This window comes from Cynocephalus volans, chromosome 8 (genome assembly GCF_027409185.1).
Source record: "Cynocephalus volans isolate mCynVol1 chromosome 8, mCynVol1.pri, whole genome shotgun sequence".
Taxonomy (NCBI): Eukaryota; Metazoa; Chordata; class Mammalia; order Dermoptera; family Cynocephalidae; genus Cynocephalus; species Cynocephalus volans.
The window spans coordinates 96,612,479-96,742,630 of NC_084467.1; the positions used below are offsets into that span (position 1 = coordinate 96,612,479).

General features: G+C 43.6%; 4 protein-coding genes, 1 long non-coding RNA gene, 1 other non-coding gene and 1 pseudogene across 8 annotated transcripts; 4 read left to right on the plus strand and 3 right to left on the minus strand.

Moving 5' to 3' along the window:
- The first annotated feature begins 22,605 nt into the window (after positions 1-22,605).
- Positions 22,606-24,930, plus strand: GPR61 (G protein-coupled receptor 61). Its single transcript, XM_063104152.1, is given in 3 exon segments — positions 22,606-22,632; positions 23,172-23,540; positions 23,542-24,930. Coding segments are annotated over 3 exon segments (1,785 nt in total).
- A 4,213-nt stretch (positions 24,931-29,143) lies between these two features.
- GNAI3 (G protein subunit alpha i3) lies at positions 29,144-69,633 on the plus strand. Its single transcript, XM_063104968.1, has 9 exons — positions 29,144-29,366; positions 51,673-51,715; positions 51,807-51,948; positions 56,306-56,463; positions 58,236-58,364; positions 61,766-61,895; positions 62,404-62,557; positions 67,543-67,755; positions 67,847-69,633. Exons 1-8 carry the CDS (start codon positions 29,249-29,251, stop codon positions 67,731-67,733), a joined length of 1,065 nt encoding a protein of 354 aa, XP_062961038.1. The 5' UTR covers positions 29,144-29,248; the 3' UTR covers positions 67,734-67,755; positions 67,847-69,633.
- LOC134385041 (methionine-R-sulfoxide reductase B1-like) lies at positions 43,943-44,243 on the minus strand (annotated as a pseudogene).
- TRNAI-GAU (transfer RNA isoleucine (anticodon GAU)) lies at positions 60,641-60,714 on the minus strand. The gene has a single exon. It is a non-coding gene; the product is annotated as a tRNA-Ile (tRNA).
- Positions 69,634-77,276: 7,643 nt separating the features above from the next.
- GNAT2 (G protein subunit alpha transducin 2) lies at positions 77,277-85,864 on the minus strand. The gene is made up of 8 exons (XM_063104615.1): positions 85,747-85,864; positions 83,830-83,872; positions 83,408-83,549; positions 82,512-82,669; positions 80,104-80,232; positions 79,740-79,869; positions 77,897-78,050; positions 77,277-77,467 (listed from the first exon to the last, which is right to left on the minus strand). Exons 1-8 carry the CDS (start codon positions 85,862-85,864, stop codon positions 77,277-77,279), a joined length of 1,065 nt encoding a protein of 354 aa, XP_062960685.1.
- Positions 85,865-94,063: 8,199 nt separating this feature from the next.
- On the plus strand, positions 94,064-106,182 carry AMPD2 (adenosine monophosphate deaminase 2). 3 transcript variants are annotated; one of them, XM_063104279.1, is made up of 18 exons: positions 94,064-94,495; positions 99,551-99,681; positions 99,917-100,047; positions 100,442-100,510; positions 100,596-100,707; positions 100,999-101,185; positions 101,439-101,580; positions 101,697-101,786; positions 102,009-102,138; positions 102,309-102,503; positions 102,589-102,720; positions 102,896-103,059; positions 103,359-103,485; positions 103,577-103,740; positions 104,041-104,161; positions 104,482-104,655; positions 104,838-104,948; positions 105,100-106,182. In XM_063104279.1, the coding sequence occupies exons 1-18, from the start codon at positions 94,486-94,488 to the stop codon at positions 105,307-105,309; spliced, it is 2,400 nt and encodes a 799-aa protein (XP_062960349.1). In that variant the 5' UTR covers positions 94,064-94,485; the 3' UTR covers positions 105,310-106,182. The 3 variants fall into 3 exon arrangements, with proteins under 3 accessions (XP_062960349.1, XP_062960351.1, XP_062960350.1); XM_063104280.1 differs by lacking the exon at positions 94,064-94,495 and adding an exon at positions 95,340-95,468; XM_063104281.1 differs by lacking the exons at positions 94,064-94,495; positions 99,551-99,681 and adding an exon at positions 95,310-95,468.
- Positions 106,183-110,004: 3,822 nt separating this feature from the next.
- On the plus strand, positions 110,005-120,089 carry LOC134383312 (uncharacterized). Its single transcript, XR_010024178.1, has 3 exons — positions 110,005-110,102; positions 116,631-116,774; positions 120,016-120,089. It is a non-coding gene; the product is annotated as an uncharacterized LOC134383312 (long non-coding RNA).
- The last annotated feature ends 10,063 nt before the right edge of the window (positions 120,090-130,152 follow it).

The following is a 130,152-nucleotide window of genomic DNA, read 5'->3' on the forward strand; positions in this document are numbered from 1 at the left end:
ACTGTCCAGTAATCATATCACATGTGTTCGTTCACAAATATATGTTGAGCTCCTAGGGCAGAGCACTGCGTGTTACATGCTGTGGGGTGAGGCTGGGTGAAGTGCGATGCAGGTATGGCTTAGAAATAGTTTCTTCCCTCCAGGATCAAGAAAGTAAGATATGTGGAGTCTATTAAATTTAGCAAACATCTATTAATCGCCTATTATGTTGAGGACTTCACGTAAGTAGTATGGCCTTTGTGGCCTGGTAGAAAGATCATTGGACTGAGTGTCAAGAGAGCTGGACTCTAGTCTCACTCTGTCAGCAACTAGCTGTGGGACTGTGGACGTTACTCTAGGCCTCTGTTTTCTCACATATAAAATGGAAGTTATGATATCTGCCCTATTAAAAGTACAAATTCTAGAGCTCTTGACCCATTGAATCAGAATCTTCATGAGAGGAGCCTGGGAAGCATTTTGATCATCAGGGGAGTTGGGAAACATGGCCTTTTAGTGCAGTGTTCTCCATGTGTAGGCCTCAAACTGCCTCGATCAGAATCTCTGAGGGCGGGCCAGTCCGTGACTCACTCGGGAGAGTGTGGTGCTGATAACACCAAGGCCACGGGTTCGGATTCTATATAGGGATGGCCGGTTAGCTCACTTGGGAGAGTGTGGTGCTGACAACACCAAGTCAAGGGTTAAGATCCCCTTACCAGTCATCTTTAAAAAAAAAAAAAAAAGAATCTCTGAGGAACTTAAAAAGAGGATTCCAAGGCCCACCCCAGACTTGGTTAGAACTCTGGAAATGGGAGCCTGGGAATGCATTTAAGGTGATGACAGGTGATTCTTTATACCTCAAAATTTGAGAACCACTCTTATAGGATTTTTGTGAGGATTAAATGAGAATATATGTGAAAACTTTGATAGTTCATATATGAAGGATGGCTCAGCAATGGGAGCCTTTTACTTTGGGAGGAAGTCATCAGAACCATTTCTGAAAGTCGAAGGGTTGTGTATTAGTCAGAATCTTTGTAACTGCAAAGAAGAGTTATACGTCACAGGCTTCAGGAAGAGAGCTTTATTGCAGGACACCACAGGATAGCTGGGGAGTTGACTCACTAGCTCTAATCACTGTGGGCACAGTGCTTCCAAGACTTGGAGAATCGAAATAGTGTTTTGAAGTGGCAGAAAGAGGTTTGCAAACCAAAAGTCACCCCTTTTGTGGCTTCCAGGGTATTTACTTTTCCAAAAGAGAACTGGGGCCTGGCCAGTTAGCTAAATTGGTTAGAGCATGGCACTGATAACACCAAGGTCCAGAGTTCAACCACTGTACTGGCCAGCAACCAAAAAGAAAAAAAAAAGAACTTTGAATTAGTCAAATTTCTACTATCCAATATGGAGCACTCTATTGGGCAGAATTCTTATCAAGCCCTTTCCTTTTGCCTCCTATGTGCCCCATTCATACATGGGTCATTTTAGGAAATGGACTAATCGCTATCCAGTCATCTGTGGTTAGAGTAGCAGAATTAGTTTTGTTCAAGATACATAGCACCTTGGGGATCTGCTTTATTCAGAAAAGTAAACAGAGAAAAATCTAAAAAAGTAAGTACTTTGAAGTCTTTTGGTTTCTCTAGTGCAGGTTTTCATGAGAAAGAGGGAGTAAACAAATGACATGGGCCTCTGAAATTGGCAGTTTAGATCCTTGTGTGAAACCAATAGATTTTGTCCCCCTAAGCACATGGGCAGAGACACACACACAATTTTATACACATTTCTTGGGGGGCATGGACCTCATAAGACCCATCCATGGATACCCAGATTGAGAGCCTCTGTTCTTCTGAGACTCTAAAGGGTAAAACTATACTATTGGGAGCAAATGTTAGAGAAACAGGTTTCCATTCCATGTACAGAAATATCTTCTGACATTTCAATTGTCCAATAATGAATCTTTTCCATCTTGAGGTAGTGAACTCTCCATCTCAGGAAGCATTCAAGCAGGAGCTGGATGACCACTTTACACTTTGTTCATTCATTTATTTGTTCATTCATTCTATCACACACACCCCCATTCACATATATCAAGAACTACAGAGAGTGTATAGGAGTAGAAAAGTGGAACTCAAAGATAGACACTTAAGAAACTGTCTCTGTTCTCAAATGCCATGATTTAGTGAAGGAAACCAAGACACAGATGGTCACAATACATGGTGACAGATGTTGTAAGAGCCTGTGTGTAAAGGGCTTAGGGGGCCAGAGAAGAGAAGGGAGCAAACTGTGGGATAGTCTTGCATAGAACCAGAGGTTGACCAGATAACTCCTAAGTCCTCTTCCAACTCTGGTATCTTGCCTGTGTGGTGGTGGAGCCAAAATGTGGCTTGGGTGGGGTTGGGGGACTTTATCCAGGCCACTACAAACAGATGTACAATATATGTCAAACAACAACAACAGTGTACTTGCTGTACAAACACAGTTTCAGAACCAATCTTCCAGCTTCCCCCAGAACCTCCACCCTTCCAACCAAATGGCAGCCCCTCAACCTGTCCTCTATGGAAATCCTGGAACTGCTACTAACCCTCAGGTTCTGTGTTTCACAGAACCACAAGGTTCAAGTCACAGGCCACAGACCTTTCCGGAGATTGGTATTTGAATGGAGCATCTTCAGTCCACTGTTTGTGCTGAAAAGCCAGGGACTGCCAGTGAGAATGTGCAGGTGAGGCTGAAGAAGGGGGCGGAGGGAGTGCAGTCGAGCATGGAGTGGCAGTCCCAAACCTACAGCCATCACTCCGTGATTGTTCTAACAACTTTGAGGTTTGAAAGCATTTCCTTCCCTGCAGGTTTTCCTCATTTTCTTTGCCTGCTTCCACAGATAGTACACCTGCCCTTTCTCCCTCCCACCAAGGTCAGCACTCAGCAGGCTTTGATAAATGTCATCTTTTTTTTTGTAAGTCGCCTTGGAAAAAGGCAATTTGACTGCAGTGAGGCAGAACAGGGAGGTGAACGCCAGCCGCCCTTTATCGACCAGAGCCTAACCCCAAGAACGAAATGAAGAGAAGTGTAGTGCTGCCCTGGGCTCCTGGTGATCCCTGGACCGCCTCTCCTCAGGAATCTGTGCACTGTACAGAAGCCTACAGTGTCTCCATCATGGGGCCCAGGTCTCCTCCTCCCTCTGTCCCTCTCCCGAGCCCTTTGTCTTCTGCTACTTGTTTCCTGGCTGGCAACTAAAGGTCCTCGAGAACCCCCACAGCTCTGGGGGCGAGAGCCCTCTCCACTGTGCAAGCAGTGGGCTGCTGATTAGCACGGGGAATAAATAACAGCAAGCTAATTATCTCCCTGATTGCGGCTTGCCTCACTAACAAGGCTGGGCTGGAGTAGTGATGCGGCAGTTGACACTATTCCAAGCATGCTTCTGGGTTCAGGGAAATTTCCATGCCTTTCCAGTCTGGAGACACTTTCCCTTCACAGAGGCTCTGGAGTTCTAAGTGGAGATGTTCCCACTCCTGTTCACCTTGGAATTGAGAGACTCACCCCAGACAGATGGTTTGTGTCAGTCCCTAGTGGATAATGGTAGGTGGCTTCTCACAGAAGCAGCAAAAGGCTTTCAGGGAGGCTAGGGGTTGGCCAAGGGCATAGAGAGATGGGTCCTCAGGGACCACACGCTCCAGCACTTAGTGTCCTGATTACATCTGCTACTCCAGCTCCTTGAATCGAGTGGTTCCCATGGGACCTGCAAGCCATAGTAGAAAAGTGCAAAGAGCATTGGTCTGGGACTCTAGTCCTACCATGACAACCTCTGCAATTGTGGACACGCTCCTTAATCTCATTGGTCCTCCATTCTCTCTTTATGAAATGAGGCAGTTAGGCATGATGACCTTGGAGCTTTTCCCAGGTCTAGAGACATGATTTTGTGACTCTAGCCCTGAAATTTGACTGGGGTGTTCTCTTGGAGTCCCAGGCTAGAAAAGCTTCCCACACCTCTTGTGGCCCCATCTCCAGGCTGAGTTTTCCTCTCCCCCATATCATTGTATTGTTCTCCACCTTCCCTCCCACTTTATCTTCTACTTACTTCTCTACTCTCTTGGTCTTGAAATCTTGTCTTGCCGAGAGGGAGAAGGGCAAGGAACATATTCTTCAGGAAGATTTCAGTTTCTAGCAGCCTAGGTTGTGCTAACTTACTGAACCAGTAGTTAGTATCCTTTGAAAAGACAGGATGTGGAGGTGTCTTTTCACTGGAGCAGTAACTGCTGCTGGCCTACTGTGTGTGGAGGGAGAAATCAACTTGCCTCCCAGGCATTTTGGCCCATCTCCAGACTATGGGCCCCGCCACTACCTTCACACAAATCCCAGAGTCCACCTATAGGAAACTGAAGGCCTGTCTCCTTTTGCTGAAGAGACTCATCTCTACAAGATGGATAAACCTTCCTCTGCTGGAGGTCAGGTATAAGACAAACCAGATGTTTCCATCTGATGAAGATAAATCCACAAAAAAGTAAACCTGGGTTACAGTCACCTTGGGGAAAGGAGAAAATCTAGGGCTAGTGTCATTTTTGGGCTAAGGAGAAAAATGTCCTTAGACATAGAATAGTGAAAGACATTGTATAATGTTGAATGTACTAATTATCCTGATTTGAGCATCACATATTGCACACAGGTAATGATATTCAACTCTGTACCCCACAGATATGTACCATTAACTATGTTACAATAAAAAAAAATAAATGAATAGAATAGTGAAGGATTCTGAAAGTAGGGTGATAGCCTCCCAAGGTACCGAATCCATGTCGCCTGATCTGATCTGATGGGAAGAGCCCTCAGGTAGGGATCAGAAGGTCACATTCAACATTATGCTTTATCACTTCCAGAGGGTAAACTTGCACAATTCATTTACTTTCTACATTAGTTAGGGTGAGCTAACTGATGTGACCAAGAACCCCCAAACCTCAGTGGCTTATCTCAATAAAAGTCAACATCTCACTCACGTAACAGTTTAACGCAAGTGTTCAGTTGATGGCCTTCCGTGAGGTGACTGAGGGACATAGCACTATTCATCATGTGACTACCTACACTCACTGCTATAGGCTTTGTAATTGCGTGCTGGATCCTCTGAATTCAATCAGCAGGCAGGGAGCATGCAGGATTGTGTAGAAGTTTTTATAGGCCAGGTCTAGAAATGGTATCCATGATTTTGGCCACATTCCACTGGCCAGAACTCAGTCATATGACCACACCTGACTGCAGGGGCGGCTGCGAAATGTAGTCAAGCTAAGCATCTAGCAGTTAAAAGGAAATGGTTTGGAAAACAACCAATCAACCAGTCTCTGATGCACGTTCTTTGAAGTTTTGTTTCTGAATTTATTAGTAGGACAAAGGGCTTCTACTTTGTCATCTAAGTTAGCATGAATATAAAATAGGAAAACAGATCATGAGAGTGCTTTAAAATTAGAGTGAATACACACACATATTATAATGTGTTTATCAGATTGATCTAGAATTAACTTCATAAATACTGGCCCTATTATTCTATTAGAAGCATTAAAGTGCTCTGTTATTGGAACAAATATATTTGGGTTATATGACAAGTATCTGAATGATGGTGGAATTGATTTCAATGTGTGATGAAGATGAACTCTTCAAAATATTCAATCCTTTCAAAAAAACTGTAGAATGTGCCCTTCCTTTCCCCCTTCCCTTTGATCTGGATGGAAGATTCAGCCAGCACATGTGATATGGTCAGCATGGCTGGGGCCAAAGTTTGGCCAGCCCAATCAGCACAGTTGATGAGTCTGGGGCAGAGAAAGTGGTCTGTATTGATTATAAGCAGAGGGATTGAGCAAATAGACAATATACTGAGGAAAATGGGAGCCATATTCATCATGGTTAGTGATAGGAGTTATGTATATGGAAAGGGAATAGACCCTGTGGTATTAGATCAGAATTGGGGTAATTAGTTTGAGCTCATGTTTTTAATATAGGTAAATAGATTTAGATATGTGCGTATGTATATGTGTGTACACATACATGTTCCTAGCTCCATCTGCTGAAAGATAGACTGATAGAAGCAATGATATCCTAATATCAGCAAGTGCACTAAGCACCCAGCTCTTGGCTTCTAAATACCATTTTCCACTAAAAAGAACCAGGACTGATCAACCTAGAAATTACTAGATGAGCCTGGAACATCTTGTCCTAGAAAGTAAGGAAGTGCTCAAAGAATCATGGAAACATGTCAAGAGGATAGAGAATCCTGCTTGAAGGGGTGCCTAGAGGCCAAGCCTGGGACAATTTAAGCATCAAAACAATTTTAGTATTAGACTGTAATCCATCGAGAAAAATAGAAATGGATGAGTTAATATAGACATAAATAAATACACGGGGAGACAGGAAGCCTTCACCTTACATTAGAATGCCAATTAATAAATATAGAAAAAAGGTGAAATTAGAAAATTACCACTTGGCAGTCTGGCCAGTTAGCTCACTTGGGAGAGTGTGGTGCTGGTAACACCAGCGTCACGGGTTTGGATCCCCATACTGGCCAGCTGGGGGGGGAAAGTAAAGGAAATTACCACTTGGCAACCATCACAGTAATAAATGATTTAGGCAAGAATCATCAGTGAATGCTAAAACTAGTGGGTGAAAGTTTGTTGAGGAACATGATATTTACACACAATCTCAAAATATCTCCCTACAAATTAATTGGTGAGTACACAATACTTATTAATTGGTTTTACAGTGGAAAAGCTTGGTTGATGTCACATTGACCAAGTGATAAAAGTTAACATCTCTGGTAATGGGTCAAATCAACTTTGTGTGCTTCTTGTTGTGACAAACTGAGAATACGGCATCACTTCTGTAGTACTCCTGACAAAAACACATAACCTGAATCCACTCATAAGCAAACATCAGCCAAACCCAAACTGAGGGACATTCTACAAAGTAACTGGGCTGCATTCTTCAAAAATATCAAGATTGCCAAAGACAAGGAAAGACTGAGGAACTATTCCAGATTGAAGGAGATTAAAAAGACAAGACAACTAAATGCAACACATGAGCCTGGACTGGATCCTGGACATATAAACAATGTTGTTGCAACAACCAGTGAAATTTGATTGGGGTCTCTGGATTAGATCGTAGTTCTGTATCAATGTTAGTTTCCTGACTGTGATGCCAAACTGGGGTTATAAAGGAGAATGAATGTCCTTGTTTTTAGTAAATACACATTGAAGTGTTAAGGGGTAATAGGACCTCATGTCTGTAACCTACTCTGTAACGGATCAGAAATTCCATATATGTACACATGAGAGAGAGAGAACACATAATGAGGCAAGTGTGGCAAAACTGAAACATGAAACAAATTGAGGACGAAGGTACGAAGGAGTCCTTTGTACCATTCTTGAAATTTTTCTGTAAATTTGAAATTATTTTGAAATAAAAAGTGAAACGTGTTGTGTACAGAACACCTGTGCCTTCAGACTCTGGCAGAAGAGACAGTTGATAGGAGCGGAGAAGTTAATAAGAGGCGAGAAGCAGTAAAGTGTTATAGAAAGTAAACAGAATTTGGGATAAATGACCTAGATTGGGTCCTGATCTTGTCACCTGCCAGTTGGATGATCTGGAAGAAGACACTTCACGGCTCTGAGACTCAGATGGCAGTACTGATCTCACAGGAGTGCCATGTGGCTTAAATAATAATATGTGTGACACTTCTTCATAAATCATAAAACTTGATACCAAATGTAAATAATTAGTAGGATCTTCTTTCTCCCACAAAACTACAGCTAATGAATGCAAAACTGTCCCTTCAGTCCTATATCTCTTTCAGTTCTTCATCTAGTTACCATTTCAATGTTGTTATTCACAGAGAGTTGAACTTCCTTACAGACTGAGAACTGAGGAGGCCCATCACCTAGGAAGGGGCACATTTGATGGCAAAGCCACCGGGGCTTGCCATTGTGTGTGGGTCTGTGTCCACGTGTGCGCATGCGTGTGTGTGCACACATATCCTAGAAGCCTCAGTTTCAGGCGCCTTCTCGGTGAGCAGAGACCCTATGGGGACTGATGCATGCTATTATAGATTCATAAACATCTGCTCGTGTGGCCTGGGTAGTCCCTTCTAGAAGGAAAGCCCCTTTGCTTCTGTCACTCCTGACAAAAATACTTGTGTACACAGCGTTATGATACAAACCATTCTCTGGCAACTTAGGAATCAGGGTCCTAATGCCACACGACAGAAATGAGCTGATAGACAGCAGTGTGGGGTAATGAAAATCATCATTACTGTTTGTAACTTTCCAAAGCCTTTCACCCACATTCCCTCATGTGACCCGTAGAGCAACCTGTGAGGCAAATATTGTTCTTCGCGTTTTCACAGATTAGTACTTGCCCTGATTAGATCTGGGACTTGCCCCAGTCCACAGAGCTAATAAATGGCACCCATGGGACATAAAGTCAGGAAAGTCAGAAGTTTAACAATGTTCCCCTGTACCACAGACATTTTGACACAGGGAACAGTTTGTCATTGGCACCTCCTTTTCCAGGGCCCCTTTCCTGCCTTCAGGGTTCTGATTCCTGTGCCCTTAGCTTCTCAGAGCTCTCCTCTCCTACCACAGTGTTCCCCTCCCCCAGATCTCTGGCCTCTGAAGCACCCTATGCTGGGGTTCCCTCTCCAGGCTGGCCAACAACCCCCTCCCCCTGCTCCCACATCCCAGCTAGAACCACATGGGTTAGCATCTTAGCCCCTGAGCTTAAGACTGTCACGGCCTGTTCTGGAGCCAAGAGAGAAGAAAATGAGGATGAGGCTACAATGGCCCCACGAACTCACTTATTTATATATGCCCTCTGATTCCCAGTCCAGGTGCTATGCTATCTTCTAGCCTGCTTGGACATTCCCTTTCCTTGCAACACCAGCAGAAGGAGCAATACTTGATTTCTTCTAATTCACTCCATGCCTATGAATCAGACTAGAGGAAGTTCCAGCAATACCAAGTTATCATTAGGCTTCTTCTGCCCTAAGCATTCTTGGGCCAAAACAGACAAATGGAACAACATTGGACACACCAGAGCCACAGTCCACCTCTCTGGGCTCCAGGATGGAAGGTGTTGAGCTTCTGTGTGTGAACTCCAAGGAGCTCAGTTAGTGTGCCAGCCCCGGAGAGAAGCCCAGCCCAGAGTGCCGGAGGAGGCAGCCACTAGGCTGCTTCCCCCTCAGACAGATGGGGCATTGATCCTGCTCGCACAACCCTCCCTCTCTCCACTTCATGGCACATCTCTCAATCCCTTGGATAGAAGCTACTCCTAATTTGACAGGCTCACTCAAGAAGGAGCTACTTCTGGTGGCAGTGGTGTGACCAATGTGCATTGTGACTGACTCCAGGTCCCCTTCACTCTTCTGAGAGTCCTGAGAAAGAGGGTGCACACTGGATTTGACAGAGATCAGTTTGTTGGGTTTGTTGGGGGTATGGAGAAGGTTAAGCGTGATCCACTAGACCTTGGACAGTGGCGTTTGGAACTTATAGTGGAGTCCCCGTGGTGGAATGGAACTAACACTGACCACCTGGGAGTTGGGAAACCTGATTTCAAATCTGCCTCTAACCAGCTGGGTATCCTTGAGCAAATCCTTCTCCTCCCTGGGGCACAGCTTCCTCATCTGTAACATGAGGAATAAATTTGAAGGCCCCTTCTACCCTTTGTGTACTTCTAGTTATATCAGTCTGCTGGCTCTTCAGGGATGGAGCTGGGCCTAGAAGGAATTCAGGTCTGGAATTCAGGCCTTCTGATTCCTGTGCTCTATTCACTGCTGATTCTGGAAATGGAGGCTATGGTGGGAAGTTTGGGGAGCAGAGGGAGCTGTGTACAGCCTGGTCTCTGTTCAGTGAAGTAGGGAAACTACCCAGGATCGCAGCAGCTGGACCCTGTAGGACTTCATTGATTGGTCCTGTTACCCCTGATGGTGCTGGGGGTGGGAATAGGAGGCTGCAGGGTAAAGGTAGGATGGAGGACAGCACAGCAGTCCCCATACTTCTACAGAAGAGTGAAGCCTCCACCAGTGGCTTGAGGACATGTGCCTGAGAGACCGTGGGGCTCTATTAGGAAGCAATATGGAACAAACAGGAGAGGAACAGAGAACTGAAATGAAGCATCTGATAGAGAGTCAGCCAGGCAGAGTAAAGCCTAAATCTTACTAGAGCTGCTCAGGATATTTTGGAGATCTCCTCCAGGCTTCACACTTTATAACCCACAAGTAAAAAGCCAGTTCATTAAGTATGCTGACCTCTGCCTTGACAGTGGGACTTGTGGGGTCAGGCAGTGCCAACAGTCTTGCTCCTGCTTCGGGTGCTGCCCAGGCCAGGGAGTGGGAGAGGGAGAAAGAGATTGAGAACCACTGTCTCTTCCCTTCCTCTTTCCAGCACCCCCATTCCCCAAGGGTCAGAGGATCCCCTGCCATCTCCCTACCCCACAGGAAACCAAACCCAGCTGAGCCCAGGAACATGGAGAGGTAGGCCCCAGGCCAACAGAAACAGTTGCCTTAGGTGTCATCTTGCTGTGGGGTTTGAGATGAGCTGGACTTTTAAGGTTCCCTCTGAGACCAGCATAGGTAATCTGAGCCTTTTTCCTGCCCTTCTTAATCCCCTGAGAGAGAAGGCCCTGAGGGTCCCTGTGGGCCAGTTTAGGGTCAGTCCAGAGCCACAGTCCACCTCTCCGGGCTCCAGGAGGAAGGTGTTGAGCTTTTGTGTGTGAACTCCAAGGAGTTCAGCTAGTGTGCCAGCCCTGGAGAGAAGCCCAGCCCAGAGTGCCGGAGGAGGCAGCCACTAGGCCGCTTCCCCCACAGACAGACAGGGCATTGATCCTGCTCGCACGCCCCTCCCTCTCTCCACTTCATGGCGCAGCTAATGGCCTGGAAAAAACTGGCCAGCTGTTCCCCAGCTGTGACATAATGAGCTCAGGGACGATCAATGCCGTTCCGGTCTCTAATTAGGCCGTGGAGCTGGCTGGGGTGAGAGTGCGGCCTGTTTCCTGAAGGCGCCACTTCCACTCCAGTCCCCAGCTGCTGTCTGCTGGCAGCCACCTGGGCCCATGCATCTGCACCCTGGAGGAGCAGGCAGGGCCCTCAAATGGCCCTTAGGAGGGTCTTCTGACCCAGAGCTCCTTCTCTAGCAGAAGAAGGGACTACGTAACCATGGTAGGTAGGAACTGGCCTGCATGTGATACTCAGGACCCCCAGCTTGCTGTCACACCCCTCTCTCTGCCTAAGTCTGTCACTGTGTACAGTGGCCTTCAACCCTGACCCTCCAGCTCTCTACCTCTGAGGCCCTACACAGGACCCTTCCCACCACTGGTACTAGATGCCCAAGCCCAGGGCTGCAAGGAAGAGGCTGGTAGCAAGTTTGGCTTCTAGCCCAGACTCCCTCTGCTATTTATACCCACGGTCCAGGGAAGGATGGATCAGATTCTCAGTGTACTCTCTGCAGAGGAGGAAGTGAGGGTGGAGAGAGAGATGCAAAGAGAAAGGTGTATGTTGAGGCAAAGAAACAGGGATGTTGGGGAGCAGGGGCCCATGGCCAAGACTTGGAGACTTGGAGAGTTCTGAGAACAAGATACAGAGAGCAGAAGAGACAGAGATCAAAGGAGGGAAACCAAATAAGAAAGACAGAAAGAGTGAGAAAATGGGGCCATCAAGAAAGAAAGAGGAGGAGATAGGATCAGGACATACCGTATGCTTAGGGGGTCAGGCCCCAGGTGCCAGATCAGATTCCCCATCAGGGAAGTTGAGGTGCTGGGCAGAGAATGTCCAGGGTCCTGGTGTGAAATTACAGGAGTCAGAAGAGAATGCCTGGGGTCAGAGAGGTAAAGGGATCAGAGACTTGAGAGTGTGAGCACAGGCTGGTCTGGAGGGATAGGGGTGGGTAGGGCAGTCTAGAGATGGGAAGGCCAGGCAGGGACCCTCCCCTAGAATTGAGGCTGTAGGCTCTTCTCTCTGGGGGTTTGGGGTTCAGGCAGGGAGCTGGAAGCAGGAGTCAGAGCAATGTGGGGAGGAGAGAAGGTCACTGTTGCAAAGGTGTAGGAGTGAAGAGGCCTGAGCAGGGAGTGAGTCTAGGCTTTCTGTAGCATCTACTTCAGGGCAGTCCAATAAAGCCCCATGACTTTTTGGGTAGCCTGGGCCTGATGTATGTGTGTGTATGTGTGACATTATCCAGTCCTTCTACCATTCACACAAACAAATCAGATAGTGCCACTTAGAGGGGTCTTTGTGGGGCTCAGTTGACCCTGATCATCCTTTCCTTGGCCCCTTCCAAGTCCCAGGACTGCATTTTTTCCTGACTGTGATTCCCAGGAGAATGGCCTGGTTTGTAGAGATCAGGAGTCACTGCTATTTCCTGCACTGCCCACCTGCCCTGGTCCTGGGCCTCTGAAGATGTCAGGGCCCAGGAGAGAGAAGCCACTCAAAGACAGCAGCTGCTGACTCAGGCTTTCAAATTCCAGAGCAGAAAAGGAAATTAGAGAACGTCTAAAATCTTAGTGCAACCCCTCATCTGAAGCTGGGGCTCAGAGAGGCTAGGAGAATAGCCCAACGTACACCGCCCACTTAATGTGATGCACTCTGGACACCAGTCTGCCCATCTCTTCCTCACAACCTCCTAGGAGTAGGAAGGAGTTCTCTTGGGAGCAATGGCACTCCTGCCTGCCCTCCCAGCTGAGATTGTGACAGTGTAAAAAGGTCGGGGACCACAGGACCACAAGGCCCCAGGAGGGAGAAAGCAGGTGGGGGGTTGGCAGGGAGAAGACTGTTAATCTGAGACTGCAGTCAACTCTTTGCAGCTCTGTAGCCAATACTGCCTCCCTGTGGCTGCTGGCTGTCAGGGCAGTCTGGGGGCCAGAAATGGGAACAGTTGGGTCCTCTTTCCCACCTGGATCCTGACGATCCAGGGACCCCCACCCTAGTGCCAGGCTGCTTTAGACCCTCCAGGTCTAGAACAGGCCACCCAAGAGACTGAGCTTCCACATGCCATTCTTCAATAGGGTCTCCGGGCAGGTGGGTGAGGACCAACCATTGCCCCTCTCTGAGTGGCCACTCAAAAGCCATCTCTCCATCCCTTAGGAGCCCTGCATCTGGAGTCTCATCCTCCTTGGATCAATGGGCATGAGAATTGAATGGGGGGAGGTCCTGTGTTTAGGTGGGTCAAGAGTACAGGGAGAGGTCTTTGGAGGAAAGGAGAAGGGTAGGGAAAGAGGTCACAGGACCAGTATCACTGTGGCCAGTGGTATCCAGCCTGGCAAGGGAAAAGCCAGGCTGTCCTTAGGGCTCAGCCGGGCCTGGCTCTGCTGAGAACAAGATGCCCCAGAAATGCAGAGCAGGGGCACCCCCCAGAATCAGAGACCAGGCACCTCTGGGAGTGCTCTGTGGAGCCCCCAGTTGGGAAACTGGCCCAGCTTTTTGTTCTCAGGCCAAAACCAAGGAAGCCAGCCTTGAGCTAGGCATCCCAGGCTGGAATGGCCTGCTGAGTGGTCCAGGGTGCCACAATCCCTCAGATCAGACTGGGAAGTGTCTAATGACACTACGAATCTATAGGGAGAATTTCCAAGGACTCAAATTCCTACTCCACCCTCTTCACCTCCTCCCCCAAGGAATGGACATGCAGATCACTCATGGGAACCTGGGAAATATGAGTATCATCTGATCTCTATGTCACAGTCTCTGACCAACCCTTTCCTCTGAGTTCACTCTGTCATATGTCCCTGGTGACCTATATGGTTTTTTGCTCCTCCTTCTGGGCCTGAATGACAAGGAAAATTCCCAGTCTCTAGTACAGCCCCTTGCTCTGAAACTTGTGGGTTTGGTAAATACTTATCAACTGACTCACTAAAAGACAGGAGATGCACATGTCTGTGGCCATACATTTCCCTGCTCAAACTATGTTGCTGTGTTGACTTCTCAGTCTGGTTTCTCAGCCTGGCTTGCAAGGCCTTCCACAGTCTTGCAAATCTACCTTTCTATTCTCATTTCTTCCCTGCACGCAGATTATTTCTCAAACTGGAGAACTCACAGTCCCCAATATTTCTTAACCTTACCAGTCTCCATGTTTTTGCTAGGCCTCTTCCTTCTACGTGGATAACTCTCCTCCTCAACCTCCTTCAATTACTCCTGGTTAAAGTCCTACCCCTCGTAGGGCCGCCTGTGGCTCACTTGGGAGAGTGTGGTGCTGATAACACCAACGCCACGGGTTCGGATCCCTATATAGGGATGGCCAGTTAGCTCACTTGAGAGAGCGTGGTGTTGACAACACCACGTCAAGGGCTAAGATCCCCTTACCAGTCATCTTTAAAAAAACAAAAAAATCCTACCGCTCCTTTAAGACCCATGCTACTTCCTTCATAAAGACTTCTTAGATTTCCCAAGAGAGTATGTCACTTTTTCCTTTGAATCTCCTCAGCAGTTTGGCTCTCCCTTGAAGCTTATAACCTGCTTTGTCCCCATTTTAGCTTGTAAACCAAGAGGGCAAGGTTTGCCCTGGTTTCATCCATGTATCCCTCTCCCTCACCTCTTATACAGAGCTTTGCATGTAGTAGGTGCTTGATAAATATTTCTTGACTTGAGTGAAATAGTGCCTGCAGTTTGGTACGCTGGGAGCTGCAGGAGGTGGGAATAGGGTGCTCCGAGGCTTCAAGAGACTGTAGGTGCTCAGAATGGGGAGGCAAGGACCAGTACACAGAGGCAAGCGAGGAGTCTGGGCCTCCTCAGAACCTTATCAGGGAGGAAGAGCAATTTGCTGAAGAGAACAGGCAGCTGGGAGGGCCTTGGAGAAGTGGCAGATTGAGGAAGGGCACCAGGTGTCGGGAGGGACTCCAGGTTGCCCCAGCACCAGGTCTGATGGGCCAAAACTGTGCATCCTTAGTGACAGGCAAAAAAAGGGGGTAGGAATCTGGAGGCTTGGGTTCTGGTTGCACCTCCTTCACCTTCGCCACTTACTCCCCTCTTTAGTCTATTGCTTTGTAAAATAAGGGGTTAGATACCTAACCTCTCAATACCCTTTCAGATCTATTCTGACTTCATATTGAGTTTCTGAAATGGAGCAGTGCTGCACTTCCTATACAAGGGGGATTTGTGTACACCCCCCGAGGCCTCAGCACAAGAGATGACCCCCACCTCCACTTCCACGTCCTGGACAGTGTTTCCCAGAGAAGTGGACTGAGCCCAAAGCCACAGGGAAGGACACATGTGGCCTGGGTAAGCTGTGCCTAGGCTTGGAGGATGTGGAGGTGGGTGGCAGGGGGAGATAACACCCCCCAGTTCAGAGCAAGTAAAGTGCCAAGTGACCAGGCCCCTGGGAAGGTTTCAGGGGCTTCCCTTTCCTTTGCTGTGCTTCCCTGTCCTCTTCCTTGCCTCATCCCCGGGCCAAGTGAGAGTAGATTTGGGGTTTGAATCCCAGTTGCTCAACTGTGTAGCTCTGAGAGAGTCACTTAACCTCTCTGAGCCTCAGTTTTCACATCTGTAAATGGAGTTGTTGAAACTAATTCAGAAGACTGTGTGAGACTACTCATGTGAATATGCCCAGTACTATGCCTACTGCTAGATATCCCTTCCTGAGGCTGGAAAAGGACAATGGTACAGATTGCCCCCGGGCCACAGGGTAAATGGCTAATGCTGCTTCGCGGGTGCACTGGGGGTGGGGTGGGGCATATGGAGGGACAGGCTGATGATGGGGAGGTCGGATGGGAAGAACAGGCCAAAAGGTGTTGCCCTGATTGCTAGTGACGAAGAGCCATGCAACCTGTAGACCTACCTATTTATTGCATTATCAAGGACCCAGGAGCTCTCTGGAATTTTTCTTTGGGGTCCAGTGTTGAGCCCCAGCTCATGGGTAGGAGGTGGGCAGCATGGGGATGGCTCCCCAGTCCCATGGCAGATCTGGCCTGCACATCACTGTGGGTGTTCCTGCCACTCTTTGAGCCTGGTTCATCCAAGGCCCTCAGTTTCTAATCTGGTTGGGAAGGATTTATTTTTGGGTCCCTGTAACCTAGCAATGGGCTCACATGACCAGTGGCAGCTGCAGGCTGAATATACCGTTGGATCTCAGCTCCTGGCAGGGGGTGTGGGCCAGACCGTGGGGGAATAAAGGGAATGGATATGTTCTCACCTCTCCTTTCCTCTGCCTCCCTCCTCAGCCCATTAGCCTGGCCCCCAGATGATGGGAAGAGTGAAGTGGTGCCTGGGGAACGGGCATGGCTGGTGCTGGCATAGGGGGCTCTCTGCACAGCCAAGACAGGGGTGGGAAGTCCTGGCATGAGCCTGCTCCCTGGTTGGGGAGAGCTGGATGTCCATGTGGATGGAGGTGGGTGCAGAGAGGACACCATGCTGGCATCTTGGGGAGTGAGGCCAGGCTGGGGAGTAGACAGTTGAACAGGAAGTCTATGCTGTGGGATCTCAGGGACACTCCTGCTCAGTGCTGGGATCCCAACATTATGCTTCTTCCCATTGCTCCTTGTTCAATTGTTAATATTCTTGGGAGTGAAAACACAGTAAGCTATCAGTGTGAATGGATTTATCAACTTTTTTCCTGAGAGCAGGTTTTAACAGAAATCAGAGAGAGCAGAGAAGGAGGGTATTGGGCACTAAGTAGGTGAGAGGGCTCTATGGGGGGGCTATGGGCACATAAAAAGCACTCAATATTTATTGAATAAATCGATGGATGAATAAAAGATAAAATTGGTTGTCTTCAAGGTTTCATCCTGGGGCAGGAAAGGGTGGATGGGGTGGACACAACCCTTCCAAGAGGTGCTGGTGGGCAAGTGTGGGGTAGGACTGTACCTGGGAGCAGGTCTAGGATAGAAAGACCAGTCCTCAGCACCAAGGGCCCCACCATGATGCTGAGGAGAGGGTGCCACTGTTGGGAGGTGCCTGGTCCTCATCCTGTAACAGGATCCACACCGCCCCCGCACTGGATGTGTACGTAACGTAGTGAGCTGTGGATATCTAATGTGATTTGGGGACCACACCCAGTTTCTCCACCTTGGTTTTCTCAGCCCCTCCACTGTGTTCAGCTTTAAAAGGAGGGATTGGCAGGGTGGGGTGGGGGATGTGATGTCAGTAGCTACGCCAAACCCTGATTGAGATAGTTTAGTGAGATACAGTATAAGAAGTGCCTCCCCAGAGTGGGCCCTCAAGAAGTAGTAGCATTGTTATTTTTATTATTATCATCAGCTGCCTCCAGGCTAGGAAAAGCAGTCTCCTCCTCCCACCCCAGTCCTCTACCAGCCAAGACGTCTTCCAGCAGTTAGGAGGATGCTCTAGGAACCACTGCCTCCCTGGTACCACCTTCTCCTCTCTGGGAGCTCTCTTGGAGGGGATCCTAGCTCTGCAGAGCTGTAGGACATCCAACATGCCAAGGCATCCATGTTTCTGAGGCCCACAGATTGAAGAGATTGCCTAAAGCCACACAGCTCCACATGGCAGTCATGAGCCTAGACAGGGAATTCAGGCATGATACCCACTCCAGAGCCTTCTGCCCTGAAACTTGCCTATCCAGCAACTCCTGTCTCCAAACAGAAGAAAGGGAATTCTGGAATTGTTTACCAGACCCAACCCAAAGAGTCATAAGAACAATGAATTACCCAGGGAACTCAGAGGGGCATGTTGACTGTCCCAGGCTCCAAGCCCTGGGTCAACAACAAAGAGGCTGCTCACCAGCCCAGAACTGATGCAACAATCTCCGCTATCACCAGCCACCATTTCTTGAGCTCTTCACATATCTTTATTCCTCACATCCATCTGTGTGGCAGTCATTACTTGCATTATTTTATAGGTGAGGAAACAGGTACCAGAGGTGAAGTGACTTTCTAGGGCACACAGCTAGTAAGTGCCAGAGCCAATATTTGAATCCAGGTCTGTTTGAAGTCAAAGCATCTACTCCTTCTCCCTTGGCCCTGACATGAGATTCTGGGCTGAAGCCCTAATACCACTTCCATAGAAGTGGTCATTTCCTTCCAGAAAACAGCCTAAAAAAGACAACAAAACCAGATCTACTTGAGTACAGGGAAATCGAATGGAAATATCAAACTAAAACCCTATAAACAGAAAAGTGATTTTTATCAAACCCTGTGCTTTCGTGTCGGCAAGATCATTTTGACAACCACCAGATTCTCTGTGATTAGGCCATGCCTGTCCCCACTTGGCCCCCACCCTGCAGGGCCCTAGCTCTGATTGTTATGGCCCCCTTCTAAGGTTTCAGAGAGAACCAGAGCAGACTCAGGTTCATTGGAGCAGGATTATAGAAAGAGGGCTAAATTGGGGTCAGAAAACCTTGGTTCTAGTTTGGCCCTACTCTACTGGTTTTTGGTAAGGCCTTGGCCTGTGAGTTGGCTGGCTGTACTTTAGTTTTTCTATCTATAAAATGGGCAAAAGTCTTTACTCTCCAGCTTATTCAACAGGGATGGGGAGCCTGCAATACAAACATAACCTGCTTCTCAGGCTTGGGGAAGATAATACAGTTACCGTGGCCTGGCCAGACAGCTGGTCTGGTGGCCAGTTGGCAGTCTCCAGGTCCTGAGGCCCCTCCCACAGAACTATTGGGGAAGGTGGTACAAGGGAGGCAGTGGATCCTAGAGCATCCTCCCAGCTGCTAGAAGCCATCTTCTCTGGTGGGGGAAGGAGGAGAAGACTGCCTATCTAGCCTGGGGGCAGCTGATGATAACAATAAAAATAGCAATGCTACTAGTTCTTGAGGGCCCACTCTGGGGAGGCACTTCTTATGCTGTATCTCATTAAATTAACTCAATCAGTGTTTGGGGTAGCTAGTGACATCACATCCCCCACTCACCCTGCCAATCCCTCCTTTTAAAGCTGAACACAATGGAGGGGCTGAGAAAACCAAGGTGAAGAAACTGGGTGTGGTCCCCAAATCATATTAGAGATCCAGGGCCCACAACGTTGCACATACATCCAGGAGGGGGATTCTGATACAGGTATCAGTTATATACCTGGGGGAACTGACCGTTTTCTTCATAGCTGTGGGAGATCATACCCATTCATCTCACCATCAAAGGCCCATCACATGACTGGGTGATGCTCCACCGATAATGCTCCCCAGCTCTGTCCAGTTCTACAAATCCAGACCAATCAGAGACTTCCTGAGTAGCTGGTTCCCACTCTGGCTTCAGGGAGCAGTGTTGTGGTGGTTCACAGGGTGGCTCAGGGGGATGTTACATACCCACACCTCCATCAGCCCTCACAGCCCCACTACAAATAAACAGACAGTCTAAGAGAACAATGTTTGTTTGGGGAGCAAGTGCAGGGTTAAGACAAGGCCTTTGGCTCCCCTTCAAACCTGATCGCCACTTCTAAACCTGTCTGTTATACACATTCGGCAGCTTCCAAAGGAACCAAACCTTGGATCATTCCCAGGAGCCTCAGCCCTTCCCCATCCTAACCTTGGTGTCCTGTGTCTGTACTGACCTGCCTGCTATACACAGGCAGGCCTGATGTTAGGTGAGAGCCTGATGTCACACAGAACCAGGCAATAGCAGCACGGTCAGGAACCTTAGGGATCATCTATCCTACATTCCCTTTGAACAGATGATGATGGCCAACAATAGGAAGTGACTTGCCCAAGGTCACTCAGATAGTAAGTGCCACAGCCAGGCCTTGAACCTGGATTTTCTGACTCCCAGTGCTCTTCTTACTTCATAAGTCTGGTAAGGAGGATCTCTCCTGTATCTCATCACCTGCCCCCATGAAGCTTTTGAGATGCAGTCCAGCAACCTGAGAGAAGTGAGAGGAGCTGGGCTCACTCCTGGGCAACTTGCCTGGGGTACTGGTGCCCAACTTTTGCTCCAGAAGTGACTTCGAGGGGCTGGGTGGGTAGCAGGAGGCCATTAGGACCCAGAAGCTCTCAGAGCATCCTTCTCTGCCGGCTGCCTCTCACTGCTCACTGCAGTGGTTTGGGCTTCAGCAGCCTTGGAGAAGCATCAGCTGAGAGGAGCTATCACATGGGAGCCGGGAGCTGCTCAGCAAAGGTAGGAGTTGCTGACTAGGCCAGGAACGGGGGCCAGACCCAGGGCCTAGTGATGAGTGCTGAGGTACCTGACAGAAAAGTAGCATTCCAAGGTCCAGCCCATCCTACCTTACAGTGGGTAGTTTTGTTAGAGGATGGGTTCCCAGGTATCCCAAAGGCAGTATTGGGATGTGGGCATCTCTAAAGCCTAGAGATGGGGGGTTAATCAATTCCTGCTGGCAGGAGTACCCACATCCTTTAGAAGGCCTTCTTTTCCATCTGTCTTGCTCCATGTCATAGAGATGGGTCCCCCATATCCTAGGAATGGGTTCTTTGGCAACCAGGCTGATAGGCAACTGTGTCCTGGGCATGGGCAACTCTGCTGGGAAGAGGTGTTGTAGCTACCCAGAAATCTCCCCTGGCTTAGGAGGGGCATGCTCTTGTCTGAAAGAAGGCTAGGCTCAGGTCCCTGGGATGGGAGCTCTGTATCTGGGAAACAGGTGCATGTGAATCCCAACGACACCTCTGTGGCCTTGGGCTCGGCACTATGTACATCTTGCATCCTGAAATAAACACGTTTGTAACTTGACCATGCCCCTGCTAGATACCCAGACCTCAGTCCTTACAGTCGCAATGGCTTCCAGGTCCTGAGAGGTCCCAGAGTTGAGGGGGGTGGTGTTGGAAGGAAGCAATGGGAGGACAAGAGCATTGGGGGGGGGCAGGTAGAAAGCATGATGATATGAGCTGGAGTGGGTGGGTGAGGCTCCCTGGGTTTCCCCTAAAAAATTGTTACACCACAGTGCTCCCCTCCATAGCCCCAGTCCATTGGTGAGAGAGTGCTGAGTAGCCAGGTATATTGGTCTATTAGGAAGTAAATTGGAATCCTGGAATTTAGGAGTCATTGTGGAGATACTAGCAAGACTGAGGGGGCTGTGAAAAAGAGAAATGTCCAATGCCCACTTGCCTGGGGCTCCATCACGGCTGCACGGTGCCCCTCCATCTCCACATGTCTGTTTCACTCAGTCTAAGACTCTGGGTGGGCCCTCCAAGATCAGACTCTTGATGTTCCCCCAGACATGCTGGGCCTTTCCTCCTTTAGTTACCAGGGACTCAGAGCACATCTTCTGGGCCCCACTCACAGGTAGAAGGGATGGGTAAATCACGGCACTAAAATAAAGGGCAACGATGCTTTGCCTAGTATTTCTTTCAGGCATTTTCCCTAGTAGACTGTCTAATGAGAAGCTGATGTCTCCACTTTGGTGCCTATATGCATCTTCCCTGCAGACCTTGAGTCTATGTGGCCATCATAACTGTGAAATGAGCTTTCTGCTCTCCCTGGAGAGAGGCACATCTCTAGGCAGTTGTCCAAAGTTAGGGTGGCCTCGAGTACAGCAAGTGGGATTACCCTTTCCAGAAGAGACTCCCCTGGCTGGCACAGAGCTGAGTGACTGAATATTCTTGGAGTTTGTACTAGGGAGGCAGAGATTCTACTGATCAGTCTGAGTTTGATTCGATTCACAAAACTGTATTGAGCACCTACTGCATGCGTGGCATGTTAGAATTTGGATTAATGTAAGGTTTGTGGTAACACCAAAAACCAACAGTAATTTTAAGACTATAACTGTGGAGGACAGTAGGACCTGTCTAGCCATGTAGTCTTCTTTACTGCAGTCATAGAAATGATGGGTTTTTCAACTGAGTGACTACCAGGCCCTCCACAGCCCAGGAACTCACAGAGTAATCAAATGTTACCACGTGTAGGAAACTTGGAGGTCATTCAGTCCAACTCTCCCATTTCACAGATGAGCAAACTGTGGCCCAGGGAACTAGGAAGTTGTCTACAGAAAGGCCATCTGACTTGGCATGTCTGCAGTTGGCTTTTAATTTGCATAACTCAGCACATTATACTGAGGGAATCTGGACTGCAAGAATACTATGCGTAAATGAAACAAATTTTTTAATTACATTGGGCAACCTATTTCAAATAAATACAAACGCAACACGGATAATGAGGCACATAAAACAGATTTGAACTTCTATTTGATCAGGAGAAATGAGAGATGCTGAAACCATGGACTTCCTCCTCTCCCAACTTCTTCAGTTTTCTTCTCTGTTTTATGCTCACAAACTTCCATGATCAGTCTTCTACCCACTCTCACACCTACTTACCCTCTTACACAGGTGCCTGCTTCCCACTTGTTCTGTGACTGTGGTAATACTCCAGAATCAAGAGGGCTTTGGGCCAGGGATCCTCTGAGAGTCAGCTGCAGTGACCAGAGATCTGGGGAGCTGGGGAGTGGGAGCATAGGAGCAGCTCCTCTTCCACGGGTAGGGGCACAGTGGCCTTGAGAAGTTAATGAATGGGAAAGGAAGGGCAGCTTTAAAGTGGCTTCTGCCCTTTCGCTTTGGGAGCAGTGAGGCTGGATGAGCTGACCTCCCAGTTTCATTCCAGCTGGGACATTTTGTTTTCACTGTTTCTTCTCAACATTCCCAAAGTGGCAGCTCTTTGTCTTGGGAGTGGTGATGTCAGAAGGGACTAAAGTTCAGCCCCCTTTTCAGGTGATAGCCCTAGAGCAGAGAGAGACATTTTTAGAGACAGTTCAAATTCAACAACTATTTACTGGAGGCCTATTACATTCCAGCCAACATGGAGGGCACCTTCATGCACAGCATGGCATGATGGGCAAAAGTGCTGGCCCTGTGGCCAGACTGCCTGGTTAGGTACCCAGACCTCGCCACTTACTCTCTGTGTGACCTTGGGTAAGTTACTTAACCTCTCTAGGCTTCAGTTTCATCCCTTGCCGAATGGGGATAAGAACAATATCTATCTCATAGGGTTGTGTGAGGATTAAAATGAGTTAATGTATCTATAGTGCCCAGAACAGGGCCTGGCAGGTGGAAAGCACCATATAATTGTTACTGCTTATTCGTATTGTTATTAATAGATCACACAGGATCCTCCAAACACAGTTGTGAAGTAGGTATTATTCCCTTCATTTTACAGATGCCTTTATGAGGAAACTGAAGTTCAGAAGAGTCACAGAGTTAGTAATGCCCAGACCTGGGACTGGAAGTCAAATCTTGTGCTCCTTCTACTCCCCACCAGCTCCTGCCATTCTGAGACAAGAAATCAGGAAATTTACATAAGCAATCCTAAAACTTGTGCACTATCCCAGGGCTCAGCAAAACCCTGGGAAAGGGAGACAGCATTAGAATCCCTGGATAACAATCCCTGAAAGGGGAAAAGGGTATGGAGAACAGAGGAAAGGAAGTGGAAAAGGAGGAGCTGGAGGCCACTCAAAAGGTGGAGTGTTGAGTGGGCAAGGCTCCCACCTCTCTCACGTCTCCTGCTTTTTTGCAGTCACCAAGGCAGACCCTGGAGCTACCTTTTGCCAGAAAGGGGATATAAGCCTGAGCCCTCAGCTGCCTGGCCTAGCACTCTGTACACAAACAAGCCCTAAGGCTGGTGATAAGAGCCTGACCAAGAGGCTCCAGCAGGAGGTGCCCCGAACAAAACTGGGAAGCCTGTGCCTGGGCTTGCCATCCCAGGGTATCTGGACTAGGATGGGGGATGGGCCTGTGACAGGAGGTGCCCTGGGTGTCCTCTTTCGGCCCCATGGAGTCCTCACCCATTCCCCAGTCATCAGGAAACTCTTCTACTTTAGGGAGGGTCCCTCAAACCCCAGGTCCCTCTACTGCCAGTGGAGTCCCAGAGGTGGGGCTGCGGGACATAGCTTCAGAATCTGTCGCTCTCTTCTTCATGCTCCTGCTGGACTTGACCGCTGTGGCTGGCAATGCTGCTGTGATGGCTGTTATTGCCAAGACACCCGCCCTCCGAAAATTTGTCTTTGTCTTCCACCTCTGCCTGGTGGACCTGATGGCCGCCCTGACCCTCATGCCCCTGGCCATGCTCTCCAGCTCCGCCCTCTTTGACCATGCCCTCTTTGGGGAGGTGGCCTGTCGCCTCTACTTGTTCCTGAGTGTATGCTTTGTCAGCCTGGCCATCCTCTCTGTGTCGGCCATCAACGTGGAACGCTATTATTACGTGGTCCACCCCATGCGCTATGAGGTGCGCATGACGCTGGGGCTGGTGGCCTCTGTGCTGGTGGGTGTGTGGGTGAAAGCCTTGGCCATGGCATCTGTGCCAGTGTTGGGGAGGGTCTCCTGGGAGGAAGGAGCTCCCAGTGTCCCCCCAGGCTGTTCACTCCAATGGAGCCACAGTGCCTACTGCCAGCTTTTTGTGGTTGTCTTTGCTGTCCTTTACTTCTTGTTGCCCCTGCTCCTCATCCTTGTGGTCTACTGCAGCATGTTCCGAGTGGCTCGTGTGGCTGCCATGCAGCATGGGCCACTGCCCACATGGATGGAGACACCCCGGCAACGCTCCGAGTCTCTCAGCAGCCGCTCCACTATGGTCACCAGCTCAGGGGCCCCCCAGACCACCCCACACCGGACGTTTGGAGGAGGGAAGGCGGCAGTGGTCCTCCTGGCTGTGGGGGGACAGTTCTTGCTCTGTTGGTTGCCCTATTTCTCTTTCCACCTCTACGTTGCCCTGAGTGCTCAGCCCATTTCGACTGGGCAGGTGGAGAGTGTGGTGACCTGGATTGGCTACTTTTGCTTCACTTCCAACCCTTTCTTCTATGGATGTCTCAACCGGCAGATCCGGGGGGAGCTCAGCAAGCAGTTTGTCTGCTTCTTCAAGCCAGCTCCAGAGGAAGAGCTAAGGCTGCCTAGCCGGGAGGGATCCATTGAGGAGAATTTCCTGCAGTTCCTTCAGGGGACTGGCTGTCCCACCGAGTCCTGGGTTTCCCGACCGCTACCCAGCCCCAAGCAGGAGCCACCTGCTGTTGACTTTCGAATCCCAGGCCAGATAGCTGAGGAGACCTCTGAGTTCCTGGAGCAGCAACTCACCAGTGACATCATCATGTCAGACAGCTACCTCCGTCCTGCCCCCTCACCCCGGCTGGAATCATGATGGGCCACTGGACACTTGGAGGGAGATGGGACTGGGGGCTGGTTATGATCACAAGGACCACCTGTGGGATCACCTTTTCCCAGCTGGCTGGGGCTGGGATTGGGGTCTCCATGCACAGCTTTTGCATAATGGTTCCTGTGTCAGGAACAGAGCCAACAGGATGGACATGTGGCAAAAGCCTTGGATTTGGCTGTGTCTTTGACTACTGGGGGAGGGATCCTGGGTATGGTGAGATGGTGACGAGAAGAAAGGGTCACAAAGGTGAGGTGAAGCCTCTCAACCAGTGAACTTTCCATGCCTCAGGAAGCAGGGTAGGAGTTGGAGGATACAGGGCAACAGGCCAAGTTTAGAATTATTCTGGGGGCCATTTAGGATATTTTATTTTTCAGTGTAATTGTCCAGGGCAGTAATTGCACCTAAGCAAGGTAAGAAAATGACCTGTGTCTTCTCATTCCTTGCTAGATTTAAAAAGAACTACGTGACATCCAAGTGTTTCCATTTATGTCAATAGATCTTTTTTTGTTTTATACCTGAGATTTCCTAAAAATGAGAGGACCAGCATGGTTTGTTATTCTTTTCCTGAGTTTGGCCAGAGGCAAGGGGAAATAGCAATTAGAGTACATGGAGTAGAAGACAGGAAAGCTGACTGCAGCTCTCTCTCTCCCACTCTGCAGGAAAAGCCCTTCTGTTCTATTTTTCTGTCTCCCTCCTGCACATAGGAGATCAAGTATGAGGCTTGATCTCAGCAGAGACATGAATAAGACAGGATGGCTTTTTCTCCCTGTCTTTCAGAATGAAGAACTAGAATGATTAGGGGGTAGGATGGTTGAGGGTGGTAGTTAGCATTTGAATTGCTAAGGCAGATGGATACAGAGGCCAGGTAATCATCCTAATCAATAATACTGCAAATCTTTTCTTTCCAGGACTGGCTTCCCTGATCTCTCTCCTCATGGCAGTGACCCACCTCCAGCTTCCTGGACAATCGGGTACAAGAGACTAAGGTTGGGCATGGGAAGGGTGGGGTTTCCATGGTCCATTAAATGCCTCTCTACTCCCATTCATCGCTCTCAAAATTAGCTTCAGTGACAAAGACTTAAATCTCTCTCCTAACTGCAGCCCTGGGTTGGAAAGAGGGCACAGGAGCTGGGCTCAGCTGTTCACTGATTGAGACTGTAGGAACAGTGTTGGGTGGTATTTTCAACAGAGAAGGAATAATTGCAAACTGGACAGGACACCCATCTGGGATCACCTGTTCATCCCACTTCCCTCAGTTGAATCAGGTAACACTAAAGAATAAGGAAGGTCCAAAGGGTGGTGTGGTCTGTATTTGAACAAATTCCTGGCTCACTGAGCATCAAAGGGAGAAAATGGACTGATGGGAGTGGGATAGTTTCCCCTTTGAACACCCAATAAATAATTTCATGATAAAAAGTCATACTGATATCAACATTGACTCCTTCAGTTCAATTCAGGGCATAATAGTTAAACACCCACTATTCCCTGAGACCCACACTGAGGACGTGCGGTTACTGTCTTCAAGCAGTTCATAGTATAATTTCATCAGATCCTTGTATTTTTAACAGAGCATTTAGATCTGATAAAGTACTATAACATGTGTTTGAGAAATATATTGGAAAATATATCCATGGTTCTAACTTCCCAGAGTTCAGTCCATTACAGCAAGATACCTACATGGAAGTTTCCTGCAGATTGTGGAAAATGTAGGGTTGTAAATGAAACTCTCTAGTGAAGAAAAAAATTTATTAAATGAAACTGAGGAAACAGAGTTTTTCCTCTCTTGATCTAGGAAAATTTCCAGGTTTCTGTCTTCCTACCACTAAATTATTATTCTAGTCTAGTGCCTATTCCTATTACATGGAGGAAGTTTTTTAAAAGGATAATATGTAATACAAGTAGAGTCCTTTGTGATTGAAAAACCATGCTCACCCCTCTCTCCTTCCTTTTAAAATAAACTCATATTGAAGAATCTCATTCCTAGATCGGGGAAAAACATCAGGAATCAGCTAGTAGAACCACAGCACTGCCAGCAGGTGGCAGTGTGAGTCCAGTGGAAATAGGAAAGCCGTGTGTATGTGGGGGAAGGGGGAGAAAAGGGAGGGCATCAAACATTGCCTGGCAGCCATTTTGTTAATTTATTTTGCCTTTTCCTTGGCCTTTGCCCTCTGACTCTTCCTTCACGTATATCAAAGAAGAAAGTTTTAAGTGCAAGGATATCTCTAATTCAGGCTGAAATTTCCTGACACTGTGATCTCCCTGGCGTTTATTACAGTTTGACATACATGGATTATTTTGCCATTTATTTTTCCCGGTAGGGGTGAATTATAAGGGAAATTAAAATTTCTGTTTTATTATGCTGAGAACTTTCCCAGCAATTACTGCTATGACCACCTTCCAGGAGTTTTCTAGTAACCAGGATGGCTTGATAAAGTTCAATATGTAATCCTGAGCTCTGAAAGCTGTTCTTGGACAAAACCTGACCACTCGAGTCTCTTAAGGCTCAACATTCTGAGGCAACCATACTTTCAACTACTTTTGCCTGCATCCTGGTGGTGCTGGGGTGACTCTCAATCCTAGATGAAAACCGCAGTTTCTGTTGTTAGATGTCCCTAGGCAATATCCTGTACGGGGCATGGTAGAAAAGGGATGAATTTAGAGTCAGACAGATCTACTTAATTCATTGTGTGAACTTGGGAAAGCTGCTTAATTTTTCTGAGCCTATTTCCTCATCTGTAAAAATGGGGATCATTATTACCTACCTCACAGGGCTGTTGTGAGGATTAAAAGAGATGGGATGTGGAAGCACCTAGCCATACCTGGCAAACAGGTACTCAATAAATATTGGTTTTTCTTCCCTTTCCTCTTGCCCTTTTTCCCCCATAAATATTGATAACGGAAAAGTAGTCCCTTTTATTCTAACAGTTATTTGGGAATGAGTGGGAGATTTTTCAAACTTTGAAGAATTGGCACTGATAAAGTTTATGGTGGATGAACCTGTTTAAAGTGGCTCTAATTAATGAATCATCAGTATATAGACTTTTCCGTTGGGGTCTTATATTCTAAGGTTTAGATTCTATTAGGTAAATAATGTAATTTTTAATCACAGGAAAAGGTTTTAGGCGCTGCAAAAATGTTCTCCTCCCTAGAATGTATAGTGAGAGTAATTGTGGGGCTATTTGGCAGTACAGCTAATTTAGGACCACCTTCAAGGTAGTACCCAGGGTTATCAGCAAAAGAAGGTATCAGTCTGGGGCTTTCACAGGGAATCTGTTAATTTTCAAGTGATACTAGAACTGAGACGCAAATTTTACTAAACTTCCCTTTTTGTGTGGTACCACAACAGGAAAGTTTGGTAGGAGATTCACAGGATGCACTTGTGTGTTTCAGGGTGTGGAGCTGAGGTTGGCTTGGTAGAAGTCCGAAGGCCCTAGCATAGAGCGATCTGGCTTATATTGGACAAAAGGGCAGCATGGAAATTTTACCGAGGAACTGCACGCTTACCTTTCAGATTATAGAATATCTGCGAGCGATTTCAAGTGGCCCTTTGCCAGCTTAGGAGCTAGGCAAATTTCAAGCCCGCAGAAATTCGTACATAATAGCACGAGAACCAGGATAAACTTTGAGAGTAGGAGGCGATGGGCTAAAGTCCTAGGCTTGGTCGGTGTTACAGATCTCAGACGTGAGGTGCTGCAGGGGCCCAAGCTGGGCAGTTTGCTCACATCTCATAGATCGGACTGCGACAAGCCGGCAGAGAAATTGTCGCACACTTGGGCAAGGGTCCCGGATCCCACAACCAGAGATCAAAGAGGGTTTTCTGGCTAGCGAGAAATTCTCAGCAGAAATTCCCGTACGGGCTGTGGGCTCTTATTCGGAATCCGGCCTCCCCTCCCAACTCGTGGTGTGACTTCGGGAGAGCACCATGAGCTGGAGGCCCCGGTTTTTCTATATTTATCCAAATCAGATAGCCGAAAAAGTAAAAGAGAACTAAAGTTGAGCGGCGAACAGCAAGTTTTACAGAACGTCGCACTTCTGCAGAACCTCCGCCCAGCCCCGCCGCCCGTTCCCTGGGACTTCCGCTTTCGGTCTCACCTCTTCTCCTAGAGCCAGAGTGGTTCAAGCGGTAACGGCCGCGGGGCGTCGCCGGAAGTGTCGTAAACGTCGGATATCCGGTTCCTCTGGGCGCTAGGGGAGCTGACGAAGAGCGCCGCCGCCCAGCAGTAGACGCTCTCTCTGCCAGCTGAGTCGCACTTGCCGCGGTGTGTGAGTGAGCCCGGGCCCGGTCCCCTCTCCCGCCGCCGCCATGGGCTGCACGTTGAGCGCCGAAGACAAGGCGGCGGTGGAGCGGAGCAAGATGATCGATCGCAACTTGCGGGAGGACGGGGAGAAAGCGGCCAAAGAAGTGAAGCTGCTGCTTCTCGGTGAGGGGCTGGGGGCGGGGCTGGAGTGGTGGTCGGGAGAGCGCAGACATTGGGGAGGCCTGAGCGGGGTCTGACCAGACCAGGGGAAAGGACCCCAAAGGGATCTGGAGGGCGTGCCGGACATGGGGCGGGGTGTTGGGGTTGGTGGCTGAGGCCCGGGAGAGCGTGATTAGGGGGTGGGGTTTGGGGGTTGTAGGAATTAGGCCGGAGAGGGTGTGACTCCGGTATAGAACTGCGTTTAGCGAAGAGAGCTTGGGAGTATGGGGCGGTGGGACATTGAGACTGTGTTAGGAATATGGGGAAAACTCATAAAGGAAGAGCAGTTATTAAGGAAGATTTTGCATTGAGTTGGGGCTTGTTGGTAACAAGGAGGACGGGATAGAGTATATGTTGAGTTTGTATAATGGTTTGTGAGTTTGGAGCGTGGTGATACTTTGTGACAGGATAAAGCTGGGAGACGTGAATGATTAATATAAATAGATAGGCGGGGACAGACTGGTCACATAAGAATCCTCTTATTTGTTGGAGACTGCGCGTTTTGAACTGTTAGTAAGGTGAAGGAACCCTGGATTATCTGGGAACGTGAAAGTAGATTGTTGAGATTAAATGGCAAGTTCTCAGGTATAGAGGTAAAGAGTTTGGGTGCAGAGGCCGTTTATACTTTCCCACCTTTTTCTATCATTTTTATTCTCTTAAGCCTTTATAACTCCTTTCCCTGTTTCTATTTTTATTATTTTATTATTTTTTGGCGGCCGGCCAGTGAGGGGATCCGAACCAAGATCGATGTAACCCTGCTCTCTAACCAACTGAGCTAACCAACCAGCCCATTCCCGTTTTTTAATAGGATGGGGGGGGGTATGAGCTGAGGAAATTAAAAGAATGACTTGTTTGAGGTTTGTGGCAGGAGCTGTAGTGGACAATGGATTACACATTGGAAATTGCTGAATAGTTGAGTTGCTAGGGGTGATTGCAGTGGGAATGGAATTATGTTAGGATTAATTATGGGATTGATATATTTACAGTAAAGGCATAGATTTCTGGTGACCTGCTTTTTATCTTTTTTGGTCTCTTCAAAGCAAAAATATTGGCTTCGGAAATTACTGTTCATGTTACCTGTTACTCGTTTTAAGTGGCTTTTGTGTACAAGTCAGATGTATTTTACTCAGCATCATTTAGTTTTAAAAATTTTGAGAGGCTCAATAAATCATATAAAGTACCCTGGCATTAGCTTACCGGTAAGTCAAGCCACGTTTCTTCATTATTAGTGTTTTCTAGCGATCCGTTAGAGAAGAGTAAGTACGAGGAATAGTTTCTGTAAGCAATAGAACTTTACGTTTTAAAACAATTTACTTTTGGGCCAACACCGTGGCTCACTCGGGAGAGTGCGGCGCTGGCCGCCGCGGGTTCGGATCCTATATAGGACTGGCCGGTGCGCTCACCGGCTGAGCGCGGTGCGGGCGACACCAAGCCAAGGGTTATGTTCCCCTTGCCGGTCGCAAAAAGGACCAAAAAACAAAAACAAAAAAAACCCCAATTTACTTTTGAGAAAAAGGATTAACATTACGGAAAGTGCCAAATTTTCATGGTGTAAAGCTCCAAAGGACAGACTGTACCATCATACCCAAGACTTATTTTGTACTCCAGGATTTGCTGATTGTTAACATACTTAGTTGTTTCTACATGCGTTAACATACTTAGTTGTTTGTAGATTGCAGAAACTCTGGTAACAGCTTTTTTTTGGATATAGGGGAAAAAATATGCATTGGAGCTTGAGCCTCCAGATTGAATACCTGAACTTCCAGAAGGCATGAATTCAAATTGTAGTTCTGTATTGCCACAGTCTGCAAGGATATAACAGGTATCTTTTCTGGATGAGCATGGTCCCTGGTACATAGTACGTCATCCTTAAATAATTACTGTTAACCAGCATAAGCCAGCTAATGTTGGACGTTGGTTTTGGTCCTTTTAGAAGTTTGATATAAACCTCAACACTCAAGACATTAGCATTTTCTATACTGATTGATTGGTTATGAAATTAAAGGTGTATTCTCAATTTCTGTGAGGGATTTGATTTACATTGACCATCAGAGATCCCCTTAGGACATTATCCTATTGTAATACAGTTGTAAGCTGTGAGCCTTTCCTCCAAATGACAGAATTTGGCAGGCAGAATTTCGGCAAGCAGACCTAGTTCAAATGTCTAGAAAAATCTTTATTCAGGACTTTATAAATAGTGCATTTAATTCAAAACAAAATTAAGCACATGATGACTTAGGGAACTGGAAAAGCAGTAAGCAAAAATCAGAGTACTAAAACGTACTTTCCTTTTAATTTTTACCAACTTCATTGTTTTTTAAGTAAGTGTTTTTATGTTCTTGAGCAAGTAAAATCAACAAAATCAAATGGGTTGCAGAGACAGATACTCTTGCTTCAGCCGTATCATAATAGCACATATGAAATTAAAGTTATATTCTGTGCTATTTCTATAAACAAAATGCACCCAGTGCAGTATATAAATAATTTTCTTTTTGCTGTAGGATATTTCCTTTGATGTACATGTAAGTCATTTTTATTTTATTACTATGAAACTGTTGAACTTAGTTTAAGTTGAGATCTATGTACTTACTCTTGTCTCTCCTGGCACATAATGTATTTTCTTCCTTACAGGGATGCAGTTTAGCATAGTGATTAACAGCATAGGCTCTTAAGTCAGAATGCCTCAAATCCTAATTCCCATCTACCAGCTGTAACCTTACTACTTCCTTTCTCTTTGCCTCAGTTTTCTTATCTTTGAGATAGAGAAAATACTTCATAAGATTGCTGTGAGGATTAAATATGATAATGATATAAAGCAGAATACAGCCTGGCACATAGTACTAGCTCAATGAATTTTAGCTATTATTGTTGTGATTAAATCAAAGCGAATGTTACAGATTATAGGTACTATAGAAATTCAAATTAGGAAGTGGTGTGGGCTGAATTAGTTTAGAAAGACTTTAGTATTGTAATTCTTCCTTTGATTACTTTTGGTTTGAGTTGCCTTTAGATGTTATTGGGATGATGTTGATATGCCAAATTAGTGTTTAATCACAATAGTTTATTGAAAGAAAATTATATTATGCAGAGCTTCACAACTAGTGTGAAGTGCATAGGATGGTGTACAGGTATGCTGTTTGCAAATTTTTTAATGGTGTTGAAATTTTAAATCGTTTTTGTAACTTCAAAATTTTATAACAGTTAATGGACATAAAGGATGAGTACATTTTGTAATGACAAATATGCCAACTATGTGATTTGATCACCACATATTGTGCACAAATACTGATAGTCAACTCTGTACTCCACAAATATGTATAGTCAATTGTTTCAATAAAAAAAATTTTACAACAGCTGAAATAATATTTGAAATTTTTGGTATGATTTCTCTGTAAACTTCCTGAAATTGGTAATTAGAAAAAAATTTATTTGGAAGGTTTATGCCAATTCAGTATTTAATATAATCTGTAATAACTTTGTACTTTTTTATGTTATAATTTCATAATATAAAGAAAATTTTTTTTCACCAACCCCTCCAGCTTATCCCAATGAGCCCTACAAATATTATCATTTTCAGTATATGCCATGATGTGACAAAAAGCTGGGAAGCACTGGTATAATGGACAAGAAGAGCACTGCTTTTGGATTCACACAAAACTGAATTCACAGGAGCTAGCCGGTTAGCTCAGCTGGTTAGAGCATGGTATTATAACACCCAGGGTCAAGGGTTCAGATACCCATTCCCGCAGCCGCCATAAATAAAAAAAGAGCAAAAAACTGAATTCAGTTCTCAACTCTTATTTACTATCTGTGAGACCCAGAGCAAGTAACTTAACCATATGAATCATAGTTTTCACATATGTAAAGTAGGGATGATGATGCCTTTTTTATAATATGAAATGAGATGTGTGTAAAATGCTTAGTATTAGTGCGTAGCAAATAATAAGTACCTAATAATTGATAACTCCTGTCTATAATGATGTTTGTGAGGCTTATTATTTTAGCTACTTTTTTTCAGAGGTGTTTCAGACAGATATTTGCTTATTTTTCTTTTTTTTTCATATTAATATTCTCTTTTCAGAGATCTTCAAAGTATTTTACAAATATTCTTTTGTGGTAAAAAGAATTAAATGTTATCATTTAGTTTTGTACGTTATTGAATGATCTACTCCTGTGCTATCTCCAAATTTCCATTTCTTGATATTTCCCTTTAGCGTGTCCTGAGAAAACATTATTATACAAAATAAGATTAATGCTTTGTTCTTTAGGATTTTTGCTGATGTGTTGTGGCAAAAATTAACTCACATGCAAAGAATTGGAATCACATAATTTACTTAAACCCTATATTATACAATTGATTATTCGTAAAGTTCTGCATATTACTGACTGAATCTGCTTATTATTGAAAATAAGATTGTCCTTTGATAATTATTCTATTACATTATATCCTCCTATAGGATGATATTTTTCATAATATTTGCCATTTATATGGGATAAGGTTCATAGACAGTTAAATTTCTTGTGAGGATGCATCTTGTGTCTGAAGGGGAAAAAAGAAATTGGTTTAAAAAACAGAAATTGCATTGCAGAAAAAAGGTTTTTTATTTTTAAATAAGCACTTATACTTTGTATTATGTATTTAAATACATTCATTACTTTTGCAGTCTGACAGTATGGTACTTTTCAGAAATCTTCCCTGAGTATGCTATTCCAGTAGTACAGTAATGACCATAGAGCAGGGTGCTTAGTGCTTACTAGATTTGAAAGGGCATGTAACATTCTAATCAGTGCTGCAACTGTGTTTTTTAAAAAGTAATTTTTAGCCTATTAAACTTATTTGCACCATTACAAAAAAGTATTTTAGGTTTTGGACAGTTGCCTGTGATAAAAATTTTTCCTAGTGGACAGAACTTTTTTGGACAAGATTAATGGAATCTGAAGCCCTATGCTGTTTACTCTGTTCCTTGCCCATGGTGCTCAGCTGCTTCATCCTCTAGTTTCTTGGGAAGGAAAAGGGAATTGGTGGGTTTCTACAGGTATTTCCTTTTTTCCCACCCTCTCTCTCTTCTCTCCCTGGTTTCTTCCACAGCATGTTTTTTTTTGTTGTTTGTTTTTAATCTGGGTGCATATAGCCCTTAGGGCTTCAGAGGATCCATGAACTTTGTAAATTGTTAGCAAAATTTGTGGTTGTGTGCATTTTTCTGGGGAGGGGAGCCTTTTTTTTTTTTTTTTCCATCAGGTTCTTCCACAATACTCCCTACCCTCCAGGCTAAAAGTCCCTCATCTGTGATCAGGAAAACACAATATAAAGAGACAGTTGCAGGAAAATCAGTAGCCACGCAAAAATGGAGTGTTCAAATTGCAAAAGAAAAAACCTAGACGTTGTAAGAATCTAGATGAGTCTTTTTTTTTTTTCTCTTTTAGAGAACAATCTTTTACTTGGGATTTTTGAGAAATCTGTTTTCTGTACTGGTGAAGGCTCCGCTTTCTCTTCTTCCCTCAGTGAGTTAATGAACTACTACTTGCTGCCACTTAGCCTAAGTTAATATATCCAATACAGAACTTGCCTTCCCTCTTCACTTCTATTCCCCAAATCCACCTCTTGTGAACTTTTCTGTTCTGGCTCCAGCATTCTCAACATCATCCAGGCTGAAAACTGCATTTGTTTTTAACTCTTCTCTTGCTCTCATCTCTTATAACTAGTCATTTGCCAAGCCCTGTGACTCAGTCATTACCAGATTTCAGATTTGTGGATTTCATGGGCCAGCAAAATTTAAAAAAAACACACTGACTAGAATTCCAATAGTTTATTTTTCTTCGTAAATACATTTTTAAAATATCTCACACTGGTGTCAGTTATGATGACTCTTTAGTTTCCTTTCTTCCATGAAATCTTTTTGATGTTCTGAATTGATATGATCTGTTCCTCTCTTTTTGAAACTTCATAGTACTTTTTATGCCACTTATCTACCTTATAGTATGGTTATTTATACATTTAGCTGCTTCTAACTATGTGGTCCTTTAGGTGGGAGGACTAAGAATTTCTTATTTTAATATCTGTTGCAGGACCCAGTACAATGCTAAGGAAGGAACAGGAATACCACTTATACCAGTACAAGTAAAAGAGAGGTTTATTGAAAAGACACAGTAGGCACCTTCATAGGCATTAGACATCCAAGTATAGATAAGAAATGAAATATACACAGGTCAGATGTACATGGATTGTGATACACTTGCTTTCCCTTCCCCCTATTTTTCCTAGAGCAGAATGGCTACTTGCTCTGCTTTGATGGTAGTCACCTCTTCAGATCAGCTTTCTCTGCTCACTTATGACTTTTTTGCAGTCCCTCCCTCACCCCCAATCTTCAACTGTGGTTTACTCTGACAACTTATGTGGCTTACACAGTGCCTGACTAGTAGTTCAAAAGCTTCATGTCATCTGGCTCAGGCTCCCAGGATCCCTATTCCAGGTTCCTGGGAAAGAGTGTGAGATTCTAGTCTTGTCAGGTGCCCATCACAATTTGTTCATCTGTGGTCGGGGTTATAGGTTGATGGGGTATCATGAATTTTATAGGGCTGATCCTTTCAAGGACTGGGGTGGTCCAAATTCTCCATTAAAGAGGCATGACCAGAGAGTTAATGATTAATAAAAACATGACAGTACCCACCACCTAGCAGATATTCATTAAATATAAGTTGAACAAAATTGGATGAGTTGGAAATATTGAGGAACTAAACATATTACTGCTTTAGTTTCTCATGAATTCATGAGAACATGCCTGCCTATTCTCAATACTGTTGTCATTTTGTATAGATGGGAGATATAATTAAATTCAAGTTTAAAATTAAATTGCAGTAGGGTGCAGGAATTTTTTTTTTTTTTTTTTTTTTTTTGACCGGTAAGGGGATCGCAACCCTCGGCATGGTGTTGTCTGCACCATGCTCAGCCAGTGAGCGCACTGGCCATCCCTATATAGGATCCAAACCCATGGCCTCGGTGCTACCAGCGTTGCAGTCTCCCAAGTGAGCCACGGGGCCAGCCCCGGGTGCAGGATTTTAAACTCTTGTTATCAATGCATCCAACTCAGAATAGTTCATGTCACCTGAATTTAATTACCTTCAATTTTAATTAGGAATCATTTTTTAAAAAATGCTTACTCGGACAGTCAGTTCAGGGTGTATGCTTCATCATCACTCCTGCTTTTTCCTTGTTGATTTCCCCTCTTCTCCTTTTATGAGAACCAGAACATTGTCCAAAGCTAAGGAAAGAGGTAAACAGATAATTTTGCTCTTATTAACAAGCTTGCTCATAGCTTTTTATTAGAGAGTAGCTAAAAACATTTGGCAAAGTAGATTGCTCATAGATTTAAGCTATCCATGCTGTCTTCACCTTTTGTTTACTCAGTTTAATTTTATTGGAAAGTGGGGGCTTGTTGGGGGAAGTGGGGAGGTAAAAGGCTTTAAGTACTCAGGAGCTAGAATATTAGCAATAAAGACCAAAAAATAAAAACGTTGTGAGTCTCATAATAAAAAATGTCTAGAGCAGTGGGCACTAAATTTGTTCAGACTGAAGTTTGTTTTAAAATTTGTTTTCTAGCCAGCAGAATATAGTGGACTGGCGATAATTAAATACATCTCTTTGAACTGATAGCTCAATTCAGAAATAGGAGATACTGTGTAATAATAGAAGACAGAGAGCAAAGAGACTGCAAGTTGGGAGATTAGTCCTAATCGCTGAGCTTCATGTTCCTTTTTCTGCACCAGTGAGGGGTTTAAATTGGACCCCATGGGTCCCTTGTCTGTGAAGTTAATATTATAAGTCAGATGAAATATTTTAGTAAATTATGAAAGAGAGGCCTATTTTTGTGTTGTTGTTTCTCCTCTTCTTGAGTTTGATTAGTTTGATTGAAATTAGTTTAGCATTCATAAAGCTGCTTAGGAAGACAGTTAAAAACTGAAGTTAAAGTCCTGAAGACATAAATTCATAATGTAAAATGTTCAAAAAAAAAAAAAAGAAAAAGAAATTGTTCTAGTATTTGATTTTCCCTCCGATTTTAATTGTCATCATTTTGGTATAATTCTTTTTCATTGTTTAGCAAGGTAAAGCTATCTTTAAGTCTTTATCTATCCAGGTGATCCTGTTACTTGCTTAGTAATCGGCTGTATCATTTCTGTAATTCAAGCTGCTTGAATTGAATAACATTGTGTTGGGATCACTGTTCTAATTTTGATACAGTGCTCTATGTAACTGAAATATTCTATTTTTCATGACTTTCTGTTAAGTTAGAACAGAAATTAATACATCTGATGTGAACTAAGCAAAGAAGTATACCCAGAAGACCAAATTTGTTTGACTTGTACCTGAATAATAGCCTAGTAATCTTAGAAACAAATTTCAGGGGAGCTGGTCTTTAGCTCTCAACTTCCTTTGTTCCAAGTTAGACTTGGAAGATACTTAAAGGTTTAAGAAAGATTGTTAAGGATAAGCTGAGATGTTATTGTGTTTATTGATCCATTACTATTTTGCTCCTGTGGGCCTCTTTTTGTCACCATGTCATATTTTCAAATGGATAAATGTTTTTAATACTCATATAAAAAGGCTTTTCATTTTTTGAGTGATGTATTTTACATCTCAAAAAATTCTTGTTGCTTAACCTAAAAGTAGATAATACTCTGAAGTTTATTCTAACTGCTCAGTATAGTATTCTGAATTTTCTCTAGCTAAAAACATACACTCTATTTATATATTTAAATTGTGCTCACATCACCTGCTTTTATTCATCTGGCCTGCTATTAACATTTATTACACTGGTCAAATAAGGACCATTTAAATCAGACTTATTTAAAATTAGCAAGGTAGCTTGATTCTTTCATTTTGTAATTAATCTTCCTGTGATGATTGATTGTGCAACCTATTTACACTGGGTCAAATACTAAAAATTCTCTTTTTCTTTTCAAGTTGGATTTTAAAATTGAAATAGTACTCCTTTAAATTCTAAGAACTAATTATTGAAATGTTACACTGGATTTGGATTTCTATTTTAGTCATGTGTTGATATTCCTAGTTTTTATATTTGGTTATTAAATTGACAATGTTTTATATTTTGATATGACTTTGAAACTCACTAATATGATTTTAAAATCATTAGGTTAAAAATACTTTAAAATCATTTGAGAAGGAGCAAAACTCCTCTTTATTCACTGCTCTTAAAGAACTAATGTGAAAGTGGATTTTGTCAAGGGCTTTGAAAATTATATTTTACAAACTATTGTAAATTACAGAGGGATTCTTTTAAAGTGATATACCTTTAATGGAACATTTCCCCTCTACTTCTTGAAGTTAGAACTTGAGAATTATTAACTTCAAAACAGGGCTCTGTTTGATGTAATAATATAATTACTACCATGATTTGCATAGATAATGTAGTTCTCATGTATGTGGTATGATCGTTCAGTCTTAAACTTTTTATGGAAATTATTTCAATGTTGAGTTATTTATGTATTTCTGAAAATAAAAATTGAACTACTTCACCTTAATGATGTAAATCTTTTTCACCATTTTGCAGCATTAATAAATCCTCACATATTTTGGTTATTCCATGGTATTAAAATTATTTTACTTCTTTCCTTCATTTACTTCTTAGAAGTATACCTCTTATTCTTCTCTTTTTGTTATTATGGTTGTCACTAAAATGCACATTCCTGTGCACAGTAATATTTGTAGTTCTTTAGATGTTTTCAAGATTGCTTAAATTTTTTAAAATAATCTTTGTATTTTGGAATAATTTTAGATTTACAGAAAAATTATAAAGATAGTGCAGAGAATTCCTATATACCCTTCGTCCATTTTCCCTTAATGTTGACATGTTACATAGCTGTGGTACATTTGTCAACACCAAGAGAATAGAACTGGTGCCATAATGTTAAACTAAACTCAATACTTTATGTAGATTCCAGCAGTTCTTCCACTATATTCTTTTCCTGCTCCAGGATCTAATCCAGGATTCTCCTTTCCATTTAGTAAAGGTTACTTTTTATTGAACTTTTTGTTTTTCATTATTGTACCGTCCAATGGGAGGTGCATTTATTATTTATGATTATGTATATCTGATTGTCTTATATGTGCACGGGTACTTTTATAGCCTGGAGATATAAATGAGAAATAGACAAAACTCTTAAACAGTTCAAGTGAGGGACATATACAAGTAAACAATGGCAATATATGTGCAATGTGATTACCAATTTTGGAAGGAGGAAGAGGAAGAGAGAGATATTTATATCAGGGAAGTCCTCCCAAAGGAGGTGATGTTTGAGATGGGCCTTGAAAGATAAATAGGAACTTTTAAGGCAGAGACTGGAGAGAAACATATCTAGACAGAGAGAATAGTATGCACAAAGGCTCAGAACATGAGTGAAGAGATGATTAGATCTGACTGGATGAAGGGTTGGTGTAGGAAGAGTGTAGGAGATGAACGTGGAAAGGTATGCAGGGGATTTGGAGAGTGTTTATTTGAATTTTTTAGTAGCTGTATTTTAAGCCACATTTTTCATACATTGATTTATATTGTATTTTAAACTACGTTTTTCATTTGGAGGAGATTTTTGTTCTCCCTCTTATTACCTGCCTTTTTTGCCATCCCACCAGTAATTCATGCTGCAACAAAAGGTTAAGTAGAAGTAGATAGTTGTGTTAAACCCAGACTCTTGGGTTTCGGCTTAATAGCATTGGTGAGAGCCGGCCCGGTGGCTCACTCGGGAGAGTGCGGTGCTGGTAGCAACGAGGCCGCGGGTTCGGATCCTATATAGGGACGGTTCGGATCCTATATAGGGATGGCCCGTACGCTCAGCGTGGTGCAGACCACACCTTGCCGAGGGTTGTGATCCCCTTACCGGCCAAAAAAAAAGAAAGAAAGAAAAAGAAAAAAGCGTTGGTGAGCATTTGTGTGTGAAGGAAATTGAAATTGAAGGCACCTTTGTCATCTGGCAACTCAGTTTATAATGCTTTGCTATTGGTGAATTTTCAAAGTGTTGTTATTAATTTACATTTGATTAAATAGGTATGTAGAAAATGTTCTACGCTGCCATCAGTGTTTGAGGGTCCTAGGTAGAGATGTGATTTTTTTCATTTTTAAGTGTAAAATTCTGGGACATATGGGTTTTGATGAATGAATTTAGCATTACAATGAACTTTGGAGGACATCTCCACTGTAAGGAAGAATTATTTGTATGGATTAAAATGAGATCTTGTATTATTTGTGCATTATAGTTGTTCACGGCATTTCTGTTCCCTTTTACTCTAAATAATAGTTTTCAGTCATGTCATATGTAAATACCATATAATTTAGCGTTAGCACCAAAATGATTTTTTGTTGCCCTGTTTTCAGAGAAGTAAAAGGAAAATTACTCACCAGAGGCCAAAATTAGAATATTGAGGCAGCCAGAGGATAAACCCCCTCGTTCACAATTGACTGCTCCCTTAAGCATTCTTATATTCCACAAAGAGGAGGAAGGAATCCCACTTCTCCCCTTTCATTGGTCAGTTGCCCAAAGAGAACTACATGATCTTTAGCAACACTTAAGTTATGTTGTTCATATTCCCAAGTGATAACATTTTGAAGAGAGCTGCTGAGATGAGGGAGCTTTTTTTTTATTTTTTATTTTTTTTAAATCAAACCAACATTTTCCTTAGGTGATTTATGAATGTAAAATGGCTAATTAGCTTTCTCTTTGTGGTTCATAAGGCTTGTAAAATGATTGGATCATATCCATGTAACTGGTGAAAGATGTGAAACTCTGAACAAACCATATACTACCGTGTAAGTATGGATATATTTTGGTTGTTAGGGCTTTTTTTATATCTACCCCTCCTTCATTATACACTTACCCTCTAGAAATACTTAATGAAACAGTAATTGATATTGGGAGGGATACATAGGTGGCTTCAAAGGTAAATGGTAATGTTTAATTTTTTATGCTGGGCGACAGATACGCAGATGTTTATTTTGTTATACATATGTTATGAATATTCCCTTTTATGTATCCAATATTTAATTGAAATATCCTAAAATTTTTAAAGATAAGTAAGAAAAAATGTAATTCTTTTTTTTCTTTCTCTTTTTTTTTTGGTTGCAAAGGACAGAAAACTCATTCAAACTAGCTCAAAAAGTTGGGAGGGGGGATTTGTTAGAATATAGAGAGGTTTTTGTGGGAATACAGAAAGAACTGAAGAATCAGCCTGCAGGAATTGAGGCAGTTCTGAGACTGGCCAGGCTGTTTTGTCTCTGCTTTTCCTGTCTCTTTTTTGCTGTCTTATTTTTACTTGTTCTCACCCTCCCTCTCCCTCCCTCTCCCTCCCTCTCCCTCCCTCGCTCCCTTCCTCTCTCCCTCTCCCTCCCTCGCTCCCTTCCTCTCTCCCTCTCCCCTTCTCTCATCTTCCTTATCTCCCTTGTCCCATCTATTTTCTTTTTTCTCTCTCTCATGGCATTTTAAGTCTTTCTGTACGTTTGTCTCTTTTCTTCTCTCCAGACCAGCATTCCTCTGAATCCTTTCCTATATGACCTTGGTGTGCATGAGGCCCTATGATGTTAGCGTAGGTTTTCTTTCACATGTTGTGACTTTTTAGTTCGTGCAGAGTCCTCAGATAATCTGATTGGTCTGCTAATTTTTTAGAGCTAGCTAGCCCAGGGTATAGGCCCCCGACAGCCTATGGCTGGGTGACTTCTGTCTCAGGTATTTACTACTGATGTAGCCCAGATCATGTGACCATTGACCACTAAGGAGAGGAAGTAGGGATTTTTCTAGAAGGGATTATGGGCAGGCAGATGTTCTGAAATTCTGTCTAATATATCAATTAAGTTTTATCAAAATTTTCTTATATACCCTTTAAGCCTTCTTGATGATTGGTATGTGATTGCTTTCTAGAAAAATCTTTTTCAGACAAGAGATCCATTATTTCTGCCCCAGCGACAACTCACTGCCCTCTTTTACCCTTAAGGGATTCATTCATTCATTCATTCATTCACCCATTGAACAAATATTTAGAGTGCTGACTATGTCTCAGGCACTCTTTTAGGTGTTAGGGTTACAGGGTGGACAGGACAGATTCATAGCAGTTTATTTTACTGGAATGGAATGCTGGGTGCAAGGGAGCTGGGACAGGGTTTGAGAGTAAGGTTAGAGAGGAGTGACGCTAGTGAGTGACTTCACATTTATTGTCAGTATAGTCATGGGGTGGGAGTTGAAAGCCTAGCCAGGAGTGGGTGTGGGTTGAATAAAGATAGCAGAGGAATGGAAATCTTCTGTTTTTGTTAACTGCCCACATTGAAAATTCCATCCATTGTAGCTGGCATTTACAAAATGTGATTAGGCAACCACTGAATATCATAGAAACTCAAGCCATTTATAGTTATTAAGTGCCTGCTCTGTCCTAGATTGTGCTCTACATTGGGGAAGGAGCACAAAAAGAAGGCACTATTTTGTGCTTTCAAGGATTGAGATTTTGAGCCTAGGACTAGTGGAGTCCTAAAGAGGCACAAACCCAAATAATTACAATAATTAAACAAGTACTAGTGTTATGATGGGTTTTTTTTTGGGGGGGGGGGTGTTCATTTGTTTATTGATTTCCACCTGATTACTCCAGAAAGGATTCATGATGGGGGGTGGGAGGCGTCAGCATCACCCACCCTCCCATTATGGCAAGAGCTTCTGAGCACGTATAGTAAGGCATGGTCGCCTTGTCTTGGGAAGAGACACCTCTGAAGGTATGAATTGTAGGGTGTAAACTCTGGGGCCCAGGACTGTGCTTGTCAAGGTAATGGAGCAACAGCCACTTTCCTAAGAGTGAGGCAAACTGCATCTGTGCAGATTGTGGAACTGGGTCGGGGTTTCTGTTCTCACAGACGAGAGACCAAGGGTCTATCCTTTTGGCCTGCTCCCCGAGTGGGTCACGGACTATAACCACCCTGGCTGGCCTGGATGGAAAGGTTTAACCAGAGTGGATCATGCAGTGACCAGGGCTGGAGCATCTGGCCAGGGCCGCCTCCATTTATGTTCTGTTTCCCTGCACAGCTTGGGGGAGATAGGCACAGGCTTTGGTGAGGACCACAGCCCATCTTGGAACGGGAACCCACAGGGGTGAGTCCAGACAGACAGGCAGGGGACAGCAGGCTGGGGAGAAGAGAAGGTGGGGATGCAACATCATTCAAAGATGAGCTAAGCCCATAGCCCACCCTCCAGAGACTGCTCCTGTGAGTGGGGGGCTAGGTAGCTGACAGCTTTGCCCCTGCCCCCTAGGCCTGTCCTGGCAGAAGGGGATGGACTATCGGCAAATAAGCTTTTTCCAAAAAGATCCCATTCAGGACAGAGGCCTTGGGAGACTACCCAGTGTCTCAGCCACCTCTGCCCCACCTCTGTGTCTGAACCCTGTCCAGGGTTCCAGTTCCAAGGTGGAATGGGCAGAATGTGGCCACCACGCTGTGTCTTTCTGGGGTGGGTGTGGGCTGCCTACCTAGTGTACCTGGGAGGCAGAAGTTTCTTTGCCTCTAGGGATGAACTTCAGCTAGTTGCTAAATATTCAGAATCATGACTGCCCCCACTTGGGGCCATGGTTTAGGAACTCTTATCACACCTGCCACAGGACACCTTTAGGGCATTAGGTTGATTGTGCTCCAGATGCTTGGCCACACTGTTGTGCATGGTCTTGATGAATGCCGGCCATGGGGATGAGCGTGCCTACTTTGAACTGCTGGAGAACAGCTCATAGCCACACTTGGTGCACACTTAGATATCTGGATCAAGGTGCTTCTGGTAAACCTTGCCCCCAAAGAAGCTGCAGAAGGACATGGTACCACCAGGACTGCCGCGCGCTTGCCCTGTTATGATGTTTGACACTAGCCTGTAGGGCCAGGTTGAGCCTGATCAGGGTGCTCTTGAGGGAGAAGTAAACAGGCATGGAAGGGTTTTCAGGTCATGGCAAAAAAGGTTTTGTTACTATTCTAACCAGAAATCAAGAAAACCAACCAGCAGCTCACGAGAACCAAGGAAATTAGGCACTGGGAAGATAGTCAAATAATTTTTTTTAGAGTAGCCAGAATTGGCTAGAAATAAAATGAGTCAGGTGGCTGAGAAGGACAGTTTGGAAGTTAATTTTGGAAAGGAACTTCTGGGACTGATGCTGAAAAGGGATAGTCTATGCCAGCCATCAGGGTGGGAGTGATAACTGTTCAGGAGGAGTGGGGAAGCCTTCAACAGGGGCTTGAATTAATAATGGTTTCGAGGATGTTTATATATGCAGAGGCTTGGCATGTTTAGAGGGAATAGTGGGCTGGGTGAAAAATTATTCTGATATTTTAGGCTAAAGAAACTTGCTAATTTCACAGTAAAAATAGATCTCTAACTTCTCCCACTAGACCATAAATTTCTAAACTTATTTGTATTTGAAGTCTCAATGTCCAGTAGTCTGGGCATATAGGAGACATATTTGTTGGAAAAAATGAATGAATAACAATTTTTATTTGCTTTGTGACATTTTTTTCGTTTGTAATTCTTCTAACCTTTTCTTTTATTGAATTAAGAAGCAACTGGTTTTTGTATTTAGTACCTGGAAAAGCATTTTGAATGAGATGTCATTTTTAACCTTAATCTGAATTTTTACTGTTAACTACTTATACCTGTTAATTTAAAAAAATCAATGGAGCAATAGGTTTTCCTGTTGGAACTAGCATGGACTGTGCTCCTGTGATCTTTAGTTGTAGGTATTCACATTTCTCTTCTCTTCTCTCCCCTCCCCTCCCCTCCTCTCCTCTTTTAGAATAGCAATCTTAGGGCTGGCCGGTTAGGTAAGTTGGTTAGATAGAGTGTGGTGTTGACAACACCAAAGTCAAGGGTTGGGATCGCCTTAACAGGCCAGCCACAAAGGAGGAAAAAAATAGCAATCTAACTTGAATGCTCTGCTGGTTTGATACTGTGTAATTATAAAGTACCCTCAAGCATGAATAAAGGAGGGTGGCCAGAAGACTCTTTCTTATTGTTGCTGCACTGTTCAATTCTTTCCACTCTTTGTCCCTTCCTGAGCAGGAATGCGTGATTGGAGAACATGCTAATAACTGTATTATGTTAGTATTGTGAATTGTTGAGTTGATAAAATGTGGATCCATGGTTTGATTTTAGGCCACTGTGTGTCAGAATAGATTTATTTGCTTTTAGTGTTATAGTAATTGTAGTCATAAAATATTAGGATGCAAACATAAAGTAAGCACATCTAGGCCAAAACCCTTCACATTTTATATGTAGGGAGACGGGCATTGTGAAGTTAGGTGACTTGCCCAGGGTCACACTGTTAGTCATGGCAGAGCTAGGATTAAAATTTACTCTTTAGAATTCATTACTACATGGTGTCATTACCTAAAAAAACCCCATCTTTTTAACTGCCTGTGTTGTAAATGAAAGGTGAGAATAAGTTAGGAAAAAGTCCAGCATATTTGCTGATCAAGTTTTCATCCTTCTGTCCGGGAGGGGCTGCCTATGCCTATTCCAGAGATATGTTCCCATATGTCTGATAATGTGGGCCTGTAGAGGAAAGAGTCTTGGTCCAGCACTGGCTAGAGGGTTATCCAAAAATACTTATATTCTGGGACTTAGCTGTCCAGCACTCCGGTGCTAGTTATAATCCTGAATTATTAGAAGTTTCAAGACTTCTCTATAGAAACAAGTATTTAAAAGGGAAAGAGTTGTTTTAGGTGCCACAGAAATAACCACTGCCACAGGTGAGTAGTGGTGCAAAGACCTGTGAGGAAACTTCAAGGAAAAGCTATAGAGGAATAGATGAGTTAGGAGTGTAGGAGAGGATGTAGTAGGCAGGAGTATTTAGGGCTGAAAATATATTTAACGAAGAGAGTGTTTTTGTTCCTCAGGGTGGGGTGGAGAAAATGACTAATGCTTTGACGTAGTTTTCTGTAAACTTTTAGATTATGCTGCTGTTTAAGTGTGTGAATCCAGATTCCATCAGGGGTTTTATTATTGTGAGACAGTTGCTAAATAGTTATCCCATTTCTACTGGGATTTTGAACCAACATCAATATCCAAAGATTTTTTAAATTAAACTCTTTGGTGCCTTAACATCACTTGGTGATATTCTGAACAGTGAAAACAGCATTCACAAATAATAGCTGGCTAACATTTATTAAACACTTAGATTTGAAACATAGATTTGACTCCTGTTTTACAGATGACAAAGTTCATTATGCCTGAGGCACAGAAGTAGAAAAGAATGTAGTATATTTACGTACCTCTTTGGACTGGCTTTAGTCAAATGAAAGAGAGAAAAAGAGAAGACATCAGTTGATAGTGTTTTTGAGTATCAGCCATCTCACAGGGTTAGTTTTTAAAATCAGCCTGTATGTGAGCTGAATGAGTTTGCTCATATATGATAATGGTTTGTTTATATTAGCAGTTCCATTCACTGGCCTCGTTTAAAAAGTATCTTACAAAGATCTCAGCACCATCTCATTTTTCTTACCTATAGTGTAGTATATGTAATGTGGAAGGGGCATATGGTATGGTGCCCGCTCTCAAGGAGCTTAAAAATAAAATTAAGAACATATTGGGTAAATACAATGATTATACAGTAGAGTATGTACCGTTAATTTTTTTTCATCTAACAGTGTTGGTGATTAGGTATCTAAATATTATGATTATGTATCTTATGTTTATAAGATGATTTTCTAAATTCTACCCCTTCATTCTCAGCAGATTGCCTTGCTTCTTATTGGGAATGAGACCATCTAACTTTAGCTTCCTCCGTCCTTTTTCTCTCAAAAATCTCTGTAATTTAACCTTTCATTCTTTCTTCCTATTTATATAGGATATCCTTTAGATAGATATCCTTTTAAGGATAAAGCTTCTAAGTTGAACTGATCTCATTTCTTCCTGTTTCTGTGACTTTTCTGACTTTTTCTGCCCTGTATATCCTGCCCTTTGCTCAGTTCCATCCCTTCTGCCTACAGAGTCATCTTCAGTTCCTCACTCTCAAGCCATATATTAGGTCTCTGCAATATCCTTTTCATTTATCTCATTCTTTGTATCCTGACTATTACTTCCTGGTAGATTGAAGATGGGCAAATGAATCTCCCCTTAAACTAGTAATAAATTTTTGAAGAAAGATAGGTTAAAAAACGTAGATACAATCAGGAAATTTCAAATATCACATATGTAGTGGGGGTTTAGGGGTCATGGAAAACAGCTTGGGGAAGATCTAAGAGTGATATGTTGTCAAAGAAGGAGCTTACTACTGGAGCAGTGGAACACAGGATTGAGGCAAAAATGAAGAGCCCGGGTAGACCATGTAAGAAAGGATTACATTTTAAAATGATGCATTTTAAAATAGTGCCATTTGGAATGATGAGATGGGAGAGGGGCTTTGAGCTGGAAATTTGAGAAAATTACAGTAGTAACATACAGTAGGCACACCGTCAGGATCAGACATATAAGGAGTAGAAAGGATTAATTTGAGAAATGCATAAGAAGAGAGGAGATTTTGTTACAACTTGGTAAGGAGAGAAGAGGAATGAGTAGGTTCCAGATAACTCTTAGATTTCATACTTGGAAGATTAGTAAAATATTGGCACTTTCATGGTGATTTAGAAGCAGAAGGGTCAAAGACTTTTGGTATAAAGTGATTCACTCTTTCCTTACTTGTATAAAATGCCCTGAAACAAACCTTGTGTTTAGTCCTATGGGCAGTCCGAGGTGCCTTCTTTTAAGAGATGGAACTGGATGCCTAGTAAATGCTTGGGAGTAAATATACAGTGTGATAATAAAGGAATGGACAAACTGACATTTTGTCAGTTTGGGAAAATGTGAAAGATGTAGGGCACCTTTTTTTTTTTTTAACCGGTAAGGGGATCTTAACCCTTGACTTGGTATTGTCAGCACCATGGTCTCTCAAGTGAGCTAACCGGCCATCCCTATAGAGGAATCCGAACCCGTGGCCTTATTCTTATCAGCATCACACTCTCCCAAGTGAGCCACAGGCCGGCCCTAAACAACATAGTTTTTTTTAAAAATCGGCACCTTCATAGGGTAGAACTTAATGAGATGGGTAGAAATCAATTTTGAAATTAATAGATTTACCGATTATTTCATTCAGAATAATCTGGCATGAATGGTAGAAATGTTGTTTTCAATACATAAAAGAATGGTGCATATTACTTCATTAATCTCTACTTTTCTTAGTAGCTCTTGCTAATATGGGATAATCTGGGAATTCTTTGTTTTAAACAACTTAAAATATAACTGGTATGTATTTGTATTCTTTTCCTTGGAATTGAATTATTAATGTTTTTAGATAAGCACAGGAGGATTCACTTCTTTCTCAAAGTGTTGTAAGAAAGACATTGTGTGCTACTTGAATATTAAATATTTAGTGCTACCCCTGATTACTGATTATGTAATATGAACAGAGATAAAGCATATATAAATGTACCTTTTGATTCTGTAAGAATGTTGTTGTCTAGAATTTTTATATTATCTGAATTTTGTTTTAACTAATATTATAACTAATATTTTTGGTTGAGAAATATTTAGTAAAGTATCATGCTTATTAAATTAATTATTATTCCTTTGTTCAACAACATTTATTTGGGTAACTAATTTATGTCAGGCCCAGTTTGAGGCCTGGAAATACAGGGATAAATAAGCCCTCATGGAACTTATATTTTAGTGGGGAAAACAGGAAATGAGCAAATCTGTCATGTGAAGAAGTGATAAGTACTATGAAAAAATACAACAGAGGGTAAGGGGAGAGAGTGTGATGGGGTGGAAGTTATTTAGGTAGATTAGTCAGAGAAGGCTGTTTTGAGGAAAGCAGAAACCTCAGTGAAGAAGAAAAGCTTGCAAAAAGTATTTCAGGCAGAGGCATCAGTAAATGCAGAGACCATGAGTCAGGATCTAGCTCGGTGAAAACCAGTTTGTTATGTTGGAGGAAAAGCAAGAAAGCTGGTCTGACAAGAGCAGTGAGAACAAAGTAGAGAGTAATAGGAGATGAGGGTGAAGACATAGGCAGGGGCCAGAGCAGATTGGACCTTATTGCCTGTGGGTTTTATCTTGAGAATTGGAGGCCATGGGAGAGTTTTTGGGCAGAGTTATGACATGATCTGATTTACATTTTACAAAGTTTATTTCAGCCACCAAGTGGAAAACTGACTATAGGAAAGGCAAGGTCTGAAGCACAATGGGACAATTTAGGAAGCTTTTGCAGTGATCTAGGCCTGTGGTTTCCATTGTGCAAGAACAAACTATTAAATCTACATTTATGTTTATTTAAAAAAATTAAGCTTTACTCATATATATATTTTGCTTTATTTAATATATAGATTGGCACTGGTGCCCCTATTTCATCTGCATGTTAGTCACATGTCACTTACCATTTTTGGCCTGAACAACTGGAGGAATGCTGTGCCATTTACTGAGATAAGACTGAGGGAGGAGCAGGGTTTGTTTTGGCGTGGGGGTAGGGAATCAGTGACTCAGTTTTTTAAGTTTGAGATGCATGTTAGAAATCTAATGAGATATGTCAGGTAGATGGTTTAGATACATGAGTCTGGAGCCAAGGTCAGAAACCACGATCGGAGATCTAAATTTGGAAGTCATTAGCATAGAGGCAGTATACACCAACTTTGGATTGAAACTGTGTGAATGCAAATTTCTGCTTTGCTACTCAGTAACTGTGTAGTTGTGGGTAAGTTACTTGACATCTCTCTGTTTCGTTTACCTCATCTGTAAGATGAGGATAATAGTATCTACCTCACGGGGTTATTGTGACGGTTAAATGAATTAAGATAAACAAAGTGTTTAAATCATGAGATTAGATGAGATAATGTAGAGAATGAGTATAGGTAGAGAAAAGTACCAAGTAGGTAGCTCTGAAGCAATACAACTTTTAGAATTCAGAAACTGGAGGGAGGAGGTTGAGGAGTGAAGTAGGAGTCAAACCTGGAGGGTGTACTGGCTAGAAGCCTGCCTAGTTAAGCAGATTTCAAGGAGGAGAAGTTATCAACTTGGACAAATTCTACTTGAGAGGCTGAGTGAGAGTTAATCATCGGGTTTGTCAAGATGGAATTGCTGGAGATCTTGAGAAGTGGTTTCAGTAGAGTGATGGGAATGAAAGCCTGATTGGAATGGGTTAAGGAGAGAAATGGAGGTACAGAATTGGAGACAATGAATATAAATGACTCATTAGAGGAGTTTTGCTGTGAAGGGGGACAGAGAAAATGGAGTAGTAGCTAGAGGAAAATGTGGGATTAAAGAAAGGTAGGGATTAGGTGTGTGTTGATTTAAAGATGGAAGATAGTATAGTAAGTTTGTATGCTGATGAGAATGACCCAGTGGGAAGAGAAAAATCAATGTTATTTGAGTGACATGGGAAATTGCAGGAGCCACAAGGTGGATTAGAGCTCAGGGAGAGGGGTTAGTCTTAAGACATTGGCAGAGACTGTTCATCTCTTGATGAAGGTAGAGAATATTAGTGGAGGTGCAGGTTAGTATATTTGGTTATGGGAAAATTAGAAATTTTTTTCTGATTTCTTTAATTTTTCCAACAAAGAGGAGCAGGAACATCAGCTGAGAGAAGTGGGGAGGAGTTTGTTAGCTTTGACAGAGAGGAGGTGGTGTAAAATAGGCATCTTGGAAGGTGAGAGAATGGATCTTGCAGGTGGATTGTCAAAGAGTTCAGAAGGCCTATTTGACACCTGTGGTCATTAGTTTAAGTTATTCCAGCTGGCTAAGGAGGGAAGCGTGGTGTTAGGGATGAGGGGTATACAGAGAAAAAGTGGTGGAAACAGTGCTTTCTCTGCTGGTTTTCGGTGTTTTTCTGGCAGCTGGCCAGTACAGGGGTCAAGTGCTGAACCTTGGTGTTACCATCACCACGCTACCAGCTAAGCTAACCTGCCAGCCTCTGCTTCTGTTTTGAACTTCTTTAGTCCCATCACTGAGAGGATTGTTCTTGGAACTTTTCTCAGGTCCATGGGTGGGCAGTCACAGAGGAATTAATAAAAATGAATAGACCAGAAAATAATCATTTCATTTTCTCCAATGTTCAGCATGTATGTCATGATGTTTTATGTAAAGGATGAGTTCCTAGAAATGTTTATGTTGATGTCTCTCCTTGCGTATGCTTGTTTTACTCAAGTGATATCAAACAGGCACTGGGACACTGTTGATTTCATACTTTTGTGTTTGATAATAGAAAAATTTAAGATCTGATCTTTTCTTTCAGGTGCTGGAGAATCTGGTAAAAGCACTATCGTGAAACAGATGAAGTAAGTTGGAACACGGCCTTTTATAAGATTAGATTTTCTCCTAATGCGTAAAAAGTTCATGGTATTGACTTGTGTTTTTTTCTTTTTAAAGAATCATTCATGAGGATGGCTATTCAGAGGAAGAATGTAAACAATATAAAGTAGTTGTCTACAGTAATACTATACAGTCCATCATTGCAATCATAAGAGCCATGGGAAGGCTAAAGATTGACTTTGGGGAAGCTGCCAGAGCAGTAAGTGTTTCTCATTTCCTCTTTGCTCTTATTCAGTAGATGCAGTTAAGTTAAGCAAAATTTGCTTCATGTTTTAGGGAAATGAATTTAAGCAACAAGATAAGATATAGCAAAGTTCTATGTGCTCATCTGAGAAGTGTTTGCAATCTGCTTTAGAAGATATTAGATTACCACCAAAAGAAGAGTCTAGGAAATCAGATTCTTTGGATATACTCTAGGTTTCTGTGATAACTGTTCAATTGCTTTTTTCTTTTTTCGTACTATTGACTTTTATTTTATAGTAGTTAATAACAACAGTAAATTAAAATAATCAAGAAAAGTTGCCATGATATGTAGCTCTGCTTTCTGAGGTATAGGGATTAAAGGCAGAAATCAGTCTCCCAGAATAAACTCTGTAAAGGCATGCACACCAAGTCCAAATATTACAGGTGATCTTCAGGTATTTAAGAGTACTGTACCCTTATACTACATTGAACCATAGTCTATATAGTTGGACTACCATGTCCTAATTCAATTCTTTAATGCCTTGCATGTGTCAGATATTAAAAAGTTGTGTTGATTAATTATAATAATACTTAGTGGACCCCGAAGGTCTAGTCTGTAAATTAGGATGTTTTGGATGCCAGTGAGGAGAGGACCAAAATAAAGGCAGAAGATCTTTTATATCGTTATCAGCTAAATTCCAAGAGAAGGCTGGGAAAGTATAGAATTATTTCCTGAGCTAAGGGAGTCAAGAGGTATATTCAGAGTGTCAAAATGAGATACCATGGAAAATTAATGGAGGTGATTTGGGGAGTATGCTTAGAAAGGCAAAGCTTGTATGTCTGTGAAGTAGCTTAGGAACTCTTAAAAGAAAGTCTCTATTTAGCAAGTAAAATTCACATTCAGTAAATAAGTAGGAAATTATTGAAGGGAAAAATATTAAAAGGGTGGTCATAGTTGAATGATATTAGGCTAGGAAGCATGTTAAAAGTGGCTTAAGGGAGGAGGGGATGGATTAGGGGTTATAAAATGATGGGAGAGAGGAGTAGCAGAAAAGAAGGGAAGAGAAAGTATGTGAGTGTCACTTTTATATTTTTGTAAAATGGTACCATATCATGTAAATTAGAGTCTATTTTCCTGTGCTTCCAAGCAGGGAAGTTTGATAGTTCAAGCAAAAATAAACAAAATCTTTATTCTGGTCCTTACCCCTTTCCATCCCTGCTTTTACCTCCTGCTTCTCTTTCCTTTTTTTCCCTTTTTTCTTCCTTGTACCAGCTCTCTCCTGTGGTCTTATTTTCTCTCTCCCTTTTCTTATTCCTCCCTATCACCTAAGTAGTTCTCTGTTATATTTGTTATATCTGATAACTAGTTAGTAATGCTATATTTATTCTCTTCCCTCTCTCTGTTGGCTTTTTCTCTATCACAGTTATTTACTTCTCTTTGTTTCTCCCTTTTGCCTTTCCTTTTTTTACTTCTTTCCTCTGTCTTTATTTCTCATGAACACCCTTCCCCCTCTCATTTCTTTGTCAGATTACTTGTCATTAATCTTTGGGTCCTAATGCTCCTGTATTACCAGATGTAGTTGACATTATTTATTCCTCTCAGGCCTCTTGAATCATCTAGCTTTCCAGCATCCACCCATCCTAATTTACAACCCTATGTAATATTTTTAAATTTCTCTCTCTCTCTTTTTTTTTTTTTTTTGTCTTTTTCATGACCGGCACTCAGCCAGTGAGCGCACCAGCCATTCCTATATAGGATCCGAACCCACGGCGGGAGCGTCGCTGTGCTCCAAGCGCCACACTCTCCTGAGTGCGCCACGGGCTCGGCCCCAAATTTCTCTTTTTTTTCTTTCATATGTAAGGATTTATGTTTATAGCTCCTCTCTTATCCATCTCTAGCTTTTTATGGTGGGCTAAAGAGTGAATAGAAAAAAATAGAGCTGTGTGTGGGATAGTTTACTTTTTCGTATTTGCTTAAGGGTAGAGGTATGAAGTTCATTGTAAAGAGGGGCCTTTTATAGACCTATAGAGAGGGTTTTTTGTGGGGAAGTAAGAGCAGGTCAGTGGAAGAGATTAAGTGTTAAGAGAAAAGTGTTTCCTCCTAAAAGAATCAGGACAGCAAAAATATGTAGTAGTAGCTCCCTCCATTTCAAAGTTTCTAAAATTAGAATAGAAGTTTTTCAAAAATTTTCTAAATTTTAAATGAAAATTTTTTCTAAAATTAGAAAAAAGTAATGCTTAAAGAGGTTATTTGAATACCTGCATGACTATAGTTTCAGAACCAAGGGACTATAAAGTTTTCAAATGTTAGCTAAAAGCACTATGCCATATATGTAGAAGGACATGTTCACTGTTGAGTATGTTTGTCGATTTGTGTATTGTTTCAACTTTTCTCAATCATTGTTCCTTTGCTTAAAATTTTTATCTTTGAAGAGAGCAATATAGATCTTAGATAAAGTTTCTTAGAGTTGAGTTTAAAGTATTATTAGAATGAATACAGGAAAGCATTTTATTTATTTTTATTTTATTTATTTTAACCGGTAAGGGGATCTTAACCCTTGACTTGGTGTTGTTAGCACCACGCTCTCCGAAGTGAGCTAACCATCCATCCCTATATAGGGATCCGAACCCGTGGCCTTGGTGTTGTCAGCACCGCACTCTCCCAAGTGAGCCATAGGCCAGCCCCCAGGAAAGCATTTTAAAGGAGGAAATATTACTAGGCAAAAACCATTAAGGCTGAAGAACCAGAGCGTGGCAAAATTAATTTGAGTGTGTTATGGGTAGTTTTGTTTTGCCTGGGTGGAGGGACAAGTTCTGGTGGAGTTTTTGTGCACAAGTCTTAGGAGTTTTGGGTTGTGATTGTACCTGTTGTCTGAAATGCTTTTTGCTTGTTAGTTTATTTGCCTCGATGACTACTTAAGATACAAATGATTGCTTCCCTTTCCCATTTACTTTTTCTTACTCAGTATATACTTTTTTTTTTCTTAGTGGCTGGCTTGTACAGGGATCAAACCCTGGACCGTAGGGTTATCAGCACCACACTCTAACCAATTGAACTAACCAGCCAGCCCAGTATATGCTCTTTTTTTTTTTCTGGTTGCTGGCCAGTACTGGGAGTATATGCTTTTTTTAGTATCTGCATTTTTGTCATTATTTGGAATCTCTTGAGGCAGATAGATATTAGATTTGGGTGGGAAAATCATCCCATAAGACCTGTGTTTATTTTTACACTGAAAAGTAGGGATGGATAGAATAAAGCAAAATAATAAAAATTCATGTAGCCCTTTTCTGTCCTCTCTACCTCTCACATATTTTAGTTTTAAAAACTATAACCACTTATAAACCATGTCTGTCACTCAAGAAGTTTTGGTCATGTCTCACTTTGTTACTTTCTTTTCCTCCTGATGCCTTCTTTCTCCTCTTAGAGCATTATTATTATTCTTTTGGGGAAATCTAGAGACTGTTTGAATTTTTCCATGAGGGATTTATTCTCCCACTAAACTTCCAGACTTCTTAAATTCGTTATTCTCCTCTTCATCTTATTCTGCTGTCTGGGCTCAAGGGCAAGAAACTAGTACTATTTCCTTAAACTTGATTGACGTTTTACTCCCTTTGATTTATTTAGACTTTACCTCTTACATGCTAGTCTTTTCGTTTTTATTTTTATTGTAGGCTTCTTTTAACAGAATGGGAATGTATTACATGTGCCTGTCTCACAGACCAGTTTTTTCCTGTCCAAATTACAAGTAACCAGAATGGAGATTTGTGACGTGTGAGAGATCTTTTCTGTGATAGTGGTATGGTGTGGAGGAGTGTCGGGAGAGTAAAACCATTCCTTAACTCTGTTCTGGACTTATAATTATAGTGGAATGAGAAGGGGGAAAGAGTTATTGTAAATTCTGTCTTACTGCCCTGCCAGAGTAGGTCTCTCTAACACCTCTTTTAATATATAGTCAGCCCTCTGTATCCATGGGTTCCACATGCTCAGATTCAACCAACTTTGGATCGAAAATATTCAGAAAAAACCAAAACAATAAAAATTGACAATATGACAATGAAAAATAATACAAATAAAACAATACAGTGTAACTATTTACATAGCATTTACATTTATTAGGTATTATAAGTAATCTAGAGACAATTTAAACTATATAGGAAGATATGCATAAGTTATATGCAAATACTATGCCATTTTGTATATGGGACTTGAGCATCTGTGGGTTTTGGTATCCATGAGAGAGATCCTGGAACCAATCCTCTGCAGATACTGAGGAATAACTGTAATGTATATTGTGCGTGTGCATCTGTATGTGTGTTTGTGTTTTAAAGAAATGGAAAGTCATCTGCCTCTCTTTCTTAACTACTTTCTTCAGGACGATGCCCGGCAATTATTTGTGTTAGCTGGCAGTGCTGAAGAAGGAGTCATGACTCCAGAACTAGCAGGAGTGATTAAACGGTTATGGCGAGATGGTGGAGTGCAGGCTTGCTTCAGCAGATCCAGGGAATATCAGCTCAATGATTCTGCTTCATAGTAAGTAATTTTTCTCCTTGAAACTAGCAGAAAATAATTTGATGACCCGAGAGAAAGTTCAGCGCTCATCCTTAAGGAAATGTTTAAGTAACAGACACTCTTAGAAGTGTGTAGGATCCTTTGTAAAGATTGTCTCAGTTTAGGTTTAGAGAGCTCTTGGTCATTTATATGACTTAGAGAAAAAAGTTCCCTCCTGGAATATAAGTGGGAGTCTTGGTACTACAAAATTAGCTTCCATGGTACATTTGTGATAAGCAAGTGAAGGAGGAGAGACATCTATTGTAGCTGGGTCCTGGATCTCTTCTAACTTGTAAGTTCCCTCTGCATAGCACTTGGCACTAATAGCCAGCTAAAGAGGGAAATTAGAATTGTGATATCCCTTTTTATGCAGCCAACTCTCTGTGTCTGGACTGTACTATGGATTTCTCTGGTACAAGTCACCACTTATAAATCATTTTCCAGATAACAGTAGTAGACTTGTATAGAAAGAGAGTGTTGAGTTATGGAATAAAGTTGAAGCATCTTTTTGTTAAGGAAATTCTCTTGGGTTTTACATAGTTTTAGATTTATAAATAATACTTCTGTTAAGCTATTACATATGATCCTATCTTGCCTCTTTTATGTGTATTTATTTAAAAGACCTATATTCAGAATGCATTTTTTTTCAATGTACTTTTGGGGTCTTTGGTGAGCACTTGTTACTTGTATCTCTCTCCATACTAGATGAAGGTACTTTCTTCAGTATTATATTTTCCTACTTTTCCCATCTTCATTCTAGGTTAAATTGTTAAAAGAAATTAAATGATATTTGAAAAACTTACTTATTCTTTCAGTGAAAACTTGTCTTTAGAAACATTTCAGGATCCTTGCCCACCTTTTAATAACATTTTTAGTTGCAGATATTGATAGTTTAAATAATTCTCCCAATGGTCCTCAAAGTTAGATTATAATTAATTTTTTCATCATACATTCAAGTAAGCTTTGAGTCCTGTGACTGCATGTGATTTATAGACTTTAAAATTTTTTTCATAATTGTTGATCTGAGCTTGACTCCTTAACATTAATGATATTTGGTTTTATAGAAGATCATCAATGATGCACTTATATTGGTACCAACCTGCTCTTCAGTTTTCTAGGCTGGGATCAGTGAAGAATTTAGCTTTGAAGTGGTCTTTTAATAATTTCACTTAACAAATTAAATTTTTTTGGAGGCATTTACAATTTGTTTTTGGCTTAGAATAAAAAAAAACAACCCAAACCTCCAGCTCTTCTGTTTCCTGAAAGAAAATAGGAAATACTCATTCTTATTGAGAATAGTTTACTTTTTAATTTTAGTAATTCAAATACTGCTCTCTAATGTCCTATCATGGTTAAATGTGCAAATAGCCTAGTAAGTTTAAAAGTCAAAGGACTTTTAGTTTGGTTTTTGTACTGTATTTAGTATTTCACTACTGATTTAGTATTAAATTTTAGGAATTTTTCTTCCATAAGAATAATATTTCCACATTGTTTTTTAAATTTGCCTTCACAGTTTAATTCTGTAGAATTAAAACCACTTTTGTTAGTGTATATAGAACCTACTTTAATTATCCTATGCTGAATTCACACTTTTTCTTATTATCATTTCTGTGGTACTGAAGATTTGATTTTGTTCTGCTACATTAGTGACAGGTTCAGAATCTACCTTTGGCAAGGAACTAGTTTAGTATTGATTTGCTGTGTACTTGGTTGGCTTTATTTACCAGATAAAAATAAATATGTATTTTATTTAGTTACCTAAATGATTTGGATAGAATATCCCAAACCAACTACATTCCAACTCAGCAAGATGTTCTTCGGACAAGAGTGAAGACAACAGGCATTGTGGAAACACATTTCACCTTCAAAGACCTATACTTCAAGTAAGTTATCAGTCTTTTTGCTAGAAGTGCCAAACATAAATATCTTTAGTTAGCATCACTTAATCAGGGTAAATATTTTCTAGGCAATATTCCTTGGTTTAGAAACTTACCATCATATTTATCAGCCATTATTTGAATATTTTAACTGGATGGGGGCCCAAACATTACTTCTTTTTTCCAAATAGAATCAAATATTTGTGTCCATTTGGAGGAATTTAAGTTCAAAATAAAATTGTAACTTAACTACCAGTAGAATTAACCATGTCACTACTGATTTGTTTTATTTTTAGTTTTATTCTTTTCGGCTGCTTTTTTGTTAGAATTGCCAAAACAGGTACTGAATGCTTGTTTAGAAGGATAACAATAATACTCTATGGATAGAAAAGTAGTTTTTTGGTAGTTATGTGGCTTTGTTCTGCCATTTTGATACTTAAGTAGAAATGATTTTCTCACTGCTGTCACTCCTTTCTTATTGGTTTGCATTTCTCTTTAAGTTTAATGGATTATAGCTAGTATTGTCATGGTTCTTGGACTGATTTGTGCATAGCATCATGCACAACTAAGTTCTTCATACAGTGCAAAACAGAAAATCAACTTGGGGATAGAGGTATTTTGGGGAGTGGTATGGATGACATAAATGTATTGTTTTAGGGAGAAAAAATTCTAGTATTCTAATACAAGGAATTTTCTCATTAGCATTAGTAATTCTGAGACAGGCCTCAGCTTGTCTCTGTGTTAATAGTCTTTTATAAATATTAGAAGTATCTTTTTGGTTCCTATTTTCTGCTTTTGTGACCTTTGAGATTAGGAGTAAACTTTTTCTCCTTCAACATACAATGTATTTTTTGTTACCTCGTTGTGGTTATATGTAGAATGTGATATTCAGTATTATTGTATACAAATATAACTACTACCTCAATTCCTCTTTTTTTTTTTTTTTTCTCTGAAAACTATTGTTCACAGGATTTGTGAAATCCACACAGGGCTTATGTATTACTAGATAACAGTTGAGGTTTTGAAATCTTAATACACCAAACCAGATTTGAAACCTGGTGCAGGTAAATAGCAGTTCAGCTGAACGTTTTTAGAATAGACTAGCTACTTATTGGTACTGATGAGTTTATTTAACAAGAGGAGCAAAAACCACATTGATTATCACCTGTGAAATTGTAAGAATGAGGTATCTCTTTGTGTACTATAAGATTAGTAATCCATTTCTAATTAAATGTTGTGACTAATATTTATTTAGTGTGGGATACTTTCTTGTTGATACTGTCATAGATTGATCTTTAGTTAGGTAAATCCTAACTGTCTTTTATGCCAGAATCAATAGCTAGATCTAAGTTAGGTGCCACACCCACTTTATTGTTGGCATGTAGATATCTTGTTATGAAGTACTATCACTTCTTCCTTTTCCTCTTCTCTCTAGGCAAAAACCACTATCCATTTATTCAAACATTTATTGAGCATCTACCATATGCAAGGCATTGTGTAATTGCTTACTTGCCTCTCAGTTATGAGGTAATGTTTACAAAATGTTGATCTGTTAGTGAATGATATTGTAAATGTTAATGTTTGCTAAAAGCCTACCATGGAACTTTACAGTGTTCTACCAGTATTATGGACTTTATAGAAGAAAATGGGGGAGTAAACTGAAATTGGTGTATTGGTGTGTCTCCCTTCAAAAGAATTCTGTGGTGAAATATATGGTGTTAGCCTTACTAACACTTATAATATGACCCAATATTAAAGCCAATTCCAGGTGTCATGACCAAAGGTATGAATGAACTTTGCAAGACCAAACAAAAGGAAGAGTTGAGTTATGAAGAGATAAGATGAATGTTCCCTTCAAACATATATAGAGAAATCACCAACTATGTCTTACTTCTCCCAATCTCTGGAGAAAAAATCGCTGGAAATTTAGGCCTCTACTCACTGTAGATCTGACACACTAAACCAGTTTGGTGGAGTTTAGCCTTTAAAAATTTTATCATTGTCATCAAACATAGATCTTAAGAATATCTAGCCATTTGCGTGCATACCTCATCAGACCCAAGTATCAGCAAAAAGACAAAGCCATGCAGGTGTTCCTTTGACTGTAGAAGGTAGATGAGGATGCTGTTGATAGAAGTTGACAGCAGTTGACTCAGATATTGACTAAGCCCCCTGGAAGAGAGTAGTGGACTAAAACTAATCTGGAGTGGAATACAAAGTGTGTGAACAATTGAGGCTTTATTATTATTTTATTTTATATTTTGTTTTTTGTTTTTGGTGGCTGGCCAGTACAGGGATTGAACCCTGGACCTTGGTGTTATCAGCACCATGCTCTAACCAACTGAGCTAACTGGCCAATCCTTGTTATTATTAATTAGGCTCAAGTTAGACTTGGAGCTGGGAAGTGTTGGTTAACTTTTTTTTTCTTTCTTAAGGTATTGGGTTCGTAGAGTCCTACCGTAAAATATTACTTAATATTATTTTTTCACAATTAATCTCTAAAATATTTTTTTCCTTAAAGTGAGGAAGACAATTTTTTTTTTTTTTTCCTGACCGATAAGGGGATTGCAACCCTTGGCATGGTGTTGTCCACACCATGCTCAGCCAGTGAGCGCACCGGCCATCCCTATATAGGATCCCAACCTGCGGCCTTGGCGCTACCAGTGCTGCACTCTCCTGAGTGAGCCCTGGGGCCGGCCAAGGAAGACAAATTTTTGAATCAGTAGGTCTAAGTTGTAGAAGCAGAATGCAAGTTGGGGATATAGAAGCAAACCACGTTGAGAGGCAGAGTGGTGTTGTGGATAAGAACATGGATGCTGGAGTGCCTAGTTTCGGATCCCCAGTCTCATTTTTACTAGTGTGCCCTTGGGCAAATTATTTAACATATCTGTGCCTCAATTTTTCATCTGTAAAATAGTAATAGTAATAATAATTATACTTATAAGAGTGTGACAAGAGTGAAATGAGTTAATGTTTTTAAGATATTTAGGGTAGTGTCTGGCACCATGGTAAATACTCAATAAATATTGGTTATTATTAGTATTATCTTAAGCTGTATTATTCAGCCCTTTATTTTTCTTGTCTTTTTTCCCCTCCTTCAATTCATTTCAGTACTCATTCTGCTGAATTTTGGCACATTTGATACAAGCCTTTATAGGGATTAGGCTCAACTGTCTATCTAAAATGAGAATTTAGATTATTCCTAAATTTTATTTTCTCATTTTATTCTCTTTTACTTTTAGCTACAGATAAATATTTTGGCTACCTTTTAATCTGTATCTTGTTTATCTTTTCTATTCTAAATGGGGTTTTGAACATGCGTTAGTGGGAAGTTTCCTAATCATTTCAATTTAGGGAGAGGTGTATATGTGACATTGTTGAATTTGTGCTTTCTTTCCCTTACTCAGGATGTTTGATGTAGGTGGCCAAAGATCAGAACGAAAAAAGTGGATTCACTGTTTTGAGGGAGTGACAGCAATTATCTTCTGTGTGGCCCTCAGTGATTATGATCTTGTTCTGGCTGAAGATGAAGAGATGGTATGTTGGAGCTTCTAGTAAAAAGCCTATCTAATGCAGCCAGGAAATGGAAAATAACTCTTAGGAAGACTGTGCATCTGTTTGTTCGTTGAACCAAAACTTAATATCCTTAATATTTCTCCTTATCAGTGAGATTAGATTTTCAAAATATTAACTTATGCCCTATTACTCTTAAAGAGATGAGACAGCCACCTTGAGTATGTGGACAGGATTAAGTCCTCTTGTCAGGCAGTCCTTCTTTTGCCTCCCCCAAAAATTACAAAAATGAGGACTGATTCAGCTTTCTTATTATTGTAGTGTCTGATTTATTTCCATGAATGCCATTCAGTGCTTTAAAACTTGTTGGTCTGTTTTTTCATTTAGTCCACTTTTACTTTTTGCTTTTTTTTTTTTTTTGGATGATAGTTACCTTTTTTTCTATATTCCTTTTCCTATTTTCCTTTTTTCAATTATTTAGTGGGTGATCTACTTTTTGCTATTTACCTATCATCCTTTGTTTCTTTTTCAGAACCGAATGCATGAAAGCATGAAACTGTTTGACAGCATTTGTAACAACAAATGGTTTACAGATACTTCAATCATTCTCTTTCTTAACAAGAAAGACCTTTTTGAGGAAAAAATAAGGAGGAGTCCATTAACTATCTGTTATCCAGAATACACAGGTAAGGGATCACAAAACATTTTATTGGGGGAACACATCTTAGATCCTATGACTGCCTTTTGTTTTGAGTAATTCATGTATATCCTTATGAAGAGTGTTCAGTGGTAGTGGTATAGCATTAAGTGTGTGATTAAGATCCCTTAAGTCTAAAATGTTATATCAGATATAATCAGTTTTCTGTGTTTATTTTAAATTTCTATCCTCCTCATTTTTTAAGGAAAATAAAGAAGGGTAAAAATTAAAATTGGGTATATATTCAAGAAAATACAAGGATAAGATAGAGTCATTGTGCTCAAAAAATGACATCTAGTTGCAGAGAGAGACACACATGTAAGTAATTTTATTGTATATAATGTGCATTAATAGAAGCAGAACAGAAGGAGTGGTTATCTCTGATGGGGTCAGTGTAGTCTTTTTCTAGAGGAATTGATACTTGCGTGAGCTATTAAGACAATGAATTAGAAATCATCAGGCAGATGGGGGAAAAAAGCACTTTAGAAAAAGGGAATTGAATATATAAAAATATGGAGGTTAAAAAAATGACATGATTCCTTCTGGAATGTAGAAGGAATTTGGTATTACTGGAGTTTAACATGGTCGGAGTGGTCAGGGATCAACTCATAGAGGGCCTTATATCTCCTGCTGAGACAGGAACTGCTGAAGGGTTTTAAATGGGCTACATAATATAGTAGAAACTGTGCTTTAGAAATGCTGTGAAATAAATGATAATAAAGATAGATAGTGAGGGAGCTGGATTAGTAAGAACTCTTTTAGGATGCAAATAGAAACTTTTGATGAGCATCAAGAGATATAGAAGAAGCTAAGGGCAAGAATGTAGACAGGTCTTAGAATGAAATTAGAACTAGGAAATAGAATGCTATCAGGAACCCTGGAAGCTTTCTTTCTCCACATCTGTTTTCTCTTCTCTCTGTATAGCTTCTTTATTCTCTCTCTCCTTACCAACTTTCTCTGTTATTCAATTTATGTGTTAAAAGATGGCCTTGCCACAGTTTCTGTGTCGCCTCAATTAAAAAGACCAGGCTAGACTGGAATTGTTGGACCCAAGTTCACATTCCTAGGAGAGAGATTTGGCCGTGATTAAGTCAGGCAAAAATCCACTGGTTAGTCAATCAGTTGAGATCAGGGGTACAGACATGACTGCCAGGGCTATACCACTATGAAACTTGTAGATCAGAGTCAGGGATTTCCAGGGAAGTGGAACTCTTATTAACTGAGATACTTTAAATGCTTTCCATAATAAAGTGGAAGGGTGTAGCAAGAGTAAGGAAGTAGGAAGAGTCAAAGGTACTCCCAAATTTCAATCTCGATTGGATGCTGGTGCTGTGATCTGAATTCATATTTAGGTATCTTGATTTTGAAGTATCTGTGGAACATCCAGATGGAGATATCTAATAAGCAGTTATACATGTGGTCTTGGAGCATGCGGAAAGTTTAGGGTTAGATATTTATTTGAGATCATTAGTAATTAAAACATGGAAATGGATGAAATTACCTAGGGAGATGATATTATAGAATGAGGCAAAAAAGGACCATGGGTAGAATAAGAGAGAATACCAGCTTCTATTAGCAGGAGAGAAAGAAAGATTTGTAAAGCATACGAACAGAAGAACCAGGAGGGCCAAAGTATCCTTTTTTTTTTTTTCCCCTTAAAAAAGATGACTGGTAAGGGGATCTTAACCCTTGAGTTGGTGGTGTCAGCACCACGCTCTCCCAAGTGAGTGAACCGGCCATAGGGATCTGAACCCTTGGCCTTGTTATCAGCACCACACTCTCCCAAGTGAGCCATGGGCCAGCCCTGAGCCAAAGTATCCTAAAAACCAAGAAGAGTTTTAAAAAGTGAGTAATCAAGAATGTCTTATGTAGATAAATAAAGTAAGAGACACACTGAAAAATGGCCTGAGAGTGATGTCAGTGGAACAGTGAGAGCAGAGCTACGTCCAGTGAGTTACTAAGTGGGAAGTGAAGAAATGAAGACAGGTGTAGACCTCTCTTGAGCAGTGTGTGTTAAGAAGGAAGGAGAGGTTTAAGAATGTTTATAGGTTTAGGGGTAAGATCCTATAGCAAAAGAAAAGTTATAACAAGCAAATATAATTGATGGAGCAAGATTTGCAAACTGCTGATGAGAAAAGAAGGAATTAACAGTCTAGGTAGGAGGAATGGGTAAACAAATTGTGGTATATATATACAATGAATATTATTTAGCCATATAAAGAAACAAAGTACTGAAGGATGATACAAGTTGGATGAACCTAAAAAAAAATTATGCTAAGTCAAAAAAGCCAAACACAAAAGGCCACATATTGTATGTTTCCTTTTATATGATATATCCAAAATAAGCAAGTCCATAGAGACAGAAAGTGTATTGGTGGTTACCAGGGGGTGGGGAGAATGGGTACTGATTACTTAATGGGAATGGGGTATTGTTGTGGGGTGGTGAAAAAGTTTTGAAACTAGAGAGGGGTGGTGGTTATATAACACTGTGAAAATGCTAAATGCTACTGAATTGTACTCTTTAAAATGGTTAATTGCATGTCATGTAAATTTCCTTCAATTAAAAAAAAAAAATTCATCCTACCTAGGCTGTAAATTCCTTCTTTTCCCATCTGCTTGCAAATCTTGCTCCATCAATTATATTTGCTTTTCATAACTTTTCTTTTGCTATAGAATCTTACCCCTAAACCTATAAACATTCTTTTTTTTTTAAAAGAATAAGACTTCATTGAGAACACATTGGTTAAATGTTTTCACAGTATATTAGCTCATTTAATTATTTTAAGAGTCCTGGAAAGTAGACCTTATCCACATTTTCTACAACAGAAGTAGACAAAGTATCTTGGCTACTCACATCTCCCTTCCAATTATCAGCCCCCAACTTCTCATTTAAAAATAAAATTGAAACACAAAGAAATCTGATCAGCTTTGGCACACAAAGACCCATTATCTTTTAAAATAGGTGGTGCCCTATTTAAAACAGTCTAAGGTATTATATCACTTCTTCAGGAGAAAAAAATCTAAAACAAAGTACTGAAATCAGTTAACCTTAAAAAGAAAAAGGCATGAAATCTAAGAATGATAAATGAGACATCCAGCCCTGGCACGATATGTGAAAATTACATTTTTGTACACACAAATGCTTGATATTGTACAGTTCGATTATATCACTTATAAATTTTTTCACCTCCACCTGATTAAATGCACTGTCAAACATCACGTCACTAATTAAAATACATAACTTTAAAAACTTCTATCAACAGAATGATGAGAAATTCTGTACCTCAACAACAGTGTTTGTGATCCCACCATTTTGTGAACTCAAATACTTGATATTTTGTTTAAACTAAGTTACAACTTTTTCATTTTTCACCAGTGATTAAACAGACACATTACCCAATCCCTAAAACTAGATTCAACTTTGCTGACATGAAGGAAATTGTTTCCAGAATCTCACTTGTGAAATTCTGAAGACCTTTATAATTTATTTTCCCCTCAAGTTCCCTATAAACGTTCTTAACTCTCCTTCCCTCTTAATCCACGCTGCTCAAGAGTAATCAACACCTGTCTTCATTTCTTCACTTCCCACTTGACCTAGGTCTGCTCTCACTGTTCCACTGCCATCACTCTCAGTAATGGTCAATGACCTCCTAACTGCTAACTCCAAAGAGCTATTGACTTTTGAACAGGAAGGAAGAAGATACCTCTAAGAACAGAAGTACAAATAAGTGCAGATATAGGTAACTTTTTAAGCGAGGCAGTGGGTTAAAAAATTGAGATGTAGTTTAAGCCCCATGGCCTATATTTTCTCAGGGAAGTTGGAAATGTGGTTATCTGTTCAGAATAAGGAGCAGAGGGAAGAGAGAATTAGGTGAGTTTATAGAAAGCAGCCAAGTTTTAGGAGAGGGAGAGAAATCTTACTTAAGGGAAGTAAAAGGATTATATTTTAATTAATATTCCTTTCTTTCTTAAGCTCTTTGTTATCTAGTCTTCTTTATATACTTAGTTGTTGATAATTCTTGTTATGCTTAACATCACTAAAAATAGCCTCTAGGGTATTGGAATAACTGTGTATTGTCTTTGTTGAGTTTCCCTGGCTTTACAGCTAGTTGCTAAGGCTACTTGAAAGGCTCTGTAAGTAGACAAAAGCAGGTGATTAAGAGTGTTAATTATAAGGGTTTACTTTTAGGTCCTTACCCAACCCTCCCTCCCCCTTAAAAAAAATAAATAACAGCTTTAATGAGATATAATTCACAAATCATAAAATTCACCTTTTTTTTTTAACAAAATGACCGGTAAGGGGATCTTAACCCTTGACTTGGTGTTGTCAGCACCACACTCTCCCAAGTGAGCTAACCGGCCATCCCTATATAGGGATCCGAACACTTGGCCTTGTTATCAGCACCACACTCTCCCAAGTGAGCCACGGGCCGGCCCTAAAATTCACCCTTTTAAAAGTATATAATTCAGGCCACCTTCTCTTTTGCTTATTTGTTTACCTTTGGTTATTTAAATTATTGCCTAAGACTGAGGCTAAGCCCCCTCAAAACTGTGGAATCATTTTGGAAAGAATGACTTACTCTTTTGAATTGCTTATTACAAGATCACTCCAAGGTGCACAGGCTCTCTCTGATCTTTTAAACAATTGTGTTCTGTAGAAATGCCCTTCTACTTTCCTAGTTTCCTTTTATACTTTCTAGATTATTTTGGCCAAGAAATCTAAATGAAAGGAGAAAGAGAAACTTAGTTTAGTTTTCCTCAATTTTTGTGTGTGATTTTATTTCAGTTACAATGAGATTCTGCTCTCATGAAGAATCTAGTCATTATAGAAAATCTTTATAGAAATATGGAATTATGTCTTTATTCAATTAGGTCGTGTTCCCTCTTTTCGTCAGTAAATGGTGTTGGCCTGACTTTTATTGAGTTCAGGTAGTTGTTATAATTTGAACTGAGAATATTGGGTGTCTGTTTTAGGTTCCAATACATATGAAGAGGCAGCTGCTTACATTCAATGCCAGTTTGAAGATTTGAACAGAAGAAAAGATACCAAGGAGATCTATACTCACTTCACCTGTGCCACAGACACCAAGAATGTGCAGTTTGTTTTTGACGCTGTTACAGATGTCATCATTAAAAACAACCTAAAGGAATGTGGACTTTATTGAAGAGTGTGGATGTTAGTAAAAGGTAGAACTTTGAATAATTTAGTTATAGTGCTGTAAGTGAAATCTCTTGGCTTTGTAAACTTTTTCTAAATAGGAATGTTCTTCTTTTCTAGTTACTACAGTGTGGAGTGTTGAGACCAGACATCTTTTGCTGTCTCATGGGGCAGCTGCAAGCATGAATGGGACCAGGAATGGCAGCAGCATGCAGAATCTTAGCACTCTTTCGCACAGTCTTCTGTATTAGGGAACTTTTAATTGACATGAGATGCTAAAGTCAGACTTTGGAATTGGAACAACTGTAAAGTATGATTGATCATCAAGATACCACTTGGATTTCATAATCTCAAATGTTTAGGGCAGATATGAAGTTGAGGTGCTGCATTCCAGAACTTCAATATGTAGCTTACTCTTTTTTTTCCTTCCTAACATAAACCACCAGTAGCTCATTTTTAAAGTTTTTTTCATTGAGAAGAATAACTTTACTAAATTTTATTTCTTTGTTTGCAAAAGAATCTTTATTAAAACACAACCTTAACTATGCACACGATGTGACCAGATCATCTTGAAAATTTTCCTCTTAGTAGGAAGTCTTTGTTTTTAACTCTTGGTATCGTCAAAATATATTTCCATAATTACTTAAAATTCTTTCCAGTTATTGGGGCTATAAATTATAGCTTTTTTGGATGAAATTTATATTACTATCCTGCTCAAAGTACCACTATGGTTTCTAAACTGTAATTACATTGGAGAGTTCTGCAATAAGATTCTAGCTCTCTCTTTAAACTTATAGTTGAAGGTTAACCTTGTTTATGCTGATTACCAAATTACTGGATAAATGCTGATGTCATGTGATAAAGTCAGCTTCTTGGATACAGAAACACCCAGGGCAGCTGTCAATTAGAAATACAAATTCCAAACAGAATGAGTGACTTTGCTGCTACATATCTACTAAATTGACCACTTTGATTCTTGCTTGTTTGTCTCAGTCATAGGGAGTTTTATTCAAGGTGCCCCATGTTTTCCGACTATGGCTTTTTCTGTTGGGAGACATCTAAAGTGTATTAATAACAGTGCATGCTTTTACTTTGTAAATGTGGTGCCAAATCCCTGTTTGCCATTGTTTTTACTGTAGCAATGTTAACTGTAGTAATCCTTAGTCATACGTTCTTTTGCTGAAACTGTCGTATTTTGGGACTTTCTTCCACTTTGTCACGTGTACAGATTTTAATCTGTTATAGTTGGCAGCAGTATTAAAATGGTGAGTAAAGAGTCCAGGTTTGCTCCTGTTTGTAACTAGTCCTTTCTGGAAATATTGTCTTCTCCTTTTTGCCTCTTCTGAGTGTGCTTTGGCCTTTGTCTGAGAATGGGTTTTGGGTAAAAGGGTTCCCTGAAGGTTTAGTCCTTTGGTGTAATAGTATTACACCAAACTCTTAGTCTAAGACTAAAGGTTTTCTGTCATATCGGTGTACAAGTGATATGCAGTCATAATCCCTTTTCCAGATTTACATTTTGCTTGTATGGAGAGCTATATTCACTTCAGCCTGCAGATCCTTTGTACAGTGTACAGCAGATGTCATTAAATATTGAATGGTCCATTGGGGGAAGGCAAATGAAGAGAATGCATTTTGAGCATTTCAAATCAGTAGTTTGAGCAGTGCCTTTTCGGATTCAATCTTTTCAGGGTTTTTTGTTTTTTTGTTTTTTTGGCAGCTGATCAATATGGGGATCTGAACCCTTGACCTTGGTGTTACAAGGCTGTGCTCTAACAAACTGAGCCAAACAGTCATCCCTGGGGTTCAGTCTTTTTGGATTGGATTCTATTTCATCTTTTAATGTGTGACTTTCACTAGTTTAAAAAAAATAAAAGGTTTGTTGTCATCAAAGAAAGCAAACCAAAGCAGTTCAGTGCCTTTGTTGGTAATTTTTTTCCCTTTTTTTTTTTTTTTTTGGAAAACCATAACTATGCAGATGGTATAACTGTATGATCTAACAAAATTTTCTTTAGGGGTGGGAAAACTTGATCTGATCAAAAAGAAAATTATCAGCTTCAATTCGCGATTGACATAATGCCCATAATGTAAATAGAGTTTATAGTTCTTATTCATTTTAAATATGTTTTCCTTCTTGTATTCTGTGTATAGGATCATCAAGAAATGAGGACTGGTAGAATACTGCTTTCAACTCTAGTCCTTCTATACTCTGGGTTAATGGGATAGTGGTATTGATAATCCAAAATAACAGATAATCCAAAAAAGTTCAGTTTGAAATGCATTTTGTATTTTCATCTGAATATGTCTATCTGATGTGTTTGTTTTTTTAGCCTTCTGTTAATGAAATACAGTAGTTCCCCACTTTTCTACCTCTATACCATTTACATGCGCTCTCCATTTACACAAAGATCACCCTTACCCCACCATTCCAAATAACTTACTTAAATACGTATTTCTTGAGGGCACAGGAAGCAGTTTAAGTCAGCGGTTTTCAAATATGACTTAAGTTAAAATCACCTGGACACATCTCAGGTATTGACTCTTGGCTGGTGGGTTGGCAATGTATAATTTTTAGAAGATAATGCTGATCATCAGCCAGGCTTGTAAATCATTGATTTATAATTTGAAATAAAAGATCTTTTCTTATAGCAGAGCCAGAATGTGGGGATGAAACATCAAATTTACTAGCGTAAAGAAAAAGGATTGATATTTGTATACAAAGAAGCTAAAAGTTGCCTTGTGTGTTGTCTCTGGAGAATGCTGGAGATTTGTGATTGATGGTGTTTCAGAATTCAGGTGGCCAGGCTTTGGACCATATAAGAAAATTGAATTTTAATGATGAAAGAACAGTAAATAGACCGTAGCAGGAAGGATTGTAATAATAGCCTTATTTTTTGACAGCTACATCTTCTCTTCCTGATTAAAACCTTGGGCAGTAGAATTGCTGTTAGTCTCTATGTAAAGAGGAGGTATTCTCCTTAATGGACAGTCTTCCCTAACCTTATAAATTCAGACTTACAACAGATATCTTCTCCTAACATGAAAATTCCAAAAACCTTTACAATTATCCCTAAGTGGATCTTGAGATGACATTTTCATCTTTGACAGCTTGAATTCTAAATCTCTAGTTCAGTGTATCATTTTATTATTTTCACGGAAGGATTATAATTTTTTACCAGGTGCTTTAATAGATGAGCCAAATTTAAAAAAAACTGTTTTCTTGCCTTATTTCTTATTTTCGTATGTATTCTATTTGTGCTATATCAATGTACATTTTAGACTATTTAAAAATAACTACTGGTTTTTCTAATTCATTCACTCACCCCATATTTTTATATGCTGGCTTTTGTTCTCTGATTTGTAGCTGTGACTTTCTTTGGACATTGTGGACATTGCTTGCTTGGCCTGACCAGTTACTTCATATATATTTATCCATTTGCTTAGCATGTGTGAAATAGTTCTGGAATTTCCTGTTGCAAAACTCCTTGCTGTATTGCAGTTATGTTTAAGGTAAAGTCAGTCTCTCATTCCAATTAACAGGTTGCGTTTGATTGATTTTTTTTTCCCCTTCCAGATGTTAAAAAAAAATCACAGTCCTCTACTCATTTGTACAAAACTAAAACAGCTGTAATTTCCTTTAGTCATTACTTGTGGAATCTTTCCTTTTTATATGTAATTTTGACTTTAAGAACAAAGTTATCTTAGTTTATCATTACTGCTGGGTAATTATTGTGTTCTACTTCAGTCTTCATAGTACAAATTAGAGATCTGACCTGGATCAGCCACAGATCTTTACATAGCTTTATGGCCATCATATTTTGTTATGATGCTCCTAAAAAGCACAAGAAAAAAAAAAGCAGGCTGCCTAGAGGCCTGAAATTCAAATTTGATTTTGCTGTCAACTCTTCAACTCTCAGGTAGTAAGAAAGGTTTTATGAGGGCACTGGAGGACTAACTTCCTATCTTTGTTTAGCTTTTAAAATCTCCCCAACCCCCACCCCCAGTTTTCTCATTACCTTTTATGGACTTATGCTAAGGACAACATACTTCAGAACAAGTCAGGGCAGGACAGTTTTTTTCTGATATCATGTCAGGCCTAGGCCTGGCCTGACTCAAGTCTTCTCAGGAGTAAGAGGTGATAAGGAATGTTACACAGCAGGAGATACCTGGAATGCATGATTGATCTATACAAATTCCCTGGCTAAACCCTAGTCAGTTAAATGTCTGAATCAGATCCTGGGAATATATATTTTTAAATAAATCCCTCAGGTGATTTTGATGCAGCCAACCTGGGCAAACACTGGGGAACAACTGAATAGGACCTAATATTGGAGATCAACACAAATATTAAAAATAACTTCAGTACACACATAACCTCAAAATCACTAGTGAATGAGTTATTGTTTACTTGCCATGACTTAAAGGGCCTTCCACCAAAAAAAAGTAGTATGAGAACTGTTTGGTCAAAGAACATTCCTACATTTTAGATACAGAGTATTTAGTTTTTATAAAAATTAAGTCAAAACTAGAAACTTGGGGTATCCAAACATTTATTTTTATTTCATTTTATTTCATACGTCAACTGTGACAGAGGTGACTGTATATGTCGTAACATAAATATTCTTTACAGTTGATGTATAAAGCACAACTACCTAGCTCTAAATTATAGAATGAAAGTCTCTTTGAATTGCCTTGTGAAGTGGTGTAGGTAAGGATTGAGGAGTCAAATGTTAACGTCTTTGTATGCCCAGTTCTAATGTTTTCTCTTCCTGAAATTCAGTGGGAATCACAAGGTAGTAGAAATAATCAAATATTAAAAAATATTAATACACTGCTGGGATACACTATCTCATTGTATTAGCATTCACTAAGCTACACTGTCTTTGACAGCTGGCATATTACATTCTGTACAACCTGATTTACCTATGTCCTCCTATCCTCTACCTCCCCTTTCCCTTCAATATTTCGTGGCTTATCCAGACATTTTTATTACTAAGAGGCTTATTGGTAAGAGAAATTCTCAGTAGACATTAAAAAACACAAGAAATTACTGATTCTTTCTGTTTATTCTTGCTCATGTAGCTAAAGATCTTGAGACCTCTCAGAGTCTTATGAGGTTGGAGAGTTGTATGAAGTGCTGGGTTCTGTTTTTTCTCTGCTTCCAACTAGCTCTGAAATCTTGTGTGGGTCACTTTCAGTCTTAACATCTTTCATCTCATTTGTTATCTAAAGATGGTCTACAGTAAATTATTCCTACCAGCTCTGATATTCTGTGGTTCTGGTCAAAGAGAAAGGATGTATTTGAAAGTGCTTTGTAAATGTTCTTTATGATACTCAGGATTATATTTCACTACAAAAATAGTAATATTCTAAGGCAACACCAACGAATGTATTCATTGTAGCTGGTGGTCTTTTCAGAGCATCACTTTCCCCACTTTCGTTTTGAAGATCTGAAATGAAGTTGAACTATAAATTCCTCTAAAATTTGTGAAGCAGGATGAAAAGATCTTTGCTTTGTTTTACATTTCAGTCCAGTTTTTTATTTTCTATTCATACTAGTGCCTTTTCATGGCCAAAAGGCAGAAAAATTCACTTCTGCAATCTCCAGTATGTTTGACCTTACAGAACGTCTTCACGCTTTTACCTAGCAGGACCACCAAAGGCTCTGGCACACTTGCAGTCCCTGGCCCACCACTGAAGTCCTACTGGAATCTGTGCTCAGGGGGCTGTGCCGGGTAGAGAGGGCAGTGGGAGATAAGAACTCTTCACCCTTCACCACCTTCTCCACCCAGCATGGCCGGCACACTTTGTTCTACGGCACATCTCCAAGTTAGAGTGGGTTTTGAATGCTGCTATGTCTTACCTTGAGGATGGGAGGGGAATACTTTGGTTTGGACTACTTGGGGTACGTGAATTTTATCATCAGGGTAGGAAGTATTACAAGTAAATGTCTTATATTGCTTTTAAGACTGAATTTTTGTGTCTTATCCGTCCAATATCCATAGAAATCATGAAAGTGTTATTTCCAATTATAGTGTATTTTTTTCCATTTTTAAAATTGTGGTAAAGTATACATAACGTAAAATTTACCATTTTAATCATTTTTAAGTATATAGTTCAGTGGCATTAAGTACATTCACACTGTTGCACAACCTTCACCATCATCCATCTCCAGAACTTTTTTCATATTCCCAAACTGAAACTACCCATTAAACAATAACGCCCCACTCCCCTGTTCCTCCCAGCCCCTGGTAACCAGCATTCTACTTTCCTTGTTTATGGATATGGCTATTTTAGGTACCTCATATAAGTGGAATTATGTAGTATTTGTCCTTTTGTGTCAATTATACTATATTTTTGTAAAAAGAAAAGAAAAAACCTGTGATCAGATTTATGTGAAATGTATCCTAATTTACATTTTGATTTATTGTCAGCAGTGTCTCTTTAATCATGCTGTGCTAGAGAAGTACATTATGGTCTCTGCTCTCTAAGGATATGAACAAGAAATTATACCTTCAACAAACAAGCAAACTTATTTATATTTTTGTGAATTTATTGCTATTTTCACTTTCCATTTTGAGATCTATTTGTCTTAGTTTGGAGGTGATTTTGTTAAATATCCATAATTTAGAGATGGCATAATAACCAAGAATTTGGTTGAGAATGGGAGGAACTTAGAAGAATGAGAAAATGACTTTGACTTTATAGTGTATGGTGGGGCTGTTGGTAGCATGATGTCTGTAGAAAGACCACTGGCTTTGGATTTAGAAGACCTGTTTTATAGCTCTAGTTCTGCTACTTCCTAGCAGTGTGACCTTGATGAAGACACTTCCCTAAGCCTCAGTTTCCTATCTATAAATTGCTAATGTTAGCCTGGAATATTTTTAAGTTCCTACTTTAGCATTCTAAGAATTAAGGTTGCAGTGCCTGAAAATAGGGTTGAGTATTTGTTTCTGATCTTGTTAGAAGAAAAGAATTTCTGATGGCTTATAAACGTATATGAAATTGAACAGTGCAGTGTAAATTTAAAATGAGGCAAAAGAAGAGAGAGAAACAGAGTATATGGCTTAATTTTGGTTTTCATCTTTCTTAGCCATTTTATACAAAGAGGACTTTTCATGCACACAAAATGTCCGTGCAATAAAAATAAGCCAATTTTGTAAAAGTACAAATGCACTTTTCCTTTAGCTCTAACAGCATAAGGTTTGGGAACAGTCTTTGGTTAATGCCTTTCTTGGAAGCCTATCAAGAGTATTGAGGTGAAGTCCTCTTACCGTTACTCAGAGGAAAGCCCAGTATGGGCCAGGAGTTTCAGAAAATTATTTCAACTTTGTTCTAAGGTAACAGGTGAAGGGTTGACCAGGGCCTCAAAGTTATATTCCATGTAGACTCGCCAGGAGAGTTTTAGCTTGAAAACATAAGATCAACGTAACCAGACCCTGACCTCAGTGAAAAACAGCTATAGAACATATTGCCTTATGTGGTGCTGTTTCCCCCTTCATCCTTACAAAGTTTATAAACCAAGGTGGCTTGTGTGAATTTGTTTATAAACCAGTTAAAAGTTGGGACATCTACCAGAAAAAGCATACTAAAATAAACCCTGTTTTATTCTACTATAGATTTGTAATTGTTCTGCCAAAAGACCTGTTCCACTGGCTCTGCTTGCATACCAGGACTAGGGCAGGTTCCATGTGAACATTAATAACCTAGGAGCCTTTTATAGTTTGGCTCACAACCTTTTTCTACCTAGATTCAAAGACCAAGGAAAAGTCAGTAAGTGCACTAACAATCTGGTATGATTTGAGGGAAGCTGGGGCTATCCTATATGGAGATGGAATAAATGGGATAAGTTATATTTAGGGCATGAAGGGACAAGATCATAGCTGTAGTGAGGGTTCTTAACCTGGGGCTTCAGAGCTCCAGAGAGTCTATAGATAGAATTGTATTCAGTATGCTCATTTCCTTTGGGATTCTTTGAATTTTGTTTTATGCATTTAAAAAAATATTATTCTGAAAAGAGGTCCATGAGTTTCATCAGAATGCCAGAGAGATCCATGATACAAAACAGACTTAGAATCCCTTTGTGCTAAGTTAAAGTGAACAGATTAGGGATCTTTGGAGCAAGCCATTCAGAGAAGTCCCTGAACAGCTCTTGGATGTGAGAAGTCTTGCCCAGGTTTTTTTCTTTGACTTAAGTTTTTTACTTGGCAGTAGCCGGAGTAGTTTCTCTGGTAATTCCCCTCCTACTTTGGTTTCTTTTTAGGGGATCAGAAGACTATAAATGAGTACAATTTTAACAGCTGCAAATTTATTCTGAAGTGTATTTCAAACTCATATGGCTCTCTAGTATTAATGTTGCTAGTAGCAGCCTAAATGTGAATGGATGTTTCTGGCGAAGAGCAGGTTTTCCTTTTAATTGACACCTTCTTTTATATGCTAAATCTTGGATGCCAAGAGCTTTCTTCACTAGTAGTTGTAAAGGCTAAATCTGTACTTGATTTCACCACCTCCTGTCAAGATAAATGCAAGCTTCGTTTCCTCTCAAAGGAGTTTAAAGGAATAATTTACTTGTTGGCCTGTTTGCGGAGATGTTGTTTTTAGCTAGCATCACATGGACCCAACTGCAAAGATTTTCAGTGCCTAAAGTAAGCTTAGCTGTCTTTTTTTGTTCACCTAAAACATGTAGTGGTTGAAATGAAAATTTTATAACTGCTCACTTGTTCTAAATTCTATCGTAGAGAAGTGACAGTAATAAAATCTTTAATATTCTAAGTGGGAGTGTGTTGATGTCCTCCAAGTTTATTCAGGAAGTATCTTGTGTATCTGAGAATAAGTTAGAGAGGTAAAGGATACTCTGTTTGACAGCCTGGGGGACAGAGGGATAATCTGTGTGTAATAAAGATAATCATATTTGCATGTGTGCCTTAGAAACTAACAAGCTGACATCTATCCAGTGATCCAGATCTCTGAGCTAAGGCACATAGAGGTCTGTGAGTAAAAAGGGAGTGGTGCATTTACTGAGGTTTTCTTTTTAATGTTTTTTTTTTTTTGCAGACTGTAAGGAAGGTTGGCTGTTTTGCTTGGAATAGTCTGTGGGGGTAGTTTATTCTAAAAACCAGGTGTTGAATTTTGTAAATGGCAGCTTTCTTAGATAGGATTTTTTTCTGATTCTGACCAGCAGCTTTTATGTGCCTTCCCTTCAGTCATGTTTGTGCTCCTCAGAATGATCCTGTGAAGTAGAAAGGGAAGTTACCTTTATTTTATAGTTGAGGGACTTGAGGCTCAGAGAAACGAAGTATTCACATTTTTATATTAAGTTGCAGAACCAGTACTGGAACCTGGGTCTTCTGACTCCTGGCCTTGCACTCTTTAAACTGCACTAGCTATCCCACTTTGAAAAGAATGTATGAGACACAGTTGTAATCATACATACTTCATTCCCAAAGGAGAATGGATTTATTCTTTGTATCATGGTATATCGACTAATTTTCTGCTTGAAATTACCAAGATTCCAAGCCTGTTTATAGAATGTATACCTGAGGAATGATGAGGATTAGAAGAGCCCGCAGTCCTTGAGGTTTTCTTTGATAATAATATCTGTAACTGCATCAAACACAAATTTGACATTCTGTGTGTCTGTAGCACAGGTCATGTGACTGTAGATTTCTTTGACATCTTTTCGCATATTGAGGTCAAGGAACTGGCTCTTGATGTAATTCCCTGCATCCTCATAGGAGTTGTTCCCTGGTTTTCCAGAAAAATAGTGAAGAAGTGGGATAAGTTAACTCTTATATTTGCTCACTTATTTTTTAGGTGAATGACTCTGATCTTTGAAATGTGTTAGACAACTGCAGTTGGAGGCCCATTTGGAGGGGAGAGTTCTCTCCTTTTTTGCACTGCAGTATTTCTCACTTGAGTTGAACAGAGAAATTGAGGAGAGAGGTATCTCTGTCTCTGCCTCTAGTTTACAGTAGTTATTATCTGAACAGTCAGTGGCTCTCCTGCATCTCATGTCTGCTCAGTTCTAGAGACATGTGAATTTAAGCCCTGAAAGTGAATTCCCAGGTTTCTTCCTTAAGACAAGTTCCTTTATGACACCTTGGCCTAAGAAATGAGGCAATTGCCAGTCTCTACTAAAAGGCATTACTATTATCTCCATCCCTTGATACTTACCATCATACTCTGGAAAACAAATGCTGAGATGGACTTTCTTGATTTTTTCCTCAAAGAGGTCCTTCTTGTTGAGAAAGAGGACAATAGAAGTAGCTGCAAAGAACTTGTGGTTGCATATGCTGTTGAACAGATGCAAAGACTCATGCATACGGTTCTAGTAAGAAGAAACACCATTAGAAATATCAGATGTGGCTTATGGGATACCTGTTTACTTCCTGTTCTTGTTCCCCATGGAGAAACCAGTGCTCCAAATGTAAAAGGAAAGACAGGGAACAGCTTATCTCTTTTTAATGTAATGGAGTAGAGTCTCAGAGATCTGGGTTCCTTCTGATCCCTAGTCTATCGTTTTAATAGCTGTGTGACTAGGGGAAAATTACTGAGCTTTTTGAATCTCAGTTTCCCTATCTTTTAGGGTTATTATGAAAGTTAACTGAGGTCATGTACGTATAGTGTCCATGACGGTGGCATATAGGTCTATAATACATATTGTGCAGATATTTGGCAGCCAGGGCACAGCGAAGGACTTTGACATTCGTAATTACTGCTGATATAGGGTCGAAACCAGGCCCAAGTTTGTATGTGCCCATTTGCATCTCTGGGATGATTTTGATTAGGCTTCTGTCATGGGGTCCCGGATCTCAGTTTGAGCAGGAACATGATAGGGATACTTTGGCCCTGGTGCCACATAGTGAGGGCTAGAGAATTTCCCAATGCCATACCACAAACACTTCTCTCATTTCCTTCTGTGATTACTACTTTTAGAGAGTGAAAAGTGGTGCTTTGCATCTGCAGAGGTTGCTCAGTGCCCCAGCCCAGCCTCCTGTTAGGGAGCAGGCCTTTAGGTCCTTAAAGTATGCTATCAGCTAACTTGAATTTAGTCTTTTCATCTGATAAAGCAAGAACAATCTAATTTGTAGCTTTTTCTCACTTTTAATACTCCTGCAAAATCTTTTAAGATCTGATAGGCTTCAGGGTTAAAGATAGAAGAAATCTTTGAAAGTGAATATTCCTTTGTGGAATAGACATTTTGGCTAGAAGATATTTGGAGTACTGTGAACTTTAACTACTAAGGAGGAAGGAAAAGAACTAGAGCTAGAGCAAGGGATAGGAGGAAAGGAGTTTGTCTTCCATCTGTAAGCTGTGGGTCCCCATTTATGAAGCAGATGCTTATGTGAAATTAGCATTTTCCATACCTTTCTCAAACTCAGAAAAGGTAACTGGCTGGGCTCTGACACTTGCCCTGCAGAGATCCTGTCTTATAGAACTTCACAGGCTAAAGAGAACCACCCTCATGTAGTCTTCAGCTGCCCATTTAATTGGCATGTGAGAAACCTGATCTACCAGTCTCTCCTTACTCCTGTTGACACTCAGTGCATTTGGAGGCTTCTAAGTGATGTTAGTTTAACCCTTCTATTATGTTTCATGAAGACACGCATCATATGTTGTTTTCTGTGCTCTATCATTTTCATCTCTTTTCCATTTCTTCCATAGGCAACTTGGGAGAGTACTAAGTTTAACTCCTTTGCTTCGCCTTGTTGATGATCTCTTATTTCTTTAATACCCAGTTCCTCTTAGGAGCTTTGTGATGTTCAAGTGATACATGGATGTCTAATCTGAGACCAAGCTCACTCTCAGTAAATCTGGAGCTCCAAAGTGACAACCTAGAACCTGCAGAAGAGGTTTTTAGATTTACCTGAGACATTAATTGGTCTGCTAGAGGACTGCTAGACTGTCAGTGTTAGCTGAAATCACCCAAATTGGGGGCATTGAAGTGACACAGGGCTTAGAGAAAGGGTCACGGGGAGAACTTCTATCAAAGCTGCTTGGTGCAAAGGTTACTCACCACTTCGTCATCTTCTACCAGCACCATATCATAGGCACTGAGGGCTGCACAGAAAATGATGCAGGTGACTCCCTCAAAGCAGTGGATCCACTTTTTTCTCTCTGATCTCTGCCCTCCCACATCAAACATCCTGAGGGAAGAAGCAGCTGTTCTCATGGGTATGCCCAACATATGACCCACATGCTTTTGGTGTTCACCCGAGAGGTGGCCACTTCGGGACCATTTAGCAGTAAGATGGGGAGGGGGAAGGAAAAAGGGAAGAAGGAGGACAGAAATTTAGATTGGGTTTCATCAAAGGCTGAATTTGCTCCTTTTTGGGATTCCACATATATATCTGAGATGCCCCAGGGAGCCATGTACTCACCTGAAATTCAAGTCTTTGACAGAAAACTTGGTCTCAATGATGCCTGTGGTTTTGACTCTGGATCGTAGCACATCTTGCTCATTAGGTAAGTAGTCAGGGTCTGTAATCCGTTCTAATTGGTTCAGGTAGCTAGGGAAAAGTGATTGGCTTTGATGACATTAAATTTTCCACAGCCAAGACCAAAAGAGGTAAAGTGTCTTACCCAAAGCCACAGAACTAATTTGGTATTAGAAGCAGGATTAGAATCCGTACTATTAAATCTAGGATTATTTCCTTCAAATCCTGAAGTGTCCTTACAAAAGTAAGTGGGAGATGGGCTGAGAGAGAAGCCAGTTTGAGGCAGGGGTTCCATCTCATTTAAATCAAGTCATATAACTTTTCCTTGGGTCTCCCCTGACTGCAAGCTTTTCTAGACCCTTGAATGAGAGTTAGTGGTTTAAATGGGTGCCAAAAGTTCCATCGGGGGGCAGGAGTAGATTGAAAGAGACTAGAGACATACGAAACACGAACCACTGCAATGCATGGACTTTGTTTATATTCTGAATCAAATTGGGGGAAAAACATATGAGATAATTGGGGAAATTTGAACACTGATTTGGATATTTGATGATATAAAGGAATTTTTATTAAATGTTTTGATGTGATGATACTGTGATTTCTTTTCTAGAAAGTCTATTTTATAAAAACAAAACAAAACAAAACTTGCTCTTTGTATATCCTGAGATAATACAGGATATACACCAAAGTGGTGGGGAGAAAAAGTATTGCAGGTTGTAGAAGCGGCAGAATAAAGATTCTGAGACAATATATAGGGCTTTTAAAATTTTGGCTATCTACCACAAATTGTAGATTTTTTTGTAATAACATCTTAATTTGCTTTTGTAGGATTATCTCTCCTCTGGAATGTGCTAGGTGTGTTGTTGATCAAGGTTCCCTGTCTTCCCTTTGCCAAGGAGTGTGTCTATAATCCAAATTAGGTTCATCACATGCTTTCTCTTTGAAATGTGAATTTTGAACAGAATAAAAAAAAATCAAAAACAAAAAAAAAGAAAGGCTTTACATTTTAGAGATGCATAATGACATTTTTAGGATGAAATGATATCTGGGATTTGCTTCAAAATAATTGAGTGGGGGATGCAGGTAAAATGAAATGAGTGGCCATTAGTTGATAACTGCTGAAAGTAGGTGATTCATCGTATTATCCCACTTCTGTATATGTTTGTAAGTTACCATAAAAAAGAAAGTTAAAAAAAAAAAAAAAAGCAGGAGGAAGGCAGATGTGAAGTGAGATGACCGAGAAAAGGAGGGAAGGAAAATGAACACAAGTGCCTACTATATGCCAGGCATTTTCACATTTAAATTCTCATTTAACTTCATAAGCCTTCAAGTTTCATATTCACATTTTACAGATAAAGAAAAAATTCAGAAGAATTAAATAACTTGCTCAGGGTCAAGAAGCATTAAGGTGTTTGTAAAAAAAAATATTCAGCTTTGTCGTCAAGCAGACCTGGATGCAAATATAGCTTCTGCCATTTATCTATATGACCTTGGGCAGGTTAATTAACTTCCCTGAACCTCAGTTTTTTATCTATAAAATGAGGCTAATAAAAAGCTACCCACCTCCCTTCCAAAAAAAAGGTACTGTCTACCTTAAAGTCTTATTGTGCAGATGGATAAAGGGTGTACAAAATGCACCTAGCAGTGACTGGGCCTTAGTGAGTGCTCCATGGATAGTAAATGATAGCATTATTACAAGATCAGGTGACAGATGGGAGTTAAACTCAGCTCCATTTGACTCTGAAGCTCATGCCTGTCTAATATTATACTGTCTGAGATAGGATTGATAAACTCTGTGTCACTCTAATCCCTGACCATCTTCCTTAGGTTTGCCCTGGCAGTTTCTATATCCTCTACTCTGTCATCCTGTCATGCGATGCTGTAGGTAAAAGAGATTTTCATTTCTGCTTAGTGGCCTAAGTAGAGCCTGGGTTACCAGCTAAAAAATTCTGCTTCGAAAGAGCCATCATGAATCACAGGTCTCCTGTGAGAATGTATGGCAGAACTGCAGGGCTATCTTATGGCTCCAAAAGGAGAGGCTAAATGTACAACTTAACAGAACAGAGCTGAGGGCTGCTAGGCAGAGTACCTCTGTTTTAAATTTGGCATCTTTAGTTTTGTAGGCTGCAGTGAGCTGGCGCAAAGCAAGAGTGGTGGCAACTGTGGCAGATATTCCTGTAGCATTAAATACAGAGCAAAGAGAAGCACTGCTCAAGCCTAACAAAACAGGTCTACAGGCTGAATTTAGTCTGTTGGTCTCCAGATTTCAATGCCTGAATTTTTAGGCTGGGTGAGATTTCTCCTGGAAAATTGTTTAAGGGTCATCCCACCCCCTCCATAGTCAATCTTACTAAGATGCCGAGTCATTGAGCTGGTACTCTGCAGCTCTCTCGAAGCAGGCTTGTACCCCACCATCCTTCCACAACTTCCTGATGACCTCCACCAGCTCAGGAGGCATGGTTCCCTCCTCAATGGAGTCAGCCAGATTGTTGAGCTGTCGCCCATCATCCTGTAATGGAGAAACCTGGCTGAGAACTACACAGGGGTAATAGCTTTCCAGGAAGCTTTTGGAAATACTGCTGAATGGAAAGCATTTTACATTGCTACCAAAGCCTAAGGTGGAGGCAGACTCCAGTGAAGATTTTATCTAAGAAAACATACTGATTAATTTTTGACTGTGCTCCCCAGATGTAGAGGGTGGCAATATATCTAGCCCTGGGGTGCCTAGAGAATAGCAGATGTCCAGGTGCTTCTTCTCTGGTGTTTCTGGCTTCCATTCTTAGACTGAAAGTGTACCACCACAAACTGTGGGTCCTCTGCTGCAGGGAGACTGGAAGTTTAAAGGCTCGATTAACTATGAAATAGACAAAATGGAAGACAGGAACCCATCGCCTTTGTTCCTTCAATGATTCAAATCTAGATAAAGGCCAACACTAGAACTAGGGATTTAGCTTATAAAAGTTCCATGGCCAGGGCAAGGATCCTAAGGGGAGCAATTTAAATGGTAAAATAAGACAAAAAGGCAGAGGAAGCTGAGAACAGATTTTATAAACATTTATTGTAAAGGTAGGAGTTGCTTACTTCTCCAGGACTGAATAAAAAGATTTGAAGCTCAGCAGGTGGGATTTTAGTTACACAAAACTGTTTTTCTTATCCATCTTTCCTTAGTTCGTTGGCTTTCAGTCTTTTCTCCTCCTCATTAACCTTTCCTGCTTCCACCCTTAACCACATAACATTAATCACATACCGCACAGCTTGGTTCAGCATAGTCGATGCCCAGTGTGGACATGGCTCGGATGATAGCCAGGATGGACTGCAGCACATTCCCATAGATGATAGCCTTGAACTCCAGGCATTCTTCTGGCGAATAACCATCCTGGTGAATGATCCTGCAAGGGGTAGACACCCAGTCTTTAACTGGACCTGAGTCACCAGACCTAAGGGACTGGGAATCAGGGAGGATTTAAAGGGTCATAAGAACTCCATCTCTATTCCTACTGCTGCCCCAAAGTGGTGAAGGGAAAGCGGAATGCAGATAAGATACACTGGGAGTCAAGTTCTTTATACCCTTTATATTTGGTTCCTTGAGGCTAAAGGGCCTTTCACTTTGAGTACCTCCACTGGCTCCTTCACCCTACCCCAGTCCTTTAGGGCTTTGTTCCTACTCACTTCATCTGTTTGACGATAGTGCTCTTTCCTGACTCCCCAGCACCTAGAAGGAGAAATGCTTATGCTTCCGATTTCCACCAGTTCTCCCCAACCTTCCAGTAGATGGCCTGTGAGAAGTCAGAGCCACTGCTTGCTTGGGAGCCTTGACAGGGGAGAATAAATAGGAATGATTGCTGCCCTCAGTTTCTGGCAGACCATTCAACCTGAATTTAAAGCCATTTCTCAAGCTCAGCACTATACATTTGGGGCTGGGTAATTCGTGCTTGGGAGTCTGATAGGGGAGAACAAATAGGGATGATTGCTGCCCTCAGTTTCTGGCAGGCCATTCAACTGGAATTTAAAGCAATTTAAAGCTATTTCTCAACTTCAGCATTATTTACATTTAGGGCTGGATAATTGGGGGTGGTGGTGCTGTTCTGTGCATTGTAGGAAGTTTAGCAGCATTCCTGGCTACTACCCACTAGAGGCCAGTAGCACCCCATTCCCCTAGTTGTGACAACCAAAAATGTCTCCAGACATTTCCAGATGGCCCCTGGGGGTCAAAATCTCTCTGTTGAGAAGCACTGATAGATTTAGGGGAATTCCTTGAACACATTTCGCCTCTCTGCCCATTTTGACTCAGATAGTGATCTTGGAGTAGGATTGGAGAGAGCTGGGTTACTTCGCTGAAATACTACTTTTCATCATCTTGCTGTTTCCTTTTATTGGCTAAAAAGTCCTAATATTCTCATTCACAGTCTGTTCTCCTGCATTAAAACCTCATACACCCTTCAACCCTCTTCCTCAGTCTGTACTACCCCAGTGCCTCAGCTTCCACTTAGCCTGTGCTTATTCCCCTTAAGCTGCTTATCCTGAACCTAGAAGAAATCTTCTTAGGCTTAAAAGATCTTAGTGGCTCTGCCATCTCTTTCCCCCTTTGTAACCTGGGCTCCTTGGAGTCTGAGTCCAGCTTACACAGATATACTCTTTAGTGTGTCCTTGGGGCTGTGCAACAGATCAGCTGGGGGAAATGAAGGTGCCTTAGCCTGGTGCTCCAGTTCCCAGGCTCTCATGGGCTTGGAAACCCAGCCCAGGCAGCCAATCTTCTGCTACATAGATCCCACCTGCTTCCACTAGCTTACTTCTGTAGTACCATTGGGTCCCCCGCTCAAGGTAGGTGTCTCAAACTTTCTTGTCTCAATAGTATTTACATCCATAGTCAATTTCTCTGACTGACTATCTGAGGTGCTTTTATTTTCTCAGCACAGACCAGTGATCTGCTTAGGAGCTCATCAAGTTGATGAACCTCCCATCTGGCAGAGGCTTTAGAGGCAGCTACTGAATAGAGAGACAACGAGGGACTGCTGTAGATAAAGACTCCTTTCCTATCCCCTCAGGGCTCCCTACTTCCAAAATTTTTACTGAAAGCGAGGAAGAACCAGTATACTTAGCAAGAACTAATGGGCCTATTCCTGGGACTATGTGGCACTGATTTGTATGGTGGGACTTCTGAGTCCACTGGCGAGGGAAGGTCATGTTCTCTGATTTCCTTGGCTCAGAGTTTTCTGACTGCAGATTGGGTAAGTGTCTCCAAGTCCAGGGTTCTCAGTATTGGCTAAGCCAAAGGAGAGGTTAGGTTTGGTTAGATCTGGAGATGAGTCCAAATCTAACTTGGCCCTTGTACTATTCCTAGTTCAAGGAAGAGTAGAAAAATTCCAGAGTAGCTCTGGCATTCTGGATCCTATTGGGGTGACTGTGTAGGCCCCATATTAACTCAGTCCTAAAGCTCCTGATCCCCTATCCTGAGACTGGATAAGGGAGAAGAAAAATGACCCGCCATCCCTCCTTCCCGTGGGGTGGGCTAGAACCCACTGACCCGCCAAGAAAGCAGGAAGGAGCATTGCCTTCTTCTGTGGCTCATATTCTCATCCCACTCACCCAGCAATAGCAGCTTGACTGTCTTGGCTTCCTTGTCAGCATCCTCCTGCAGCTTCTTTTCTAGCTCCTTGGACCTCTTGGCCAGTTCTTTGTCCTCTGCACTGGCTCCGCTCCCCATCTCTGCTGTCTCCTTCTCTCTAGCTGCTTCCTCAGGCTCTTAAGCTTCTCTTGTAAGGTTTTCTATATGAGATAGAAGAAAAGGAAAAAATAAGTTGGGATCTAGTATCAGTTCCTTAGCCCCCCTAAAAGCTGGCTGGTCTATATGGGGCTGGGTGAGAGAGCAGGGTTCTTGTACCCTGCCTACCTTGGCTGAGACTTCCTACTCCAACTGAAGACCTACTTCTTAGTCTAGGGATTGTAGCCTTTATAACTAGCAATGTGATGGGTCAAGCCAATTAAGGGCTTTGTCGATATGACAAAGGGCAAACACTCAAATGTTTTTGTAACTAGGGAAATGATTTGCTGGGTTCTGATACAGAATAGGATGTGGGTACCAGAGTTTCCTGGAATAAGATAATGACCACCTCCATCCTTTTGAGGGGTTCACCCCGTAAAAGTCTCTTGCTTCCTTAGATTTACTTGCATCAGAGAGCTATAGATTCTGGGCACAAGTGTAGGAAGCATTCCCCATGTTGGGTCTCCAGGTTATAGGGTCTTTGGTTTCAAAAGCTTCAAGGCATTAAAGCGTACTTGCTCATCATAGCAGGCTGGTCTTGGCAAACAATTTTTGTTTGGGGTGGTGCCCTTCCTTAGAAAGATTAGGAATGTTTCATTTGGCTCCCCCAGTGGCTACTGCTCCAGGAAGTTATTAGCGTTGTTTCTTTGTGTTGGCCCATCCACTTTATATTGTACTTTGCCTATTTTACAAATCTGTTTCCCACTGTGAATTCCTCCCCCTGAAGATCCAGGGACCAAATCTGATTCATCTTAGAACCCCTCAGAATTTGTGGTTTATTAGTGGATCCTCAATAAAGGTTTGGTGAATGAATACATGAAGGAAGAAGAGTATATGGTAGAGAGAATGGGGCTGCTTCCCCTCAACCCACTAAAACCACCTGAGGCCCAACTTTACTTGGTAAGTGAACTTCGCTGGTATTTAGTGTGGGGTCTGTGCTGCCTCACACAACAAACTCTGCTTCCTTGGTAAATTGGACTCTAGACTCTGGCTTCTTAAAGATTGGGGCAGCTTTCCCTCCGGCCTTTAGCCCAGCTCCTCTTTCCTGAGGAGAAATGAAGATACAGTGTGGCGGTTGCCCAAAATGTGGTCCAAGAACAAGCAACATCAGAGTATCTGGAAGCGTGTTAGAAATGCAGAATCTCAGGCCTTAACCCAGATCTTCTGATTCAGAATATATATTTTGAGAGGATCTTGAGTGACTCTAAGGACATTAAAGTTTGGAAAGCACTGCTCTAGGGAACTGTTTTTCCCTCAAAGTTGCTGTAAAGCTACAGGACTACACTAGTTGTCGAGTAAGGCAAATCATAACTAAAGCCAAAATGTTTCATTATTTTAGTTATACTAAGTTTCCATTTATATTGTCAGAGCTAGGGCTCAGACCCTTCAAAGCCATTGTACAGACTGGGTCACCAGACCCCTCACATGCCAGGCTGGGTCCCCAGACCCCTCACATGCAGGTCCATGCTAGGTAATTGGGAAAGATCCCGGGAGCTGTTGGCAGACGACATGAGCTCAGTCCTCAGCAACCACAGCAGCAGCTTACGGGTCCAGCAGGTTACAGGTCTGGCGGTGGCAGCGGCCTTTCAGAGGGTCCCGGGGACACTGGCAGCAACAGCTTGCAGCAACAGCCTCCAGCAGCAGTAGTGGCCTCCCCATGGTCCCCCCAGGGGCATCCCAGGGGTGCTGTGGATCAGAGCCACTCATCCTTTATACTTAAGTCCAAAACCCAAGACACCTGGGTGCACATAAACAATTACATTAGACAATAACCAAGGAACACCTGGGCACACGTGCATGTTTACATCAAATGCTTGGCAGGATTCTGAACATCTGAGGGGCCCTGACCATTTTCCTTTATTTTCCCGACAGTTGCCTAATTGTAAGAATCACCTGGGTGCTTGTTTCTGCGTTTCATCAAGTCTTAGATGCCACTGACTGGAAGATCACCCCGCTTTCAAAGATGTTCAAATAGTGTATTTTATTTATTATTTATTTATTTATTTATTTTAACTTCTCAATATACATTGTAGTTGATTTTCATGTCCCTTTACCTGTTCCTCTTTCTCCCTCCCTCTCTCCCTTCCCCCATCTATGTCATATCTGTTCACTTGTCTTAACAAGTTTATGGAATTGTTGATTGTTGTGTCTTCTTCCCCCTACCATTTATTTGTTTGTATATTTATTTATTTATTTATTTTTAGCTCCCACGAATAAGTGAGAACGTGGTATTTCTCTTTCTGTGCCTGACTTGTTTCACTTAATATAATTTTCTCTAAGTCCATCCATGTTGCTGTGAATGGTAGTATTTCATTCTTTTCTATAGCAGAGTAGTATTCCATTGTGTAGATATACCACAGTTTCTTTATCCACTCATCTGATGATGGACATCTGGGCTGGTTCCAACTCTTGGCTATTGTAAATAGAGCTGCAATAAACATGGGAGTACAGGAAAATAGTATATTTTTAAAAGGGTATGTTTTAGAATCAATAACTTCCAGTAATAGTGTTACTTCCAGAGCCTGAGAAACTGTATTTTAAACTAATATCAGTGATTTTTGTCATCTGGCAAGTTTGAACAACCCTGGCCTAGAACAGTTCTTAACTTTTGGTGTACATTGGCATTTACCTGGAGAACTTTTTAAAAATACTGATTTTAATTGGTCTGGAGTGCAGTCCAGGCATGAGGATTTAAAAACTTGCCCTGATGACTCTTATGTTTAGCCAAGGTGAAGAACCACTGATCTAGAAGGATTTAATTTGCTCTTCCCTTTTATAGCTGGAATTGTGCTCCTGTGGCCAGTTGGACTGAGAAAGTAGGAGATAGAACACAGGTCTCCCATCTACCAGGGACCCTGAGACATGGCTCATCATCTTCCTTCCCACAACCTTTCAGCTAAACATCTGGGAGTCCAGACTCTCAGGTCTGATGGAGGAAAAATAGGCAGCTGTTGAGGTGCTTTCCATGGTGATCATGTTTTCCCAATCAAAAACTGGCAAGTGCTTATTGACTTAAGGAAAAACATGAGAGTCTCTTTGAAATTGTGACTGTCTTGGAATCTTGGCTATAAGGTTTCAGTAATTATACCTCACTGCCAGCCCTGCCCTGTCCTACCCAAAGTATTGGTAACTTACACCTACGCAGAACTGTGCTGAAGGCTGCACTGTTCAAAGCAAGAGACCGCCAGGATATGTGCTAGATAATTTAGTGGCTCATACCAGTTAATCCTCACAAAAACATCAAGGGAAGAACTATTGTCCCCAATTTACATACCAGATAACTGAAACTTGAGGGTTCAGTAACTTGTTCAAGGTCATCTAGTTTAGTAAACAAACCAGTGATCTTTCTTTCCACTGCCCCCACATAAGCAGCCAGTGAGAGAAAGAACACTTGGACAAACGCATGAACTCAATAACAGCACTGCTTGCATTGTTAAAGGAACCACTAACTTGTTTCACACATGGGGAAAATGTTTGCACTTGTTCTTTTTTCAGCTGCTACCTCTGCAGACTTCTGTGCTGCTTGTGCTTTGTTTGCTAGCTTGCTTTGTAGAAGTGTCCCATTTTCACCACTGAGTGAGAGGGAACTCGCCCTCACCTGGCCTCTGAGAGCACAGACCTGCTGCTGTGCATGTACCATCTTGATGCCAATGAGCTCCTGCCTCCTGTTAGTTCCTGTGCCTTTCCTATGGCTGTCCTATTTTATTATCACGGTTAGGGCCAGTGTTCTAGTGAAGCAGGTAAGGCATATAGTGCTGTTCCCATTTTAGAGGAGAGTGAACTGAAGCACAGAAAAATGCTCTTCATAATAAAAAACTAGTTAGAGCTCTAGAGCTCAGGCGTCTTGGTTTACAGCCCTTTATAACCGTATCATTTTGAGTGAAAAAAGAATCACTTTCCCATTGAAGATGGGCGTGTTTCCTGAGTTAAGGGGAGATCTCAGGATCTATCTTGTATCCAGTGGTAAGCCTTATCCTAGATGGAGTGAGAGGACGTAAAGGATGAGGAAATACGTTCAAGACCTTCCAGTTCAAAGGAGGAGGTGGGGGAAATTCACAGAAAAGCAATTTAATTAAACAGACACTGCTAGTACTGGGAATTCAGAGCCTTTAAAACCTAGCCTCTACCCCTGGTAGGAAAGGCAATTATACACACATCTAACTTAAGACTGATAAGTTCTATGGTAGAAGAAAGGAAGGGGTAATTGTAAAATGAATAGACTTTATGAAGAGAAGAACAGTAGAAATGGGGATAAGCATTTTGGGGAGAGAAATGAACATGAAAGAAGGCACAGAGGCACAAGGTACAAAGTATGCTCAGAGAAGAATGGAAACTTTAATGCTACTGGACTGGAGTGAAAGTGCATGGAGGGGAGGACTGGGAGATGAGGACAGGAAAGGGAAATTGGGGCCAGCCAGTGAAGGGCTTTGAATGACAAGGGGGTTGTCTAAAATTCACTGGGTACTTATAAGCAAGTACAGATGGATACAGCTGTGTGGTGCTGTAAACACAATGCTGGGTGACTGAGGGGCGCAGGGGGAGCTGGCTGCTGGGAGAAGCTGAGAAACAAGAACTGAACAATTTGGTTCTAGAAGGGTCTAAGCATAGGGTATAATTTGGGAATTTGTCCTTGTCAAGGACCTTTATGGAGCTGCAGGTGTTCTCTCCCAAGTCTAATATCTACGAAGAGTAGTCTGGCTTAGGGAAGGCTGACATCACAAGTGAGCTGAAGGCCAGAAACGAAGAGAAGTGGTTCTTCAGAGAAATAGGAATGCACTGTTATTGGAAGCCTGGGGTTCCGGGAGGGCCAATTAAGGAACCATGTGGGGAATAGGGTAGGAGGGGAGGAAGCTGTGTTTAGAGTTAGGGAAGATCTCAGAGGCCTCAATGCAAAAAAAAAAAAAAAAAAAAAAAAAAAAAGCCCAGGCCATACAATGACTCACTCCTTCATTTCCCAAGCTCTGTTCTACATAGACAATGAAACTTCACTGAGATTCTTGCTTGTGTTGAGTAGGTGGGGAGATTGATGTTTAGCTGTAATCAGGGTAGACTTCCTAGCAGTGACAATATACCAGATGGCCTGGAAATAGGGGAGGGTTATAGAGTGAGGGTTGTTGCAGATGGGACTAAAGAGGAGCATGAAGGGACTAATGAACTGGTTTGCCTGGGTTGGGTGGGGGGCAGGTATTGCCACCCATTGGCTGGTTAGGTAGGTAGGTCTGGATTAAGGGGTATGTTAAAAAGGCCTGGCCTAGTGTATGATACCACCTCCTAAAACTATGTCAAAATTTGCATCTTATCCGAATATAGACGTTCTATGTGGTTACATGGCACTTGATTTTTAATTTTGAGATTTATTATTCATTCTTGAGAGCATAACAGCCTCAAAATTTGTAAGGGCTTCAAGACCAGTTTTGGGGGGCCAGAATAAGAACAGCTTACTTTATTTTTTTTATTTTTAAAAATTTTTTATTGAATCAAAATTGATTATACATATTTTTGAGGTTCAACATTCAGATATGTCGATCAAATCAATATTCCTAGCATATATATTGTGACAAATCATAATTATTCTTTAAGCCCCTTGTCCAATCTCTCCCCATCCCCTTCTCCCTCCCTTCTCCCCCCCTCTAATTACCCTAGATTTCTTCTCTCCTTCTGAAAGAATAATGGTTACTCTGTTGATTTGTTGCCTAGATGATCTGTCCAATGCTGAGAGCTGTGATCAGGTCCCCCAATATTATCATAAGCAGATGCTTCTTCTGTCACTCTGAAATGGGCTTTATGGAGAGAAACATCCTCTTCTTTTCTTCATCTCTGCTGGTGACTCTCCTTGTGTCAATGCACTCCAGTGGCTGGTGGACCATCTGTGTGGTGGTTGTGGTGTCTAGCTGCTTTTGCAGCAGCCATGGTTATTGTGGTGGCTATGGTGGGCCACCCACACGGAGGTGATGTTTTTGGTATGCTCCTTTGTGCTGGCAGTGTGCCTGGTTGTGGGAGGGGGGGGTCCAGTCCCAGCTCCATATCCTGGGCCCCTGGGTGGGGCCCCGAGATGCTAGTGGTGTGCCTGGTTGTGGGCAGCGGTCTGGTCCCCTTCTCCATGCCTCGGGTCCCTGGGCAGGCCCCAAGGTGCAAGAACAGCTTACTTTAAAGTCTGGGGTTAATACCAGGGGAGCTGGGGTGAGGGGACTGTGGAAGCAATTACAGGTTTTTATAGGATTTTGTTGATTTCCATCCCCTTAATTATAAAAGTAATGGATATGTACTGCAGGCAATTTAAAAAATGCAGAGAAATATAAAGAAAACAAATATTACCAATAATTCTACCACTCACAGATATCATTAATAAATTTTGTGGTGTGTTTCTTTTCTATGCATATATATCACATAATCAGGACTATACTGTGTGTACAGTTTTTTGCATCCATTTTTTCACCTAACCTTATACATAGACATTTCCACATCATTAAAAAATCCTCCAAGAACAATCTTAATGGCTGTATTTCATTGTATGCATATGACATAATTTAAACATTCCCCTCTTGTAGGGTCTTTAAGTTTCCAAATTTTCTATGTGATAAACGTTGTAATGATGAACAACTTTGTGCATACATATTTTTTTCTGGTAGCTCTTTTTAAAAGAACAATTTCCTGGAAGTTGATTACTAGGTTACTTAATAAGAACCTTTTTGAGACTTGATTATTTATTAGCAAATGGCTTTCAGAAAGATTATATCAATGTTTATGGCCACCAGTAGTGCGGGTGTGTGTCTCTTGATCATTAAACATGGTATCTCCTTGTTCTCTAACTTTATTGATTAGGTAAGTTGAAGTCCCCTACCCCCACCCCCAACATTTGTGAAGGCCATAGATTTTTAAGTTTGTTTGGGGTGAGGAGCAGTAAATGTTTATGGCCACCAGTAGTGTGGGTGTGTGTCTCTTGATCATTAAACATGGTATCTCCTTGTTCTCTAACTTTATTGATTAGGTAAGTTGAAGTCCCCCACCCCCACCCCCGACATTTGTGAAGGCCATAGATTTTAAAGCTTGTTTGGGGTGAGGAGCAGTAAACAGGATCAGTGGAGGCGACACCAAATGCAGGTATAGAGTAGAGTTCAGGGTTCAGAATCCAGCTTGGGAAGAGAAGAGGTAGGCAGCCTTTGGGAAAGAACTCGGCTGAGGGGGTGGTGAGAACTGGGAGGAGCAGGATAAACAGCATTAGAACTGGGTGTGAGGGGCAAAGAGCTCCCACAACGGGGAGAAAAGAGAAGAGACTAATTGCTGCTAATACACTTAATTATATTCAGTGAAATCTTAGGGACTTCCCTCCACAAGTCCGTTTAGGTAGGATTTTCTGCCCCTTAGGAGTGGAGATGCTGGTTGGATAGTGTGTCCGCAGTGCCCCAAACAGCCCAACTCTACTTCTTTATAGACTGCAAGGTGAATCAACCTGTTGAGAGTGTCAATAAGGAGCCAAGGCCAAGGCCAAAGCAATGATAATAAACACTGAGTAGTAGCTATATGCCAGGCAACGTTGTAAGTAAGCACTTATATTAACTCATTTATCTTAACAACTGCCATATAAAGCAGGTATTCTTCCACTCATTTTACAGACAAGAGTTCACAGAGAAGTTAAGTAATTTGTCCAATGTCCGTCAGGAAGTAGGTGGGAGTCGGATTTGAACCCAGACATTTTGGCTACAGAGATCAAGCTCTTAACAAACAAATATAGAAATTAATGTGCGAAGGGGAGCCAGGATTTCAGGGCACACCCTGCTTATTTGTAACAGCCAGAAGAAAATAGACGACCTGGGTGAGAACTGCGAGAATGTAGCGGCAGGAATTCTGCTTAAAGTCAATCCTGGGACAATAACAGCTACCTTTTATTAAGCCCTGACTTTGTGCCAAGCATTGTGCAAAGAGGCTTTACGTTTATCAAAACGATAACTCCTTTGAGTGAGGTACCGGCATTGTCCCATCCCATCTTGCCGATGAGGAAGTCGACGTACAGAAGATGCGGAAGACCCGGGGCTGGGCCGGGCCGACCGCGGAGGGGCTGCGGCCCACGTGGCGCCCGGGAAGAGCAGAATGGAGGGGGCGGGGCCTGGCGGGGGCGGGGCACGGCCTGGCGGGCCGGGGACCGCAGAGACTGGCGCTGCGCCGGCACGATTTAAGTGGGTCGCACCTGTTGCGTGACTCCTCCACGGTCCAGCCACGGGCGTCCGACCCCGAATACTCAGGGAGCGTTGAGAGAAGCCCAGACGAGTTCCGGGTCCTGCTTTCTGGGGAGCACGTGGCCTGCCCGTGTCTTGAGTGCGGGGCTGGGGGTCGGGACGCCGGCGTTTCCCTAGGCCAGTCAGGCCACCGAGGTCGGCTGGGATCCGCCTCCAGCCAGTTGGCGATTTTGAAAACCTGCCTTTCTTCCCCCATCTCATTGCCTGGGCAGGGGTCCTTGGAGCGACTTGGCCAGGGTCTGGGCCCCAGCCCCTCCTTCAAGACCCGGACTTCCCCGCTGGGAAGGTCTGCTGGGCGGCCTCCCAGGTGCCCCTCGGGACTCGGGCAGCATGGCCTCAGGTGAGTATGTGCGCGTGTGATGCGGGGAGGGTCTCCGGGACAGAAGTGGTGTCGCCACAGTGACAAGAGGTGGGGGTCTCAGCACAGCCTGCGAGACCTAGGGAAGGCGGCCAGCTCCTCCTGGGAGGACCTGGGGTAGCAGAGCCTGAGTGTGGAAAGACAGATGAACAGTCAGAGGAGGCCAGGGTCTCCTTCCCAGACCCGCAGACAAGCCCAGCCTTCCTAGGAGGTAGCTTCTGCCGGACAGTGGCCGGACAGTGGAATTTTCCCGAGGGAGGCCCTCCCTTCTGGGCTGGGATTCTCAGTTCTACCCACTCCTACCAGAGCTTGGCTCCTCCTGGAGCTGGGGTCAGATGGAGAAGGAAAAAGGGGCTCTGCCCCAGGGGGCTGGGTTTTCAGAGACTTTGTCTGCCTTGCCCTGAGAGGAATATGTTCTGAGCTTGTAGGAGCTCACGCTGGATTCCTGTTTATCATTTTTTATCCCAGCCTTGCTGGACCAGCTAGCCTGGACTTTGGCTCCTTTGCCCTGGAGCCCTGCAAGGGGTGAGGGTTCCTGAGAGGGCTAGTGGAGAGCTGGGAGCTGGCCCTTCCCGGTTCTGTTTTTTGTACCCCCATGCCCCAGGCCCAGCCACCTTCGGTCACGTCACTCCAGGGACTGAGGAGGGAGGGGAAGGATATGGGGCAGGGATGGAGGCCCCGCTCCTGAGGTTGCCTAGACAACGGCAGAAATCGTGGCCAGGCCCTCTTCCGCCTGCGGGGCGCTGCTTCCTGCATCAGTCACTCCCGCTGGGGGCGGGGCAGAGGAAGGGGTTGGATGTGGCAGAGCCAGGCCCCAGCCAGTGCCTCTCAGACTCCCCCGCTGTCGCCTCTGTGGCCCCAGCCATGGCAGCCTATCCATCTGGCCCCGGCAAGGCCAAGGCCAAATATCCCTTTAAGAAGCGGGTCAGCCTGCAGGTCTCTGCTGCAGTTCCAGGTAAGTGTGTGCTTCCCAGTCTCAGGCGCCAGCTCTCCCCACCACTTCTCTCTGCCAGGCCACTGGTCCCCTCTGAGAGGGGTCCCCCTTCTCTGGCACCTTCTCTGCGGTGGTGATGCCCCTTGACCTTGGTCCCAGGGATGGCTGGCTTGGGTGATGGTGTGGGGAGGGAGGCGGGGAGAGGGGTGACTGAGGTTTCTGTCAGGGATGCTGTCCTGTAACAAGGAGTGGGTGTGAATGCGGGTGCAAGAGGTGTGTGTGCACACGTGTCAGCGTGTGCACGTGCCAAGACGGCGTGTGGAGTGTGTGTGAGTGGAGTGGGGGTTTGTGGGACAGACTGGTGTACGGCTGGCTGCCCTGACTAGTGCCGCCTGTGCCTTTGCCAGGCAGGCTCAGGCTATCCTCCTGAGGCTAGTTGCTCTTTCCAGAATCCTAGATCTAGAATCCCCTACCGGCAGTCTGACATCTGGGCACACCCCTTGCTGGCTGGCATCCCAGGGCTGGGGGCTGAACTCTGTCATTTGCTGTTTGCTCGTTCCTGGTCTGTGTTGTGAGCCTCCTTAGGAGTATGGGATGTCCTTGGGTCAGGACCATGCTGAGGGTTCAGGCCAGGGCTGCTGCCCGCACTGCGTGTGCACCTGCACCCTTTGGTTCAGCTCCCGCTCTAGTAGGCATCTCTGCACCATTTGGAGCAGGCAGCATGGTGCAGCAGTGCCCATCTCCATGAGGGCTCGGCTGGCTGTCTGGGTCTGTGTTTGCTGAGGGATGTCTGCCTGCTATCTGCTGCCCCCAGGCCTTGTGGCTAAGGAAAGACTCACCCCTCCTGGGGTGATCAGGTCACGCCAACCATCCTCCCACCCCCTGCAGCTGTCAGTACCCATAGCCTGATCATCTACCTCCTGTATTTTTTTGTGCCATTGAAGATGCCTGGTCTGAGGTCTGTACTGAGGGTCTGTGTTCTCTGTGCCCAGGACTGTGCCATCTAGAAGGTGTGTTCCCCCGGGCTAGATCTGTACCAGTTATGCTATTGCTGAACCAGAGACCCTTGGGTGATCAGATGGTGGAATCATCTGATACTTGTGCGTCAGGCCTTTGGGCATCTCCCTGCCTACTGAGGCAGCCATGGCAATGAGTGAGGGGGCCTCTGGTCAAGAGTGGAGATGGGGTGGCCAGAATCTTGGAGTTGGTGGGAGTGGTGGGGTAGTAGCTCCCCTCTGGCTTTTGGTTGACTCCGTGTGTGTGTGTGTGTGTGTGTGTGTGGTTGTGTGTGTGTGTGTGTGTGTGTGTGTGTGTGTGTGTGTGTGGTTGTGTGTGTGTGTGTGTGGTTGTGTGGTGCTGTGGCTGGGAACCTCTAGCACAGGCCCAGAGAGAAAGAACTGGCAGGTAGCTTAGTCTTCTAGGCCTGCCTGACCTCAGAGTGTGGAAGTTCCTGCCTGTGTGTCACTTCCAGGGAAGCCCGGCAGCCCTGTGCAGTGGCCTGACAGGCCGAGAGTATAGCTGTGGCCACTAAACCTGCCCTGCTCACCCCAGCATTGCTGTGGAGGCCCTAGACCATCCTTCTAGGAGGGGATTGAGGTTAGGGCCTTTGACTCAGCTCCTGCTGACCCCAGACCAGCTGTGGAGGTCTGTGCTCTGCTTCTCCGTGAGGGGGTAGAAGTGGTCTGGAGCCATGGGTGGGGAAGAGGTGTGTAGGATCAGAATTCTTGGGTGAGCAAAGTCCTTACGCCCTGGCGGTGGGCAGGTGCCCATCTTTCTCTTTCTATTCTGTCCTTTTCCAAGTTAGAGGTAACATTACCTCCATCTCTGCCCCTGCCAAGTTCTGTTCTCTTCACTGCCCTTCACCGTTCAGTTGCCTTGGCCCTGCGCGGCGGGGCTCTGAGAACCTCCTGCCCTCCTCAGTGTGGAGCTACATGTGGGAAGTGCTTTGAGAGTCCCAGGAGTTCTTAATCGCAGACCCCCACCTTGACTCAGAGCCTGTTTTTTCAGAAAACTTGCAGGGCCATTATCTCTGTGGAGTCTCAAGGCAACTGTGGCTAGATGGGGCAGGGACCACTTATCATACTGTAGCCAAGGACTCAAGGACTCGAAGAGGTTGAGACTTGCCGGGAAGTGGGAACAGAGTCAGACTCAAGTCCTCCAAATTCTAGTCCCCCTTCTCCCAAACCTCTCTTTCTGGACAGTTTGTTCTGTCCCTGACCATAGTCCCCCTGGGCAGCTGGGCAGTGGGGGAGCCTCAGTAACTGGCCCCCACCTGGACTGGGCTATTTCCCCAGCTGCCAGCCAGCTCCTGTCCCCAGCAGAGAGTCTCTCCCTAGTGACCATGTAGTCAGGGCCCAGAGGACAGCGGTGAGCAGCAAGGCCACTGAGCAGAGGAAGCTGGCCTGGGGCTAGTGGGTATGGAGATGAGGAGGGCTGCTCCCCCTCCTTTTTCTCCCCTCCTACCCTTTGGCCATCCAGGCCCTTCCCACTTACTGTCCCCTAGGGCAATGGATTTTAAGGAGCCTTGGCCCCTCCCTGGTAGCCTGTTCTGCCCATATCAGCCTGCCCTGCTTCTCCCCCTTGGGAGCCCCACATTTGGCTGGGCCCTCCCTGGCACTAGAGGTTAAGGCCTTGTTCAGTTATGGAGACCTTCTTATCTTTCAACTCTGATGCTGCTTCCCTTGATTTCTGGCCTCCCCTAATTCCCCCAGCCCCCTATTTGTGGCCATCCCAGGGTCTCCCCCGCTTGCAGCTGCACTTGGTACGGCCCATGCCGGCCCCTAAGGGACTGGCTGCAGCTTTCTCGGCAAACAGGCGGGCAAGGGGCACAGGGTTGCTGGCTGGAGCTGCCTGAACTCTGCAGGTAGGGTCCAGGTAGGGATCAGGGAGAGCAGAGGGCTGGGTCCTAGACTTGGGATAGGCACCTCCCTCCTCCCTTTGTCCAGCCTTGGGATCAGACCTGGAGTATCAAGAAATGGGCACACAGACTTTAAGGTGGGCTACCTGGGCAGAGCCTCCAATCCTTACCTAAGTCAAGGTGGAGAGGAGAAAAGAGGGTGCTGGGGGGAACACACCCTACAGCTGGCTGGGAGAGCCAAGTTGGGTGTGGAGAGCTTCCTTCTGGGGAGGCTGGGGCTGCTGAGCCCAGGGAGAGTCCTTTAGGGTGGGCTGGGAGCTCAGGAAGCCCCTATATACTATCAGTTTCAAGGCCTTTATTGTCAGCCTCCTGGTGGTGCAGAGGAGGAATTCTGCCCGTGATGGAGAAAGACCCTGGCTTCTGATATTCACTTCCCCAGGGCCCTCCATGGGGCCTCTGGCCCAGATCCTGGGGCCTCTAAGTGGTGCAGACTGTTTGTGGCAGCTCCCTTTGGAGGGGCAGCCAGCAGTGGGAGGGGCAGGCTGGGGCCAGGCCACATCTTGGCAGCCCTGGGGTCCTGGGGGAGAGGACAGGCCTCCAGGGAGGAGGCAGGGCTCCCCTGCCAACCAGGTCCTCCACTTCCTCTCCTCCTTTTCCCTTGAGGGCTGGTCCCCAGGTCAGAGCTGAGTGGCAGCTGTGGCTTCCCCTTGGCTCTGAAGGTCTGGAATATCAGGTGTGGGGTCCTGCCTCTCCGAGTGGAGGATCTGCTAGTCCAGGAGCAGATCTGAATCTGGACTGCCTGCCTGGTAACTGTGAGCTGGGGGTCCCTGGCATGGTTACCTGGTCCTTACTGAGCACCTGGTGTGTGTGTGTGCATGTCTGTGTGCCTGTGCATTTATGTGGGTGTGTGTACACATGTACATGTGTGTGCCTGCCCCTGGGAGGTAGTCATGTGGAGGTTCTCATGGCCTGAGGGAATGGACCCTAGTCCAAGATTCAGGTTCTTATTTGTGGAGTGAATGAATCCACTTTTTCCAGGGGCAGACTTAGGACCCACATCCCCAGATGGAATGAGTGAGGGCGAGGTCCTTTGGGAGCCACACACAACCTCTGAGGAGGGGCTGCCTACTTTCTAGGCTCTGGCCTCTTTTGGGGGCTGGCCTGGGGCAGGCAGGAGCCCAGGGCTTCCAGGGGCTCCCAGGCCCTGCCCCTCCACCCTTTGACCCTGGCATCACTGTCTCTGCAGAGGCTCGGGGTGGTCTGGGGGCCCCTCCACTGCAGTCTGCCCGATCCCTGCCGGGCCCCGCCCCCTGCCTCAAGCACTTCCCGCTCGACCTGCGCACGTCTATGGATGGCAAATGCAAGGAAATTGCCGAGGTATCGCCTGGCACCACCCGCACCCCTCACCCCATGCCTCCACACCCTGCCTCTGCTCCCCACACCCCTCCACCCCAGCTGTCCCCTTACCTCATGCTTGGCTGTCCCCTGATCCTAATTAAGCCTTTCCCAGGGTTCCCAGCTCCTGCTGCCCTCACCCCATCCCTAGATTCTGCAGGGGAGGGCCCAGGGGCTGAGGGCCAGGCCACACTGACCCTTCCTTCCCTCCCACCAGGAGTTGTTCAGCCGCTCACTGGCTGAGAGTGAGCTCCGCAGTGCCCCATATGAGTTCCCCGAGGAGAGCCCCATCGAGCAGCTGGAGGAGCGTCGGCAGCGGCTGGAGCGGCAGATCAGCCAGGATGTCAAGTGAGCACACAGGCAGCCGAGGGGGCACGCTGGTCTGCCCAGCGTCTTTTCCATCTCCATCTGGACCCTTTGAGAGCTCCTTCTTGGTCTCCTTTCTTGTTCCATCCTCCTTTTGGGGTCCACCCAGGAGGCAGCATAGAGCACAGGCTTGCGAGTCAGGCTGCTGGGTTCTGGTTCTGTCTTCTAGCCACTTGTGTGGCCTGGAACATGTTGCTTAACTTCTGGGTCTGCTTTCTCATCTCTAAAGTGGGGTAAGGACAGCACAGGTTTCTGCAGCCATGGCTGCAAGGATCACGTGTGAGTACATGTGCATAGCGCCTCGTACAGTGCTGGGACCTTAGAGCAAGGGCTGGTCCTTGTGACCTGCCTGACCTCTCACCCCTGTCGCCTCTAGGCTGGAGCCGGACATCCTGCTTCGGGCCAAGCAAGATTTCCTGAAGACGGACAGTGACTCAGACCTACAGTGAGGAGGGTGCAGGGGATGGGAGCTGGGTCCCGTCCTGTGGCTGGTTGACTCCAACTCCTCCCTCCTACATCTCCCCACATAGGCTGTACAAGGAGCAGAGTGAGGGGCAGGGTGACCGGGGCCTGCGGGAACGTGATGTGGTGCTGGAACGGGAATTTCAGCGGGTCTCCATCTCCGGGGAGGAGAAGTGTGGGGTGAGTGTGGCCTTGGGTCTCTATCCCCTGGTGTCCCAGTGGGTTCCCTAAGCCCAGGGAGCTGGGGGGAGGGAGCAGGAGAGGACATTTCTCTTCGCGGTAGCTGGATGGGCAGAGGACCTGGATGGGAGCTGCCTTTGACCTGCTGGGACAGAGTGGCCTGAGTGTTCTGAGCCCAGGGCCTGCAGGAGGTGGGGATGGTGTGAGGTCTGGGGAGAGGACTCGAGGAGGAGAGAGTGATCCTGAGTCTGGGTCAGACCGAGGAGAGTGACCACATGTTCTTGTCACTAGGTGCCATTCACGGACCTGCTGGACGCAGCTAAGAGTGTAGTGCGGGCACTCTTCATCCGGGAGAAGTACATGGCCCTGTCTCTGCAGAGTTTCTGCTCTACCACACGCCGTTACCTGCAGCAGCTAGCTGAGAAGCCTCTGGAGACACGGACCTATGAGCAGGGCCCTGACACCCCAGTGTCTGCTGGTGGGACCCCCATCCTTGCCCCACCCCAAGTGCCCTAGTCTCCCTGAGCTTGGGGCCCAGGCATCACTGCCCTGCCTGCTTCTCCCCACACCCAGGCTCATTCCAGCCCCTTGGTGCCCTGGGGGTGGAGGTCAGGGCTGGAGCTGCCCTGCTGGGGCCTTTGATGTCTCCTGCCCTCTGCAGGGCCTTTGGGCTGGGCAGCAGGTGGCCCAGAAGAGCCCCAGCCCTGACTGCATCCTCCCCACCCCTGCAGATGCCCCCGTGCACCCGCCCGTGCTGGAGCAGCACCCGTATGAGCACTGTGAGCCAAGCACCATGCCTGGGGACCTGGGCTTGGGTCTGCGCATGGTGAGGGGTGTGGTGCACGTCTACACCCACAGGGACCCCGATGAGCAGTAAGAAGGGTGTGGTGTGTGCTGGGGGGATGCCGGGTGGGTGGGAGGCTGCACTCGCTCAGGAGAGGCCAAAGGGCCTGGCTTGCTCCCCTCACCCAAGCTCCCTTATATGCCAGCTGCTCGGAGGTGGAGCTGCCCTACCCCGACCTGCAGGAATTTGTGGCTGACGTCAATGTGCTGATGGCCCTGATTATCAACGGCCCCATGTGAGTCCCAGACTCAGCTTCCCTCCCAGCCCAGACTCTCCAGGCCCAGACCTGCCCCAGACACATGTCACCTGGTCTCTTGTTCCTCCCAGTCACCGAGCCCTAGACTGTCTCTTAGCCTGCTGCCCTCTTGTCAGCCTCTGTCTACACCTTCCTACCTCCTCCCTCCCCGGGTGCCTCCCTTCAGGGCCTGAGTCTCTGCCTTGCTCTCCTCTGGCCCAGAAAGTCGTTCTGCTACCGCCGGCTACAGTACCTGAGCTCCAAGTTCCAGATGCACGTGCTGCTCAATGAGATGAAAGAGCTGGCCGCCCAGAAGAAAGTGCCGCATCGCGATTTCTACAACATCCGCAAGGTAGGCCCTCAGCTCCCCATGGCCCCATCCCACACCTCTGCCCAGCCTCTTCCTTGAGGGCCTGGGCCCCCCACCTAGGATCCAGTGTGGAGTCTTCTCCCATCCCAGTGCCTCCGGCCTCAAACCTTTCTGGCCTCTGGTGGACCCAGCAGCAACCTGTCCCACCCCAGGTGGACACTCACATCCATGCCTCATCCTGCATGAATCAGAAGCATCTGCTGCGCTTCATCAAACGGGCGATGAAGCGGCACCTGGAAGAGATCGTGCACGTGGAGCAGGGCCGTGAGCAGACGCTACGGGAGGTCTTTGAGAGCATGAATCTCACCGCCTACGACCTAAGTGTGGACACACTCGATGTGCACGCGGTCTGTCCCAGTAGCATGGGCTGAGGGGCTGGGTCAGTGTGGGGGCTGGGGATCAGGGGTGACCTGGGCCTGCCCATCTCCTCAGGACAGGAACACCTTCCATCGCTTTGACAAGTTCAATGCCAAATACAACCCTATTGGGGAGTCTGTCCTACGAGAGATCTTCATCAAGACAGACAACAGGATTTCTGGAAAATACTTTGCTCACATCATCAAGGTGAGGAGGCAGCCCTCTGCTGAGCTGAGAGCCTGGGTCTTAGGGCTGCATGGCATGAGGAGGCAGGTAGGTGGATAAGGGGCCTGAAGAGGTCTGAGTGAGTATGCGTGGTAGGTGCAAAGACCAGAGGCCAGGCAGGAAGTGTGGGTGTGATGGCTGCCCCGTGTGTAACTAGGAGGTGATGTCAGACCTGGAGGAGAGCAAATACCAGAATGCGGAGCTGCGGCTTTCCATCTATGGGCGCTCGAGGGACGAGTGGGACAAGCTGGCGCGCTGGGCCGTGATACACCGTGTGCACTCTCCCAATGTGCGCTGGCTCGTACAGGTGCCCCGCCTCTTGTGAGTGTCCCTTGGAGTGGGAAGGATCGTGGGGGGCCATGTTCACGGGGCAGGGCCTGCCTCCTCCCCTCTTGAGGTGGCTGAACTTCCCCCTGTCCCAGCCAAGCCCTCTGAGTGCAAGGAGAGGCCTCCTGGTCCCACCCAAGGTCTGTCCAACCAGCCCACCCTGGTGTCCTTGCTTTCCCAATGGGGTTCAAACATGCTTCCATGCTCTGGGGCCAGGCTCTGGCCCTTACTGGCCTGCTAGGTTTCCTCATGCCAGCCCTGACCTACACGCCTGTGTGCTGTTTTGTCTGCAGTGACGTGTACCGTACTAAGGGCCAGCTGGCCAACTTCCAGGAGATGCTGGAGAACATCTTCCTGCCACTATTCGAGGCCACCGTGCACCCTGCTAGCCACCCAGAGCTGCATCTGTTCTTGGAGCATGTGAGTGGGCAGAACAGGGCTGAGTGTGGGGAGGACAGCCGGGCGCAGGCCCAGCTGCAGCTCTGGGCCTGACCACAGGGTCCTATGCCAGGTGGATGGTTTTGACAGTGTGGATGATGAGTCCAAGCCCGAGAACCATATCTTCAACCTGGAGAGCCCCCTCCCTGAGGCCTGGGTGGAGGAGGACAACCCACCCTACGCCTACTACCTATACTACACCTTCGCCAACATGGCCATGTTGAATCACCTGCGCAGGTGCCTGTACTACCGAGTGCCTAACCTCTGCTTGCCGTGGGGTCTCTCACCCAACAAACCTTGCCCTGGGCACCTTGGGCTGGGGCACCAGATCCTCGACGTACCCTATGCTGCCGTGCCTGGACTGGATGGGTTCCTTCTCTGCCCTCGGGGCTCCGTCCCTCACTGCCAAGAATCTACCTCTGCCCCCTTATCCCAAGCGCACCCAACCACTGGCTGGAGGGGATGTGTGTGTTGAAGTGGGGATCAGGAAAACGGGAGCCCAGGCTCAGGAGCTGACCCTGTCTCCATGCCCCCTAGGCAGAGGGGCTTCCACACATTTGTGCTGAGGCCGCACTGCGGGGAGGCTGGGCCCATCCATCACCTGGTGTCGGCATTCATGCTGGCTGAGAACATCTCCCACGGGCTGCTTCTGCGCAAGGTCAGGGTCTGCACCCCCAGCTTCCACTCCTGGTTGTTCACCTTCCCCTGAACTGTTTAGGCCCCTCCAGCAACTGAGCCTTCTGCTCCTTGCTCAGCCCCCAGATTGGATTCCCCCTTCCCAGTGTAAACTAACCCTCCCCAGCACAGCCTCTAGATGTGGCTGCAATTGGATTCTGGCTGTAACTCACGCTTGGCACATCAGGCCCCATCTGGACTCCCCTTCCCATCCCCACTACTGTGGCCTGGAACCCCCAGAACCAGCCTCGAGGCCACCTGACAGGCCCTCCCTCCCTTCCTCCCTCCCTCTCGCCTGCCTAGGCCCCAGTCCTGCAGTACTTGTATTACCTGGCCCAGATTGGCATCGCCATGTCCCCACTCAGCAACAACAGCCTCTTCCTCAGCTACCACCGGAACCCACTGCCTGAGTACCTCTCCCGTGGCCTCATGGTTTCACTGTCTACTGATGATCCCTTGCAGTTCCATTTCACCAAGGTCAGAGCCCAGCAGGTAGCCAGCAGTAGGTGTCTTGGGACCCAGGGGTCTCTTGGGGTTGATGCTGCCTCCTGCTGGTGGAGTGCAGCAGAGTAAGTGGCAAGTTTCACAGGTGAGGGAGATAGGCAGGGAGGGGCCGCTGGGCCTGGGCGGTCTTATCTGAGGGATCTTGGCCTGTGCAGGAGCCACTGATGGAAGAATACAGCATTGCCACCCAGGTGTGGAAGCTCAGCTCCTGTGACATGTGTGAGCTGGCCCGCAACAGTGTGCTCATGAGTGGCTTCTCCCACAAGGTACTCCACCCACTTGCCTGGGTCTTGGCATTGCCTCTCTCCTCCCCTCCTCTGCATTTGGGGCCCTGGCCTTGTCCCTGGGATGGTTCAGGGTGGATTATGGCCTCTCAGAGCTGGCTGTAGCTCTGCCCATTACCCCCACCCCCTGCAGGTAAAGAGCCACTGGCTGGGACCCAACTATACCAAGGAGGGTCCTGAGGGCAATGACATTCGTCGCACCAATGTGCCAGACATCCGTGTGGGCTATCGCTATGAGACCCTGTGCCAGGAGCTGGCGCTCATCACGCAGGCCATCCAGAGTGAGATGCTGGAGACCATCCCGGAGGAGGTGGGCATTGCCACAAGCCCAGGGCCTCAGTGAGCCTTGGCCACGCAGGGCGCACCACACCTCAGCACCTTGACCACGTCTTGTTCTCGGACTCCTCCTTTCCCGTTGTGGCCTCTGCATGTCTCGGTTTTTCTTTGTTTCTGTCTTGCATGTCTCTGATCATGTCCCTGTCACTGGGTAACTCCAGTGAAAGTGATGCCTAGGAGTCTGCTTTGCCGTTGTCTTGGCTTAGGTGGCACCTGATGGCTGAGGTTTTGAGGGCTGGCCCTGCTGGTGGCCCTGTTCCAGGATCCGCAGAAAGCCTGGCTGTCCTGTGGGTGTCTCCAGTGTCCACAGCAGCCTGGGATGGTTGTGGGGGGCTGGCCCCTCTAGTCTTTGGGGTCCTTTCTGAGCAAATTTGAGCTTTGGCTGGGGTTAAAGCTTTTGCCTCTGTCCTTATGTGGTGGAGGGTCAGTCTGGTAGGGCATGTACACCTCTGTTTTGGGCACGGGGCTGCTGAGGGTCTGTGGAGCTCCAGCAGCTCTGCATTGGATAGAGTCAGAATGAGAGTCCAGTCACAGCTCTGGGCTGCCTGGCCTGAGGGAGTGGACTCGGGCGTTGGAGGTGCTGGACCACCACCTCCACCAAGTCATTGCCCAGCGGCCTTCTCCGTCCTTTCCCTGGCCCATGTGCTCCTCCTCTGGTGTCAGCTTCCCCTGCCTCTGTGGGAGGAGGCAGCTGCCTTGTGCTGTGTTTAGGGCCACTGCAGCTGAAGAATCTTGGATATGTGACTAGCCCTGGGGGTGGTATCCCCAGTATATTTCCAGTGCTTTGGCCAGACCTGGATCCTGGCTGGCCCCTGTGTTGTGTTCTGGACCGAGGCCTTTGCTGTGAAATGCAGTTTCATACAATCCATCTTTCCTAGTGCATGAGAAATAAAGATTATTTAAGTAATGAGGCAGGTGTGGTCTCTGGTGGGAGGGGGAGACTGTGGTGGGAGTTGGCTGAGGTTGGGGGCCAGGAGCGTTTTGGATGGAGGTACAGCACATTCTGAGGGGAGCGATATGTGTTTGTGCACATAGACACTGACAAAAAAGCTGTGGGAGAGTGGAGATGCCCACTGGGTCTCACCCAGCCTGAGCCCTCTGAGGGGGACACCTGGTCAGATCTGTGGCACATGCCTGTCATCACAGCTTGGGAGATAGTATTCCCTTCCCACCTATACTTCCTCCCCACTTCCAGCCTGTTAGGACAGCCTGACAGATGTGAGAATGTGACTTAGAAGCAGACCTGGGACATCAGGATCTTCTGGGGAGCTTGTTTAAAATACCATTTCCAGGCGCTGTCTTCTGGGATTCTGATTCAGGAGATGGAGGGCATGGCATGGATATCTGCAAGCACTGGGGCAGATTCTATCATAGGTTGGAGCAAGCCTATGCATTCCGAATCCAGCCTTGACCAGCTCTGCTTTTGTCCCGTGTTTAATACACACTTTTTGGAGCAACTCCTTGGCACTTAAAGGAGGAGAGTGGAATGTGCCTTAGGCTGTGTAGAGTCCCGAATAGGTGACAAGAAGCCTGTCACTGCTGCTGCTGGGTGCAGAGGAAAGACCTCCCTTGGCTGGCTGCCTTCGAATCAATTAGCGCTAGAACAGTACAAGCCTGTGTAATTGAGGGCCTGGCTGGGGAGCTGAGCGGGAGGCCGGAAGGCCAACTTCCTGTCCTCCTGTCAGCTGCTCTGCCCCAGCCCCGCCTCTCAGTTGGCAGGAGGGCACATCTGCACCTGGCCCTGGGCCTCCTTAGCAGGTGCCCTGGTCACCCTAGGCAGAACCTGTCCTCATCCCCTTGCCTCTTGAGGGCCTCTTACCAGGACTCCTCTTGGCCAAGACCCAGGGCCTTTCAGTTCCAGAAGGCATCTCTTGCCAGTTCATTCTAGCTACTTACGTGTCACAGAATTGATGTTAGTGTGGACGATGAGCGAGAGGTTGTACAACTCTGGCTGCTTTCTGGTTGGGGAAGCAGGCTCAGGAGGCAAAAGTGGCAATGGAAGAACTAGAGGAGCTCCGCATCCAGGGCTTTCCTCCCCCCATGCTGGCCTTGTCTGCCTGAGGAATGACGCTTTTCAAGGGTGATTGGAACTGACTTTTCAAGGAGGCAAACATATTTAATAATACAAATGAGCTGTATCTTGTCTTTGTTTAACAAGGAGGCAGAATTAGATCTTTTTGGAAGCTCCCTTGAAGGTGAGGACGGCCTGTCCTCATTTTGCCAGCACTCAGGACTCCGTATTTACTTACTGAATTTGTCATTTAATTGAACCCTTCATTCCGTATTCTTGTCCCCTGTTTTTCTCAGTGTGTGCTGAGAATATTACCAATTTAAAGAGTTTCTTAGCAGCCTCTCCACAAGTTTTTTTTTTTTTTTTAACTTGCTTCTGGTTTTTTAGTTTCTCAGAAATTTCTCTTTGAAACATTTATCAAGGGCAAATAATCATAAAACTGTAAGGCCTTAATACTTTTTCCTATCTGAAAAGAAAATAAATTTTATTAAAGAAATTTGGAAAACATAGATAAATGGGAAGAAGAAAAAAGCTCACTCATACTCTATCAATTTCACCAAAGATTTTTGATCCACCTGCATGCCTGAGATATATTTATCTATTTTTAATACATTTTTATACACGTGTATTCCTTTCAGTTCTTTTTAAAATGGCATTTTTGAGTTGAGATCATATATGTATAATTTTGAGTTTTAAAAGTTATTTTAACATAAGTCTTTCCACGTTTTATTAAAATACTCTGTAAATATAAATTTTAATTTATATTGTGGGGCCATGATGAGCCTCACCATGACTTAACTGTCACAGCTCGTTATGTCATAGCTTAAAGTGTGCACTCAGTGCCAGGCCACCTGGCTTTGAGTTTTGGCTCTACCACTTTCTGGCTGTGTGACCTTGGGCAAGTTACTTCCCCTCTCTGTGCATCGGGGGCCTCACCCATTTCATGGGGATAACAGCACTTTCCTCATGGGTCGGTTTGCAATTCATTCCGTCACTGGATATAAAGCACTAATTTGGGGCTCAATAAATATTGGCTATTATTATCTTTGCCTAAGACTTTATAGGTTATTCCCCTAGTCTGCATGCTCATGAGTGAAATCATCAGGTCCAGGATAGAATTTTTTTACTGCTCCTGATAGAAATCAATCAAAGTGTGTGAACTGAGGTTAAAGTCCTTTCCTTGCCCTCTACCTCACCCACTCCTCCCATGTGGTACTCCCACCTCCTTCCCGCTTTTGGTTCCCATCATGACCCTCCTCCTGGCCTGCTTGGGAGGTGTGTGTGGATGTCTCCAAGAAGGAGGCAAGGTCTTCCCTCTGCTCTGCAGTCGGGGGCCAGGCCTCTGCCTCTTGCACTGGGGGATCAGGGGGAGGATGAAAGTGGTGGCAGAGGGAATTAAAAATTGTTCTGCTTTAAAAGGCTCCAAACAGAGTGCAATAAAACAGGCAGATGAGCCTGCCTCCTTCCTGTCGTGGGGCTGGCCCTGAGTGAAGTCTGAACCCTTGTCAGTGACAAAGCATTGCATACTGGGCAGTACCCAGGGCTGTGCTCCAAGGCACATCCCACCTGCTTGGCACTGGCACACCTCTCCGGTGCGCCTTCCTGGGGGCGTTGGGGGGAGCAGGTGGGGAGCTGGCTATGGGTGGGTAGACCAGGTCGGGGGAGGGTGGGTAGAGTGCGGGGTGGGGCTGGGGTTCGGGGTAGGGGTGCTTGGTTAGGATGACAGTGATCTTGATTTCCAAACCCTGTATCAGAACATTCACCCTGTCAAGGTATTGCCTCATTTGTGAATTATTCACTTGAAATTCCAGTGAAAGTTTAAGCATTAAATCACATTTAGTCCAATGTGAACAAATCACATTGTTTTCAAAATGAGAATAAAGTTGCCCGAATTAGTATGCTCTGGACCAGCTGGGTGGGTGGTCTCCACATCTGGACCTACAGGGTCAGCCTGTGTGTCTGGAGATGGGGATGACCAAGTGTCCTGGCTGTGTGAGCAGACCTGTCCTCTCCAGGGAGCAGGACTTTAAAAGACCCGGGAGACATGGGAGAGCTGAAAGAAAAACTTTAGGGGCTGCAAAATATGAAAAAAGCAAAGTCACAATTGATAAGTGTTTAACAAAATGCCTTTAGAAAGTAGCATGTCAACTTTAATAGTTGTGAAGCTTAGTATCCATACAAAGGTCATTATATTTTAAAACAATTTGTAAGTTGGATTTTTGGCAAGAGTTCTAGAATATGCAGGATGGTTGAGAAGAAATCATAGCCAATAGTAAATTAAATGAGTTACTCATAACCAAGTAATTCCAAGAGCAAATTTCTAAGAATCCTTTTAAATTTAAGGCAAAGACTTACATTTAATGAGTTATGTGGGTACATTTTAATGTTCGTTACAAGGTGGGTAAGACCTCCAAGAATCAGACGCAGGGTTTGTGAAGGGCTAAAAATGGCCCAGCCCCACAGTCCTACTCTGGCCAGAGGGATTGGCTCAGCTTCTGCTCCAGCTGTCCCTGTCAGCCCTCCTGCCTTGTTAAATCGGCTGGGCAGATCTGGAGCAGCCACCACTGCCACTGGCACCTTCTCCAAATCTGTGCAATGGCCATGCATGGCCGGAGTTTGTCTCCATTTTGCAGATGAGAAACTGACCTGGGTTTAAACCTGAGTGTTCCATGAATTAACTTGGCAAGGCAGCCCTCCTCTCTGACTTCCCAGGCTTGGGGGAGATATTCAAAGGAGAGTGAGTACCAACCCATTCCCAGCCTGGGTGCCTAAGGAAGCACACAACAAGGGTATGTTTGCGTGCCTAGTATGCGTTTTCCGTGGTGGGGTAAAATACCTATGAGCACCTGGCTTTGGGCTAAGCTACTCACAAGTGTGAGTGCATTTACTGTTCCTAAGGACTCTGCGTGATGGCTATCATCACTCTCTTTCTCTTAAAGAGAGAAACTCGAGGTTCAGGAGCTTAAGTAACTCACCCAAGGTGACTCAGCTAGTACGTGGCAGAGCTGGGATTTGAACCCAGAACTGTCTTGCTGCAAAGTCTGTTCCTCCCACTCCACTGTGCTGCCTGGCATATGGGCCTGGTTGCGGGGGTGTGGGCAAGGGGTTGGGTACTCAGGGAAGGGACAGTGTCCAGCTCTGATGAGCAGATGGACTGATGTGGGTGAGGTTGGAGGCAGAAAGGCTCCTGTCACATCCTAGGTGTGAGTGCTGAGAAGCTGGCTGGTGGCAGTGGGGGTGGAGAGGAGCTTCTGGAGGGAGGCAGTTAAGACCAGTGGTTAAAACAGCGGTGGCAGAACTGGCCACAGTGTCAGGATTGGCTGGCAGAGCCTGATAGAAGATCGAGAATGTAAATGCCCTGAGGTGACCACAAGCCCTACTCCCTGTTGACATATACACCTGGCTCAGTCCACACGTTGCCAGGGAGGAATCTGAGCTTGTGATCCCTGGGTTAAAGTCACTGTTTCGTGGTACAGCTGTCACACTAGCTGTGAGATTTTGGGCAATTATATGAACTCTGAGCTTCAGTTCTCTTATCTATAAAATGAGAATCTCCGGGTCCACCTGCATTAGTTTGTTGTGGAGATTAAATACTTGGATGATTGTGGACTTGAGTCAGAAATTCCATCAGGGGGTCAGAGAAGACTGGGCTAATTCCTTTTTGGAAAGAATAGCAATCACATTTGCTTTGTGCTTTATAATTTTCCACATTTAATTTTTATAATGGCCTTACGAGTTGAACAGGATTGTGATTACCAGTAGCTTCAAATCCTTTTGGATCAAAGTGGGATCTAAACAGAGGTAATAATGTATTATACATATATAGTGGATAAGGGTATGGAAAATCACAGAGATCCCATAACTTGCCTGGTCACAGGGCTAGGAGGTGGTGAGCTGGGTGAGGGCTTGGCCTTGGACTCCTGGCCCAGTGTTCTATCTTTGAGCTCCCTTTGGAACCTGCTGGCGATGTGGTCAGAGCCTGGCCAGAGGCCCAAATGAGGGGTGGGTGGGTGGGGGGCCACATATGAGAGTGAGGCTGGGGTAGGGGTGAAGAGGCAGGAGCGGGGGAGAGGTCTAGGCCTTGATTGGTCACTAAGACTTCTGAAGGCAGGTGCCCATGCTCCTCTAACTCCTCTGAGCCTCTCTCTTCTCTGTTCCCTACCTCACATGCCTACCTTCAGCTTGAGCTTCTTCTGGAAGAGCCCCTGCCAGCTCTGTGTCCTAGGATGCCTCCCTGGGTGGCTACGGAGGCCTGGGCCCCACGCCCGCATCCCAGCCCCTTTCCCACCCGCTCCCTCTCTTCTTCTCCCAGCTCCCATCTGCTAACTTCCTACTTATCTCATTGATTTCCCGAGTACTATGTTTCTTGTTTAATTCTCACGAGAACACGGTGCAGTATCTACTATTATTATCCATATTTCACAGATGGGCATCATAATGAACAAAGAAGTTAAGTAATTTTCTCTGGTCACTCAGCTGGCATGATATAGAGCCAGATTCAAACCCAGGACTATCTGTCCCCAGACTCCAAGCTGAGCCATTATGGTGTCCTGTCTCTAGAGGACAGGCCAACTCTAGAATCTTGCAAGACCACGCTGTCTCAGAGCATCTGAATCCCACATCATCCCAGACACAGTGACTTCCCATGGATACTGCTGAGATGAGGGGTCTTCAGGTTTTGTCAGAGGGTAGCAGGAGCCCCTAGGACAACATCCAATGGTGTGTCTGTCATCCACTGGCAGTCTTCCTTTTCTTCTGTTTTAGGAGAGCAGCACCCTCTTACACATAGCCTTACGCACCCAGGGAGGGGCAACCCTGAATAATTTTTAACAAAGTGGTTTGCACCTTCCTGTCCTCCTCTTCATCAAACTGTTCCCCTGACCCTGCCACCCTCAGGCTTCTACCAATCAGCTGCCACTTCTCCCAGACTGTCCCCACTGGCCTCTTCTTCCAAGGCCAATTCTCCCCTTTGGTCTCCTTGACCTCTTCGAAATGGTGGCCCATCAACTGCTCCCTCTTGGGGAACATTTCTTGCCTCTTGGCATGAGCAACCTGCTCCTGGCTACTCCTCCAGCCTTTCTGATTGCTTCCTACCATCTCCACCTCTCCACACAGCCCTCCCTTCTCCCCAGCAAGCTGGGAAGCTGATTCCTGCTGCAAATGCCTGGCCTGCTGCTGCTCTTTCCTCAGACCCTGGAGTCAAGAAAGAAGTTTTTGGGGAGAGAAGCATGTGCTGGGTCAAGGGCGGGGGTTGGGGAGCAGCTGAAGAGAAAGGAGGAGAAGCTCCTTTGAAGTATGCATTGAGGGCCCTGGGTGGGTAGATATATTAGCAGAGGGCCAAGATGGACAAGGAGATGGTGTTCAGGAGGCCACTGCAGGAGGTGGCTCTGAAGGCTAGATCCTTGATCTGTCACTGCATCCAGAGATGACCAGTCCATAGGAATAGACTCCCTTTAATCCAGCTCACAGGAGACATGGGGCAGACCTGGTAAGCTACTTACCAGCCTACAATAAGGACTCAAAACACCAAGAAAGAATTTTTTAAAACAGTCAGCTAGAAGTGGCTTGGTGAGCAGTGAGTTGGAACCAGGGTTTTGAACAGCCTGGGTCAGCCCTGGGTCTCTTTCTCCTCCACACTCCTGAGTCCCTGGGCAGAGTCATGTTAGCCCATAAAGTACCTTTGTGTGTTTAAAAAAGACACCCCCTCCTTGGGTTCACACAGTCTCATGCTGGGGGGCACAGCTTGGTGAGCAGAGTACAGGCTGGCTTTCAATTCCTGGTCACCCAGTGGCTCTTGTGCCATGTGTAGACTGCTTGACATCTGTGAAAACATGCCCTGGGATCCCTGGGGCACCTGCAGCTGAGGGTGCACATGCAGTTGCATTATCGCTGCTGCCATGGGCTCCTGTGTCTGCTCTTGGAGGATGTCACCCAGCCAGGTCTGGGAGTTCCAGGCAGCATCCTACATGAGCTTATAAATCAACTGAAGCTCCAGCCACCCCCACTCCACCCCTATCCCATAGCTGAACAAGGCTCAGTGCCCACGGAGTGTTTGGGTGCTGTCGTGGGAGTGTGTATATTCATGCCAAAGTATTCCCAGGGCTGTCTGCTTTGGGTGCTGGAGACCCATTGTGAAGAATCAAGGTGAGTGGCTCTCTCCCTCTCCTCTGCCACATCCTGTGCCCATGCACCAGGTACCTTGCTGGGCTGCTTGAGCCCTAGAGTCATGCACAAACCTGGTGCTGATGGTCACCCTCATGTCACCTTTGTGTGAGTTAGGAAAAGGTGAGCTCTCTGGGAAGACATAGCCCTGATAGCTCACAGAGCTGATGGCCTCTTTGGATAAAGAAGAGTTTCCCTTCCTCCAAGTGGTTGCAGCTGTGCCAGGGCGAGTTCTCGGGTGAGCAGAGTATAGGCTGGATTTCAGCTTCCATGTGCCCCTTGACTAGTAACCCTTGTGCAGTTCCCAACTTGTCCGCAGGGTGGAGGTACTGAGACCCTTGTGAGAACAGCTGCTTCTGCCTGTGGCTCTAGATCTGGCGCTGGGCTGGGGCGCCCTCTCCAGGCACCCACGCCCACTAATTCATGCGGTAGGGACCCGTGGAGCCCCACCCCACCAGCCCAGCAGACAGGCTGGCTCTCGTATGAATCCCTCCAGTGAGAGCTATGGCTTAGGCTCACGTCAGGAGGAGAGCTGCCCGGGGGCTAGCTGCACGTACACATTTTCTCCTGGGCAAGGCTGGAGACAACGCAATTGTGGCCCTTTGGTTGTGTTGTTCTGGACCCCCCGCTCCATTCCCATTATCTTGTCACTACATTCTTCTTTCAGACACGTGGGCTACATGTGGTTAGGCCGCATCTTCTTTTATATCAGCAGATCCTAAATGGGTTTCTGGACTCCTGCTGCTCTTTATCTGGAATGGCTCTCAGTTTTTAGACAATTTCTGCCAGTGATCATTCCATCTCTGAGCGGATTTTCCTGTAACTCTCAGAACTTTGAGGAAGGCCTAATTGTTACCATCGCGTACTGGTCACACCCAGTCCTAATCGGGAAGATAAGGCTCTTTGCGAAGAGCCCCGACAGAAGCTCATTTGGGCTGTGGGTGGTCAGGGCAGGACGGAAGCTCTTGGGTCTGGGGCACTCCGGCAAGTCTCCAAGGAGAGGTGGGCTTTGATCAGGCTCTGCAAAGATGGGGAGAACCTGCATTGGGGGGGAAGGGGGTCAAGGGGAGGAAGGCATTTTGAGACTGTGTTGGGGGCACCTCTGGTGTGGGTTTGGTTCCTAAAGGCTACAGTAGAAGGGGACAGCACTCCCCATAGCCCTCGGACCAGTGCCTCCATGGGATGGAAACAGGAGGGGTCTCCTTGCCTCTCTTGGAGGCAGGGTATGAGTCTTCTTGTCACATGGGACACTAAGTCAACTCCAGGTGTATTGAAGGTCTACTTTTAGAATGATTCTGCTTTTAGAGGAAAACATAGGAGAACAATTTGATGACCACAGAGTGCAAAGATTTCTTAAACAAGATATAAAAAGCACTAACTGTTTAGGAAAAAATTGATAAATTATACCAAGGAAGGTTAAGAAATTCTGTTTATCAAAAACCACAGAATAAGATTAGATAAAAAGGGATTATATCCAAAATAGAAAAAAACACTACAAATAAATAAGAAAAATGTAAAAATAGAAGCTTTCATATATATTGTTTCTAAAAATGGAAAATAAACAGAAGTCTTGGTCAGGCATTTCACAGAAGAGGATTTCTAAATGACCAGTAAACATGTGAGACACGCTCGTCTTCATTTGCCCTCAGGGAGATGTAAGTTAAGACCTGAAAGTGCTACCACTGCACACCCACCAAAATGTCAGAAGGAAAAGGCTAGAGTTGGTGAGGATGTGGAACAGACTTCTCAGGCATTGCTGGTGGAAGGTAAATTGGCTCGACTGTGGAAGACTGACAGTGTCTGCCAAAGCAGAACATAGGCATTGCCAGGGACCCTGGAATTCCACTCCTAGGCGGAACGTCGTAGCAGCACTACCATATGGCTCAGTACTGGAGACTGCCAATGCCAGCCAAAGTAATGCACGAGTACGTGTGATAAATGCATACGACGGAATGCAAGACAGCAGGGAAAATAGACACACTACAGTGACACGCCGCAGCATGAATGAATGGTGTATAAGCAATGCCGAGTGGAAGAAGTCAGGTACAGGAGTGTGTGCTACATGATTCCATTTAGGTGAAGCTCAAACCAGGCAAAACTAAAGTCAGGCTAGTGGTTACTCTTAGGGAGAGCACAGACCCTTGGGCATGTTTGGGGATATAGAAAATGATCTGTTTTTTATGGGTGTGGATTACCCGAGATTGTTGAATTTCTGAAAATACAGCCAGCTGTACATTTACAACTTGGGCACTCTTTCTGTATGTATTTTATACTCCAGTAAGAAGCTAAAAATCAGAATCATGGGAAGGGTCATGGCGGGGCCTAATCCACGACCTGCCCTAGAAAGCCTGGTGATCTTGGGTGAGGGAGTTCATGCAGACACCGCCATGTTGGAGCCCGTGAAGGAGACTTTGGGCTCTGTGGTCAGGTTCCTGGTACTAAGGTGAGAGACCTAATGATGGTCCTCTGCTTGAAGAGATTTGCCCTAAAGAGGATGACCCGGAGCTCACCTTGACGTAAGGGATAGAAAAGAAGATTTGCTGGCTTCTTACAGAGTTGGGGTTGGGGTTGGCACTGGTTGCCAAAGGGGAGGTAGGATTGGCCAGTGGAGACCAACCAGAGGGGAGGCAGTGTGGGTCGGTGGAGACCAACAACCTGCATAAATCTGTTTTTCTACTCCAAGCTACAGGCTTTGGATTTCCCAGTCTTTTCCACTCTATCCACATGCTGCCATGCTATTATTTTCTTAATAGTTCTTTAAATTGATTTTAAAATTAATTAACTTAAAAATAAAATAAGTTAACTTAAAAAATCAGTCTTGGTACAACTTTACATGCACTAGGGTGGCTATGACAAAAATGGAAAATAACAAGTGTTGGTGAGTATGTGGAGAAATTGGAACCCTCATAAATTGCAAGTGGAAATGTAAAATGGTGCAGCTGCTGTGGAAGACAGTTTGGAGGTTCCTCAAAGACTTAGACATCACATTACCATATGACCCAGCGATCCCACTCCAAGAGAACTGAAAATGTACTCAGACATGTACATGTACACACACGTACAAGCAGCACTATCCACAATAGCCCAAAGGTGAAAATAGCCCAAACGTGCATCAGCGGATAAACGGACAAACAAAATGTATTATATCCTTGCAGTGGAACGTTATTCAGCCATAAAAAGGAATGAAGGTCTGATACAGGATATGTTGTGGATGAAGACTGAAAATGTGCTAAATGAAAGAAGCCAGACACGAAGGTCACATGGTGTATGACTCCATTTTTATGAAATGTCCAGAATAGGTAAGTCCATAGAAACAGAATTTAAATTGGTGGTTTCCAAGGTCTGGGGAAGGGGGGTAATGGGAAGCAACTGCTTAATGGGTATGGGGTTTCTTTTTGGGGTGATAAAAATGTTTTGGAACTAGATAGAGGTGGTGGTTGCCCAACGTTGTGAATATGTTAATTGCCACTGAATTGCTCACTTTAAAATGGTTCATTTTATGTTATGTGAATTTCACTTCAATGTTAAAAAAAAAAAAGAGAAAAAACAATCAGCCTCAGTTTTCCTACCGGCAAAAAGAAGCTAATAACCCTACTTATCTCATGGGGAGGTGGTAAGGAATAAAATACTGTGTGCATAATGTCCAGCCACCAGCTATTCCATAAAGGGTGGCCATTGTTTTCTGAATGCTACTTCCTAGGGTTGCACCGAAGGATGCCCCAAAGTCTCCTTCCTGGGACACATGGCTTAAGTCCCTGGGCAAAGAACCAGAAATGCCCAAAGAACTTTAGCTGAGAGGTGGTGCCTAAAGGGCTGTCACTCTCATGTGGACAAGCCGTGCCCCTTGCAGGAGCTGGAGCAGGTGGGTAGTGCTGAGACCAAAGCCCGGCCCATGATCTGTGGGAGGTCTGGAGGTGCACAGCGGCCTGCGGGGGCTGAAGCTGGGGGTTCTGAAGGCAAGCGGGAACCCATGGGGTTCCTGGGAGCTGGGAGCTGCATGTGTGGCCACCAGGGGGCGCTGCTGGAGTTGTCATTCCCAGAAATCGGCTGGGCTTTAGGCTTCTACAGAGTAGGAGTTACTTAATTTGTAACCTTACTGGTTACCATGGAGTCTAATCAATATGGAATACATTGGGGTTCAACAGACTTCTCATGTTGCTGAGGGGCAGGCATGGGGCCCCATGGCCAGAGGAGCCCCCTGGGCTTCTCTCCCATTCTTCTCTTGCTTGCATCTGCTCTCCAGTAGAGGAGGCTGTACCTTCTGCCAATGTCCAGCCACCCGCAAATACTGCACCAAAGACTGTGTTCTGCCTTCAGAGTTGGGCCAATGCCCGAGAAGCAGGCTGGGTGGAGAAAGCTCAATCGCAGCAGCAGGTGGGGTGAAGTTGGTCTCCCTGCTGAAGTTCAGGGAGCCGGGGATCCACGGCACATCTGACTCCTCTGTGTCAGGAAGCCTTTCCTTCCCTCCCAGCCACTTCTGCATGCTCTGGTATCACTGCATCACTGCTGTTTCCTGTTTCAATGGGAAGATCTCGGCCAGGCTGGAGTCTGCCTGGAATCCCAGGCTGTATACTGAGACCCTTAGTTTCCATTGCCCTCCTCTGGAGGGCATCCCCAACCCCTGATGTTCCACCGTGGGCAGTGATGCCAGAACCTCACCACCACCATCACCATTATTGCTGCCTGGGGAGTCCTGCTTGTCCCCAGACCCAGGGCAGACCCCCTGAATGCATATGTGGCCCAGCTCCCTTTTCCGGGGCCATCCTGTGACCTGCTTTGCATTCCTGCCAGATCCAACTCATTGCCTCCCCCACCTGACCTCATTCTCTCTGTACACTTTCTTTGTATTAGGGAAGCAGTAATCCAAAAGGTTCAATACGGGCACATTTTGCAGTCCGATGCTGTTTTCATACCCTGGTGCAGTGCTCAGCTTTCTGACACATTGTTTCTGGCTATGGTCTCTCTCTCTCTGGCATATGTTGCTTTGTTTACCTCCCACCAACACGTGTTTACAGGATCTACATTACACTGAGAATTTTCTCGCCTTGTGAAGTTGTGTTTCTTGCTGATAATGAATACAAAGGACACAAAGCACTCCAGAAACATCCACTGTGCTTGGCATAGGAGGGCCTCTCGCTTAGTGCCAAGTTTGTCTGTTATCAGCTACCAGTGTCTGGAAACAGTCTTGGGTTATTGTTGGATTTGGGGGTGCTGTGTTTTCACCCTGTGGCCTTTTGTAGGTAGTGTGGTGTCCTGGGTAGAGCCAGGCCTTGGGGTTGATTGGATTGGGTCAAATAAAACTTGGCGATTTGCTAGCTGTGTGCCTTTGGGCAAGTTACTTTATTTCCCTGAGCCTCAGTGTCCTCATCCATAACATGGGGGAAGAAAGAAGCAATTCAAAGAAATGTTTTGAGAATTCCGTGAGAAATCATATGCAGAATTCATGTAACAGGCACTAAGTAAATATTGGCTGGGATTATTAGTAAAAACAAATAGGCCCCTTTTTAAAAGAGAAATGTATGGCTTTCCCAAACACCATTATCATACTTGAATTGGCTGTCAAAAAGTTATTGTTCCTCAAGACACCCAGGAGCAGAGGCCAGGGGGAGGGATATTCCAGGGTGCAGGGGAGAGGAGATGCCACTTGCCACTTAGGGACCTGCACCGTCGGGCAAAAATCAAAAATAAGACTACCTTCTTCTCAAACCTCTGCTGGTTTGAGGTGGAGCTGGGCCCTCCAGCTGGGCAGGTGAGGCGGCTGGCAGAGAGCTGGATGCCCATTCCAACGACTAGCAAGAGTAGCAGAGGCAGGATTGTTCTCAAAGGAATCAGGTGAAAGACCCGCAGCCACGTGTGGGACCAAATCTCAGAAGATATCGGCACCTTGAGCGACCTCAGATGAGAACTCAAAGGCCCAAATATCGTGAGATCTTCCAGAGGCCTCTCAGCCAGCGGGGCGGGAGGCAGAGCCAGGTGTAGACTGAAGATGGCTTGCATTTCTCAAACACTTCTCTGTGCACGGTGCTGTTGTCAGGTGGATCTAATCTCCAAAACGATCCTCACTGAATGAAATTTTTGTGGAAAAACTTTGTCTGTTTTGTTCACTGCTGAATTTCACAAGGGTGACTGGCATGTATTATATCGGGTAAAAATTTGGTGAATGAACAAACCCTGTGAGGTATATATGACTGGTCAGAGGAGGAAATTCAAGTACAGAGAGGTTAACTCACCCAAGGTCCCCCAGTTGGTAAAGGACAGAGGCGGGACTTGAACCCAGGCCACAGTGAGAGGCTGTTTGCAAGTCTCCCCATTGCCTCATATAACATCCGACTAGTTTCTTTCCCTTTTTGTGATCTGCTAACTTGGTACTCTTCCTATCATGTCTATCTGTAGATACTTGCATAACTTTGATGAAATACTTTTGGGTTACTTATCTGCACCCACTATTATTTTTATTTCCTTTTTATATGTCTCCCCATCTAGACTGAAGGGCAGCCTTGCATCTGTTTTCTTTTTTTTCTTTTTTTTTTTTTTTTTGAGGCTGGCTGGTGCAGAGATCAAACCGTAAACCTTGGTGTTATCAGCACCACACTCCAACCGAGTAACCAGCCGGCCTGTTCTCAGTATGGATTTCCTGATTTCACAAAGAGTTTCCTGTGGTGAGTACGACATTTATATATTTGAATAAGGGTCTGATTTACAAGTTTTCAAACTCTACCTTTTCTTTTTATAAATTTATTTTTGTTTTTATAAATTTCTTTTTTTTTTAAGTTGAAACATAATTGGTTGTACATATCTGTGGGGTACAGCATTGAATACCAATACCCATGTGCAATATGCTCAAATCAGGATAATTACTATACTCAACATTACACAATGCAATCATTTCTTGTGGCCCTTTACTTGTTTCTCACTAACCCCTCCCCCCCACTCCTTTCCCTCCTCTGGTGGCCTCAGTTCTGTTCTCTCGTTTTGAAAGTTCAACATATTATTGTAATTATTGAATCTTTCTTTCTCTCTTTTTAAATTTACTTGTTTACTTTTTTTAGCCCTAGCTTTGGAGTAAGGACATGAGGTGTTTCTCCTTCTGTGCCTGGCTTTATTTCACTTAACTTACTTTTCTCTAAGTTCATCCATGTTGCTGTAAATGGTAGAATTTCATTCTTTTTTATGGCAGAGTAATATTCCATTGTGTAAATATACCACATTTTCCTTATCCAGTTGTCCATTGATGGACATTTAGATTGGTTCCATATCTTGGCTATTGTGAATAGAGCTGCGATAAATGTGGGAGTGCAAATATTTCTTTGACATGATGATTTCCATTACTTTGGGTATATACCCAGAAGTGGGATTGCTGGGTTGCATGGTAGTTCTATCTGTAGTCATTTAAGAAAACTCCATACTGTTTTCCGTAATGGCTATACTAATTCACAGTCCCATCAATGGTGTAGAAAAGTTTCCCTTTTTCCACAGCCGGTGAGATGATATCTCAATGTGATTTTGATTTGCATTTCCCTGATTCTTAGGGCTGTTGAAAATTTTTTCATGTGTCTGTTGGCCATTTTTATCTCTTTCTTCAAGAAATGCCTATTCAGCCCCTTTGCCCATTTTTAAATTGGGTAACCTTTTTTTTTTTTCTCTCTCTCTCTTTTTTTACCAATAAGTTGTTTGACTTCTTTATATGTTCTGGATATTAATCCCCTGTTGGATTCATAGTTTGCAAATACTTTCTCTCATTCTGTAGGTTGTTTTTCATTCTGTTAGTTATTTCTTTTGCTGTGCAGAAGCTTTTTGGTTTGATAAAATACCATTTGTTTATTTTTTCTTTTGTTTCCTGTGCTTTTGGGGTCATATTCACAAAGTCTTTGCCCAGTCCTACTTCCTGAGGTGTTTCCTCTGTGTTTTCTTTTAGGAGTCAAACTCTAGTCTTTCGTGATGATGAAGGTGCAAAGGGATTGAGATTTCCAGGTTGAAGGCATGCCAATTTATGCCCAGTCAGAAGTCCTTCTGGACAAGTGGAGCTGGTGCCTTTCAGATTTGTCCTGCTTGTTTAGTGAGGGTGTGAGAAATAGCTGTGATAGTGTCTGAACACGCTCTTCCTTCCAGGCAGCCTGTGGAGGGCCAGCCCTTTGGGAAGAAACTTGGAAAGAAAGAAAGATGGACAAGCCAGGAAGTGAGCAGCCACTGGGGTGGCCGGGTTGTCTCTGCCTTGGACTCAGGAGCTCTTCTGCTCTCTGTCTCCCCCCACTTTCCTCCGCTCTTCTCCCTCCATCTCCCCTCACTGATTCCCTGCCCTCCTCACCACTGGAGCCTCACTGTCTGGGTCAGGAGCTTGGAGGACTTGGGCTTTGCCGGGCCCAGTTGGGGCTGTTCTCTCCAGTCCAGGGCTCTCAATCCTTACTGCCTATCAGCAGCACTTGTAAAGCTAAAAAATATATTAAAATAAAAATATTTAAAAAATATTTTAAAAATAACATTTTATAAAAGTATTTTAAAAATATATATGTATACTTATACACACACACACAAGTGTGCCGTGTCCCACCACTCTCCCCCGCCAAGATTCTAATTCAGTAGCTCTGGGGCACAGCCCAGCAATCCGCGCTAACCAGCTCCAGTCCAGTCCCAATCACAGTCTTGATTGACGAGCTGCTGTTCCAGTCTTGCCAGGTTTCTTAACTTGGGTTCTATGAAAAAGAAATAAAAGGATGTATGTAGAATTACTGTGCTAATTCTGTGAAAAGAACTAATGAGCCCAGGAGGCCTTTAAGTTCCCATTCTGACTACCCTGAGACGACACTTCATTTTCATACCGATTTTTGAAGGGCAGGAGCCCTCTTTGATGCAAGTGCCAGATCATACATACTCTGTCTCTGCGAGTGGTCCAGAGCACTGCTCCATGCACCTTCCCCTTCTCTGACCCCAGTGCCATGGCCTCCAGCCAGGCATAGCAGTCTCTGGTGGTGACATCCTTGACCACTTTCTTTCTACCTCAGAGCCAGGAACTGAAAGCAGGTAGGAAGCAGTTAACAAGACTCTCCTGCAGGCACAAGGTTAATGGAAAGAATCATCATCATCGTTATTGCTGTCATCATCATCTTCACAGCCAACACCATGTGTCAAGTACCCAAACTGCTTCTGCTCATCAAATCCTCACAGTGACTCTATGAGGTACGTATTATTATCATCCCATTTTACAGATGAGGAAACTAATCTCCTCATCAGACAGCTTAGCTAAAGAAGCTAGTTGTGTCCTTAGAGGGGTCCATTGATAGCAGCCACAGGCATAAACTGTGCTAAGAGCCCCACATAACTCTCAGGAGACCCCAAACAGGAAATTCAAATTCTATCAACATGGACCTTGGGGTTCTCCCCACCTCATATTCAGATTCCAGGCCAAATTGCCTCCTTCCTCCTTCCATGCCTTCTTTCTTCCAGTTGAGGCAAGACTTTCCCTTTTCAGGGAAATCCTATCCCTCCTCACCATCAAAGTATGGTCTCATGCCAAAGACTCAGATTTGACAGGTGTAACAGTTCACCATTACTTTCTTGAGATTTGGGTTGGGGCTTGTCCTAGTTTATTTGGTTGCTGTAATAGAATACCATAGACTGGGTAGCTTATAACCAACAGAAATTAATTTATCCTAGCTCTGGAGTCTGGGAGGTCCAAGATCAAGGTGCTGGCAGATTAGGTGTCTGGTGAGGGCCCATTTCCTGGTTCATAGATGGCACCTTGTTAGAGGGTGAACAAAACCAATGCCATTTTGTACCCTGACTTCCATGTTGACTCCTGCTTAACCTCATTCCTTTGCTTCACTGACTGGTTACAACTTAACCTTAGGGCAAGCTATAAAAGAAACATAGGTTTCAGGGAGTGAATGACTTATTACAACAGGTGGCATCAGTGATCTGAGCACTAAAACCATAAAGCCCCCTACCTCGTGAATCAAAAAGACACCTGGTAAATGATGCTGTCAACTTATTTTTCTGAAGATGTTTCCTTGAAGTTATTTCTAGTAACAGGGGCTTTGCTATATAAACATAATATAACCTCAGAGAGAGACAGAGCTTTCATCTGCTGACATCTGACTCTTCACTGCATCCAGGTTCTTTGTGTGTAAGTCACCCCAATTAATAAATATCTCTGATTACCAAATGGACCTGCCCACTTCCTTCTTTGGTCTCAAAGTACTTTCTCAGTTTGAGGGCATTTTACTTTAAGCCCGTCCTTAAAAACACCTTCTCACTGTGTCCTCACATGGTGGAAAGGGCTAGCTAGCTCTCTGGGGTCTCCTTTATAAGGGCATTAATAGCATCCATGAGGGCTCCATCCTTATGACCTAATTACCTCTTAATGACCACATCTCCCGATACCATCACCTTGGGGCTTAGGACATCCACATATGAATTTTGGAGGGACATAAACATTCAAACCATCCCAGCCCAACTCTGAGACCCTTGGGATCTTCACCATGCCTGGGACACAAAAACAAGCCATAAGATTAAAATGCAAGCATTTATGAATCCCCAAAGTATGCCAAGAAGAGAGGAGACGCTTCCCACATTGAACAAAATGATGTCTTTAGACAAACAAGACAGATAATTTCCTCATGATCGTTCTTTTTTTCTTTTTCTTTTGGTATTCAAAGTATCTGTCACCTCTCCCAGGGTGATGGAGACACAAAGGATTACTCAGAGCACATTTCTCCAGAGCAGTGAGAGATCCAGAAGGGGTTAATTCCAGGAGGTGGCTTCTTCAAGAGAAAAGGAATTCCTGGGAAATAACCCCGAACTAGGTTTTCTCTCTGTTTTTATTGTCCAGGTAAGAAAGTTACAGAAAAGAACACATGTGATTAATCAGTCATACTGAAAACATAAACAAACTGGCTACATGACAATTTTCATTAAAGCAGGTGCAACTGAAAATAGTTTAAGCAATTTACCATCAAAGGAGTCATAAAACTAAGCTATGTGACATACAAAAGAACCAATGAAATAACTGTTATAGAATCACTTAGTTCCCTAGGAAACTTAAAGAAACAGCTGAAGGTGAAATGTGGAACCAACCACTAATTGACAGAGTAGCCTTGAAGCTTTTAGCTCACATATTTTCCCAGCATTAGATTTAGCTGCACCAAGGACATCTGCCCTTAGAGCAAGCACTTTTGCTGTGTTACAGTTTTCATATCCACACCAGAGACTTTTAGTACTATGAAAGTTTTTTTTCCCCAAGCTTAGCATTTCTATGTGCAATTCTAAAGGGTTAGGCTATTCCTAAGCTACAAGGCTTTGGCCTTGCTAAAACTACAGGGCCACTACGCTACAGCCTAAACTGAAGGGCTTTGGCCCTTCTAACAGAACAGCTAAGGACTGTGGTCCTACTAAGCTAAAAGTTAAAACCCTGTGGTGTTAGTGTCCTCCACAGTATCTTTAAAATGTTTAGCCAAATCCTGAAGTTCATGCAATGGAAAGATTTGCCAGCCAATTTTTGTTTACATCCCACATCTGTGAATTCTGGCATTAAACTATCAACAAAAGAGGGGAAAGGGCATTGGAAATGTGAATACCAGGAGCTAATTCTGACTACTGTATAAGGGTGCTGATTAGGAAGACAGTTTCTCATGTTTTGTAATTGCTTTAGCTAAAGAATATTTCAGGGAGGAAATATTTGAGTCTGAATTGAGTTAGAAACTTCCTTATACCTATTAAAGAAACAGACTTTTGGGCAGTTAATATTTTTGGTTTGTTTTTATTTTAAGTTGTCTTGCAAATTAATAATTTGTTTATATCAAAGTTTCCCAAAAGTGGCCAGTATAATTTCAAATTGTCATTGGTGAAACTGTGCCAGTTAGAAAGATATACATGGAAGTTAGCGTTACAGTGAGAAAACATGAAAGAAGCAGGTGTCTGGCTGAAGGAGGTGAAGTTTCAGATGGAAAAGCCCATTGAGAACTGCAACACTCACTGTTCTGTGTGACCTGAGTCTCTGGGATGTGGTAAAGAGCAAGCATCACCCCTCAGGTTCTGGACAAGACCTCCTGAATCCAGCAGATGAAACTAAAACAGTTTCTAAGAAGGGGAAAAAGATACAGAAATGCTAGTTACTAAACATAATTCTAATTTGTTCTTTTTTCACAAAATGCCAGTAGAGTAACAAAATATGCAAATACCCTTGGGTGATAATGCATGTATATTTGTTTTGACCTTCTCAAAATGTTTACATAATATGAGAGAAATACTCATTAAAAAAATCTGGCCAGTTTTTAAACTTTCTTTCATTTGGGCTTCTTTTGTGTCTAGAGAAAAAAAAGAAAAGATTGGTTACTCTAATTAAAGATAATAATTAGAGAAGTTGGTTAATTGTATTGAATACAGTAATTGCAGAGAGATATAGGTATGTGTACAAAATAAAGTGGGGTTTTCTGTTTATTTAGAAAAGTTATTGCAGTTATTACAGTTTATTCAAATGACAAATTTAATATGATATATATTATCTTGTTTAATACACTGATAAATTAATTATATTATAAAGCAACAGTGAAACATTTAAAGTATTTTTTTGCCACTGAGTTGTAGGAGTTCCTTATATGTATGCTTTGCATATTAACCCCTTATCAGATATGTGGTTTGCAAATATTTTCTCCCCTTCTGTAGGCTGCCTTTTCACTCTGTTGATTGTTTCCTTTGCTGTGCAGAAGCTTTTTAGTTTGATGTGGTTCCACTTTATTGCTTTTTCTATCTGTGCTTTTGGTGTTATATCCAAGAAATCATTGCTTAGACCAATGTCAGGAAGCTTTTCCCTTATGTTTTTTTCAAGGAGTTTTAAAGAGTCAGGTCTTCAGTTTAAAACTTTAGTCTACTGTGAGTTGATTTCTGGGTATGGTGTAAGATAAGGATCCAATTTCATTATTTTGAATGTGGATGTCCAGTTTTCTCAACACCATTTGTTGAAGGGAACATCCTTTCTCCATTGTGTATTCTTGGCACACTTGTTGAAGATCAGTTGACCATGCGTGTATGATTTTGCTTCTCGGCTCTCTGTTCTGTCTCACTGGCCCATGTATCTGTTTTTATGCCTGTATCATATTATTTTAATTACTGTTGCTTTGTAATATATTTTGAAATCAGGAAGTTGATGCCTCCAACTTTGTTCTTCTTTCTCAAGATTGCTTTCACTACTTGGGGTCTTTTGTGGTTCCATATGAATTATAGGATTGTTTTTTTCTATTTCTGTACAAAATGCCATTGGGATTTTAATAGGAATTACATTAAATCTGTAGATCACTTTGGATAGTATGGCCATTTAAACAACCTTAGGTCTTTCAACCCATAAACATGGGACCTGTGTTAGTCTATTTCTTTTTTTTTTATTCAGTCGTTCATTTATTATTTAAACCTTGACTCTTTCCAGGAAGAATCTAAGATGTCAAGAACCAAATTATTTTTTTTATAAAGACAGCATTACATATGGTATGTAAATTTCAATGATATCACAAAAATTCAACTTGGGTTAACATTCAAAACATAAAGTGTGTGTGTGTGTGTGTGTGTGTGTGTGTGTGTGTGTGTGTGTGTGTGTGTGTGTGTGTGTGTGTGTGTGTGTGTGTGTGTGTGTGTGTGTGTGTGTGTGTGTGTGTGTGTGTGTGTGTGTGTGTGTGTGTGTGTGTGTGTGTGTGTGTGGCTTAACAGATGGGGAAACTGAAGCTCAGGGAGGTTACAATCCTTGCCAGGGTCACCTAGCAGTGAATGGTAGCACAAGGACTGCCCTGAGCTTCTGCTTCATATTTGTGTGCATGTGTGCATGTGTGTCAACCTGTACCCAACCAGGCCTACTTCACAGGGCCTGAAATGCAGGGGTTTCCTTCTCCTTTGCTTCCAAAAATAAAAAATATAAAAAGATGTTACAACCCAGTATTCACCATCTGAATCATGCATTTGTTCCTTCAGAATAATTTGTTGAAGTCCAACCATGAACAAGACATTTCCATGTATTAGTCTATTTCTGTTGCTTATAACAAAATGCCTGAATATGGTGATTTATAAAGAAAACAAAATTTATTGTTTATCATTTCTGAGGCTGGGAAGTCCAAAGTCCAGGGAACACAGAATAATTTGGTGAAAAAAAGAACTTTTACTAATTTGGGTATAAAATAACTGAGACATTTTACATGAAAGAACCAAATTCTAATTTTACTCCTTTAGTTCATTATTTTTGTAACGGATTATAGTAAATTCTCTACTAATATTCATTTATTTGTATGCTTTTTGTATACTCAAGTCATTTTGTTAGAAATTCCCTTGGATAGCCCTAGTATACTTTCATTGTTCATATTTAAAAATGCTACCACAGATGTAAATTCACCCTTAAAATATAGATCATTCCAGAAATTAAATCAGCTCTGATGACTAAAATAATTGGCCTCTCCCAGGCCTGGTAAAAAATAAAAGAGTAAGCATATGTACTAATAGTTGATATACTTTTGGGGTAGCCTGCAAATTTTGGATGTTTTGGAAATGAAGAGTTTTCAAACCTCACCACAAACCTACACAAATTGAATGACATGTTAAAAATAAAACTTTTAGCTGCTTTGCTGTTACCTAAGGAAATAGCGATAATAAAACTAAGACATCATTCAAAGCACAAAGATCCAGAATCTCATAGTAATGCTTTAGCTGACCACTATGCTAAACCAAGCAGCATTAACCAAGATAATTGCTCCTGTAATTACACACAAAAGAGACACCTGGGAGGAATTCAAAGAGGTGATTTTTAACTGTCAACAAACAGATAAACCCGTGATTCAAAAAAGTGGAAAAGTGGAAAAACTTGGAAGTGGGAGAAGTTTGGATGCTTATTGCATAAAGATATTTTTTGGCATTTTCAGGATGGTTGACTCAAAATGCCAAATAATTTAAAGTGGAGTTTAGCAAAACTGCTTTGTGATATTACTCATAATTACTCATAATAGCAGGGATAAACTGGCAGCAATATTAAAATGACATTGGTAGGGTAGTTGTTGAGGTATACCCAAGGATATTTTTAAAACATGTCCTATTGCCAACTGTGTGATCCCTGTACATGTAAAGGTGGGATATGGACAAGAACCAAAGTCTTGAGGGCACGTTGACTTCCAATTGGACTTTATTCAAATAACTCCTGCAATGGATTATAAATATGTTCTTCTTATTATTATTTTTTCCCCTCAGGGTGGATTAAATCTTTGCTAGAGAGCTAGGGCTCTAACTGTGGCAAAAATTTTTGCTTGATTTTGTTTTCCAACCTGAGAATTTCCACTTATCTCCCTAATAATGACAGATACACTCATTTTACTGGTATTGCTATGAAGGAATTCTGTTTGCCTTTGCCTCCAAACTTTACTGCCTTTATCATCCACAGTCCTGAGGTAAAAGAGAAAGAACCAATGGAATTGTAAAACTAAAATTAACAAAACTCCCTTAAACTCCTATGGCCTAAAATATTACCATTTGCTTTAATGTGTACAAGAGCAATCCCCTCTGGGACCCACAAGTTATCTCCTTACATATTAATAAGAGGCCAGTCAATGTGTTTGAAAATTTCATCCCCAATCTTAGATTCTACCTCATTTACAATGAAATATGATTAAGAATTACAAGGGGACTCATACAATACCTCCAGCTTTCCAACCCACTCACCTATGACCTACAATAGGAGATTAGGTGTTCTGGAAAACATCTGAGAAAAACTGCCCTTAAGCATGGATGAAAAGGACCTTATCAGGTACTGCTAACAACTGATACAGCAGCGAAACTCCAAAGTATTCATCCTTAGGTTAATATTTCCCAGCTCAAAAGATATACAACAGTTTCTCCTGACTACCGGACATCCATTGCATTGGAAATCTTAAACTGAGGTTCTTAGGAATCTTCCATAAGATGCTGACTTCAGAGGTAGACAGCTTCTGCCTGATATTTTGAATTAAGATTAACATTCTGATTCAACATCCTTTCTTGTCTATTATTCCACTTTGCTTTTTATTCCATTTTGAAGCACTCTAAATTAATAATTAATATTATCTTCTTTATTTTCATCCTGTTTACTTCTGACCCCGTGTTCTCCATCTACCACTTAAAGAAAAAGCAAAACTTTGTTTTGTATGTTTTCCACACCATTGCTGCCGCTCTGAATCAAACAGATTGATGGATGTGTCACTCTCATTTGACCATGCTGACAAAAATTTAACAGCTGTTCTTTTAAAAATGACAACTTTCCATTAACAGACTCCTTATGAAAACCATGTTTCCCTCACATCATTAATCCCAACCTTCAGTCTTCCAAAACTTGGGCCTTGATTTTGTGCCAACAAAGTGCTTCTACCGAGACCATTATAATCCTAGCAGCAAGGCCATGGTGGTTTGCTCTCTTCACAGGCATCTGAGCCTGCTTCGCAGGAACTGTTGAATTCCACTCAAGGAATTTGTCCATCTCAAGAGACACACAAGTGACTCACCCCTTGCTGTGGATTGAATGTCCTTCAAAATTCATTGAAGCTTAATCCCCACTGCAAATCTTAATAGGGTGAAAATCCTATTATGGTAAGTGTTATGAAAGGTGGGGACTTAAAGAGGTGATTGGATTGTGAGGACTGTGTTCTCGGGAATGGATTGATCCATTCATGGAATAATAGGCATTGT

Bases quoted from the DNA above. Each gene is read 5' to 3' on its own strand.
- GNAI3 (XM_063104968.1), top strand. From the start codon at position 29,249: ATGGGCTGCACGTTGAGCGCCGAAGACAAGGCGGCGGTGGAGCGGAGC. The intron at 51,949-56,305 runs GTAAGTGTTTCT...TACTTTCTTCAG, and splicing joins TTGGGGAAGCTGCCAGAGCA to GACGATGCCCGGCAATTATT. The intron at 62,558-67,542 runs GTAAGGGATCAC...TGTCTGTTTTAG, and splicing joins CTGTTATCCAGAATACACAG to GTTCCAATACATATGAAGAG.
- GNAT2 (XM_063104615.1), bottom strand. From the start codon at position 85,864: ATGGGGAGCGGAGCCAGTGCAGAGGACAAAGAACTGGCCAAGAGGTCC. The intron at 79,870-80,103 runs GTGAGTACATGG...TTCTTCCCTCAG, and splicing joins GTCAAAGACTTGAATTTCAG to GATGTTTGATGTGGGAGGGC. The intron at 78,051-79,739 runs GTGAGTAACCTT...TCTTCTTACTAG, and splicing joins TGGTAGAAGATGACGAAGTG to AACCGTATGCATGAGTCTTT.
- AMPD2 (XM_063104280.1), top strand. From the start codon at position 95,378: ATGGCAGCCTATCCATCTGGCCCCGGCAAGGCCAAGGCCAAATATCCC. The intron at 101,787-102,008 runs GTGAGTCCCAGA...CCTCTGGCCCAG, and splicing joins CTGATTATCAACGGCCCCAT to AAAGTCGTTCTGCTACCGCC. The intron at 103,741-104,040 runs GTGCCTGTACTA...CATGCCCCCTAG, and splicing joins ATGTTGAATCACCTGCGCAG to GCAGAGGGGCTTCCACACAT.